Below are 144,179 nucleotides of genomic sequence, written 5' to 3'. Positions count from 1 at the left end.
AATGCCTAGTAAGCAATAAGAGCACAAACTTATGAATTTAAGAAGCAAATGCTTATTGATGTGACGACCGGTTTTATTTGAGCTTGGGATACGGTTTTGAGGTGTAAAACAATACCTGAAGCATTAGTTGTATTCCTGCTTGAGTGGAGCTTCATGCTTTCGTCAACGAGCAGTTAACTTGAAATCCTCAATATAGGTGGGACTACGGAGGTCATTGCTATTATACATATTTATGCTGTGTCGACGTATAGGAAACTGAGCCGCTACTCTTGCTTTTTTGCTTTCAATGATATATAAAAAACACATATATAGAAATTTGCCGTTAATTGTTTCAATAGGCTGACTCACAGCTTATAGGGTAATTGTGATTTTGAAATTCTAAACATTAATATATCTGTTATAAATGACCAGCCACCAATGTCTAAGAGCAACCAGACATGTGTCTGTAATGGCTAAAAGTCAATTATTGTAATTTAGTTGAATACCTGCCTAGTTACAATCCATGTTTCCTGCTGTAAATTTCACTTATTTAAATCTAAAATCATATATAGAAATTGTAGATGTTCAAATATGCTTGAACCAAATTTCAGGGCCATTGCCTATTGGCCGCAGCAGCAGTTACTGATGCCGTTTCTGAAATTATTTTCACTTCGGCTAAACTTTTTGTCGCCTTTCTTTTGTTAAGTGCGTAAATATACCTCAACAACGTATTGTCCCTCCCAAAGGTAAATTGTTATATGTGACACACTACCTTAATGACAAATAGGAAACGAATATGCTCGTAAATGCACTAAGCAGTGCTCTATTGTGTACCCACTGAAAATATTTAAAATAGTTTGCATCCCTCTCTGAAACTAACTGTCGTAGTGCGAAGATATTTGTGACTATCAATTGGTGACGTTAGTAAGTGACATATCTAATTTTACCAGGAAATGATTGACAATGCATTTTGTTTATATTTGACACACAAAAAAGCAATGCATGTCCTACTGCCCTTCAGTGGTTGGGGTCCTTTGTTCACAAATCGCACGGGTATTTCGCCTCTCTGCTCTGTCTCTTCTTCAGGGGAGTCAAATATATATTTGGTAGATCGTATTTCTATATTGAGGGATATGGAGCGTTCGCATTTACTTTTGGTCAAAACTTCATGTTTCTCACGTTTTCGACTTTACATAAAAATTTAATTCGGGGTTGCCATCATCGGTTCCATGCGGAGTCATTTAAACGTATAATTGCATGATGAGACAGAATAGTTTTATAGCAGTTCGTGTGCTGAACAGCGGCAAAACCCCGCGCAGAAACTGGACGTAAGCGCTCACCACGAACTTAAATATACATTTTTCTATCGCGCATCTTCAATCGCGAATCTTGAGCACATGTGACAGGATCAGAGAAAGATCTACGTAGCCGTGCTGACATGGCCTTTTGAATAATCTGCACGCGAAATGCAGTCATCGAGTCGGCATCATTTTGGGATGCGGAATATTCCATTAATGCGACTCTTGCTGTCTCTACCACCTCTGTAAATAAAATATATTCGCATGCGCAGTGTATACCGCACTCCGTACACAGCGGTCATTTCTTACTAACAGTTCAAAATGTGTACAGGTGCATTCGGCAAATTGAGCAAAATGTCAGTAATATTAGCGCTGGTAGGTTAAGCACTGTAGCCATACATAGTTTTGCACAGAATGTGGCATTCCTGGTCATGTTAGCTAGGAGAATGTTGATGTAGATAACCTTGAAAGAATTGTGATAATTACTCTAGAATGGTTGCAGACATCTTTTATACTTGCGAGGCAACATATAGGCATACCTATTCTTTCTGGGGGAGGGGGGAGGGGCTGCTTTTGAAGGACAGAAACTTTCTGAGAAAGTGATCGCTTTGGATGTATTAGATGTAGTCATTAGGCCCTTACGCGTTCAATGAAATACACTTAATTTAAGGGTTTTACTCTACCAGGTAAAACTCCAGTTTTAACGTCGTTTGCTTAGCGGCCTTCTCTTTAAATCTGTTTGACAGCACACATGCATTAGACCGTGTAATGGCGAAGGCCGGGCATGAAAAGTGAGCTGTTAATAGGATATTAAACTGCCTTAAACCGATTTATCATATGAGAAATCAGCTTCTTCGACAGCTTCAGGACTTTACACCCACTAAACACGCTGCAACCAGGGCTGGATCTGAGCTTCTTGGTTCATATTAATTGTGTAACTACAGCCTAACAGAAAAACACGCACAAGGAAGACAACACCGACACAAGGCTAAGAACTGATCTTTAATCAAGAGCGCAGAAGAATATAAGGGCGAAAGGGAGAGGCTATGAGGGGCGTTAAAACGATGTGACGGATGTGCCCCACAGCTTAACGAGTCGTCCTTCTTGGCCAGAAAGACGGGGCTCCGGTTCCGCTCTGAGAACCGAGGCCACATCGCTAGCGCTGACCACACCCGTGGCCGTGAAGAACGTCACACCGAGACAAACATAACCAGCGGGCCAATGTTTATTGGGAGTGCCCAACATTCATCCTCAGTGCCGTAGCAGCATCCGCGTGCTCCGGCGACGCGGCGTCGTCTCTCTCGATGCTGTCCGCCGAGATGAAAGGGAAGAGGGAAGGATGGCGGGTCTCTCACCCCACCCTCTCCGCCACAGCGCCGGAGGGGAAAGAAGCCAGGAGGGTAAGATGAGGGTTCCCAGAGAGAGAGAGAGAGAAAGGATGTTCGCCGCGCCGTGCGGGCGAGGGAAATGTTGAATTCTCACAAGTTATAGCGGGAAGTGCTGGAAGCGGTGGGAATTACTGCGGGGAGTTCTACATAAGCACCGCTTCTGTGGTGCTGACTGAAAAGAAGTTCTTCGGACAATTTTACAAGTTTTTACCACCGTAATTTAATTTTTGTCTAAATTGGTTCTTGTTTGCGCCTCGAGATATTCCTACAAACCTCTTCTCCCTTGTTTGTTTTGTTCTCATCGCGTCGCCGATGTTTCAGCAATGTTTCATCATGACTGAGCGTGATTCGTTTTAGCGTCCCTCACTCCCTCTCCCTTTCGCCTTTATATTCTTCGGCGCTCTTGATTAAACATCAGTTGCTAGTCTCGTGTCTTGTTGTCATTCTTGTGCGTGTTTTTCTTTTAGGCTGTAGTTCCACCTTTGCAATAAACACGTACGTAACTGCGATATACCTCTTAACAGCTATTTAGCTGCATTTTTTTTACTAGGATTTTATTCCTCATCACTTTGATTTTGTTTTCATACAAATCACTCTCGTATTGTATATGCTATTTCAGTTGCGCGGTTTTGTAACAAGATGCTATAGCGCCTGCCAACGCTATAAAGCGGAGGCGCTGTGATCAGGGTTACCAGCCGTGTTAGAGGAAAATAAAGATGTACAGGCTGTTCAGAATGAGAAGCCTGCCACGCTGGTCATCTTGCTCTGGTGATCCGCTGCGACCCTGCAAATTTGCAACAGTGATCCTACGACCGTCCGTCCTACGACAGGACAGACCCCAGCAACCTACCGCCCTCACGCGACCTTCCGCCTGACGCTATCTTGCGCCAACGGGACGTCGCAGCTCTCCAGCTCCGCCTACCAATATTCTGGCCCAAGTGTCCACAGATATGGTTCGCCCAAGTCGAAGCCATCTTCCATCTACACCACATCACCTCGGATGCATCTCGGTTTCGGCATTTACTTTCCAACCTGCCTCCTGAAGTGGCTCAAGAGGTGGCGGACATTATTCGTGGACCCTTGGGCGATGCCCCGTAGCAGCGACTAAAGCAGGGCCTTTTGGACCGCACGACGGCGTCCGAGAGTGCGCGCCTCCAGCAGCTGCTCACCTACGAAGAGCTTGGAGACCGTCGCCCCTCCCAGCTACTCACTAGCATGCGGCAGATCCTGGGCGAAAGCAACGCCGACTCGAATGGCGCACTGTTGAGGTAGCTCTTTCTTCAATGATTGCCGCAGTCCACCCGCCTAATCTTGGCTGCTGCGGGGAATTTGACCCTTGACCGCCTCGCCCAGCTCGCTGATCGAGTACACGACGCGACTTCTCCTTCCGTCGCTGCCCTCTCTTCTCCACCGGAGACCTCCGTCATTTCATGGTTAGAGGCCCGGATCGATCAGCTGGCCGCTTCTATCGATGCCCTTCGGAGGTCCTCTCATGCCCAGCACGGTTTCTCCTCAAAACTTCGCCGCTGTTCGTCTTCGCCGAGCGGTCCGCACTTGTCGAGTCCTCGCAGTCCGCGTCTCTGCTGGTATCACCGAACTTTCCAGCACCGCGCCTGTCAGTGTACTCCACCATGCATCTGGTCGGGAAACGCGGAGCGAGATCACTGACGGCGGCGTGTGACCTCGCTCTTCAACCTGGCCGCCGTTTCGTCGTCATGGACCGTAATTCTGGCCTGCGCTTCCTCGTCGACACTGGTGCCGAAGACAGCGTACTGCCGTCCTCCAAGACCGACCGTGCTTCCAAGTCACATGGACCTATTCTTCGTGCGGTCAACTCAACCTCCATCGTAAAGTATGGTCTGCGATCACTCACTCTGGACATTGGCCTGCAGCGCACCTTTCGATGGGTCTTCATCGTCGCTGATGTAGATCAACCCATCCTCGGATCCGAATTCCTGACGCATTTTGATCTGGACGTCAGCATGCGTCGCCATCGTCTCATCGACAACAAGACGCGCCTTTCCGTCACTGGCGTTATATCGGTTATCGCGTCCACTGGTATCCGAACTCTGATTCCGTCATGCCCGAACGCCCAAGTCCTCGCAGACATTCCCGAGGTCACGAGACCTTGTAATCTCCATAAGCCACCCGAGCACGATATAACCCACCACATTGTCACGCGTGGTCCACCGGCCGCAGCTCGTCCGCGCCGTCTCTTCGGCGAGCGTCTGGCTATTGCAAAACGGGAATTCGACCACATGCTCCAGCTGGGTAATATTCGCCCTTCATCCAGCGCTTGGGCCTCACCATTCCACCTGGTGGCCAAGAAAGAACCGTGTGACTGGCTTCATGCGGCGACTACCGGGCTCTCAACGCTCACACAGTCCACGACAGTTATCCCCTTCCACACATCCAAGACTTCATTGGACATCTTGAAAGCTGAAAGATCTTTACTAAAGTGGACCTTGTCAAGGCGTACCACCAAATCCCTGTTGAGCCGGCCGATTATCAGAAGACGGCCATCACTACACCATTCGGAATGTTTGAGTACGTGCGCATGCCATTTGGGCTACGCAACGCAGCTCTTCAGTACATCCCTGCGGCTTCCCGCAGACTTGTTCGTACCTTCGGCTCCCTCGTCTCAGCCCCTACAATACCTTCATCGCCTACAAGAATGTCTTCAGCATCTGCGCCCAGTGCCGCCTCGCTCATCTGCCCATCAAGTCTTCGTGCACCCAGACCTTGCTTCCTCGACGCATGTGTTTCTTAGGCGAGACGCTGTAAAGGCGCCTCTTACCCCCTTATACGACGGCCCGTACCACGTCCTCAACAGGACGACAAAGTCAGCGATAACCCTGCTGGATGGTCATGAAGAGGTCGTCTCTCTAGATCGCCTCAAACCCGCGTACTTCGAGACACCTCCCCAGGAGCTCCCCTCAGATGTTTCTGGCTTATCTGCAGACCTGCTTGCCGCCGAGGCACCCCCATCTCTGCCCCGTCGGCCGGCGCGTACATTTCGCCGTTCCGTCTAGGCGGGGGGCCCTATAGCGCCCACCTCAGCGGAGGCGCTGAGATCAGCGTTACCAGCCGTGTTAGAGGAAAATAAATATGTACAGCGCGTGCTCGGAGCGCAAGCTCGGCACGGGCTGTTCAAAATGAGAAGCCTGCCACGCTGGTCATCTTGCTCTGGTGCTCCGCTGCGACCCTGCAAATTTGCAACAATGCTCTAAAAACATACGCGCGTACCTGTGTCGTTGCCCTTTTTCTTCTTTTTGTGGGTGTTCACGTGGCGTCGTGTTTTAAAATCTGTGTGCGGAAGTAAACAGCTCAGGTGCTTGTGTTATTCAGGCTCTATATGTAAATTATAAGGGGAGGTACATTCCGTTCTAGTGACCGTGAATTCCAACCCTATCTTTCTGTGATTACCATTATTCTTTTGAAATTAGAAGCTTAAGGCATCGTATAACATTCGCCATAAAATTACTTGCTTGCATCAAAACGTGATCTAATTAGTCACACTAACACAACATAGGTAAGCCGTGACGGCCATCTACTCAGAGAAAGTAGTGTGTTCTGGGTGCTTAGCGCAGACGCTCGGTATAAGCTTGGAGAGTAGTTAGGCGACTCTTGCCACATGATCCGACTTTGTACCAGATAAAACTGCCTAGTTCTCCACCCGCCTGAGCAGAACGCGTAGGAAAACTGTGCGAGTTTTCTGTAGCTAAAGCTGCAAGTACAGTACGGCCTACTCTTAAAACGAATATGAGATCGTGTGAACTCCGGCTTTTACAAAGTACTCCAAAGAGAGTGGGTGACAAAGGATCGCACAGGATGGACGCGCAATAAGCACAGTTGGCTGCTCTTCCCGAGCATGCAGCTGGCGCTGCCCATTCTCGGTAGTTATCGGCGGCAGCGCTTTGCGAAGTGTATAGGCCACGCCATCCCACGTTCCCTTTAACAGTGGACGGTACTCTACATCTCTCATTACAAAGCAACTAGCGATTTGCGACAAAACTTTCGGACGTCCCATGTTGGCTCTTGTCTCCACAGCTGACGTCCTAGAAGCAAAAGGAAGCTTCTTAGTTGCCAGAATAGCTGATTTACCTGTATTCAGTCCATTGGGAGCTTCCCTAGCATCGACCTCATTAGTAATTCGAGTGGCTCTAACACGAATCCCGTCCACCGCCAAATTGACGATGGGTCTGAGGCCACGGCCATTTAGCAATTTCTCGTGAGCCACGGGGTCGGTCGTGTGGATCAATTTGGAAAAGGCTTCTGAGCAGGAGGGAACATGCAATCCGGTGCTTGCGACAAAACTCGCCAGTGACAAAAAACAAAAGATTATTTTACGCTTACTGCACATATCTTAGGTGCCTCGCCATAAAACGCTGCCTTAACTTGCAAATTAAATAAAAACAAGGTTTCAAGCCAAGTGCAATAGCCATGGCCATACGTTGGGCAAAAAAATGACAAAGCTTTTATTTTTATGTTTCTCTCCAGCCTTGCGTGCGCACTCATTAGAACGAGGAATCTGGCTTATAGTGTAAAAAAAAGGAGGCATTTCTTGTTTTTGAAACAAGCCCTTTATTTAAAGGCCTCCTGGCTGAAATCGCCGTGGGAATCCAGTTTCTGAAAGTAGACAACAGGTGTGAGAAATATAGGTAGAATATAAAAATAAAAACGTGAAATCACCTGGTCTCCATAGTGCGACACCAGCTACGTAATCAGCTTCCTTAGAACACTTCCGAATAAAGCATACACATTCGCTGTGCTCTTACTGATATAAAAATCTGATGCACCGACGAGCAAATGTTCAGGCACTGGCTAGAACACCAAATTTTTGTTATTTTAAGAACTTTGTGCTGTTCACAGAGAAATCGGACCTCTGGGATTTCGATACAATTTTTTGTGGAGCAACAACGTGTTTTTTGTTCCTGTTGAAATGAGCAAGTATTCACGTGAAATTAGATTGAACATGACGGTAGATTAGTTGTTCACGTATTGGTTTTGAACATAACAAAAGCACGTTGAAACTGAACGACCTTTTAGGGCTCCGCTGTTGCAAATTCTCATCGCGTGTAATGAGCTGTGGCATGAAAGTAGCGTTACGCTCCCTTACTGGCATTTGTTTCGAATTAATTGTAGGCTTCACAATGACTTGGAAAATGTACATAAAGCACGCTTGGGATGGCAAATGTCATGCTTTAGAATGTAAGATGTGCAGCTTGGCACTTAATGCGATACCGCCCTACACTCCATGTCCAGAAAATCCGGCGTTGCCAATATTCACAAACAACATCACAATCACGCCTCTGGCAGGCGAAAGTTTAGTGATAAAATGGCTTGGCGCTGACTAGTTCACGTGTTGTATTGACATCACGAGACTACATGTGCACCTGGTTTTGCCTAGTGTTAAGGTGCTGCTGATTCAGGTAGCTGCTTTGTGATGGGAAGTGGGACGGGAATTGAAGTCTCCGGGACCCTTGCAGCTTGAGTAGTACACGCCTCTTTTAGGCTGAATAGGCACGTTCGGCGTGCCTATATATATAAACATCAAATTAAAGGGGAATGAGGGGCTCAAGTTGATTTTAAGCGTAGAACAACGGGACACAAGGAACAGAGTAGAGAGGACAATGCGCTACTAACAACTCATGTTTTTATCGATAGACATTAGCTTAAATACAACAGTTGCTCTTATCAACAAAGTTAAAGAAAGCACACACGAACATATCAATGCAGCATGTATCCCATCATCCCACGAGGAGGCCTGTAGCAATCACGACATATTGTTGTGCAAGAAATTTGAATTCCGTTTTGAGAGGGAAATCCCAAAATGGCTGAAACACGCATTACCAGATTTTTCAATACCATCAGCTTCTGTTATTTTCCGGCGTAGTTGTGTCCTGCACCTGCACAATACTGCAATGTTTCTCAGCATGGTCGTGCAGTTTCGACCTTTAAGTATATGTTCAATCATTTTGCCGCCTGATTTGTCTCTAACATCTTTAGCATGCTCCCTGAGCCTCTCATTAGGCACCGCCCGGTTTGGCCAATATATCGTTTACCACAAGTGAGTGGTATGGAATACACGATGCCCTTAAAACACGTCACGAAGAGCTGGTGGGGATGCTTTTTACAAGCAACGGTTTTGTCATATGCGTCCACATTCTGCATATTCTGGAGAGTTTTTTGGTGCAGTAAAAATTACTTTTACGCCAGTCTACGCACCGATATCTTCTTTGGTTGTGCGAGAGCTCGGGAAGATACGGGATAACCGCAACTTTATTTCAATCCACTTGATCGGGATCTCTACGGGTTCTAGCACAACTTCAAGAAGATCGGTGCGAAGGCTGGCGTAAAAGTGATTTTTACAGCACAAGAAAACCTCTCCAGTATATGCGGGAGAGTGAAGGAGAAGGGCAAAACTTGCTTGTAGAAAGCATTACCACCAGCGCTTCGTGACGTTTTCTAAGAGTGTCGTATTCCTTACCGTGTATTAATGAAAGGCTGAGGGACCATGCCAAAGACGTTAGAGACAGATCAGGCAGCAAAATGATTGAACATATTCTGAAATGCCGCAAATGCACGCGCGTGCGGCGAAACACTGCAGTGCTGCGCAGAACACAACTAGGCCGGGAGATAATAGAAGCTGATGAGATTGAAAAATTCAGTAGGGCGTTTGTCCACATTCCTTCGATTTTGCTCTAAAAAAAGGAATTCAAATTTCTTGACAAGCAATAGGTCTCTGTTGATACAGGTCTCCTAGTGAAATCATGGGATACATACTGAATTGTTACATTCGTGTGTGCTTTCTTTCATTTTGTTTATAATAACAACTGCTGTATTTAAGCAAGTGATCTATCAATAAAAACCTGAGTTAGCAGCGCGTGGTTCTGTCTACTCGGTTCCTTGTGTCCCGTTGCTCCACGGCTAAACCTGCAATAAATCCTTGAAAATTAGGGGCTCATTAAGATACGCGAAAGAAACCACCAGTCGGCGAGGCCAAGGAAAGCGTAGGGGATTTTTTTAGTTATTGATCGTGATTATTATTGTGACAAAATAGTGTGAAAAATAATTGAATACAAAATAGATAGGAAACAACGCACTTATGGTGGGAACCAAATCCACAACCTTCCAATATCGCTTCCGGTGGTCTCATGAACTGACGTACGCCGACGGCTGTCCAACATTCTATATGTTGGATATTGATGTTGTCGGTGACCGCCCTCTGACAGCGTTCACAAGTGCCACCCCCATTCATAGCGACAGGACTTGGAACGCGTTTAGACGTTTCGCTTCAGTCGCTGGAGCCATATGTATATATATATATATATATATATATATATATATATATATATATATATATATATATATATATATATATATATATATATATATATATATATATATAGGTGCGAATTACACGACTCTTGAGGGCTATTCGTTACAGGAGTAGCAAGTGGCACACTCGTGAACGGGGACCCGCAAGAGGAGCCACTCCATTTTTTTTCACTGCATGTATCTATCTTGAACACTCACATTTCTTCAGGAGGAAGGTTGACTGGCCCAGGCCATCAAATCCGTATCCGTATCCAAGGCCGTAGCTGCCGATGCCGTACCCCAAGTCTGCATATCCGTAGCCGTAGCCAAGAGCAGGCGCGGCGGCCACAGTGGCCACCGCAGGCGCATTGAGGATGGTGGAGACAGCAGCCACGGGAGCGGGATAGGCAGCAAAGGCTGGGGCAGCGTAGCTATAAGCAGCCGGATAGCCGATGTAGCCTGCGGAGGCACTGGCGGCCAAGGCAAGGACAAGGCAGGCGCGGATCTGCCAGGTGTGGTCGTTAATAAATGAACAGTAATGAGGACCACACATTTTGTGCTTCCTGTGTCCATCTGCCCACTGCCAGTGTTGTGCTCGCAGTGACAACAAAGCTCATAGATAGCACTTATATCTCTTGGTAGCCTGATAATTCGGGCCTAAATAAACAATGTATCAAATGACGTAACTCACTTTATATATATGCGGGATGTCCTTCTGTGTTCAGCAGTATTGTTCTTTTATTAAATTGTGAGAAAATTGTTAACCATAATAATCTTACCTCTACCGTTTTCATTCGTGTATACATTGTGATTTGTGTTCTTTTTAGTTTATCGAATGACCCTCTCATTTTGAGAAAGTGCTACGTACGTTGAGGGTAAAGGGAAAACACTAAACGAACTCTTGACTTAGTTATGCTGTGAACATGCTGTATCTACCAAAGAAAGCTTGGAATAGGTGGCTGTGCACTGAAGAACAAAATATGATACTTGTTGTAAAAAGGAATTGCTTACATTGAAACACCTGAATATTAATAATTTTGCAATAAATAACTGACCTATGGCGAGCACTGTGGTAGTATAGTGGCATACTAAATAAATGCCTCTTTGCTGTGCCTGCGGTTGGTTTATATGTCAGCTTAATTATACCAATAAACTTAACTGCACTTTGTAACGTGAAGGTCATCATACTAGGGCTTCCTAATTTACTTTGTAGGTTCAATACCATGACCTAAGCGATGGCAGATGTACAGCTGCAGTAGGTACTGTTCACTTGCCGTGACTAGTATATGACTCCCAGTAAGACGGCAATCGACAATTCTGTCGTATATGTTTTATAAGCTCTCTATGGGAGAGATACTTGTGCATAGTATATTGAGCTCTTCAGGTTAAGCATGGGGCTTCTAATTCAATATACGATAGCTTAGGGTGCTAATGCACGCCTCGTGATGTGAGTATTCTACTAGAATATACAGGTATTCGACTAACAAGCAAATAGAAAAAGAAAAAAAATGTTCGAAATAATTTAATGATCACTTGAAGAACTGCATGAAGCGCAGTATTTCAGATAAATAGAAGAAAGCGCGCTTTTGTTTTTCGCATGAAATTCTCTGCTGAAAAAGTTCCGTTAAATTAAATCATTTTGGTAACTGTGGTTTTGGCTAAAAGGATTCCTTCTTACGGAAAGCAAATCAAGAACTGGAGTCCATTGTAGAATGAGACGCTGACTCTATTTCATGAAGATATAATACACTGACGAAATGAAGGATTTCAAAGGAATTTTATAACATGGATCCCGATGAATGAAAATGTGTTAAAGTACAAATTGTAAACAACTAAGCAGAACTTCAGGTGCTACGCATGCAAAGAAACCATGAAAAGATGTGCTGCTATATGTAAACAGCCAAATGTGCAGCAGTTCGCAGCGCACGTATTCGATTTGCACCGACCACTCCCATCTAACCTGGCACCAATGGCTGCGCGTTTACTTTGACGCGGAATGCATAGACAAGCCACAATTTTGAGCCGTATTATTCTAAACTGCAGATACAAAAGAATTTGTTTCGTCTTTGTAGCCGTTCATTCAACTCTACAACGTACGCAACTGGCTGGTTTCATTTCAGCCCGTTCGTTTCCGGCGCGGACATAATTTAGCTCAAGAAATCCGGACAGGGTATAGACTTTACATTATGGACTTACCATGTTTAAAACTTCAGTCGACTGAGGAACCGGCACTAGTGAATGGGTATTGAGCCCGCCTCTGCCTTTTATACCATATGTGAGCCCTTGGACGTTGTTCTTTTCTGTGCGCATAAGGTGTGCAACAGTCTTAGCACGTGGTGCGAAAACTCAATTGGAGCTTTTGAAGGAGATATAAGTAACTCTGCGTGGTCGTTTGACAACAATAGGCTTCTGGTAGAGGTTAGGGCGGCGGATCGGCCTTCATGAATGGAAATTTGTTGGTGGGAATTGTAAGTTACAAATCTCGGCACCATTCATGGGATCTTTTGGCGCCGAGGCTCCTCTCCTGAGATGCTTGTCTTTCTTCGCAGCTTTCAAAAACAACCCAGTCCAGCCGAGGGTACTGCAGGCTCTTCCTCGTACGAGCTAACCTATTCCATTTATATTCTCCGCTTGCTGTGGTAATCTTTATTAAGGCCCAGTAGTTTCTGCAAATGTTCATTCGTGTCACGTTTACTAAGCTCACGGACGTGATGCTTCTCTAAGTAGTAATAATAATATCTTCAGGCCTTTTCATGGCACCATATATATCATGAATGAGTTTCAGCTGAAGAGTAAATGTTTACTGAATCATATCTCGATAATATCTGTAGCAACAGCAATTTATTCACCAGAGTCAATATTCATCGTCATTGCGGTTGCAAAAATGCATCCTGTGCTCTGCTTATGCAGATTTTCCAATTTGTCACTCAATAAACTGGATATTTACTTTGTTCTTTGGTAAGCATCTTATGCAATACAGGGTGGCATGCAGGGATATTTTAAATTATTCTCAGGACCACTCAGTGCGCTAAAAAAGGAAAACCAATAAGGTGACATTAAAACTGAGCAAGCCAGCAGCTTACTCTAGAGAATACAATAGTATTAGCGGAGCTGCGAAAGAGCAAATGTGTACTAAAAGGCTATATATGCGCACAAGAGGTCATCAGGCACTCTTTAGAGCGGCAGAGAGGATTCCAAGTTAAACAAGCGAAACAGCTGTGACAGAGAGCAGAAGGGCTGTAGACTAGCAAAACTGCATTGTGTTCTCACGATTAAAAGCAGAAAACGAATCGTCGGAAGCGTACCGGTAAACCAAATAGGACTGATGAAGAGGATGACTGCAGCGCTTGCGTGAAAAGTTTTGACCTCCGCCCTCTGAGTTCACTTGTTTGGAGGAATACGCATTAATAGAAAGGGCGACGGCGTTCTTCTTTAGGCTCGCGAGATGGTCATAGATATACAATGGATGGCTAGATACAAGGCTTACGTCATCAAGCGGTTTAATGACGAAAACAGCAAGCCAAGCATTCATGGTGCACCACTACATTCATCCACATCCATCCGTGACCGAGGCCACTTCCACTTCGAATAATCCTATCTGCAATTCGTTGATATATATTCTCCGCTGGCAAGGCTCCATGGGGCGCAAGTTTTTCTAATCAGTGTCAAACTTCCGGTGGCGCAACGGTTTTTTGCACAGGGTTCTGGTTGGTAGCCAATAATTTTTGATTGCATATAGCATGCATGTGCTACTTGCGTTTAAGCTAGCATGGGAGAAAGATCCGAACGTGGCACCTAATAAGAACCAATCGCATGCTTTAAAACTGAGCTTCCGGCACGTACGGCTTCCAGATGCCGCGTTGCACGCGACAGTTTATTTGAATTACGCAAACACACACATCAAATAGAATACAATTAGAAAAAAACATAAAAGCTTCACTCGAACATCACTAGAAACGTTTCACCCATGTGGCTGTAATTCTTTGTCATTCATACACGTAAGCAGCCTTAAGTGTATTTGCAGCATTTTTTGTTACTGGTCGGCTTCTATAATTTCACGCTAATGTGTTTTATTACAGGAAAAATTTGCGCTAAAAGACGTACTCAAAAGGAGAAGGAGTGCACAAGATGAAGCTAGAAACAGAACTGAATTTTACTCGGTGAATTGCCGCACTTACTCCTTTCCACATTTGCCACACTTCTCCCTCAGAACCCGTCTTTTTCCGACGGTTGTCCACCTAACCATTCACCAACTCGCCTAACAAGGTATACTTCTTCAATACTAATTTAATTTCGTTCAGATTTTTTCTTTTCTGTATTGTTTGAAACTGAATTTTTGACAACGTTTAATAGTCGTGACTATCATTGTCCAAAGCGCAACGCCTCTGCCAAAGCTTGACCTTAGCAGTGCTAAATGTTTTTAGTGGGCTGCATTCAATCCATTAAAATCTGCCTCACGATGCACAAGAAGGCTCTTCAAAAAGCTGTCTTGCCACTGTCTAAGTTACTTTTCATAGGACGGAGAACAGCAGCGCCCTCAACTGCAGTCTTAGTGGAAATTGCAGAATGCTTCATTTAAACATCTCCTTAAAGCGGTGGAGCGAAACGAGAAATAAGTATTTGTTTCTTCATATACCGCGTGGAAAAAAATCGTAGAACGAATTTTTTGTGGACCCTTGATTTAATGAATGCCGGATGGGCAGGTGTCATTGTCTGTGAGTTTTTTGTAGGCTTTTATCAATCTATATTGTGGTGCATTAAATGATGCTGAACCTTCGTGAAGATGTAGGAACATAGCTACTTATTATGGAAGGAGGTTCGTGTACACTGTGTATTCCCAGGAGCACATAAGGTTTGTGGAAAGAAAGGTAGCTGACATATGCCCTATATCTGGTGAGAAATCATCCAAGGACTTTAAGGATTTCTTTGTTTTACGCCAGACTAGCATAGACACAGTGTATATCTGCGTTGAAGGAGCTGCGCCTGTAGACTATTAAACGATCTCTCTTTGAATTTTAGTTCTGCATACATTAGAAAAGTGGCCTTCAATGTGTTTATAAAAACACTGCCAAGTTTGCAGGAAAATGCAGACGTGAGACGATAAGAGAGGCATTGTTTTAGCTGCAGGTCGCAAAAATAATTCAGTGCAAAGTCCCGAGGCTGAATTCTAGATGTATACGCATGAAGATGAGTTCAAGAAATCAATGTAATGTCTACGTGTACCCTTTCATGACACTCTCACGAGAGAGTGTTTACCTTGTATATTCATATTTCGGAATCCCGTGATATATCTATCAAGTTTAGTTTTCTTTATGAATGGAAAGTCTAGCCTTTTCTGCTCTGTGGTCATCTCGCTCTAACTTGGAAGAGAACATAAAATGTAAAGCGACCTTTTACCGAAACTTTTGTGTGAATCGCACGGACGCACTCGTTTGAAAAGAGACAGTGTCGCCATCTGTACTCCTCGCAGCGAAGAAAGCTGCAATGCATATGTTAATTTACGGCGCGCTGTGCATGATAAAATGTGTAGCTTGAATTTCAATTTCATTCCTTCTCAACAGCTGGCAGCACTGATGCCTTGGAGGCGAGTGACTTTAACCAGAACTTGTATGTGAGCCTGGAAAGAAGGAAATGACAGGAAAAACGTTCTTTACATTAAAAAAAGAAAGGCAGGGCTGTGGGGCCAAATGCAGCGATATTCGCAATCTGCTTCTATTATTTCTCAAAAGCATATAAACTGTTTTCAAGGTATATCGTACGAGGATTTGGCTTTCAATCATTCTTGGACGATCTGCACTCACAGAAGGAGGAAGAATAGATAAACCACAACTGTGAGGACCAGTCAGCGTTGTTTTGTCATTTAATTATTCGTCCTTCATGCTACTCGGCCTACTTGTGACCTAGCCTTTAAAAGGGTCAGCAATGCAGGCCCGCCTCATTATAACAACTCCGCACTTTTTGATATTGCAATTAATCGAGACAAAACATCTACACATATCGAATTCAGAATTCAGTAAAGGTACGATGCTAAAACTATAGAAGAATTTACGAACTATGCTTTCCTCAGTAGTATTGAAATTAAAAATTGTTCCCAGTACTTAACTAGAGCGCTTGAATTAATTTTCTAAGTTTATGGATCGGGAAGATTCCACAATAATTGCAATTGGAATTTTATTTTTTTCCGGTTATGAAAAACCGTGGCGCCGGAGCTAAAGGCATGTAAAAACGAAATTACAGATATACGTTTGCAGCAGGTGTTTCTTCAGCGCTATAAAATTCAAGATCATGTACCAACTAACCCGTCAAAAAGTCTTGCTACAACAAATTACCCTTGCCGAAACGTTGACTCGCCTTGCAAACGGCGGCTACCCCTCAACCATTGTTCAGTACTCTTTCATACTGTTTAGCCACCTTTTTTCTCTTGTTCTGCCGTGCTTCATAGTTATTTACACAAAGGCCTCGGAGTGTATGAAGTATGTATTAGGCACATTTACAAAGTTCTAAAGAAAAGAATATTAAGTAAGTCACATACGTTTCTACTATATTGACTAGTAAAAAAAAAGGTCGGCATTTAAATCTCCCCTGGAGACACAACTGATACTCTGTAATATATGCGAAGTCGAATAAACCATTCAGAAAATGCTAAAACTCTGAAATAGCAGGAGATAGACGATGGCACAAAACTGCGAAAAGCGCTTTCATTGCTTTCGCTGTTAAACACTGAACATGAATCAAACTAACAGTGCATTTATCAAGTTCTAAAGATCATATGATTGCCACTCTACCACCCCGTCCCTTCTCACAATGCAAGGAGACACACTAATAATTAGACATACATTCATGTCACTATTAGCACTGAACCACGTTTCCGAAAGGGGAATGACGTCTAAACTGAAGTTCAAGGTGTTAAATACTCCGCCACGGCACCGTATTTGTATCTCAAACTTCTGGCTTCCAGAGGAAAAAAACAGGTTACGAAAAGTCAAAATATTTTTTTAGGAGCAAGCGCAAAGAGTAAGAACTGTAGTATTGTGCAGCAAGCAGAGCTGGCATGTTTGTTAAAATTTATTTATGCAGGTGTCAGAAAATTTGCGCTAGGTCATCCACCCCAAGTTATCATGGTTATTGAGGAACCAGGCGCTTTTCCTACTGTAATTTTTAGTTTCTGAACCACGTGAACCGACAGTCCTGCTCCTTAGCTGCACACTTCGCATGCCAAAGAGGAAGAATAAAGAAAGAGAAATGAACCCCACATTAGGTACTCCGGAAGGATACTTGCATTACGCTATAGGAAAAAATTGGAAGTGGTTTGAGCAGGACTAAGACCTGCAGAAACACACGCAAGGTATATTTATTCTGTCAGGCGTGCCTCCATGGCTTAAAAAAACAATGATCGTGTATTTATATTCACACCAATATGGTACCATGTTTCTTGGTTACCTTAGTCTGTATTCAGCCATCTTTCTGCATCGCGTTTCCTAACGGAGGGGCTCAAAATAACAATATTTGAGTAAAGAAGCTAATTCTTCATCGGTTGAAACTACTAGTTATCTTATATAACAAGTGTTTCAGGGAAGGTTATCAGTAATTGTTACAAATAGGGTTTTTGAAGTGAAGATAAGCTTCTTGAGGCATAGTAATATCAGTGTTGGCGGACGTCAAAAATCAGGCGAATCATCTTAACTAGTAAACTTTCTAATTAAATTCCTATAGTTAACTTTTTCAATATTGCCAATGGCACCCGCTTGTAATTAGTGATTTGTAGCCGGCCGTTTGTAAAACCAAATGAGCATTAGAATTTGAAAGCGCGATTACCCTCGCCACTGTTGCTCAACTTTTTTTGCCATTTCTGGCACCATTTGAAGACCACGTGCGGCGAAAAGCGACGTCAATCAATTCGCGTCAAACCAGAAGCTTGGGTACGTTGGTAATTCATTGTATAGAACAGCGCGAAAAACGACAGGGACGAAGGAAGATATTTGTTATTGTTTCTTGTCCTTGTTTCTTTCATTGTGTGAAAGTGTTCTTATATATGGATGCAGGCATGCAGTAAACTTATCAGTTGAAAGTCAGTGCTCGTCTTGTCTTCTTTCGTCCCTGTCGTTTTTCGCGCTGTTCTACACAATTCGCGTCACTTTGTCACGTGGTCTTCACTGTCCCGCCCAGGCTGGAACATTGTGACAATACGGGCGTCAGCTCGTGCTGCACCGATGGAAAGCGATAAGGTGCTCCAACGGCACCCGCTGTGAGCCTATGCTTTGCTGATGCATGGAGAGGAGGAGGAGGAAGATGAGGAGTAAAGGCAGGGAGGTTAACCCATAAAAGACGCCGGTTTGCTATCTTGCACTGGGGGAAGGGATGAGTGAATATAAAAATTGTGAGAGAGGGATGGGTGAAGTTAGTACAGTCACATCACAGACATGCCACATCACATCACGTCACAGCCATATCACTTAACATAACTGCAAACTCATAGTCTTTTTGACAGCCTAGAAACGCCGACAACACATGCAATTCAGCATAAAGCGTGCAAAGTATTCAGATATAAAACAAGAATGAAAGCAGTGGAGACAGCTTAGGAAATGTCTTGGAGTGGTCACCTTCTAAGCAGACTCTCTTCACGTCAGTAGAGCGCGGACATGGTCGCATTGTTTGAGGCCATTCTTCGACCACTTAAATGATTGACATTGTTACCGCGTACGTGCGCGCAAAGAATAATCTTTTTAAAGCCCTCCCATTGGAGTGCGACTGCAAAACGACGCGCGGAAACCATCCACTTTAGCGGCACGTTTGTACGAAGATGCGCCTTATAGTAGCCGTGTGCCCTCTTGCTGCACTTTCATAAGAGTCTTCAGTCATTTTCCGAGAACAGGCTCGGTGCACCATCATAGTCAGAGACGTGGCTCAGTGTTGAACAAAGGGTTAAAAATGCCATTTTGGCATATGTGAACTTGAAACCACAGGCCATGGTAAGAGAAATCGTCGATGCTTTGAGATGCAGTTTCTCTTCCGTTTGGTGAGTTTTAAAAGCACAACATGTTTTTGTACAACGTATGACTGCACAAAGCAGTGGGAGTGATTTTCAGCGCCGGCTAGATTTTATTACCTGGTACCTAATAAAATGCGAGGAGAACCTTGAGTTTTTGGACAACGTGATTTTGACCAATGAAGCGCACTTCTTCACAGGTTCCACAGTAAATCTGCACAACGTCCATTAGACAAAGACATAGAGCCGGCTTGCACGATAAAGTCAGAGCTAAGTCCAGATTTAAACGGTGTCTTTAGTAAGACCATACTTCTTTGAGACTGTTCGGGTTCACCAGAAAGGGCTTCCCTGACAGCCTTCAGCTACCACTTGGGGCATTTTAACTCGAAACACAACCGCAAGCCGCAAATGCAATGGCACGGGTTTTACACAGCACAAGGCTAACAGAATGTTTACATCATACAGCGGGAACAGAGACAGCGCATCCCTGTATTTCTCTTATTTCACTACGTAGGTAGTGCCTTAACTAAGACCGCACTAGAGTCGTAATCCTGGAAGAGACTTATTCAAGTCAGGACTGAAGCCCAGTCTTGAGTGCCGTCTTAAGCGGCCATGCTAGCAGCCCATCCTTTAGACTCAATCAAGTCTGGGCTTAGCGAAGACAGTCTTAAGATCGTTTCGTGCAAGCGAGTCCAGGGGGTCCGCAAATGTATGATGCGGGATATTTGAAGGACGCATTGTAGGCCCCTACTTTATTGACGGGAAACTCACCGGCAGGAACTATACTGAGCGCATCCTTAATGGTGTGTTCAAGAACATCGCCTCAGAACTTCCGTTTAACGTGCTGTAGGTATGCATTATCGCTGCATACGACGAGGACGAGTCTGTGCCTCCTCTCGTCCTTGTCGTATGCGCTGCACAAATAATGTCTAACCAACATGCCCAAATCTCTCCTGCTCACATGCCCTCCTGCTCAAGGTGATGTGGTTCCAGCATGAGGGGCTCCACCACGCTCATTCTCTCATGCTGTGGTTGTTTTGGACACGAACTTTCCCAGGCAGTGGATTGAGTGTGGTGGACCGACTTGTTGGCCTCCGAGATCATTAGAGTTATCTCCCCTGGAGTTTGGTCTCTGGATATATGTGACGAATAAGGTTTATACGACGCAGCTGTCCAGTCTTGATGACCTGAAGCATAGAATTACTGTGGTGTTGACAATCATTTGCAGGACATGATTGAGCACTCTGTCCGCGCGATGAATGGTCGTTTTTTTGTGTGCATTGCTAAGGAAGCACAGCTTTTTGAGAACGTGATGTAATGCTCTTGTATTTACCAGGAGCGATGTCAAAGAAGAGCCTAAGCAGTTCGTTATTGTAGCGAAGGCTACATTGGCCACGAACAAGGAATTTCGCGTGACGGAAGGCACAGAGCTTTTGCCTAGCAACAACCGCAGCTTGTGGGCGCCGCACGCTCATCGCGCCATCTGGCAATCAAGAAGCAACCAGAAGACTATGTCTCGTTTTTAATGCCACAACATAGCCAAGCATAGTGAGTAACGCATCTTAATTCTCCTCTAGCGTGAGGATGATAGTAATGATAATAATAAGCTAGTCAGCGGCGAATTTAGCCCGAGCGTGTACTCAGCATTGGACAACATTAAATTGGACTACACTTCTGATGCGCGTACAAGAAGAGAGTGAGAAGTTTGGGCTTAAACTGAACATTAAAAAGACGAAGATCATGGCGTCTTGCCCTATCAAGTCCTGGAGCATCAATGGACAAGAAGTGGAAGCTGTGACAGATTTTCTGTTCTTGGGCGCCAAGATTACCTCGGAAGGAGACTGCAGCCATGAAATTAGGAGACGCCTGCTTCTGGGAAAGAGAGCAATGGTTAGCCTTGACCGCCTAGTAAAGAGCAGAGACATTAGTCTGCCAACCAAGATCCGTATAACTCGTGCTATGGTCTTTCCAGTTGTGATGTATGGATGCGAGAGTTGGACTGTGAAAAAGGCTGACCGCCGAAGAATTGACGCGTTTGAATTGTGGTGCTGGCGAAGACTCTTGAGAGTTCCTTGGACTGCCAGAAGATCAAATCAGTCGATATTGTCGACCATAAACCCTGACTGCTCATTGGAGGGTCAAATTCTAAAGTTAAAGCTCAGCTACTTTGGTCATCTGATGAGAAGAGAGGAGTCGCTGGAGAAAGATTTGATGTTGGGAAAGGTTGAGGGTCGCCGGAGAAGGGGTAGGCAGCGAACGCGGTGGTTAGATGGCATCCTCGAGGCATTGCGGATGAAGCTATGTGATGTTAAGAAGATAGTGAGAGACCGGAAAGCGTGGCGTGACATGGTCCATAGGGTCACGAAGAGTCGGACACGACTGAACGCCTGAACTGAACTGAGATGGCTCAGGATTGCATTGGACTCGATTGGACTGGTTTGTATTGGACAGGTTTGGTTTGAATAGGGCAGGGTTGGTTCCATTGTATTTCACAGAAAGGAACTGTACTTGATTGGACTGGATTTGATTACACTAGACTGGTTTGAATTGGATTAGATTAGACAGGATTCGATTGGATTACTCTGGATTGGATGGGATTAGATTGGACTGGAGAGGAATAGGCAGACCAGAGTCAGGTGCACATGCTTTCGCTACGTATATCCTCACCTAGCTGAGCTAAGCCACGGTAATTTTTTTCGCATATCTTTTCATAGCGTTATTACTTTGATGGTCAGAGAAATAAGCTAGATTCTTCCGCGATGCATTCTAGGGTGCCTCTAACGTATTTTTCTAACCACACAGGTAAAAGCGCGATGAAAAGAAATTCAAGCCGCGGAGAGCATAGACGTCGCATTTTGCGCGTTTCGTTCCTTCGCGGTAGTGCACGCACCATAATTGCTGCGGAGACACACAATTTTTTCTTCCACGTGTTCTAATTTTCGGCCGTCTAATAATTAGACTTTTATAGATTAATTTCTATTCCTCATGGCTGCACTGTAGAATATGTCGGAAACCGTTTTTAAAGGCTCAAGATTAATTTTGTCCACTTGAGCGTCATTATCGTCTACCTAAATGTCACTAACATATGTTATTCTACTTCAGCCCTGTAAAGGTGACCAGCTTCAAAAGCAATCCACAACCTCAAGTTGGCATACTATTACGTCGTGTTTTCTTTTCTTTTTATTTTACAAACGATGGCTTGGAAAAAGGCATCAGCACAGAAGACTTCATGCGTGTCATTTGCTGACTCTCTTTTTGTTGAATACGAACGAATCACTGCATTGTTAATTATAATGTGAAACCAAGTAACCCTGTATATGTCCTTACGTACTCATGCTAGTGTTGTGAACGCCGTAGTTGCTGAGCAAACGGGGCGGAGGCTTAAACAAATTTCAAAGCCTGGGAAGACATATAAAAAAAGACAAAGAATAACTAGGATAGAAGAGTGAGGGCAACAAAGGGCAGGTGGCACAAGAAACCTTCCGAGCAAAAGGTATCATCAAATCATCAATTTTCGACCCTAAAAAAAAGGGACGTCGCGTGAAAAAAAAAATGCAGATAATTTACTGCATTTAAAGTGAGAGCGCATGAAAAACAACCGTTGACCTCGCATTTCTTACCTTCAAATTTACCTGCACGGCAAAAATGTTGGTGTTGGTGTTAGCTGCACATTGATAAATGTTTAAGTACCACGAAATATAAAGGCATGTAATGAGAGGTCACAGTTTTCATCTTTGCTGCCAACAGGAAGCCCGCATTTCTTCTCATTTTAGAAACTGTACAGCAAGTCACAAGCTTTGAAACTCTGGCTAAGGAGGCATCCACACCCTCTTATATATTGTTTGATTTGGAACGTTAATAAGAGAGCTTATAAGCAAGAAGTTGCGCTTAAGTTATTTTTAACCAAACAACTTGTATAGCGGGTGTTCACTTACCGGGGAATGTTTCAAACGGTCATGTTTTCCCCATAATTCCCCTAAGACAACTTACCACACCTTCAGCGTAATGTTAAAGCTTCTGGGTTGATATGAGATGCTCAAGATGTGAGAATTATTTTTTGCTCAATAACACATAAATTTGCTGGTGTACATTATCGCGCACAATATACGCAAGAAGTTGCACTTTCCTGAACGCCGGTCACGGAAAGCTGTTTATTGGATAGTGTTAGGCCAGCTTTATTATTCTAGCTGCAAGTAACAATGACAAGCTTCAGCGTCAGAGGCTTACGCCCATGTTTCAACTGGAAGAAAATGTTTTTCTAATTTTTACATGCCTGAAAGAAAATGTGAGAAGTCTGCCTTATGCCAGTTTGTTTTCGTCTCGGAAAAAATATTCCACACACATTAACCGAAGTCTGGAACGTTTGTTGCCATGGTTCTGAGAAGAAAAATATTTTTCTTTCGTGCTGCCGTGAACCTTGACAAATAAATAGGATGCGCAAAAGGGACGATCACTTTAGAGGAGAACACAGGACAGGCGCAGACTTTAACAAAATTTTATTGAAACCACTCGCATCTTTATATACATCGTCCTGGCACAGGCGCAATAATGGATCAGAAGCAGTGACAAAGGCAACAGATAAACTAGGTAGATATACTGGAGATTTTTAAACAGCGGCGTCAAGAAAACACATTTTCCTTCAATACAGTTTGATAGAAGTATCACTAATGCAATCAGCCCCGTTTTCCTGATATGGTAAGCCTCCAGGAGTTCCCTTGCCCTCACATCTTTACACAAGTTGATATTTTGAACTTTACTAAGTAAGGGCCGGCAAGAATGGCTTGAACAGTGCTTAGGTAGATTAGCACCCCCGTTATTAGCAACTGATTTTTTGTGCTCGTCAAGCCGCACATTAATACAGCGGCCAGCTTGCCCTATGTAGACTTCGCCACAAGACAAGGGGATTCTGTAAACACAGCCAACTCGGCAGTCAACATAGGGCTTGATGTGATTCACTCCCAGCTGCTTCTTGTCCTGTTGGCACTCTGAAATTTTCGCACATAGGCTCTTCAGTTTTCGGGGTGTCTGTGTTTGTCTGTGTTTGCCACCTTCTTCAAATTGTGCGAGGTTTTGTGAACATACGAAAAAACGGCAGGCCGCACTATTCGATCAGGTTCTGTGGAAAGGTTCTCCGATGCTTTCGAATGTTTCAAAGTACCCTCTGCGACCGACATTATCATCGTATCAGGAAAACGGGCAGCTTTCAGCCTGCTCACCTGCTTTTCAAAGGAAGCCTGTATGACATGAGGGCATGATTTGTTCAGTGCACTGACAAGCGACTGCTTCTACGCTAAACGATCTTCTGAGCAATAAAGGACTTTATTTCCTCTGATCAGATTATTGTTTTAGCAGGTCACGTTTAACCAGCGTGCATACGTGCGCCTTTCTTGGAACTAAGTGCATAGTAGGGTTGAAGTTCTGGCTATGGCTGGCTTTGACAGACCAGCCAATTAAGCGCGCAGAGTAGCTATGGAGTCTGCGTGATGCACGTTGGATTAGATAGCCCTTTAAGTTTAAATCTAAATGGCGGCCCCTTTTCGGCACGCGGTAAGGAGACGTGGCTTTCAACATACAAATAATTAACAAACAGTGCGGGCGGTGCTTGTTGAAATGCACAGCTTGACATGGGAGACACAGGACGACGCAGCGAAGAAGGTTCGTACAACTGAAATGAGCAATAACCGAATTTCGTTAAAATCAAGAGAGTTTGCGCAGAGTTCAATGAAGCTTCTGAGGGGGAACTTAAGTTCGTAAGCTGAATACTTCGTTTAAGCGACGTTCGTTTCAGTGGTATTCTACTGCAGCGTAGGCTGCCCACCCCGATAAAGCCCCGCTTAATCAAGCCGTGTCAACGTGCCTGCGTGACCTTTGGGGTAACGTCTCTGACTATGAATGCAAGGGTGGTGGTAGGCTGATTATGATATCTACCTTCCATGTGGAAGTAGAGGCCCGAGGTCGCAGCTCCTGCTAAACATAACGTTAGGCAACCCAACTTTCAACCAATGCGTGGCCATGTCAATTGCTTGCTATCACCTGGCAGCGCCATGTGAGTGATTTTCCGCTCACAACGCCAACGCCGCCAACGCCGATAACGCCGCCAGTCGACGCCGAAGCCGGGTATTCCGGTGAACGGCGCCTTTCACGCTATTTGGCTTTAAACGTTATCGCATTAAAAGACAATGCTCTATCTTTGTTTAACACTATTGCATCAAAACAAAGGTGGAGTATTAGTTGGATCTAGTGTACATGGCGTGACAAGAGCATGTTAGAAAGCTTTCCTAGAAACCAGGAGCGACAGAACTCCGCGCCGCAGTGACGGGCGCTTTCAACAGCAGAATAGGCCTGTCGAAAGCATTAGAGCTCAACACGGGAGCACAGAGCCCTGTCCTGAAGAGAGCGTGTTAGGGGGTCGGCAGGAAGCTCAGAAGAGACCCTCGCCCAACAACGCAATAAGCTACAATCAATAAATCGCAGCATTTACACCACAGAACAGCCACGAAGAGTATAGTGCTTCAAAAAACGTTCACACCCACATCTATTAAATAATGTTAGTACTGAGCTTATTACTGCGCTCTTGAAGCTCAAATCACTTTATGAGAACACATCCATGCTTCAAAGCCGTAATTTAGGCGTGCATTATGAAATTTGATTTCGTGTGTTTTTCTGTTCTAATCATGGTATCAGGCTCTTCAGTAAAGAGCTACACAGGGTCCAGAAAACGTCTTCGCTGCGCAATCTCTGCGCTATCGCGTTCTGTTCCTGTTGATACTTGTGTACGCAATATATTCCAGCGGAATTTAAAGATATTTATTGAAAGCGACAGCAGCACTCATGAAAACATGAGATAGAAGTTTATTGCCTCCAACTGTGCTGGTTGCGTGACACGCATGGCAATCTTGCGTGAACAACTGTACGTTATCAAGCTATTGCACAGTTTGAAAACACAGGCGCACAAAAGAATACCGATTTTCCACGCCATGTGTCAATACTAAATACATGCTTTTAGTCCGTAGGTGGCGTCCTGTGCAACTTGGTTGCGGTTTTTCGAGGGCCTGAAAGGGGTTAGGGGTGACCTTGAATTCGCAAAGAATGCAACTCTTTCCAGCCCGTTCTGAGAAAACAATCAACGTAGTTGTCTAGATGATCATAAACTAATAAAGCCCTACTCTCGGTCAATTTCGTTTATGCCTATATATTTCGATACGACGCATCCACAGTTTTTTAAAGAATATCGTCTCATGCCAAGATACGGGCTCCAGTTCTTTCGAACCTTGCCTGCCGACGCTATAGTCATCCTACCGGTAAGAAATTCGGGCAACATCCCAAAACTTCCTGTTACGGAGCCAGCATGCCTGCGTTTACGGCTTTGAAGGAGGTGATCAAAACAAACTTCTGAAATGTCGGCATATTAGAGATTAAAGCGCCTTGACAAAGTTTGCTGAAAATTTTGTCCTACGTTTCATTGCAGGCTGAAGTGAGATTCTTGAGACTGACACCAACAACGTGACAGGCTCTAAATAAGAGCTTATATATATTTATTTGGTTACTGATGAATATTGAGGTTACTAGGCCCTTATGGTTTGCACGTATAGAGTAATTTAATAATATTGCGCTTAAACTATAGGTGCCATATCATGGGTTAACATATAGTTTACCTCTAAGTATAGTGACCCACTCTCGTTTTAATATCTTTCTGGAAAAAAGAGAAAAACATGTCACTAGAATGTGAATCATGACTCCCTGCGCAAATGTAGTAGGCAATGTTTGCGGATTTCAAGCACAATACAAAGCTTCAATCGCCGTACCGCCGTACCTCAAGACATAAGGTAAGATGGAGTCCTAAGTCAGACTCCGCCCGCACCACTAAAGACAGAAGCATGGCGCACAACGGAGACAGTGGTCAATGGAGAATGACAGGATGCATATGCTGGCGCCGCTAGTAAGTACCGTAAGGGTCGCCGACGCGGTCAGCGAAGGCTCAGGTGGCCAGAAGCAGAGCATATAGGCAACGGGCGGTAGTGTGTTAAAGACCGATAAAAAAAAATTCATCCGACAAACAAAAATGACGCGAAAAGTAGGGACCGGTAATATCGACACCACACGTGACCATGAAGCTCGATAAGTAGAATGCATCACTGATGCGAAGGGGAGATTTATATTAATCAATACCAGACACAAATCGAAGTTCCTTACCATTATACACAGTGTGCAGGAGCTCAGGCGACGACAGGAAGCACAATTATTTGAAGACGAATGTTGGCACGAAAACGTTTTACTCTTAAGGGCAGGTGTGCTTTATGTCTAATTAGGTATGCACAGTAGAAGCTTGGTTTTATTTGTGGAATATTTGAGGCCAAAATGAATGCGCCTTTGCGGTATCTTTTATTTTTCTATTAGCGACTCGCTGTTCCTTCGCTAGAGATATATGATGGCCTCGCAGTAAGGGTGCGTAGAGTTTCCTGCTTCTCCGGGGACTGTGAGTATTCTGTGCGCGTTCATGTGTAACTGTTTCAGAGTGCGCGATAGCTCTCATCACCCTAGTCAGATATTTTGTACCTCTAATGTGTGTTGACATAGGTGGAAAAGATGCGTGTATATTTAGACTCTAAGTGCTTCTAAGAGTCCATTGCTTCATATACTACTTTGTAGAATGCAACGCACGTATATTGCGTCACGCTTTGCACCAGGCGAATACTGATACATAGATTATATAGAATTTTTCTTTTACTGACATTGGTAGACACCATTTCTGTTGCCTTTAATCGTGCTTTATTTACGCTGGAAAATAACTTAGCCATACTAATGCTAAACAAGTCGTTTGAGTCCATAGATCGCACCGCTCCTTAGCTTTAATGCAAACATTTAGGCTCCGATATTTTTATTCCACTGAATATTGACTCCCTCTGGATCGTCACAGTCTATTTCATGAAGTCCATTTGAAAGAGATGCTGGTAAAGGCGCACTCAGCAGAACTCTGACATTTGTCCATGGTAAACATTTTAGCGAGAAAACGCTATTTCATAGATTCAGAGACTACAAAAATTGGCTAAAACTTGTATAGAAGGTTGTACGGCTCTCAGATTAAAGAACAAACCATCAGAGCTTGTTTTGCACTAGGTATGTTCTCGTAGAAACCGAGTACCGAACGTCGTAGTGTATTGCCGCAGCTGTTCGACCACGTCCGGATTGCAACCCACTCTCGCCGTGGCCATTGCACGCCGGCGTCTATATCAACTTTCCCATGCCGGCTAAAGCTCCGTTTAAATGAGCTATAATTCTACCATTTTTTGTCCGTAATTAGCAGTCCCATTTCTTTCTAACGAAAATGAATTCACAAGGTTTCCTTCTGATCGACTGAACCTCGTGGCGGCTTCACTGAAAAGAAGCTAATAAATATAAAGGTCACTGCCATTTAAAAAAGAATGAAGCTGTAGTGTACCCTTGGAATCTGCGCATGGGAAGCTGTGGCGATGCACATGAGTTGACTCGTGAACCCCGCAAGATAGCACGACACCTGTATCTTAAAAGTCGTAATTTGTACGTAATAAAACTTGGCTTTTGAGATATAGTTGGGCTTCATTATTTCGAATGCCACAATTTGTCGTCAATAGCCAACTTTATATTTCTCCTGTGTTTCCAGGTGTGTGTCTTTCTGTTATTGCATATAAGTGTTCAAAGATCGGAATATTATTTTAAATCTTTCTTGATAATATTCTCATATAGGTGGAAATTGAAAATTTTCTTGCGCCGCCTTGCGATTGGGCTCGCTTCACGGGCAGCACCTTGTCTTTACTTCTTCTTGTTTTCCCGTGTCCGCTGTGTTAGTGTTTTTGTACCTATTAAAGCTATTTCGCTCAATGACATCCGCTTTCGACGATATTAAGTGGAGTTGCCGGGTATTATTACAAGTACGACGAGCTCCCAAGAAACTCCAACGCTCAGCTATAGCCACTCTGTGGACACTACAACCTATCACAAGGCAAGTCCCTGCTTGACAGTCCATTTATCTGTGGTGAACTTGTCACACAACCTCAAACCATAGCGTTCTCGCTTTCTAGTGAGGCGGTCCACAGTTACCGCTTCTCCTAAATGGGCCCCGTACACTAGCATTGTTTCATGGCGATAAGTTTCAAGGCATTGAGAACTAGCTAGACAGCTACAACTGGACGTTCCGCACAATATATGGGATGAAGACCTGCAAGCTGCGATTGTCTATCATGCCATTGCAGTCGCCGCCAAGACGTGCTTCAAAACCACAAGTATGCAATCACCACCTAGTATCTCGAAAGCTTGGTCCGCAACGAACCTAATAAGAGGTCATTTTTGGCAAAGCAAAAAAAAAAAATTATAGACAGGGACATGCGCATCAGGCTTCGCCTAAAATGACCAAAATCTACCGACTAGCTCAAGAAACAGTATTACAGATATGAGGGCTAAACTTGTTCTGTTCTAATAATTATGGTATGTTCTTGCAAGACGTACCTCGGACCATAGCCGTACCAAGCGTTTTATGTTGGAGCGAAGAATGCACGTTATCCAAAGCGATGAAATAAAATAGCAACGCTTCGTCGGCTTTGCACGGGGCCCTCGAAAACAAGTGGCTGATGTTTCTCAGCACGGGACCCGCATAGAGCACCCAGTAGGACAGCCATTCACGCGTCTCGGCCGTCCTGCGAACGTCCCTGCTGTGAATTTCCACATGCAGACTCCCCGAAAAAAAGAAGTAAGACTCTTTAGGAACTTCGTCGAAGCACTGACTGAAAAGCGCGTCAGAAGCATCACTCGGTCGAGCAACACACGTGGGTTTGAATGATCTTGAATGTCGCTAGTGAAGGACTATGCATAGTACGGCAGCCACTAACATCTTACCAGCCTTCTGCACCGTATGACATTACCTCAATCACTCGCGAAGCGTACCTGGGCCAGTACCTACACCCATACATCAAATTTTGACTTCAATGCTGTGCTTGAGCATCAGCACAAGTTAAGAAATCGCCCCTGTGGCGCACATCGAACCGCCTCTATCTGTGCTTTCATCGCTGCTGTACCGGTCACGTACTGTGACACCACCCGTAAGATTCTATGTGCGAGCGAACTTTTGACTTCTCGGATCTAGCTTTGACTAATATTAATGCCCTAAGAACTCTAACCTCCACCTCACAGCCAAAGTGCCACCTGCGTCATCGCTACGCTAGTCCATATAACCGTCACCTAGATGGATTCCTTCCCAAAATCTCAATTTCTCTTGAGGCAGTTCTCTTGTTCGCGCCAAGAAAGCTGGGGACGACGACGACCTTGGGGGTATAGCCCTCCGTCACCCAGCATTTCCAGTAACTCGGCTCGCAGAATTGTTCAAAGGACCTGACCTGCAATCCCCTGCTTCACCCTTCTGCCGAAGTGCGCACTAACTTTCCCGCAAAACCACCATTCAACGAACCAAAGTACCCCCTCTCTCTCCCCCTTGTCCACTGTCTTATACAACCCGCATTCCTAACTGGTGGTGGGGGTCTACTACGATGCGCTTTGCAAGCGCTCAGCTACTTTCCGCTGACCTCCCGGTTGTTGCTGGCAAACGCCACACGACTGCTCTCGTAACAACCGGCTCCGGTTTCGCTTTGAAGATTTGTGGCCCTGCTACTGCCCTACTCAAAATTCTCACATCTGGATATGGAACGTAAATATGAACAACTCACAAGAAAAAGTCGAGCACTTTAAACACTGCAGCACCAAGGCGGTGATCTATATATCAATTAGGTAGAAAACCATATCAACTGCTTTTGCTGCGATATATAGGTATAATGTAGCTTCCGTCGGACAACTTTCTCGGCTGATGGTAACATACATAAAAGGTGAAACCACTTAAAAAATATCGGCTTAGCAAAGCTAAGCATGGTTATACAATTGAAAGCTTTGTTATGATTGGCTATTCTGTGTTACTCAGTCAGGTTAAACTCCTATTGACTCTATGGCGGTTTGCGAACGTCAACAGAAAATAGCTGAAACACTGGTTCCAGCGCGCGTCTCCATCGCGCGTACCTGTGAACTGCAAGGATTCCACAACCGTGTCTGTAAAATACTAAGGTGTCGAGAGCATTTTGAACGGGAAGCATTCCAGAAAGCGAGCCAGATGGGCATTGGTGGCGGGGGAGGGAAGCGATAGGCAGGGGACTGCAAGGCTGTGTGATATGTCAGGCATTGTTGTATATTGGTAGATATGCATCGGTAAGATACGTTTGCCAAGTGCGTGAAGAAGTAGAAGAAGCAGTTCTGTGAAGAAGAAAAGCAAAGCACCAACCGTCAACAAGAAGACGACCACAAAAGGGTGGACTCTCGGGCTACAAGAGAGGAAGACCTGCACTTGTGGCTAATGGACAACATTAAAAGCCGGAGCTTGCTTCAGTTTCTTGAAGACAATATACTAGGACAGCCTCATTCTATTCCACATGACAAGTCTTTGAACAAAAAAAGAAAAAAAAGAAGCTTCATTAGCAGAAGAAGCGAGTGCCCCCTGCCCCTCCCGCTCCGTGTGCCATTCCTGCGAAAAAGCCCGGCTCCGGCTCCGCGCACCACAGCTAAGGTCAAAAACATTCTGCGCGCACACAAAACGAACTCGCTAGGCAAGGCCACTGAAGCTTTTGCTTCAGTAAAATTTACCTACACGATAAAGTTTGACCAGAAGCTGGTCTTTAACAGGACTGAAAACACATAAAGAATCGCTCACTTAGTCACGTTTCTACCAAAAGTTCGCCTTCAAGCTAGCTACCGATAGGCTTCTGTGGGCTGCCGGCAGATCTTCCTAGTGTTAACGGGAACAGCGGCTCTTTGCAGGCTCGGCTGGAGAGGATATTGACCAGACCTCAAACAGTACAAATGGATGAGCGAATTTAAATAATCGGACTTTGGGAGTGAGCTCGCTGACGCCGTTTTCATCTTCTGCGACACCGTCCTGTCTTAGTCCCTAGACCATCCACGTACGCTGAGGATGTGGAAGTGATTTGCAGCAGAACTCAGTGCATTGGCGACTGGCTGGCGTGAAAGGAACGAGCTTGACTCTTTTAGAGAAGGTTTACTCACCGGCACCGGCTACCGGGCAATACTCGCACCATCTACACAGCGGAGGCCCACAGATTGTGGTCGACGGAATCCACCTGCATCACACCATCTCCCAAATTTACAGTTAAATACTTTCATCAACGGTCGTACATTGGATGAAGGTGAAGTTCGACCCCTATTTAATTTTGCTGTGGATGATATCTACAACTTCCTCCTCGCTAACGACGATCGGTAGACCGTATTTCACACCAACCGTCACATCCGTATGCCTAAAAGTCTGCCAAGAGGCCCCATTATGCAAAAGTGTAGCCACTGGTAAATTTTACGACCATGTGTATACCAGCGTGAGTGAGTGACCATGCATGGACGTTCAGAATCTCTGCACATCGTACGTGCTGAGCTTCTCCGGATATTATATGCACCTAAGTTATCCGATCGCTGCTACCCGTGCGTTGTTACCTCTACGCTGTCTGTACGTTTCTTTGTCTACACCGCACATGTCGCAGCGCACGTTCAGAGCATAAAACCCCACTTCGTTCATGCTTCATGATGAGCACAACAACCTCATCTACGAGCTTTCCACTGGTCTCCGTGACCTCAAAGGCTTGCTGACCAGCACAGTGAAGCCTCCGATTGTTTTGAGCATCGAGATATCTCAGAACCATTTCATAACCAGCTCTCGCCCTGCTCCCGTTCTCTATGTGTCGGGCCCAAAGTTATATTGTAAGTTATGTAGGCAGCCAAATTCGTCTTATGACCGACAAACAGAACCGGCCAAGTGCAGTGCTTTCTATCTGAAGCCCTCTTGTCACTCATTTTTCATTGCGACTGTTTTCAGACTTGCTGCACAAACAACCACTCCCCAGTCTGCAATATTCGTTTCTAACCAGCGCATATGTGTTGTCTGTTTATGGATTTATGAACTTGATTAGGGACGCCCTTAAAACATAGGGAAGCTTTAGTGGAGTTCAGAATGAGAACCATGTGGGCCGCAGTTCAATCATCAGCAATGCTTTTGTAAGTCTACTTTATTGGTTTATAAATTCCGGCTGGTGGTGTGCCTGATTCTCAGCCACTATATGTACAGAATATGCCATTTCTGATGCAAGAACATTTATTAAAGCTACTTTTACCAAGCACACGCTTCTGATGACTATTTTTCTCTTCACCACGCGCTTACAAGTTCATGACGCACATACTTTAATATAAACTGTCCATTAGATCCGTAATTATATCTTCCCGGCGCTGGTAATTACAGTAGTAGATCACCTAGCGTGCTTCGCGGCTGCGTTCGACGTCGATTGTTTGATTCCTGGACACGACTGCCAATTTTAGTGGAACCGATCTGCCAGATGGCTTGGCACAGTAAGCGCGTTCATTCGCGGTTAAGAAATTGTTGGTAATAAGTCGTTATTAAGGAAAAAGCTTTTAATGGCTCATACTGTCGTGGACAGAATGCGTCCCGCTTCTAGGGCGAAAGCCTTCAATGGCTCAGGCTGTCGTGAACAAAATGTGTCTCACTTTTGCGGTGGCTCTGATTGGCCGAGGCGGGATGATGTCATGAGGTCTCGACCAATCACATAGCACCACTACAGTATGCGCGAATGCGTGCTTTATATGTCCGTATGTCAATGAATAATCAAATCTAGTTATATAATAATTGATGAAATATTTATTTATTATTTATTTAATAATTGATGTATAATTAGGTAATACCATGAGCAACTAATCAATGCCTAATTGATAAATAAATAACTAATGACTAATTACTAATTAGTGCCAGTTGCGTAGCAGAATGCGGCACTCGAGCTTTAGCCTTTCACTACTTTTGTCAGTAAAGTCAGTCATAATTTTTTTTTGCGGCGGCTGTCGCGGGGCGTTCCATGGTACGCGTTCAAGTGTGGGATTGCAAATGGCAGGAATGCTAGACAAGAGGAGACTTCTCAGGTTTTCACCTGTCACTACTTTAGTCGCTAAAGTTCCTCGTAACTTTTTTTCTGCTGTCGCCAGTCACGTCAACAGTTTTTCAGCATGCAATATTTTGCTGCTTGGAGAATTGACGCAGGAGGACCTTAAAGATAGTTTAGAAAGATGAGGTTCACTAGAAACTCTGCGGTGGCCATTTCAACAAATTGTGCCATAGTCCTGAAGTAGCACTTAAAACGATTCTTGATAGCTTCAATGGTAGGGCAAATAGAGATGCCATTTCGAACACAATTAATTTTTGTTTCTGGTTTAGTTTTCATATCACTTTTTTGTATTAGCATACACGATGGCAGGCATTGCTATCACTAAGATTCCTGCTTAGGACCTGAGCGCTTCGGGCCTTCTTTTCATGTGCTATAGCAAGTGCTTTTGCTGGCGCGCGGCGAGATATAGACCATCTATGCTGAGTCATCTAGTGGAATAGCACAACTTTGGGACTGCCCACTTTAACCGAACTCAAGCTGGACAGTTATGCACAGTTTTTAAATATCAACACAAGCTGGCGTAAGCAAAGCACTATGCTATCGCCAAGAAACCTGCAGCAAACTTTATGCTTTTTTAGATATTTTATTTCATGGTAAAACTCTTTTCTTCATTTCCACCCTCTGAAAAAAAAAGGAAAAGCGAAATATTATATAGAAATAATAAAGTTGACAACTGCAAATAGGTTTCATTGAATTTCTTTTCTGTAGAAACAAAGACAATACGAAGATAATTTGCCTTTTCTCCAAGCTTGCGCCAAATTATCAACTGTTGCTTGCAGTAAAAATGCTATTGCAACCGCTTTCGAACGTTAATGGCGCCCGAAAAGAGGACGCTAATAGTAACCTAACAACGTTTTTTTCGCCTTGCTTATCCCTGCACAGTTATGAACTGTTATCTTAAGATGTTGTCTCCCCCTTGCCTATCTCTGCACAGCTTATAAATTAAACCTACGAATTAAGACTTCTGTGCTAAATTAGTGCTAGTATATTGGAAATTGACATAGATAGCGAAGAAAATTTTATAATTTGATGGAATAGTTGAGATGACATCGCATTCCATCTTGCATGTCCTGTCTAATTCCCTTTCATATCCTGTGCTTGATTGGTCAGCTATGTTGTGGTAGAATCTACATAGTAATTACAAACCAAACAAAATAAACCTAAGACGCTCACATTTCTTGCGGAGGAACGTGCTGTATCCGAGACCGCCAAGTCCATATCCGTAGCTTAGACCGTAGCTTCCAAGGCCAAAACCATAACTAGGATATCCAAAACCGTAGCCAAAGGCAGGAGCGTGATGTACAGTGGACACAGAAGCTAGTGGAGCATGGTAGGCAGCATACGCCGGGGCAGCTAGACCGTAGCTATATGGGTAGCCGACGTAGCCAGCAAAGGCACAGGTGGCCAGAGCTAGGACAAGGATGGTGCGAATCTGTGGAAAGCCAAAACATATGTGGTACGTTGGTAGATGCGCCAGCTTCTTTTACTTCAGCATTTGCATCAAATACAGCATGCATAGGCAACATCTATAGTTAGAAGCTCCAAACAAAATCAGTTTTGAGGGCTTCTATGGTAATAAAGAGGATAAAGTGCGCCCTGTTTTTTGTTTCCTTCCTTGGTTGATATCAGGTAACCAGCGTGAAGAGCTTCGTCAGTTTTGAAGCTAATGTAAATGTAATAAAAGTATTTCTAAAACGTTCCTCAGCTGTATTTAATGGCCAAAGGGGTTTTAAAACATTATAATTATCGAAGGCCACGAGCAACACACTTTCTCGGGTAACGCGTCCGACAAAAGGAGCCACCAAAATTTTTTAGTGAGCCTTGGCACAGAAATCACGAAGCAATAGCACAGACCGTCGCTGAAAACAATATGAGAACAGAGAGTTCAAAGAAAAATTTCTATACATAAGAAAATTTGGGACCTTCGTAAGTCAAACTCTGAAAGGTTCTGTACCAGGGAAACGATTGTTTTAAAAAGATTGAAATTCTGCGTATTGCAAAACGAGAAAAATCGGTCACCATTGTTCTTTCTGGAGCAGGTCTCGAAGACAAGTAGGAAGATGTTTTCTGTGAGGCCCAGACACCTTTATATAGCAGTAAGAACGCCTGGGTTTTTCTGGATATTCCCTCACGCTGTGCGCAAAGCCGCGGTGTTTTAGCATTGCAAATGACCTCACGACTGTTTTTGTACGTGATGTTCATTTATTGCGACGTAAGCCACCTTAAGACGGCCTTGGCCACGACGCTGCAGGGTAATAACCGCAGCTGCATCTTCTTCATAATTTTGTACCTCCCGAAGCATTATAAATATGTTGTGCCCTGAAACAAAAAGAAGAGACCACGTGCATGTGTTTGACAGACTGCGAGCAATAACTTACAAATCCTTCTTTTTGCTTCAATCCACCACTTCTTCATGTGGGCCACGTTTTCTGCACTCTCCCCTATGTCAATTTTGACTGCCTGTACGGCCTGCGCAGTAGCGGCCAAAGTGCCGTCGATGTTTTCTTAGGTTTGTGGGAGGGTATACAACAAAAAGCGTTGATAAGCAGGTTGCTGTCGCACAAGTTGCGCCATGGTGCACAATTCGTTAGCACCACTGTGTGGAGTCACATGTTTGATGATAAAGATCACAATTAGACAGCTAAGCTTTCGCACAAGGGCGCATTAAACCGCGAAGCCATAAAAAAAAATTCATAAACAGAATTCTTCAGGAAATATAGAACTTCCAAATACCGTTTAGCTTTTAGGAAATTACTGCTGTTATGTGCACCGGTTAACTTAGTACCTAGAAAAGTTAACAGCATATTTTTCACGTACAGAAGTTGAAAACTGTTTATTAAATGTTAAATAATCCAACACCATAACGGTGTCATAGCCTCATAAGACGTCCACGAAAATATGAGCCCAGCTTGTTTCCGGAGTTTTACTTTTCTTTCTCTGCAGTCAAATTGACAAAAATGCGGCGACAACCTCTGCTCATTTTATGCATGAATAATTGCGTTCAGAGTATTTCGTACCAACGGCATTCTCTACAATTCCAGAAACGAAACTTCACTCAATAATTGCTGCTTATAATTATAGTTATAATATAGTTTTGCTGCTTATAATTATTAACTGGAATTTATGATTTCAGAGCCATTCCCAAAATTAAGGATTTCAGGAGAGCTACTCGCCCATGACAGGAGCGCCATAAACATTTTTTTCAACGAATCGGCTGTACTTTTTGGAGGAACGTATTCTACTTTAAAGCAATATTGGTCTAAAATAGGATACATGTCAACGGGTGGAAAAAATGCATAATGCGGAGCCATGCTTACAAAAATATTTAAAATTTTACCTACGTACGAGGGCATTTCCCCTGTTGGGTTATGCTTCATTAGTGTTTATTCGCCGTCTGACGTAGTCGGTCCGTGTATCTTACTATGGGCCTCAGTTAAGGACATCGTGGGAAACACATCGTTTCAAAGATTGTTCAGGGATTTTTAAATTTAATCGTGCCGATAAATGTATGTAAATGCATTGTAATAGTGCCGCAATTCATTCAAAACTGTAATAATTCTTTTTTCGACAGCCGCCAGCATGCAGCTTTATCACTCTGATTCTGGCACGCGTATCAATTGTGTTTCTTTGTTCGATCGTGCTCGTTGTCGCGAGATGAAGCTTTATCAATATCTTTGTCGCGCAAGATGCTACGATATGTTTCTCGAAGATTCCAGCCACTCTCGTATATTTTTGCAATGCACTAAGCTGTGCTAGTCACCGTTTGCGATTTTACCTCGATCTTTCTTTGCAGCCTTTAAATAGAGCGCTGACGCGTCAAACCAGCATTCGCAGATCGACGACCACTGAGCACGTTTGTTGCTATCCCCGCCTACGATTGCTTACCTCTTTTGCGGGCGCAAGCCAGCCCAATAAAGAGTTGATTCCTGCGTAGGTCGTCTCTTCATTTGTCACCACTACGTGACAATAGCTCATTGCATGAAGCCGCCTCTACCGTACTTTTTTCTCAAACGCGAAGGTACCGAATAAAGCTGTTTTAGTCGAACCAAATCTACAAGTTATGACTACTTTGGGAACGTGCGGAATATACGCGGTTCTAGTCCATTCCTATCTTCTCAACCTTTCAACATTTATTTGTAAAAGTTGGGTCGCCATTAACAGCAGCAATCTTTTTTTGCCAGTATCCTAGAGCACAATATCTTAAAAAGATTGTCCGAGACAAAGTACTCTTGATAGTGCGAACGCGATGGCAAGCTGAATACGTTTTCAGCGCACTGGCGCAAGAATTAGTATTATTCTTTTGTTTTTGTTTTTATTTTGCAGTTGTTATTTGTATTTTAATTTTTCAACTAATACCGCCTAAAGAATAATAATGTTGCCCAAATGACCGGACTAGGGAGATTGCTTGAGTTCATGTAACCCTCTACAGAACGCATTTCGCCCTTTCGCGTGGATTCCTCTCCCCTGGTCTAAGAGTGTTTCTCTCCCTTTCATTCTGATAGTGTCAAGTGTTGCAGCTGAGGCCGATGAGGTGGATACAAGGAGAGAGTGCTGAAAATTAAAAAAAAAACGGCATAGCAATGAAAGGTGCTGTCTATTAAAAAGAAAAAAAAGCAAATATTTTTAAACACACATTGATAAATCCACTACGCCTCTCTTCTTTGCCAGTGACTTTAAAAGGAGTTCCAAGGTCACGTTCCTCACGGTGCGGCTCCGTCCAGGCGGGGGCTACCGTAGACCTCCAGAGTGTAGAGATGGGTTGGAGCTACAAGCATCGATGCTCTAGATGCTTTGGGCCAGGAATACTAAACACGTGGCCCATCCGCCAACCACATGCTGCTCTCGCAGCTGTATGAGATGGCCCCCCGACTTCAAAAATTTCAGATTTTACCCCGGGAGAACATGACAATTTCACGAGTCAGTTTTACCGCCAGACTCATTTTCAAACTTAAGTAAAGAAACCTTGTCACCAGAGGGCATCCGTTCTCTTGGGAATGAAAAGAGTCACTGACCAATTATTTCCGAGAATTTCAAACAGACAATTGCTGCTTAATTCACAAATACAGAAAAAGGTGCCTGTCTGCCACGGTCTGGCAACACTTCTTAAAAAGATAAACAAATGGCCGTCGGATCTGGTTACAAGGCACCACTTTTAGGCTGCGCGTCCAGTTCTAGATTGTGGTGTCGAATTCCGTGAGGTTTATCGAAAGCGAGGGGATTACAGCGGCCAGCCACGTCTGCCTGATCGGGCAGGATAACCGCGATTCTAAATCTCCGCTCTGCAGCTCTGTGCATACAGACGTCCTGATCGTAATGTCAACTGCCTCACATTGCTTTCAAAATAAATTTCGTTTTGGACAGGCCGAAGTTTTGGAGGCGAGCAATTTTATGTAGCCTACGTGCTTTTCTGAAAGGTGCGAACCCTTTTGAGCGGCATTTATTCAGCGATGCAGGCAAGTCGCTTCAATGTCTTCACCGAACCGACTCTGCAAGTTCACAGTCACCTCTCTTTGTCGATTGAGCGGGTAAACGCTACATTTTGCTACGGCTGGCTATAGTTGTTTCTTCTGAGCGCAGCACAATGATATTTTCAGAAACAACAAATTGGCTGCTATAAGTATGTTTGTTCTAAATATGTTTTGACATGTAGAATTTTGAAAACACTTTGAGAGTCGAGTTACGTCTTCAGTGAACCTCATAGCATTCTGTTCAGTAAGCAGCCCTAATAAAGAGTTTAATTTTCCTCAAGCCTAATAAGATTTCTTTTATTAAAATTTAAAAAAAAGAAACCATTAATAGAGGGGAACTTGGACAAAGGTCGTTTAGTCCTCATACTTTACAAGTCTGCCATCCTAAATTTAGTCGCTCTCCGTGCTCAGTCATTTTAAACTAGCCAAAATGTACAAATGACTCAGAGAATAGAAGCAACAAGACGAGGCTGGTTCCGTGCTCGGTGCCTGCCAGTCGCATACAGCATATAAACATGCAGCGGGTACTTTCAGAGCTTCTTTCATCCGGTTCTAGGCAAGCGACAATATAAACAGAGGAGAGCAGCGGAACAGAAATTTTGGAAAGGAGGTTAGGAAAGGAAGGTTATAGATATATTCTTGAAAGATGACCTAGTGATGTGCTTCACAGCTATTTATATGCGTCTTTCATTTTAGCAAACTCGTGAGTTACTTTTTTTTTTTGTGTCTGTCAAAGTCCCAGTCTCTCTGGGGCGTTAAACCGCATGAAACCAAACTAACTTGGACTTTTTTTATGTTGGCTTTAACATGAATGTCTACTGCAAGCAAGGGACACAGACGGATCAAACATTCGTTTTCACATAACACAAAATTTTCTTCAGTTTAGCTGGTTTCTCAAACAGGTTCAGCCATTCGAGCAAAACTGGTTGAGCTCTGAAAACATCCCACACATATGTGACACTGTCAGTGAACTGTTCACAGTAGAACGAACCTTTTTGTCGGCGTGTCAGCGAGCGTGGAACGCAAAACGGAAAGCAGGAGCACTCATTCCACCTTGTCTATTTTTTGTTGCAATCTACACGATGGAATAAAGCAGGAGCACTCATTCCACCTTGTCTATTTTTTGTTGCAATCTACACTATGGAATAAAGCAGGAGCACTCATTCCACCTTGTCTATTTTTTTTTCTTGCAATCTACACGATTGGATTACTTTCAGAAGAGATCAGAGATGCCGTTTTACAGTGAGCGAGTGACAAAAGTCTAGATCGCTTTACTAGGCAGAACGTGAATCGACAATTTGTCTAGCACGCTGCTAGATGGCGAATTATTATTTAAAATGACGAAGGGCCTGAAAACCATCCTCTCTCTACGTATATTGCACCATAAATTTAGACGAAAACAACAACAACAACGTATTTCATCTCCAAGTGCACGTTTTTGTTTCTTTTGAGAATAAGTGACTACTGTGTTAACCATTGCAGCCATTCAGGAGCTCTTTCCTAGCCATCCTGAAGTGGCCACTGGCCGAATTCTACAGAGCGTTCAAGCTCAATCTCTGCGAACCTGCCTGGGATTGCCAAAGTGTGCCTCCACGGCTGCTACCATTTCGATTGCTTAGGAGCATCCCATATCTACTTGCCTAACAGTTGACGCCCTGAGGGCACATTTCCGGCACATCACCCGGGTTCCCTGTCATCATTTGGCTAGTCTTCCTATTACCAGGCCGCGTACATCGTTTACAGAGACCGTTTATGCGCATCGCGCTATTCTGCCGTCCCAGTTTACACCCGCATCAAGACCGTCCTCTCCACTATGGAGCCTGCATCAACCACACGTGCTTCTTTCAATACCCGGCACCAGGAAGAAGGTCGAGCTATCGCCAACAGAACTAAAACAAATCACTCTTGAATACTTCCATGAGTCCATGCTAATCGTATGCACGTCTACACCGACGGTTCAGTGAATGCCGTGAGTTCTTCAGGCTCCATGGTCATACCCGCAATTACTACAGAAATAAAAGTTAGCACAATTCACCGTACTTCTTCAACAACAGCAGAACTAACCGCTCTACGTGTCGCTATTAGGCATATTAGTCAGCAAAGCCCTCAACGATGGTATATTTTCACAGATTCAACAGCAGCTCTGCAAGCCTTAAAAGAGGCTCTTCGCCGTGGAGCCCCATGAGCAACTCGCCGCGGAAATACGACAACTTCATCACTATGCCATAAATGGAGGACATGACATCATCTACCAATGGCTTCCAGGACACAGCGGCATAGCGGGCAATCTCCGGGCGGAAAGGTCGCACGAACAGCTCACCAGGACAGCGATTGTGTGTTGATTCCATTTTCCAGGGCAGACGCAGCGGGCAGGCTTCGCGCACTTGCGCGGGAACACACGCTCGCCTTGTGGAATTCTGACCAGTTTGCGAACTGCCGCCTAAAATCCCTGGACCCTGACCTAAAGCTCCGGCTTTCACCTGGCCTACCCCGATGTGAAGAAACTTTGCTGTGCCGCCTGTGGATTGGTGTAGCATTTACAAACTCTTATTATTTTGTGATAGGTATGGCAAATAGCCCTGTATGTACAAACTGCGGGAGCAACGAGACTATAGGCCACATTATTTGTGAGTGCCCCATATAAAGCGAGGAAAGACTGTCTATGCCGTGCGCTGGAGCGTCTAGATGGACGCCCACTGACTGAAATTAAGATCCTAGGTCCCTGGCCACGGCGATCGTCTACGGTGAAGGCCTCTCAGGCACTGCTCCGTTTTATGAAAAGCACAGGACTGATCGAAAGGCTGTTTTTTTATGTTACGTGATATGACTGTGACGTGATGTCATGTGACATGTCTGTAACGTGACTGTACTGTCTTCACCCATCCCTCTCTCACCCACAACTTTTATACCCACCTACCCCTCTCCCCCAGTGCAGGGTAGCAAACCGGTTCCTTTACCGGTTAACCTCCCTGCCTTTCCTCCTCATCTTCCTCCTCCCCACTGGCCGAAGTTTAGAAAGAAGGTAGCCTCGCTATTTGTTTTTATTTTTGTTCTTGTATATATCTATTCGTTCTTTGTATCGTTATTTTCCAGCTGGATAGTGGGAGAAGAAATTTTCCAACCAATATCAATGTCAGTTCGAGTCTTTGCTTTAAGCAAAATACCTGCTCAAATCGCGGTCATTTGCATTTCTGGTGCATTTTTCTGTAACCATGAGCTTCGCCTTTAGCGTACTGCACCGAGGGTTTATGCCTCGTGTCTGTGCCTACGCTTGCGGAGCTTCGATCATATACTTGAAGCTTTCCTAATTGCATAATCACTGTCAGCTAATAATGGGGTGTAATCGCCACCCGCCGTGGTGGTGCAGGGCGTAGGGCAATCAACAACTGTGCCAATGTAGCCCGATCGAACCCGACAGCTGGCGGCTGCGTTTATATACAGGCGAAACGGAGAGGCATGTGTGTGCAGTGCCGAATCAGTGCTCGTGAAAGAACCCCAGATAATAGAAATTTACGGAGCCCTCCACTAGGGCAACTCTCCTGACTCACTTTGGGACCATTAAAAGACAAACCAAATCAAACGAAACCTAAATATGTGCGTCTGCTATCTCACTCATAATTATTGGCTTACGCTCGTTAAGTACTACATTATGTGGAAGACCACCTGACACGGGTATTGGTAAGAGCCCACATTAAGAAAGCCTTTCGAACGTGTCTGCGTGGAACATGGGTTTTTATCCATATCCAAGGGCCGGAGGTTCGATTCCCATCTCAATTCCTCCCATCCAAAAGGTTTGGTTTGGTTTTTGGGGTTTAACGTCGCAAACCGACATAGGTTATGGGAGACACCGTAGTGGAGAACCCCCGAAAATTCGACCACCTGGGGTTCTCTAACGTGCCCTGATATCGCACAGCACACGGGCGCCTTGTATTTTACTTCCAACGAAAAGCGGCCGCTGAGGCCGGGATTCGATCCCACATTTTTGGGAACAGTAGTCGAGCGCCGTAACCACTGCGCCACCCTGGCGGGGCCCATTTTAAAGGACCTATCCGAGATATAAACTACTTCCATGTCATGGGGTTTTGTGATGGCGTAGTACCCCGTTGTTTCATCCCCTAAAATTCCACCTGCCAAATTTATGCGTGTGATTTCTTGCGTATATATATATATATATATATATATATATATATATATATATATATATATATATATATATATATATATATATATATATATATATATATATATATATATATATTTTGCGAAACGCAGCCTTTAAAGCTCATTTGTTCAAACAGACATAGCTAGTTTCTTGCCCATGGAATTTCCCCTAACCCGAGTCCCAATACCCTCTAGAGCATGGGCACGATCCATGTCGCTGTGGTGCCGCTCAATCTCGTCCAGCTTCCGTCACGCGATCACTTAAGCTCTTATGCTCGACGCTTTGGGTTGATCCCCACGCTTCGGGAGTAATATTTATTTTTAATATCTTTTAACCCTTATTTGCTTTCGACATCTTGCTGTCTTTTCTAATTATGACAAGTGGCCATCTGAAGATCTTCGTGTTATCAGTGACTTAAGTAACACTCGTAGAAAAAGAGCGATTTGGACAAGTTGTTATCGATCCATCGTATCAAGCAGCGCGAAAAAAGACAGGGACTAAGAAAGGACGACACAGTACGTTCAGGCCAATGTACATAGTGCCGTACTTTCTCAGTCCCCGTCTTTTCTTGCAGTGTTCGACACGATGGACTAAGTAACACTGTATCTGGAAATGCCATCTTGGAACTTGAGGTGGGGCTTTGAGGGTATAGCCTGGTGGATAAATTTGTCAGCTGATAATCCAAGAGGCGCCATTTTATGCCCGGATAAACGTGTTTTTGCGTGTTTTTATTTCATTTCATTTCATTTATTGAAGCCTTAAAGGCCCGAGGGCATTACATAAGGCGGGGGCGACAACATTGTACAACAGCATACCAACACCATTTCAAGAAACAAAACAAAGAAAGAAAACGAAACAAACAAACAGTAACAAAATATAAAAGAGCAGACTAGTGTGCATTGTCAGATAGAACACTGAAGGTGACTCGTTAATTTTGCTCGGAAAATTTCACCATCTTTGCATGAAGCAATAGCGTCCGGTAAAGCGTTCCATTGGGCTGTTGCATCTGGAAAAAAAGAGTTATTCATTGCTGCAGTGCGGCCAAAAATCAGATTTATCGGGTGACTGATTAAGTCTGCGCGACATTCTTGAGGGAGGTTGCAGGAGAGGGTGCCGGTTGTGAGGATGGTAAAAAAAAAGAATGAAGGAGGCAGAGACGCGATATTATGCGGCGTGATTGAAGGCTTGGGAGGGGAACAAAACTTTGTTTACCAACAGGGTGATAATCTAACTGTTCAACGCAAATAGCAAACAAAAGCCCTAGGCACTCGAACACGCTCAATAGAGCGGCGTACCGAGGACATTCTCTCAGGTGCTGGAGAATAAAATCATGCACAAAAAGGCGATTTTAGGAATGTGAACTGCGGAAATGAGATTTCTTTGAACTATCAAGTGCGCATCTCACGCGTTAGGTATTTCACACTGCAACTCTGTTTCAGAAATTATATCAAGTGCCGTAATCTCCGACGCTGAAGGCTTTCAATTCAGCGTCTCAGAGCCATGCCCTGACACCAAAATTATACAAGTTGAAATAATTATTCTGTAATTATAAGCTCTGTTATAGCACTTTTTCGCAAACTTTATCTCCGCTGCACAGTTTGCAGAGATAGAGCATTCATAACATTTCAAACAAAAATGTCTATTGAATAATATAAACACCCATGAAACTTTTCTGATACAGAAAGTGGCAGTATAATTCGGAATGTCTCAACCTAACATTTTTCTACCAAATTTTCTTTGTCCGTTAGCTATGCCAGGAGCAGCCACCGTAGATTCGTAGCCACCTTGCGTCCACGGGACAATTGTGGCGAAAATAGTAGATATAAGAAACTTGTGGTACATACGTCGCCGCCAAATACACGCCTTGCAGGCAGAAAGTTTTATAGAACTCATAATGAATCGGGCGCCACAAATACAAAACAGACACACTGAAGAGTGCTATATCAAAAATTTTTCCCAGCAAATATGGTCTGAATCTCGCAAGCAGATCTCCAGCACTACACAATTTAGCAGTCGAGATCATTTCGATGGTACTCTTCGTTATACTAGAACCCTTAATATTTAAGCAAGTGCGTTAACCGAGACCCCCCCCCCACCCCCCTCCTACGAAAACAAATCAGAAAAGAAAATGTATGTTTCGAAAAACCGTCGAGATCACTACTTAAAAAAAACGTGAATAGGCTTTCTCCAGGAGAGCGCGATGTGCGATCCCCTCGAGAACGGCTCTAGACTGACAAGCGAGAAAAAGTAAACTATCTGCTCATTGAAAGGCTCAGCTTTGTTGGATTTATTTGTTATTCAGTTTAAGGCTCCTTCGCTATTCGTATAAAGAATCATCTTTTCTTCGTTTCCTTTCAGCAGCCCATTTTGTGTGCACAGCTGGCGGGATTTCGATGAAGCATTGTTGAATTCTTGCCCTTGGACTTGTATGGCAGTTGTATGGCAGTTGTATGGCACGATCATTCCCAGAGAATGATTTTTTTGTTGCTATTTTAATGTATTTTCGGCACCAAAGAAGGCACGCATCGCTGAGAAAATTAGCCTTACGCAATTAATTTTTACTGCCTAATGAATGAGACCTGTAACCAAATGACCAGAAACGGCTACCTATTAGTAGTCGCAAATTAATGACTTACTACTGTGGTGTTGGCGAACTGCGAGAAAAACAATGGCTGAGTACAGTGCGCTTTTGAAAACGCCTGCTCGTGGCAGATTCTGCTTCGATATTTACTTTATGTAGCTTAGCGTCTGTTGGAATACGTTTTTAAAGATGCAGCACTACTACCCACATTCTCTGAACCAGATTTGACATGCGACCTCAATTGCTACTTCCACGTATGAGAAGAGGAAGAACACACATATCCTCCATAGAGAGCCTGCACGTGTTTGCAGTCTGGTGAGCAAGACATATTGCATGGTGCAGGGAGGAGAGGAAAAGCTGTTTCACGTACTAAGGGAGAAGATATGCGGTGAGGGAATGCTCGACATGTACGAAGCCGATTGAGAAGCGAAGCGAAAGGGCCGGTGCCCTAAAGGTTCGGCGCTGGGGGCAGAGTTGAGCTCTCCCAGCTTTGCACTCACTGAGAATCACACTTGAATACTTCCTGTCGTGACTCTGCATCTTGGGTTAGTATGGAGGGTAGTCCTGGGCCATCCATGGTTGTCTGGCGAGGATTATCTTCACGTGCGACGGCGGTAACAACAGGGAGCAAGGCGATAGCGGCAGTAACGATCAGTTGAGGTAGATGTTATTGTTAAGAAACACAAACATGCGGACGCGCAGACGCAATATGTACAGAAAAAAAGTTAGCAAGAAACCGATAAGAGGGGCAATAAAATAATTGTAGAGATCTTGTATATGAAAATGATGTTCTTGTGGAAGATGTTAAGACCGTGTAAAACTGCTTCACTGACCGCGAAATTGTTATTGCTAAACTATGTAACAAAGTGGGATTCGTATCCAACGCCATCGCCAATACAAGCATAACTTCAAGGAGGTATTCTCTGTGCAGCGCATGAAATGTGGGGTCCGAAGCATGGCCACGTGATTAAAACAGCAAAATAACAATTATATTTGGGACACAACAAACACAATCCTTTAAAAACTTCCTGCTGCTGCACTCTATTCCATGCTTAACTGAGTTAAACTATCTGTATTTTTTCTCGTTATAACATAATATTTTCAATTCATTGCATTGTAAAAAGCACCAACACCGTTATGCACCCAAAGGAGCACTAACGAAACTAGTCACATTTTTAATCGGCATTTAACATGTATAATGGCAACGTTTAGCGCGGTCGTTTATGAATACCCCCTAATCAGCTTATCCTCGAAGTGCGTTTAGCGCAGCATTTTCTCTAATAGCAGGGACTACGTAGTACGTAAAAGACAGAAAGGCAACTGCAGCTTATGTATCTGGCTGGAGTACGCTTAAATTATTTCGTTAAAAGGAGGACAGTTATGTATTGGAACGCCGATTCGTGAAAAATAAATATGAAGTGGCACACCTTCTTTGCGTTTAAAAAAAACCGGCTGTGTGTTTACTTGTTAAGAAAGTGCTCTTAATTACCGCTGAGAACGGGCATCACATCACTCAGTTTAGGAACTGAGATCCGGGGTGTAATATAGAAATCAAGAATCACTGAAATTTTTGCCTTACCTATTTACTCTAATGCTTTGATTAGGATTGCAAGTCTCGTACCGGCGGGAACATATCAGCTTTCTCGCCTTAAATCTATTTATTGCGTTGCGATCTAATGATGAGTCCGGCATGATATCTGTACTGATCATCGGCAGATGGGTCACACCAGGTCGCATCGGATTTGTTGGGACATTCATTTACAACAATGCAGTCGGCATTTAAAAATACTTTTGGGAAATTGCTCCAAGAATAATCGTAACGAACGAATTACATAATTTACGTACTTCTTATGATGCTGAAATGTCAAGTTACAGATACGAATCGTAATCAAGTCACACGGCTCTCAGCTGCGGCCTTTTCATTTCGTTCTAAAACCTGCGATAAAATTTTGTGTCTAGGAAAGTAACAGCGCTAAACCATCAAAACACAATACTACAAAAGAACACGATGTAACTCCAGCACTGTGTCACGCCGAGTTTTTTTGTTTGCTTGTGGTTGCAGGCTTTTGCTCCGTTACGTTTTCTCAGTTCATAATCCACCAACTCGCCCAAAGAGTCGTTTTAAGTGGTTTTAACGAATATTATATGTGCAGCCTTTACGCCACAGTATTTTCCTAGTGTAAATATTTAGCCCTTTCTTGAGTAGTTATGCTAGAGTACACCATCAAACATCTGGCCCGTACCCGAATCTCGAGACTTTTTATTCTTGTCCCAGTCTGTGGTGTAGTTGTCCAAAAGAGAGTACAAGCAACAGCATTGATATTGGCGTTTTTTTTTTTTTTTTTGGTGGTTTGCGATTACGGTTTAGTTTTGCCGAGAAGTAATTACTTTGCTTTGTTGTTTCAAATGGTTTAGCAGAATATTTCATAGTACATCATTTTATTACCACAAACTTGAACATTACATAAGTTCTGGGTGCATGTATAAACAATCGGGCGTGGAGAGATATTATGAGTTAAATGCAAACGTCATACAATCAGAAAATGTAGATGGCACTTAACTCCTCAGGCGTCATGTTTTTTCGCTTCACATTGCATCATAGAGCTCCCAGATTTTGCGGGTCTCGTTCTCATCGATCGAAACACGGTAAATCAATCATGGCTTTCTGTGTCCCGCAAGAAAGATTACTCGTAATTTACCCCGGCTTATAAAGATGCTCGATGCAAATATACAAAACGTCGTTTACTAGTGCTTCACCACTGTTTACGTGAATAGAAGAAAACCGCACAAGTTACTTTGATGCAGAAAACAATTTGAAGCTGGCTGTATACGGGAGTTTCACTACAGACCACGAATAATGTTTAAGGATAAGCATCGAAATTAGAAAAATTGCTTTTGGCGAACAGTTGTGAGAACGATACTTGAGATACGTTTTATAAGTATCTTTAAATAGTTATAGTCTCCAATTATTGCAGACTCGTCATTGAAAATAATTATTTTTAGCGTATGGACTTATGAATGTAATTAAAGCACCAACGCGTGTTACTGCCACGTCTTCATCACTCATAGATCTGTTTATTACCAATTATGATCCTAGTATGATCAGTTCTGGAGTAATTATCTCTGACATCAGCGATCACTTGCCGATATTTATATGCATTAAAAATATTTATAAAAAAGAACGCAGTCCTGCATGCTCCTTTCAACTTGTCTCTGAAAAAACTCTGTCCACATTTAGAACTGCGATCGAAAGATGCAACTGGATGACTGTCCTCTTAGAAAATGATGCCAATAATGCGTATGAGGCATTCTTAAACATCCTAAAGCCAATTTACAAGTCCTGCTTTCCGATAGTAACTAGAAAACAAAGACGTCACAGTCGCAAGCCATGGATCACACAAGAATTAAGGGCAAAGATAAATGCAAAGAACAGACTATACCACAAGTTTATTAAAACCAAAGCTGAATGCGATTTAGCAGCATTTAAAAAATATTGCAATCGTTTGAATGCCGAACTTAAAAAAGCCAGAAACACCTATTGCAAAAATCAATTTACGTCTACTCGAGGTCGTGCCGACATAACGTGGAAGCGACTAAACGCTATATTAGGGCGAAGTAGTGAAGGTGGTGATTTAAATACGCTAAATGTTAACGGCGTGAACATATCCGGAAAAGAACTTGCAGACACGTTTAACGCACACTTTGTTAAGGTATCCAGAAATATGGCTCCGCAACCCGATACCAGTGAAGTTGTCCACATTCGTGACACTATATTTCTCGAACCGGTTGATGAAGAAGATATAACGTCAGCTTTCCAAAAACTGAACAGTAGCACATCAACTGATATTGATGGCATCCAGATAAAGCCTATTGGGTATGTTTTTGATCTAATTTTAACATATGTTACGTACATCCTAAACCTTTGTGTGATCACTGCTGTATTTCCTCGTAAAATGCAAATCGCGCGTGTAAGTGTTATCTTTAAAAAAGGTGATAAAAATGAACTTGGGAATTATAGGCCAATATCTATCTTACCCGTATTCTCTAAACTACTTGAAAAAGTAATACTCAGGAATTTTTTACGCTTTGAAGAAAAGCACCAAATCATAACAGCAGCTCCGTATGGCTTCCGTAGGCACCGATCTACTGAACTTGCATTATTAGAGCAAAAGGAATATATATTGAACGAACTTGAAAAGAATAGGATAGTTATTGGCATATTTCTTGACTTTTCTAAGGCGTTCGACCTACTTAACCACGAAATACTTCTTTGTAAGCTTCAGCGCTAGGGTTTCCGCGGACATGCACTATCGCTTGTGCAGTCCTATCTCATGCATCGAAAACAGGCAGTAACAATAAATGTTTTTTTTTTTTTATCAGATATGCATTCTGTAGGCTGTGGCGTTCCACAGGGAAGTATTTTAGGTCCCTTTCTCTTTAATATATATATAAACGATATCGTCCACACAGCTCCACTCGTGAAACTTATTATCTATGCTGATGACACCAGCATTTTTCTTTCCGGAGATAGCATATCAGAACTGACAGATACTGCAAACAATACGCTTAAGCAAATAGCACACTGGAGTAACAAGAACTCGTTACGAATTAACGCAACTAAGACAAACGCCGTTGTTTTCAGAGGAAAAAACAAGCCAGTTTTTATTACCAACAATATATACCCACAGTCTGCGCCCGTAGAAATCGTGGCTTCATTTAAAACATTAGGCGTAATATTTAATGAAAAAATGTCATGGGATGAATATGTTACTTTCCTTGTAAATAAATGCTCAAATATATTGGCCTTATATACAGGAACCGTGAGGTATTACCACGGAACGTAATGTTGATGGTATAACATTCATTGTTCAGTTCTCGTCTGAACTATTGTCATTTAACATGGGGTACAACAACAGCAGGAAATCTTCAGATGCTGCAAGTGTTACAGAAAAGATTCCTAAGAATTCTTGAAAACGTTCCGCCAACTTACCACACGACACCTCTTTTCTTAAGGTATACTTCCAATAACCAAGCTTTATGACTACTGCTTAAGCAAGGCTATAAAAAACGAGGTCTCAAACAACACTTATTTCCTTTGCAAATTAGCTGGGCTAGAAAAACGAGAGTCATCATACAATATAAGAAATGCTGAGCAGTGGAGTGTAAAAACTTACAGAACTTCGTTTGGTGAACAAACATTAGCTAATAGACTACCCCGACTGCTTAACAACTTAGCACAAAGCAATATCTTTCTTCCAAGGGCTGCACGTCGGAATTTGTTTCAGTACTTTTTGCATTCAATAGAACGGTTTTGTTCATGACTGATTTAACCTGTTTTTTTTTGTTTTTTTTTTGTTTTTATTCGCCGTAAGTGCGGGCTTCTATCTGCTTGTTTTCATTGTGTACCTTGCGTTGATAACTGTAAACTGACACGAGCTGTATTTATTATCTCAATGTTTCCTCATCTTTTTTTTTTTTCTTCTCGCCATAAGTCTGGGCTTCTATCTGCTTGTTTTCATTGTATACTTTGCGTTCATAACTACACACTGACAAGAGCTGTATTTATTATTTCAATGTTTTCCTTACCTTGTGTTTAAATTCACATGACATGTGATTTTTATATATGCCTGACTACTGTCGTGCTGCCAAAGTGGGGGCCCGTGGCTCTGTCAAGCTGTCAAACGGCAGCTTTTACCCCGGGCTCCCGCCATCATTTGTACCAGGATGGCAAATAAATTGATTTGAATTTGAATTTGAATAATTATCAGCAGCCACATCGGTGTCTAGAATTTTGAAAAGCAATTATGGTCGGGGTTGTGTAGCAATTTTTGCCATTTTTATGCGCAGTTATAAAATTACATCCTCGCTATACAAGTAACCCAAGGCCCAGATTTACACAGCACAGCCCATCACGACAGCACAATGCAGTTCCCGCTTCCGCGCGCTGATCGAGCAATTGCAAGGCAGGGAAGGCCTCGTGATATGTTCGCCAGGTAGTGTGGTGCAGAATATTGGCGCCGCCTTTTGCATGCCGCCATCTGGCGTCTTTAGAATTTCCCGTGAAGGTGCTTAACTTTTTCAGCCACAGCACGAAGAAAAACCACAACGTTAACACAAAAATAGATAAAGCTATTGCTGATGGCCAGCTACAAGCACTAAAGTGAAAACCAGAGTTGATATATAAAGTGTATGGTTAACCATCATGCATTAGGCAACTAGGTAACGTAATTCATTTCTCTGCTATCCGCTGAAGTTAGTACATCAAATTTAAAACAACAGCAGTTTACTGAGAAAAACGTATGACTAGCAGGCTTGATAACTATTGTCGAATAGTTAGCTCTATGTTGGTCACATTTGCTCATCATTCCATGATATATTAGCAGCCCGTAATAAAGTAAATCCATAACATGTTTTACAGTTTGGGAGTGCCCTTCTGAACATTGCCGCAGTGGAAAAAAGAAACCGAAACATAGCGCATGCAGAGAGCGCTAGCTGCTCTTAAGAGTGCCAATATGCTGTATCGCCTGCGTGGCCCAATGCCGTCTGGCGCTGCAGAGAACCAATTATAGGATCTCCGTCAATCTGAAAACTGAAGTAAATAATATTCACCATGAGCTACAGCACGATCAAAATGGTGATTACACTTTAAGGAGGTGACTATTTTATGTTAGTTACCAGCCTGCTAGTTAGGACTCCCAAGCTGTGTCGTGATTGTCTAGAATTCCAAGAATGCTTATGCCAAGCAAAGTACAATTATAAATCAAAAAGTATATTTTATAATTGGGTAACCACTTTAAGAGCAACACTTGGCACGTGCATTTGTTTGAATAAATGTAAATAATGCTACCATCGGAAATAGCTATGCTGGGCATAACCTTAGGTCTCGGAGCCACTACCAAGTCAAACGTTAGCCCGATATAGCAGTAATTAATGTCTTGAACAAGATCTTTGGCGGAAGTTTGTCTGGTTGGGAATTGAAAGAAAGGTATGAGAAATACAAAATTAAATAAAGTTTAGTTAACCCTATGAAGCGATATAGTTGGTCTCAAAACGTTCGGTTAAAATAATTTGTTGATGGTGTTAGCATATATAAAATATGTGTTTAGTGATTTTTGCCAAACCTAGGATTCGCACAAGAAAATCGGGTCGAAATAAAGTCTACTATTTTGTTATTTGGTAACACTCTGAGGAGCTCAGTGCGAACTTTACAAAATTATTTGTTGAATATTTCTTCACAGCCACATATAGCGAGACATTCAAAATAGAGGAAGGTACTCCTATATACAAGTCTGGTTGCAGCGACAACAATCAAAGCTACCAGCCGCTATATATATTTGGCTACATTAATAAAATTTTAAAGAAATTGTTGCTTAAGCGTATCACTTGCTTTCCAGATAAATATATCGTCATTACAAATAACCAACATGGGTTCCGTAAACGCACCATGAATTCGACAGCTGCATGAGTTTTTACGAAATTCACAAGTTGACAAAGCTCTAAATAACAGAGTGCGCAGCTGTCACTCTTTACACACATTAAAAAGAAGCTTTTTCACGATGAACTCTTCTTCATCCAGCGTCCATTATATCCTGGGTGGTGCGTCTCAAGGTTCAGGATCAGAGCTTTGTCTGATTGTAAGTCACGCTAATAGAGATCTAATTGCTATGACAAATCAACGGTTCTTTTGGAACGAATTAAAAATAAATATTCGAAAAAATGAGGAGACAAAGCACTCTGGAATTTATAAAATTTAAATGCTTTTTATGCTTGAGGAATTCGTTGAACGTAATAAACTAGTCATATAATAGGTACTTCTCGGTGTAAATGTGCAATGCACTATCAATTTTGTTATTAATACAACTCGATTAAACAGAGAATAAAGAGGCTCTCACTTCGTAGAAAAAAACAATACTTGCATTATTGGCTTTCTCACGGAGGTAATATTTATTATGTTGAATGTTGAGTACTAAAATATATTGAGTATCTAAATAAAATATTCTCATTAAAAAAAGTATTTCCTTGAATCACAAGGTAAACTCACATATGTATCCGCTTCAATCTTTCGTGACCTATATATATTACAGCATTATTTACTGTGACTGATGCAAATTTGATATGTGCTATTATATAAATATTTTGTTATTATATCCAACTATAATCATCTCTTTTTGTCTAAACACGACATCCAAAAAGGAACTTTTACTATTACTGCCAATTTATACGGTAAAGAACTAATTTGCATGCTGTTGCACTAAGTTTGAACAAAGTATCTGCGGAATTAAAGATGGGTCATCTGAATAGCAAACACAATGAAATGGTTGGTTTTGTGGTGGGGTTCAACGTCCCAAAGCGAGTCAGGCTATGAGAGACGCTGTAGTGAAAGACTTCCGAAATTTCCATCACCTGGGGTCCTTTAAGGTGCACTGACATTCCACAACACACGAGCACCTTGCTCTTTGCCTCTGCCGCGGTCGCGATTCGAACCCGCATCTTTGGACTCAGTTGTCGAGCACCGTAACCACTGCGCCACCTTGGTGAGCTAAATACAATAAAGTGTTTCAGAATTAATCATCACGGAATTCATTTTAAACCATTTTTTATTTCTTGTAGGTATACCACGTTTTGCTATCCTTACAACTATTGTATTATTTCTTGTAGGTTTTACTTTTCATTTACGCATGTTGCTATTGTAAAAATCTATAGTACTTGAAGCACTTGATATTCGTATACAATGTCTAGTTGTCCTGGAAATGTTTCTTTCACTTCCTGGATGGGTCCATATCGAGCACACAAGGCTGAGGTTCCTGATGATTCACCTGCACTATTTTGCTATTGGCGCGAATAATTTGATTTAAGAAATGAAATGTTACAGGATTTAGACTAGTATAGATTTAAAAATACTGCATTGGTGTATAGATGGGAAGAACGATCAAAGGAGTACCTGCAGTAAAGGTAATGCCAGAATTATAATATCCTCCTCAAGAATAATGATTTCAGTGCGCGATCATTAACCGATTTACCTGGCACCGCAGCTTGCAAAATACTCATTTCTTTCATTGAAGCACATGAATATATTCTCACAACTTTGCATAACCTAACAACAAACCAAGTGTTTTCTTTTAACCATACCTCGATCGAATCGAGCGCTTCTGCTAAATTTGTAATTGATAGTAACACTAACATGACATGCAGTGGGAGCTTTGTGGAAAAGCTGGAGACTGCGGCGTCATTTGTGAAAAATTGTCTTTGTTGCCTTCCATGTTTTATTAGTAGACAAGATATGAGGAGCTTTCTGCTCGTAGATTGCAGGAAACGTTTGCAGCCAATAGCACAAGTAGTTTCGATCGCTCCCTCCATTCAGTGTTGCTGCGTGATCGGAATTAATCTACTCTAGGCATGGCCGCACGTTTTTATAGCGATGCATAGAGCAGAGTTTTGCGTCTCCAGGAGTAACGGGATACATGCCAGCAATATACGAGATCTTGCATAATCTATTTTGGTCTTTCCTTTTCTGAAGCGGGGGTGTTTACACCCAGGTGACTAAGCTTCAAGGTCTTAACCAACGACTGTTCCACGTGTTTTCCCCCTTTGAAGAAACTACAAGCGACAATCTGTCCAGAAATTCCAGTAACACTCTTTCCTTAGTCGACTATAAAAACGGTAAAGTTTCATTGGCGCACATATCAGTTGCTCCTCCGACAGCCGCTTATTCCTTCCACAATGGTAAGGAGTCCCTTACATTGGTGCTTATGAGTTCAATTTATTGACAGAAATTGCTTATATTTGGCTAAAATTTAGTTTTACTCTTCCAACCAGTTGTTAACGCATAGTTTCATTGATAGGTAACTGGTAGAAAGAATACCTAGACGAGGGCAGATGTAAAATGATCAGTGCACGTTAAAGAACCCCAGGTGGTCGAAATTTCCGGAGTCCTCCACTACGGCGTCTCTCATAGCCTGAGTCGCTTTGGGACGTTAAACCCCACAAAACCAAACCAAACCAGATGTAAAATGAATTAACTTTTGAGCAGATTAGCTTATTAAGTGCCCCCCTTAGAGCACCAGCTGCTTCCTAACAGCTGCCCAAATTGAAATCAATAAATGGTATTTTCAATTAACAATTATAAACGTACCTGAAATGAATTCGCTTCTTTGCTGTTTCATCTTTAGATTCATCTTTAGATCTTTAGATTAGATAATATTTGTATTAAGTTGAGAGCCCAGGGTGTTTGCGTCTGGTTAGCATTGCGTGACTCGTAATGCGTTCTCAGTGTTCCAAACCTTGAGAAGGTGAAGGCCCGCCGCAGTTGTGCAATGGCTAACGCGTTCGTCTGCTGTGACCAAGGTTGTTGGACCGAATCCTGGCAGTGGCAGTTCGTTTTCTATGGTAAAAACAAGGCAATGGTGCGAGAGCAAAGAACACCAGGTAGTCTAAATTTCCAGAACACTCAACTACTGCGTCTCTCATCTCCTGAGTCGGTTTGAATCGTTAAACGCCTTGAACGAAATCAACGCAAACAAAACCAGAACAACCTAGCCTTATTTTTTTGTCCTAGCCTTTCCAGTAGGAAGAACCTCTGTGAATATTAAAGCCATGCCGCTACATGACTTAGAAGCGGACTCCCTGGTCTTTAAACGTTTCGCAATAGGTGTACATTACAAGCTCAGAACAAATTCTAAAGACGATTACGATACTCCCTAATGTGAAATGTGGGTCCCGTTACTTAAGCGTCTTTACAATATACTAGGGACAAGAATTTCAGAGATGCTTATATTTATGTATTTGCAGTTATAAAGCACATTTTTCTCATCAGTCAAATAGTATTCCTCAGGACAGGTGAAAATAGAGCCACGAATGAGCTCTGCAAAGAGCTTGTAGCCCTTCAATCTCTGCTTTTGATAAATTTTCTTTTTCTCGAGGATCGGGACTGTCTCTCACTTGATTACGCCGGCGACACGTCACAACCGCGGAACGGGCGCCTAAGCGCTGTGCTCTAAAACACTAGGATAAATTTCTACCGATTCGTGCCTGCGTACTCCTGGCCCTGGTCGCCTGCTCATTTGCCGGCTACGTCGGATACCCTCATGGCTACTCCCTTGCTGCTCCAGTCTACGCATCATACCACGCACCTCTTGCTTCCGTGTCTACGGTGCATCACGCACCGGCATTTGGTTATGGACTCGGCTATGGACTTGGATACGGAGTGCCAGGGTACGGCTTTGGTCTAGGAAGTTACGGCCTGAGCTACGGATACGGCCTCGGTGGTCTAGGCTATGCTGGCCTGCTCCGCAAGAAGTGTATGTATGGTTTTATTTCAACCTACTTGAACGCCCCAAAGTGTTCCAGCTCATTGTTTTTACGTATGATGGAACTAAACATTAAGCCATACTTTTACTCTTTTACGAGTGCGCCGATAACATCAGTAGTGTCCCCGCATTAAATCTTGGTTATGGGGTTGTAGCATTCGGTAATATTTGCAACAAAACCAGCCCCGCTCCTATATTTGTGCGTTATTTACGACTGCTTTGAACTTGTACTTTTGTGGCCTTGCTTTCAAATGTGTTTCTCGTGGGATGTAAATATAAAGAGCTTTTAATAATCGAATTAACGCTAATGTTCTTATTGCATGAAGTTCATATTTCAAGCATTGTAACAAAAATTTCTTGTCATCATTTTATTTTCGATGCAAATACCTACATTCCATTTGTTTCTTCCGTTCCAGGAGGTCAAGGTGGAAGAACCAACAACTCCACAAATCACTCAATAAAACGCTATTTTAGCAGTGAAGCCACAATAACTTTTCCGTAAATATTACAAGCTCGAGTCATTTGAACTGAACTGCACTAAAGCAAAATTGTTGTTGTTCACAGATGGTAAGCACTGAAATGCGGATTGTGTAGTGCACACTGTATTTACTGCAAAAAAAGCCGGTTGATCTCAACTGAAGTTGTATTTAAGTAGAATTGGGGAAAGCGCGAAGTGAAAGAAAACATATATACTGAGCAATTTTCACGAATGAGGACAAATGAGCAACATACGTATAATTTCCGATATGAAACAACATTGCAGAGTCGGCTGTACGAAATAGGGATTTATGATAAGAAGAAATTAAGGTGTTTTATCTGCAAAAAAAAAACAAACAAAAAAAGCATGGTTATCGCGCTTAAATGAGTTTGAAGCACGTAAAAGAATATTTTTTTTACGTTCCTAATACAAGGCGCTAAATCGGCCATTTTAGCTCGGCAGAATTTAGGTAGCCGGTAGACGTTATCTTCCCCGAATATTTAAAACGATGCCGAAGACAAGTGCTGTTGTGGAAATTTCAAGTACCAGACTAAGGCTTGCCGGACACGCCTGCATCACGTTTTGTATTTCACACATAATCAAGTTTTTTTCATAATACGAGAATCTCCCATAGGCGGAGAATGCTGCATTACCAGAGAAAGATCATTTCTGAATCTTTTCATTCGCTGACTAGCACAACAAATGAACAAAGAAAAGAGAATAGTCGATGAAAACTATAAACACAAATGTGTTTACCGACATAATGTTCGCTTCAAACTTCGGTATATTAAAGTAATTACTGTTACTGAACAGTGGTCATAGAGACAACGAGGAGACTAAATGAGACAGAAATCTTGTCTCTGGTGGTCTTCTCAGTTCAATCCTCTAGCTCCTGGTGCGGTGTCCTCCGCCCCATACTGACCAGCAAAAAGTTATGACCGGGCAAGAGCGCCCACCCAGGCCGCACAAATGATCAGTTCAGTATTGGAGTGTCTCGCCAATAGATTGGCCCAGCGTTAGGGTGGTAATTGATAACGAAATGCCAATATTGGGCCATAGTTCGTGCTGCCTGGGCATTATTGTGCTATTGTGCACTGATATAGGACGCTATTGTGCACTGATGGTCGGTTAACTGCTCTAACATCCCCATTACCATGGGGCGCAAACGAAGCCATACAGCGCCAACAGAAACGAAGTTTTACCAAAAAAAAGGAATCATCGCTCATACCATCGCAGGCAGCGCGACTACACCTAACCCAGGCAAAACTAAAATGGCTCCATCGTCCCCTAGTCTCCGACTATAAGGTTCTAGCTGCAGAGTTCTCTGCCCATAGCTGTAGTGGCGATATATTTTCATATACCAGAAAAGCTTTTATTCGAGTGTTACTGTCATGAAGTTGAAAATGTACTTGATGGTATAATTGACTATCAGGAGGTGACCCCATGCTGTTACAACGTATTTGTTAAAGCAATAAAAAGACAAGGCTGGTTTTTGCTGAGGCACGAGTTTATTCCACGACAAAAAGCACAAAAGGTATTAAAGAAGATCAAATTACGGGTAGTAATTAGGACATTTTAAAGACATTTTGAATGGGGCGTAATCTGGTAAAGCCGTGGAAACGAGGATACAATAACAAAGCCGCCTGGACGCGGCTCTAGAGTTCAGTATGGAAGAAAACTCGGAAGCAACTCGGGGGATGAACTGCAAATGATGATTTATGACCTAGACAGGAAAAGTAGAAAGGTAGGCTTGAAAAGCAATATGCAGAAAACTAAGGTAATGTTCAACAGCCTCGGGAAGGAACAGCAGTTTACATTAGGTAGCGAAGTACTGGAAGTAGTAGGCGAATATGTCTACTTAGGACAGGTAGTAACCGCAGATCCGGATCATGAAAAGGCAGTAACAAGAAGAATAAGATTGGGATAGAGCGCATTTGGCAAGCACTCGCAGATTATGACTAGCAGCTTACCGGTATCGCTCAAGAGGAAAGTATACAACAGTTGCATCTTACCTGTACTCACCTATGGGGCTGAAACATGGAGGCTCACCAAGAGAGTTCTACTTAATTTGAGGACAACCCAGAGGGCTATGGAGCGAAAAATGGTAGGGGTAACATTAAGAAATAGGAAGCGTGCAGAGTGGGTCAGAGAAATAACTCAAGTTACCGACATTTTAGTAGAAACTAAGAAGAAGAAATGGGCATGGGCAGGACATGTAGTGCGAAGAGAGGATAACCGATGGTCACTTAGGGTAACAAACGTGATTCCAAGAGAAGGAAAGCGTAGCAGGGGGTGGCAGAAAGTTAGGTGGGCGGATGAGATTAAGAAGTTCGCAGGGGTCAAGTGGATGCAGCTAGCACAGAACCGGGTTAAGTGGAGAAATATGGGAGAGGCCTTCGACCTGCAGTGGATAGAGTCAAGCTGATGATGATGATGAAAAAAAAAAGATCAAACTACCACCAGATTGCAAAAGCAAATATTTGAAAATTAAGTACCAACCAACTTACGCCCAAAAACTTCGGAGGAGGTTCACCTCGCACAAAAGGCGCTGTATGATTGCTTTGCGGCCATGAGCTATTATCAGATAAGGATGAACCAAGTCTTATAGGTCGCCACATTTTTTTCAAGCAGTCATGAAGGCGTCGTATATATACTGATCTTGATTCAGTGTTGTATTCAAAGAAATAGGTAAGAAAATTATTTTATAATTTTACTCCCTATAAAGCTGTGAATTATCTATGAAGCTTCAGAAATTTTCTGGGTTATCAACCCGCCACCCCTTCCCTCCCCTCCAAAAACATTTATCGTTGGGGTTGCCCTGTGGACGTCGCCGGAGTTAAAGATCGCACGAGATAACCAAGGCATAATTTGTCATTACCTAAGGAGTGGGGCTCAATATTAACCAAGTTGCGTGCGATCCCAAACGGAGAGGAAGGAAATGCGGACCTGATACCTCTATTCTTTTCAGAGTTAATTATCAAGAGTGTACAATACTCAAGGGTTCCAAACTAAGGACATGCCACTGCAAGGTGTCAGAATTTAGAATAAATATTAAACTCAGATTTCTGCGAGAGAACAACGCGGTAGGCGTCTCATTGCCGTCAACACAACCGGGCTATGAGGGAGGGAATGAAGGGAATGAAAGAAGAAGGAAGGCGCGTTAGTACTGGCCTCTTGAATAATTTCTACCAAATGGGAAATTTTAACGGCCACTGGTAACGAAGGAGCTCAAAGGCGCTTTTTGTGTTGCGTCCGCGTCGAAATGCGGCCTCTACGGTAAGGATTTAACTCAATTTCTGCGGATCAGTAGCCAAGTGCCGTAACTACTGATGTACCGCAACGCGCGTAGGGTCTTACCACAGACACACGCATACACGCACGCGCTCACACACACACACACACACACACACACACACACACACACACACACACACACACACACACACACACACACACACACACACACACACACACACACACACACACACACACACACACACACACACACACACACACACACACACACACACACACACACACACACACACACACACACACACACACACACACACACACACACACACACACACACACACACACACACACACACACACACACACACACACACACACCGTGTGTTAGCGACCTAATAGGAGCCGTTATCATCGTCCTTCTGATGGTTTTACGCTTAAAAATGTTTCCGCTGTAATAGTGTTTCACGCATTCATGTGCGAGAGATTCGGATATGTCAAGAATTAGGAAGGCGGCTTACATCGCCTGTACCAATTGTACCTATGTGTGAAGGCAGCGAAGGCGAGTATCTATGGCTGAAGAACAGCAGCCAAGCCGGAAAGTATGTCAAGAATAAAAAGGCAAAGATATAGACGATGAGTTCACAGGTTGACAGGAACATGTGAAGCTTATATAGGTGGTGGCACAAAAGACCAAATTTGGCTAGGCACGTAGGGGACACTGTCGAACTTGAAGAATAGAGAAAACCATGTGTATTTGGAGCAACGGCAAATACTATATGCGCGTTTCCCAGTCGGAAGCACACAAGCGGATGCACGCAGCGGCACGTTTGGAAGCCTAGAAAACTTGTGCCTGGAGGAGGATGCGGCCCTCCATTTACTACTGACAATGACCATATATTCATTTATCATATGCAGCTCGTAGTGAATATACTAGAAACTTTTATTATATGGGAATTGTAAACATTTTTTCTGCAAGTGCATCAATGATGTACTTGAAAAAACATTTTCAAGAAGCGGGGTATAGACGTCAAACCTGTAAGTTTTTTTTATTTGTACTGAATTACATTACACGGGTAATCCCAAAGAACATAACATCTCAGTGTGACACGTCTTTTATTGACTGTTTCTATTTTAGCATACTCAAATCAGGAATTTAGTTTTGCCAGATGTCTGAAAACCCTTCCGATTCCCGAATAGAGCAGTGATGTTTTGCGCAATAAATAAAGAAAACCATTCTGTCTTGTAAACGACCTCTTCAGTGCATAAAATAGGCTTAATATTCGAAGCCACATTCGCGCCTGCAAGCAATACTCACGCCCGCTGTGAAGTAAGAAGATTCTTCTTGTCGATTTGAATAGCAGCCGACAAGAAACGTGCGTTTCATTTTTTCCGTATACTGGATTGAGAGAAGAGAGAGAGACTGTTTAATGAAAAACAGCAATTTTAGCCGCGCTTAAATTTCGCTGACATGCTACTCTGTGTAGGAAGGGGAATTGGTGAGGAAACGGTTGAAAAATAATCGTGAGAAAATTAAAAGAAATGAAGGGAGAGATAAAATTCGGCCATGAGTTGTAAGGTGCATCGTGGAGTAATGGCATAAAATAAAATGATGAAATGCATAGTGCGATAAATTTGCTTATAGAGTTCGCAGCGTGATAAATCCTGAGGGTAACATTCAAGGTGAACTTAGAGTTTTTCTAAAAGTCCAATTCCTTTTTAATACTTAAATAAAAGGTTCATTCCGTGTCTCTGTTATCTGAGGCAGACTAAGAGACCTAAAACGATGTTCATTGTTAAAAGCACTGGGGAGTGCTTTTCCATGCTATGTTCGTAGTACGCCCGCTCGTCAGCGTACGCAAGACACTCAAGCACGATATGCTGCGCAGTTTCAACTGAACCACAGTTGTCACAAAGCGGACTGTTCATTTCACCAAAACGGTATCGCAAGCTATTTGTATATGCACAGCTCAGGAGAAAGACTTTCTAGTCTGCGAAGAAATTTCGGAGGGAGTCTTGATCTTAGATGTGGGTCAGTTGAGTAAAGAATTGCATATTCCTCAATTCCGCACAAGCCGTTCTTGCAATGCACTCACTGTCATGGTCGCTGTTACCGTAACTGACAGAATATTTATCTAAAGAATCTGAAGTTGTACGTAATTGACTACTTGTGATTACTTACATTACGAGTAATTTGTGTAAAACAATTAATTACTTTTTAAAATGTAATGCTTCGTGTAAACCAGTTGTGTTGAGGCAATGAATTACTATTTCTGTGATAGTTTACTGTGATACATGTATTGTCGTTTTCCTAAATATTGTGTACTACTTTTGCTGCGAAAGTAAACGGCTGGGTGCCTCTGGCCTTGTCAAGCTGCCCAAGAGGCAGCTTTTACTGTAGGCATCCTGTCACCATGTACTTTGTGGTGGTGAAATAAAGTTATTATTATTATTATTACTATTTTGCAATTATTCCTATGCGGAAAAAGGTACAGGGCGATGCGTCTACGAGTGTGTGATGGCGTCCAATTTTTTAGTCGCACGACAGCGCGCATGGGTGCTTACCATGCTGCGCTCTCCAAGATCTTCATTCTTGGTGTATCTTCTGCTGACATCAGTTGTAATTCCTCGATTTAGGTCCAAATTGGTGGCTAGTGAAAGACGACTTGCGGAGTTCTAACAGCATTGTGCCCGAGTATTCAACCAGCCTTCCCATGGTTTCACTCGAGAAGCCACCTCTGAGGTTCGAAACAAAGTCGCAACGAATTTTTTTCGGGTTTTGTAGCGAACCTACCGGTGGTATGTTCTCGCTTCGCCTACAAATTAGCGTGGCGCTTCATGGAGGATGTTTGGTTTGGTTTTTAGGGCTTAAAGTCCCTAACCAACTTAGGATACAAGATGTGAAACAGAACTGAAAGACGGTTGCAGGGGAGCCGTTTGCAAGCTGAGCAAGCGCCTGGATAAAGAACCTTGTCTTTGTCTGGCCCGGGAAAAGTCAAATTGGAGGTCTTCGAAAATTTCGACCCCTTTGGTTTCTTTAATGTACCCTGATATCACCAAGCACACATTAACCTTGCTTTCCGCCTTCATCCAAAACCGGCCGCCGTGGCCGAGATTCGATCCCGCATCCTAGGTTTGAGTAGTCGACGGCCTTCAATATTGAGCTTTGGCCGATCATAGATACTGTATGAACTGCCATAAAAACACTGCGTAGCTACGAGAGATTGTGCAAGGTGCTCCTACGTTAGAGCCCCACCTAACCCGTTAAGGTTTATTTGTGGAGGAGTGTACAGCGCAGCGGATGACATTTTCAAAAACAAACGTTGCAACGTCAGTCACAACTTTGAAAAACAACTTCTGCTGAAAGTTAATGGCGTGTGGAAAAAGTTCCAGAAAACTGCACTAGTTAATTGCAGTTCGAGCGAGTTTCTGTTGTTACAATTAATGAAGTTGGATGACCAGAAAAAAAATTTGTAATCGATTACTGTTCGGTAATATTAGTTTTCATTTTTGGTGCTCTAATTGACCACTGTAGTAAGTTACATTTCAGACGAAATAATCATGATTGTTATTGGTTAGTTCTTTTCTCTAGCATTTAAAATATGAAAGCAAAAATCATCTTCCTTAAATCGTCTTACGTTTTTCTCGTTATCCGGCAATCTGCTTATGATATTGGCCCCAAAGTTATTAACCAGATGCTTCTTTTCGACCAGCTGTAAGCAATAGAAATATATATGCGTTAACTCTGGCCAGCCTATTTTCATCCTCCGCTGCAGGATAAAACCGTCGCATAATGAACCGTCGAAGTAGAAATATCCGCTCGATATTTAGCGTCTTCAGAATGACCGAAGATGTCTTTGTTGTTGGTTTCACCAAGGAAGTTTAAGCCAGTTTGGCTAATACGCCGGCGTATTGGTAATGGTCGGCAGTATCTGCTTGGCTTCAGCATAGTAGGATAACTAGGGTATGTGTCGGGTCGCGAATGAAAGCCCTTGAAACAATAACGATTGTCTAGCAATACATTCATTGTAAATTGAAGGTTTCTGCTTCGAATTAACATGCAAAATAATCCATTTCTGGCAAAAATGTCAAAAATGCTGAGGCAATATTTTTTACATCAACATAGTTATTACGAAAACGAGCAGGTGTTGGCTGTTCAGCATGCGAACAAGTTAAAATGGAAACCAATAACATAAATTCGTCCACACCCGAAAGACACTGTATACCTATGGAATATAAGTTAGCACGGGGTGTCGCCTAAATAGGTTTTTCCTAAGAAATGCCTCCTGTGCTGTGCGCAACCGCTCATTAATGGTAGACACCTATAAGAAGCGGACAAAAACGCGTGCTTAGAAAAGTTCGCATCCAATTTCGCAAGAAAAACTCGACCACTCTTTTGGAATAAATATTGGATGATTTCACTGTTTTTCCCCTTCTTGTAGCATTTCACGAATATGCAAAGTTATTTGTAAACACTACGAAAATGCTCAGATTTCTGTTTAATACTTTCCTATTTCATTTTTATTGATTTTTCATCGAAACCGTTGAAGTAGAGGGCGACAATATCTCTCTTTCAAAAAAAAGAAAAACGAAATACTGCTTGACCCTTTCTAAGTAGTATATGGTTTCTATTGATAGTAACAACAGCGATTCCTCGCTTTACGTTTTATATAAGAAGAGTAACCATCTGTCGTGTAATGCTCTCTTCACGGCAGTGCACATAAAACGCTAATATTAAAGACACTGGGCTCAAGGCACACAGCTGCCTGCCTGTACGTGACATGCATGCGAAAAGGAGAATGTCCGGTCTCTAAAAAGTCGTTGTTAGTTTGCTGGAGACGCCTGAAACCTTCCCAAGCTGTGAGCCTGTTTTAATCTCAGATCAGAGGGCACAGAACGTTCACTCCTCTAGCGACACGTGGTGGCCAGGCGGTCATTCAACACTGTCCGGGCCCCGCGATAAGGCAACGTGTAGTTTACCCAAGCAACGCAAAAATAGTACACATAACAAAAACAAGAACGAGCTCCACCCGTCCGAATTCCCATTCCAGCGAAACTGCCCTCTCAGTCGGCATTGCATGCAGCTTCAGGTAAAATAAGGTGGGTGAGAGGAGCACATCGTGAGTATATAAAGCGAGCTCATCCTCTGGTAGCTACATCTTGACGTGCTTCAAGAGCTGCCCCAAACTCCAATCATGGTGAGGAAGAAACGCTTTAACATTTTGTAGAGTCTGTTTCTTCCCAGACAATGATATAATGTAAAATATTGCATGACAGCGTTTTTAGGATAAGAGAATGTTAGGATAAAAGGCGGGTTTAGGATGAAAAGCACACAAAATTTTTATTCCGCAAAATTAAATGATCAGTCGCTTTTGTTAAATTGCAGCATAACTCCAGTCTCAGATTTCGAAAATAAAAATCTAGCTCTCTATTAGTGACCTATATCTTTTTTAACATTTCTTTGATACCTAGGAAACGAGTGCAACCGAGAGTTGCAGCGTTCTATTTCTAGCAATTAGATTCATGACATTCGTATTGTGGTACGAAAATGCTGATAGAAAATACAGGGTACTCTGTACGTTAAAGCAGAGATTAAAAAAAAATGACTCGCGATAAGTTTTTGATCTCGCTAGCAACCGCAAAAATTTACTCGATTTTGGCGTTGTGTGTATGGTTTTGTTCTGTTTGTAGGATTTAACGTCATAGAGCTTCTTAGGATATGATAGACGCCTTAGTTGAGAGCTCCAGAAACTACGACAACCAGGGGTTCTTTAACGTATACTCATCGCGCAGCTCACGGCCACCTAGCTTTTTTCCTCCATCGGAAGCGGCCGCTGCTACCGGGATTCAATCCCGCATTCTTGGGCACAGTAGTCGAACGCCCTAAGCATTGCACCACCACGGCGGGGCATTTTTTGTACGTCCAGAATAATGTTCAAATATTGGTCCTTGCGGCAACGGTTATAGCCATCTGTAGTCATGTAAATGCACGGTGTAGAAAAAGCTGGCAAGGGCCAAGCTAAATTAGGCATTCTAGCATTCTAGCACGAACAACAGAGTTTACATGCGTACAAGTTAGACTACTTAAGATTCTCCGTTGTATTCGGCGCTATTCAACACAAACCTTATGAAATACCGCAGTGCCCAAGCCTATGCGTCTTTCATCTCGAACGATGCTTTGCGCAGCTTCGTCTCTGTCTTCTCCTTGCCCTGGCCACCTGCGCCTTCTCCGGCTACGTCGGATACCCATACACCTACGGTGTGGGTGTTCCAACCTACGGTGTGGGTGTTCCAACCTACGGCGCATACCGCGCCCCTCTTGCCGCCTCTGTCTCCACTGTTCACCACGTCCCTGGCTACAGCTATGGCTACGGAGTTCCTGGCTATACCTACGGACTCGGCACCTATGGCCTGAGTTACGGCTACGGACTCGGCGGACTCGGCTACACGACCCTGCTGAAGAAATGTGAGTTTCCCGTCGGAATATATGAGCGCCACGAGCTGTCAGCTTGTGCAGAACTGGCACCTTCATCTAATACGAGATAAGCACTGATCTGATGTAAGCGAGAGCTATATGTGAAATAGCATTGCGAAGTTGCACGATGAATGATTTCCCCACGTTCAGGCCAAAGCACACTTTTGCCTTGTGAAAAAGAAAACGAAAAATTCACTTGAACTTTGTGGGCGAATTGAGTAATGCTACCATTTTTGTACGGGTGAAAACCGGCAATCGACATCCCGCACAGGTTATTTTGGAAGAAGCTCCAATAATGCCATTTTGGTAATATTCATACCATTCCAGCTTCGAGTTATAGATCAATTCGCTTTCGCCCTAACATCTGTTGTGCCAGCCGTCCTGGTTAGCTCAGTCGGTAGAGCGACTACACCGGAAAGGCGGTCGTGCCGGGTTCGATCCCCGGATGTGGACGAAGTTTTCTTTAACTGCGAAGTTTCTGAGAAAGCTGTATAGCTTTCCTTTGTAGCCGTATGGCTGCGTTTGGGTGGACGTCACTGAGTAAATACTCCCTTATTGGAATGCCATTTTAGTCTTGTTTCCATAATTGATGAAACCAAAATTTAAGAGCGTGAAATTAAGGTCTGCCTGACTCTTCCTTTTCAACAACCAACCCCTTGTTTAGTGAGGAGAGAGTAAAATTTTTTTAAATAATCTTGCCCAAGTTTTGGGCTCACTGAAAGATTAGGGAATACAAAAAATAATTAAAATTTCCCAGCAGACCTATTAGAAACAAAAAATAAATTTCTCACAAGACACTTTCTCGACGGTTTTTGACCGTGTACATGTTGTTACGACTGAAACTTCTATAGTAACATCAGATTTCAATGTAGATACTAAAGCGGAGTATACAGGAATAATGATTAGTAAAATTTCTGTAGAAAATCTTAAGCAACTACCATAAGTTAGTACAAAAGTAAAGAAAGTTTCGACGTTACGGAATAATTACAGAATATATGGTCGTAGTTTTGACGCGACCCGATATTTTTGTTCGACTCGGATCAAACCAATAACTTCAGTAGACCACGTTTGTAGAAAACTTGACCTTTATTAGCTGCCGAACAAAACTGCAGTGTAATAATAACATCCAAACTGTTCTTTCTCCCTCCCCTCTTTTATCTTGCAGAGGTGGCAAACCAACGTGGGATGCATCAAAATGGAATAAAATCATTTCATCGGCATTAAAAATGGCTTCGCTCTCTTTTTACTGCTAGGAAATCCTCATCCTGCTCAATATGGGTCATACACGGGGCACAAAGTAACAACAACTTCATGATTTTAACATAGTTAAGAGTAATGCTACCATTCTCTGGCAGTAATGCAAGCACGCAGTAATGAAAGGATAGGATAGTCATTTCATTAATATTATTTTTACCATTATCATTCAAACATAGTCTTGTAGATTGTGCAGGAAACATGCAATCGTGGCCCAGTCAGAGATCAGGATATCAATTCAACTGCCCATTAAAACAGCTCTTCTGTTTCAACGGATTGCCAAGTGGAATTTGCCGTTACAGTGGAAGGCAGCATGGTCCCTTGGATACTAGTAACCAATTCGTGTTTTTTTGGCTTATTTTACTAGTCAGTATATTAATATGATAAGAATTTAGCCGGCCCCTAACGAGACTACTGGTTGAGAAAGCGATAGCCAGCGTAACGTCTCAAGTCCTCGAGGACTGGTTCTGCTCCTCCATCACTTCTACTCGAGCAGACCCTGAACCTCTCTAGCAACCAAATCTCCATTTTCAACGACATGCTTCGCTGGTCGGCCTCTTCACTTGCGGAAGATTTCTTACGCGGGAAACACACGCAGCATTGATTCTGGCTTCGTTGCAACTTTATTAACGCTGCGATCAAGGCGCTTACGCACAGAGCAAATCTCAGTTTTCAACTGAAGCCGTTCTGTCACCACTCTCAGACAATTAACGTAACCAGCGTACCTGCAACCTCACCTGCAACCTCAGCGCGAAGTCGACCAACTGGTGGAATCATTTATATTGACGGGGCTGTCCATTTCATTTCCCGCGAAAATTTTTGTTCGAGCAAGAGGCGTTCAGTGGACTTGAATAGTCGGATAGATGCATGTATGCCGATATTGTCTATTTGACACCAGGTGGTGGCAAATACGACCAAGATCAGAACCCTAATGCGATTAGCGACAAAGACCTGAGAGTCCGTCGTATAGACTTTGTCAGCTTTAAGAGCAAACAATCAAGAGCATGCTTCGAGCAACTAGTCCTCGGTAAGGGCATTGACAGATTAGCGGGTCGTGTGAGACCACGAGATCACATGACACGTTCAAGTTGGCAGGATCTCCATACTTGTGATTCCGCCCGCTCATGTAGCTCCCTTGAGGTAGGATATTTAAATATAACCCTCAAGAATGCTTGGTGTCCAAGTAAGCTGAGCTAATCTTAGGCCATAGAGACACGTTTGTGCGGCTTGGCTTGAGTGGAGCTTCATGTTTCTTTCTGGTGGTTTTTCTTATTGCCACAATCCTAATATTCCTTGTGGCACCGTCACGCGGCGGAACTGCACGGCTTGAAATTCAGCCTCGCCTTGTTTATGCTCGTCGCCAGTGGCTATTCGGCTTCTCTAGAGCTCGCTGCTGCCTTGCACGCTTCTCGGGACGTCTGAGGAAACGTATCTTTGCTGCTTCCACTGCTTCACAGTGACAATATATTGCAGTAACTTACGAATGTATGCGTAGGTAGGCGAGGGAGTATGTGCGAACTAAAACAACGCACGATTTAAGGGATAAGCAAATACACGGGCAGTAATAGGAACTGCTGGGATGGGAACTCCTGAAAAGGAAGCTGAATTGTAATGTATTTATCCTTAAGGATTGATTAAGTGCACTGAAAAGTTTATTCAATGTACAGTTTTACAATTTCAGTGTTTCAAAGCCAACTCTCCTGATGCGCTCAACCCTAGTCCATATGTGTACAGGTTGATTTGTTTGTTTCTTGTCCTAAACATTAAGCTCTATTGTTTTATTGTAAACAATTTTTTTCTGTCAATTGAAGCAAGAACAGGGCATCTTGTAGCAAAAAATGGCGCTAGCAAAATTTGTGAAACTAAAATACTTTACGCATGAAGTTGCAACATTCACTGACAGTGAACATCATTGTACCGTTCGCAACAAGTAATTTGAAATCAATTTGCCTTATTTTTTCAAGCACAAACAAAAAGAAAACAAGTGTGACATCTTTTTTTTTAATCTTTATGTTATAGCGGTAGTAATCTCACCCATTGTTTCAATTTGTTTGTGAGCAATGAAAAATATAGAGTGAAGCAATTCAGAGATCAAGAAAGTAAGTCTACACCGAAAACAACTGTTGAAAAATGCTTTTCTTTTCTAGTGAAAAGTAAAAATAGTACGTTAAACAGCATCGCCCATTGGCAAATATTTTGGAACTTTACCTGGAGCACGCTCTATCTTAGGCAAGAAAATAGTTACGAAAATGCAGCACTCACGCCCTACTGCTATGGACTATCCTGCTGTGTAGAAGACTGCACATTTGAGCTGATTGAAATATAGACATGATCCCGGGCGCTCGATGGAAGCGCACTGGGCTGACAGTAACCGGATCGTGGCGAGTGAATGAACTATTGACGGGAGAATCTCTAATTTTGTGGCCTCTCTTTGAAGTTGGGGGAAAAAAAAGATACACGTAAGATTTGCTATAGCGCTATCAACGTTTTGAAAGCGTCCTCGGAATTTGCCAATTCAGTTTATTGTCTGAGATCAGTATTTTGTTACTTGCGTTATTAACCGCATTCTTTATTTGTAAAGCAAAATATGGTTGGGCGCTAGCAATATGTCAGTATTTCCCTGGCCTGCATCTCATATAATAGTTAAGGCCTTTGGCTCAAGTTAGCTGCGGCAGCTAGTATATGCGTACGTTTGTATTTGTATCGAGGCAGTTCGCATAACAGTAACAAATTGTCTATGGAAAACAACACACCCTCTTAACGAAGATTAAGTCTTATATCATGGGGACGTTTTTAAAGAAAAAAGCTTCGTTATTTCCGCAGTGTGCCATCACAACAAAATCTGGAAACCCTTTTTCGACCTCCAATTTTTCACAGATTGTTTTCTGACAAAGTTCTAATCTGGTGTAGCACACCTGCTAGAAATTGGGTTTCTTAATTATATTGCATCTATTCATATGTTTGCTTTAGGGCTAAATTACAAAGCGTTACCAGGCTTGAGGTCTTTCCTTACCTTCCACAAGGACCCGCAAGGAACGAAGATTTTAAGGCATATGTCTAATTTCCAACCATAGTTAGCCGCACCTTGGATAAAGAGGCATTCAGAGGAACGAGGAGCTGCTTTTACGCATATCGTGGCGATTTTTTGTGTTTGATATTTGAAATATATTGCTTCGAATTACGCAAAGAATAAGTACACATTTCCAACTTTGTGTTTCTTTGAGGTACGTTTCTCATCTGACACGTTTTGTTTAAAATCTTCATTTGGCATGACAAGAAAATATCGTCAGTCTAGCAGAGTGCAACTGTTTACAGTGGAAAGGCTATGTGAGGGCAAAACTCAATATCTGCTTTGGGTGCTCTGCCACTGCGAGAGGGCCTCGCCCGAGTCACCAAAGGCGCCATACTGCGCAAGCACAAAGCGAGCTGTGGTGCAGGGAAGCATGCGTTCCAGGCAAGGACCGATGAAAGAAAACATAAGGTAGCGCTGTGCCTACATAGGCGAGATAACATTCCATGGGAGACCTCACTAAGAGCTCCGCAATAAGGCGTGTTTAAAAATTTTACGAATGAAGACGAACCTCACGTAAGGCATTCTCATTCAGTTAAGGCGCGTGTCGAAATTCGGCCCAAGCCCTTTTAATCCTCTCCTTATACGCATCTATAGGTTTTCTCATTTTTGTATTTATTGTTCGACTTAGAAATCAGTAAAATATCACAAGAACCTCAACGACAAAGTGGTCACGATGAGGTCAGAGTGGAATGATGAGCTGCTGCAGAAAGGGTCTCATCGATGCTCTCTCGAGAAAAGTAAAAGAACTGAAAAGAATCGGTGCCACTGTATAACCTGGGAGTGTCTATAACCACGCGTTGTAGCGATGCATTCGTATATTAAACCGAGCATGATAGTACTTCCGGGTACCTACTTTATTCCAGCATGTAAAAATGTCAACATACAATTCAACCCCATTTTAAACGCAGGAAACGGGCACGCTTACGGTGTTCACCTGAGCGGCCTTCGCGCAGATGAGTGCGCTGAACAATAATAAGTACTAGTATCCTATGCTAATGCTACTTCACTCATGTCCCTCCCTTCTTTTTTTTAACTCCATGACAGTGCAAGAAAGCTCCCTCGATCTGTACTGACGGTTAGTGGCCTATACGACTGCTTATCCCTTACTACAACGCGTGCTTTTCAAATCTTGGCAGATTGTAGTGGCGCGTTTTGAAGAAAACGCTGACAGCGGCGCCGGTCCATCACTTCGAGAGAGAGAGCGCGAGCGCTTTGTAAATTATTATTGTGTTTTTAAGTGCAACTTTATTGTTGCACTACTGCATCGCGGAAGGGCGCAAATACTCAGGTTTTCTTTTTCATATTTCCCTCGCTTTATTTAACTTCTGGAATAGAAGAACCACATAGGAGATTGGTTGACAAAAAAAATCTGGATTAGCTGTTCTTAAATCCAGCTATGAGCTAGCGGAACACACTTGACCTCGAATAAAATAACAAACATTTCATTAATGAGCATTATACAATATTCAAGTGGACACATTAAAAATATAGCTTGAGAATCGCGACACCGCCGGGAACAATGTATGACAGCTGCGTCGCACGGATTTGAATCCTTGTGTCAAGAGACGTCACACACCGTATGTTAACATCTTTTATCCAGATATATATGTTAGCAAGGTGGCGCTTTGCACTCATAAAACACGATAGTTAGTTTTCAGGCTAACTGAAATTTTCACATTAGACCGCTGCTATGTTTTGAAATAAATATATACCAGGATTTTTGCCTCAAATGTTGTTTATTCAAAATACCGTCTTGACGAGTGTTGGTATTTTGAGAGCAGCCTGTTCTTGCGGTAGTATTTCCGTTTCTGCAAAAAGAAAGGTAGGAGAATAATTGAAAATATTCGTATTTTGGAGTAATTTATTCAAGAATAATGCTATATCAATTATATGCTGAGCTTTAGCGATCCAAGTTTGGTACAGATCATGATAGTGTCATGCCAAGCGATTTCATGATTTTCAATTATAATGAAAGAGGGGGGAGGTATAGGTGCTCACTCTGTATTCCTGGCATAGGCCCTGATCATATGGCAAAAATTATTTCACCCATGGTGCACAGAAGTGTCGATGAATTTTTCTTGCACTTTCCTGCGTTCTCTTGCCACCAGCGTTCTTGTATTCATAATGCCTCCCGACCGTGTTGAAGTATTACAAGCTCCTATAAGCAATACAAGCTCTTCAGTATTCTAGCCTTGAATGTACCGCTCCCTGTAGGGCAGTTTTCTTTTCCACTAATCAGTGTTGGGTCGAGAGCTGCCGTTGCTGCTGCCTGAAAACATCTACGCACACAGTTCACTGGTCAAGGCGACATATTTAGCGCCTTTTAGAGAATTTCAAACAGGCTGAAACAATAATCATGGCTTTTCAACGCAACCCTCAGCAATATTTCCACACGGCAAGTGAGGGAGAAAAAAAAAACAAGCGTTTTGGTTACTTACATTTCTTCTTACGGAGGAAGAGGTTGGTGTAGTGGAAGGGAGTTCCAAGGCCATAGCCGTAGTTAAGGCCGTAAGCACCAAGGCCAAAGCCGTAGCCAAAGTGGCCCAAGCCGTAGCCAAGGGTATCAACGCCGTAACCGTAAACTGGAGCTCCCAGGACGGGAGCAGCGTGGTACGCAGGGACAGCTGGAACAGCATGGGCCACTGTCTCCACCTTGGCCACAGCCGGAGCAGCCGCCAGGACAGGAGCAGCGGCGACAGTGGCAACGGCAGAGGCAGCGTGGTAGGTGTCGACTCGGGTAACGGCAGGGGCCGCCTGAACGGTGGTCACCTTTGCAACGGCTGGAGCTGCAGCGACCGTGGCAACAGCCGGAGCAGATTGAACAGTGGTCACCTTGCTCACGGCTGGCGCTACGTGGTAAGTATCGACCTTGGTGACTGTAGCTGGAGCGGCAGCGGCTGCAACAGGAGCGGCGTGAACCGCAGCCACAGCTGGAGAAGCATGGTATGTGTCGACGCGCGTCACAGCGGGAGCAACAGCAGCAACGGCTGGAGCAGAGTGGTATGTCACGGCTGCTGAGGCGGGAACAGCGGCCAGGGCTGGAGCACCGATGTAAGCTCCTAGAGGAACACCGGGGATCACACCAAGGCCTGTGGTGACGACTGGGTGGCTCAGAGCGCCAGCCATGAAGGCGAGAATGATGCTTGCACAGAACTGGAAGGAAAAGAGGCTAAGGAGATGAGGCGTTTTATTGCCGCTAAATCAAGCATACTCATATGCGTGCCTATTTCTGTAGGGCCTTCCGAGTTTAATTGGAGGAAATAAAGGTGTTAGACGGAATAACAACTTATAGAACAGTGGAAGTGTTTCATATTTTTTATTGTCCTATAACAATAAATGCTCAACACTCGGCGCTCTGATATCGTCTCAGAAGTTTTTAACATAATGTACGTTTCTGTTAGTTGTACTTCCCATCGATTGATGAATAAACTGAATCTTTTAATACCATGCGACTTTGTTTATGAAATAACAGCAGCGGGATGGGAAGGCTGAATCATACATTGTTTCTAGCCGTAAAGAGCCTATACATTCTTCTCTGGTAGCTATTAAATGGATACCAAATTTTTCTTCCCCTGTTACCTAAAACGTATTTGACGCAATTATAACCTCAAGAAATATTTTGAAAGCAACTGTCTTGTTAGGGTATCTTTCTTACATTGCTTCACGGTTGATTCAACATGCATAGGCGCTGTACCATAGTACGCATATATGCGATGCGTTTAAAATTGTCCTCCGCACAATAAATTATTCGATAGCTATCAAAATGGCAAAATTGTCTCAATCTTTAGAAGCTGGTGGTGTGAATTCTTTGCACTTAAGGCAATCATAGTTGTTGCTTGCTCCAACCCTTGGAAGGTAACTCGGTACTGTTGAAGTTCACAGTGATCGGGAGCCTTTTTATACAACACTGGGCGCATAACGGCAAAACAGGAGAAAAAATATCCGAAAAAAAAAAGAGCTCGCATGAAGGCTTGACCGCAGTTGTTTATCCACCCTTTGTGGAGATAAATATGCGCCGCTCTGCATGTGGAATGCTTCCTAAGTAATGTTTTCTGTGAAGAAAAATAAATCAGCTATTGGACTTGTCTGCATATAAGTACCACCAAGTTTCCTTCAAAAACGTGCTCCTAATGTTGAAGAAATTTGGAAAACCCGCTTTAACTTTGTAGATGACCACATGGTTTAATACTTGCGAAAGCTAGAGGCCGCCAGTTTATCGCCATATCCTAACCTCCGCAATCGCAGCTCGTCCTTAAGATGCTTACCATCTCAGCCTGTTTTCAGCCCCTTTCCTTTCTGTATTATATTGCAGTAGCACCAACGGTATATCAGGTACAGGTTCAGTAAAACCACTATGGTACTTGCTTAATCACTTTGGCACGTTAGAGAGTGCACCTTTACGGCTCTTTTTCTTTTCTTCCTTCTCGGCAGTTCTAATTACAAATAGTTTGGCATCCTTGAGCATGTATGTGTTAGCCAGCCAAGCGAACGATGGAAAGAGCCTTCGTTGCCTGCGGCAAGTAAAAAGCTAAAGATGAGAAGGATAATATTCTACGTCCCTCGCACACTTTCTAATTGGCTCTCCTCCGCCAGCACAATTTATTCTGCGTTATTGAAAAAAAAAAAAAAAAAGATGTGCTATTCACAAGTATTGGACAAAATTTCGAAAACGATGCTTGAAAATGATTTGTTCACGCATTGCAAAAAATACCCGCAGCGTATCACAGGTATCGACCGCGCAAAAGACGAAACTACGGCACTTACTTAGAACATAATTTTTTTGATGGTTCCGAATGCTTAGATTCCGTGGTAAATAGCCTCAAATGTAAACAAACACTTAAACGATGGCATGAATGGCAGTACAAGAACCTCTAGGCGAGAAAAAGTTATATATCAACAGGTATACTGATTTACCCATCCATTTGCAAGTAAGCATTATTTTTTTTTTCATGGCTGAACAGTTATACAGTGCGTAAGCATTGTTTTCGGTGTCGGTGAATTTCTAGAAATTCATTAAGCGCTCACATGATTTTTGGGGGGCTGTGTGTCAAAACTTCACAATGGATGAACATGCGGTAATCTGGTTCTTACTTTCCCATGCTTTCCTCTTTCCGTGCAGTATCGGCAGTGAATGCCAAAATGACCAGCCACAGCGTCACTTGTGTTGTTATTGTGTTTCCCTTGTTGGTCTTAGAGACATCTACCTGTTTTCTCCGCATAGTGCTCGCTACATGTCAGCTAAATACTATTAACTACTTTGCTGGCGCCCTGTACAAATAATTTTTGGTGCTTCTTAGCATAGCCCGCCTTGCTTTTGATGCAATGATTTAGCGTTTATGGGGTACAGAAAAAACAACATCCACATCGACCCGTGAACCCACTTCTTTTAGGCTGTGCAAAATTTTATCAAGTTTGGATAATCGTCCACCTGCTTCTTTCTTCTCTTCACCCTTCAATGCTCCGTTGTGGCCAGAACTCTAATTTATCCTTTCAACAAGTTCTCTGGGATAGATAATAAGATATAGCTTGCTCATGCTGCAGTCTCTAGCTGTTTCACTTTACTAAGGAAGCTATCTTAGAGCTCAGGCCTTATCGACTTCTCCGGGTTGTTTCGAAAACATAATTTTTCTCTGGCACGCTTGACAAGTTTAGAATGAACAAGCCAGAATGGCATGAGACTCTTGGCTCTTTGGCAGCTATTGCTAGCATACGTGGTAGTCACAGGAGCGCCTGGAAAGCTGTAAGAAACTTAGAGTCTTCTCTGGGGCCAATTCAGGGATTTAACCAAGGCGGTTTAGTCCTTCAAAAAATGTATTTTTTTTTACCAGGCGCAAAATGGAGAATTAAATTTAAAGCGAGAAGCTCAAAGTCGTTGCCATTAGTGATGACTGCAGCATTATGGAATGCTACCACACTATTACAGTCAATATGTTCTTCCGCTCAAGACAGTAATTTGTTTTGGGAAAGGAAATAGCACATGTTTAGTTTCACGGGGATTAACGTCCCAAATCGTCTCAAGCTACAAGAGGCGCCGTAGTGGAGGGCTTAGGAAATTTCGACCGCCTGAGGTTCTTTAATGTGCACCGACATCGCATAACATATGGCCGCCTTCCATCCTCGGGAAATGTATTGGATGGATGGATGGATGGATGGATGGATGGATGGATGGATGGATGGATGGATGGATGGATGGATGGATGGATGGATGGATGGATGGATGGATGGATGGATGGATGGATGGATGGATGGATGGATGGACGGACGGATGGATGGATGGATGGATGGATGGATGGATGGATGGATGGATGGATGGATGGATGGATGGATGGATGGATGGACGGACGGACGGACGGACGGACGAACGGACGGATGGATGGATGGATGGATGGATGGATGGATGGATGGATGGATGGATGGATGGATGGATGGATGGATGGATGGATGGATGGACGGACGGACGGACGGACGGACGGACGGACGGATGGATGGATGGATGGATGGATGGATGGATGGATGGATGGATGGATGGATGGATGGATGGATGGATGGATGGATGGATGGATGGATGGATGGATGGATGGATGGATGGATGGATGGATGGATGGAATATAGGAGCGTCCCCTTTGAAACGGGGTGGTAGCAGTAGCTATCATGCTCATTTTTCTCCCTATATCTTAATTATTGATTTAGAATCATTAACTAAACCATTATTCTATTTATTAAATTTTGTTCTTACATTACTAACATTATGTCACTTCTCTGCTTTTAAGCCACCAATCTCCCAGTCGTGTTTTGCTAGTTTCCACTGCCGGTTTATTCACCCGGCCACTGTTATCTCTAAACCCCAGAGCTTCAGGAACAGTGATTGCGCCTGCACGAACTTCCGGATGGATACCATTACATTCAAGTATAATATGGTCAATTGTTTCACTGGAGTTTCCACGTACAGCACATGCGTCATCTCCAATGTTAAATTTCTTTTTGTGGCTGCGTGTTCTAAGACACCCTGATCTAGCTTCAAAAAGTAGTGCACTGCCTCTTTAGTTATCAAAGAAATCTTCCTTCCTGATCTGCATTTTCCACTTTCGGTATAATTCCACATTATGTTTCTTTTCCATCGATTTATCCAATTTTTACCTTCTGTGTTTTTCACCTGTTGCTTAATGCTTTTTATTTCTCCGTCCTTGTTACTAGCATACTTACTTGTTAGTTTCCTAGTTCTTTTAATCCATTGTGAGTCAACGCTTTTTAGGTACAGGTATTTAAATACTTTAGCTGCTTATCTGTTCCTGTCCAATTTCCTTAGGCGTTCCTCATATAATATTTTACTCTGAGCTTCCCGTACTTCGAAAGATGCCCAGCCAATATCTCCCTATACCGCCTCATTTATAGTTTTGCCGTGGGCACCTAGTGCTAATCGTCCAACGGATCTCTGATTTGTTTCTAATGTCGACTGTACCTCTGATTTTAGGCCCAAAACCGCATTTCCGAAAGTAAGTCCGGGAACCATAATTCCTTTCCAAATACCCCTCAAAACCTCATACCTATTCTATCCCCACAATGCCTTATGCTTCATTATCCCGGCATTCCTTCGCCCTTTGGCCTTAAGTGATTGCTCATGCTTTCCAATGTATGCCAATCCTTCGTTTACCCATACCCCCAGATATTTATATTCTGCTACTCTAGGTATTTCAAGGCCTTGTATTTTAAGACCCTGATCAGTTGAGCCGTTGAAAATCATCAGAACCGACGTAACTGCGCTAAAACTGAAGCCTAGAGCGTCCCCTTCGTCTCCGCAATACTTAACTAGAGTTTGCAATTCTATTGAGCGGCCTAAACACTGCGCCACAGCGGCGGGGTGAAAGTAGTACAGATATAAATGTCGACGTCGCAGGCTTAGATGGCTTGTAGAGCTTCTTAGAAAAGTTGATAACCTGTTTAAATTGATAGATTTTAAACTTACATATACAGGGTTATCAGAAGCGAATGCAACCGCTAAAGTGATTCAGTGATGGATACGCTAGGCTACTGAACCGGAGAGCCAGGGTGTGTAAAACACAGCGATAATAGTCCTTAGATTTCGCGTTTTTCTGCTGTTTGGTTTATTTCAATATTCTTTTTTAGTTTACACATTTATTCCATTATAAAATGTCCAGAAACTAGGGGCACATGTTGTTCGTTTGGAAAATATTTAAAAATAAATCTGCGTAATTCGTGGCTTTCGAGCTTCTTTATATTGTTGGTGACGTCTCAAAAGGAGACCAATTAAAATACAATGTTTGGAACCTGGGTATAAATTTATTATACCTGGTGTTAACATCTAAAATGTGATTGATATCAGCTCAATCAGTTGGCCAATTCATGTTTAGAAAGCTTCTAGTGTTTCAGGAGATATAAATGGATGTAGTTTTGTTTGTTAGGCTGAGAGGTCTTCAATTCAATTCGTTTATTTCCTTTGAAGAGGAGAAAACTGGATTAAAAGCCGTGAGAACGGCTTGACGTGAATCCAGGCTTATTACAATCTGGCATTCTGATACGTACGACTATCGTATCTTCGTTTGAAAGATTAAAAAAGCACAAGTATAATAAATACATGTGAAACCATCGAATCCACAGAACTTATAGAAATTGACAAGTTACACAGTAAAATACAAGAAAAAAAAGAAACACATCAATGAGAGCAAACAAAACATGAATATTAAAGCGTATTACGCACACCACGTACGCAAATGGGACAAAAAAAATAATTTCAGCATTGGATTTAAGGAGCATTAAACTTACGGAGTGGGAAAAAAATATGGAGAGGTGATCACTTTCTTCAAAATTCGATGTCCCGGATCGCTAGTTTTCATTTGCTGCATTAGATTTGAATAAATAAAGTAATACTGACGATGATGGAATCATGGGTGTTGTTTCGGAAATGTCATTGCAAAAACCACTTTAATCATGTAATGACTAGAAGTCTGTTCCTTGGGAGGACGTTTTCTTTAGATCTGCATTAAAAACGTCATCATTAGTTGTTATTTATTGGAAATACTGCATCTAGGAGGAAATGGTCATAGATTTAAAAATATAAGGAATTTAATTTCTAGGACGGTAAAATAGGGCGGACAGATTGCCTCCATTTTTACCGCAAAGTGTTTCGTAGTCTGATCAGAAGGCTGCGATGATTTAAATGTTAACATAGTTGTAACAGGGCTTGTAGGGACCTGCCTCCTCCTGTTTTCTTTTTTTTTTTGTACAATTTAAACTCATGTTGTCAACATCTCGATGAGCAAAAAGCTACTGCCTCTCCCGTGAACAAGAGTGGACGCAAGACTGCAATAGTTACAGATATGGGACCGTGGCGCCATCATTGGGGAGGGCGCGCAAGTCTTTGAAACGAGCAGCGCCTCTCATCTGCTCACCATGTTTAAACATTCTAAGGCTGAACAGCCCCAATACCGACGCCAAACGCGAGCTTAGTGCCCTGCTAGACTTCATGGCACCCTCAGCCTCACCTAACCCACCCCCTTCCCCTTTAGGATTCAGGTCATCCTTTGAATTAAGAATTATGAATGAATGTATATGCTCCTCATCCTGGAGCTCCGCTATTACCCTGCAGCGGCCCTGTCTCGAAAGCCATTGACGGCTAACGGATGACAACGAAACATAGGTGCCATGTACCTGCTTTTTGAACTGCGGCATTATGAATGACAGAAGTAAAATTAATCTTATTTGAAATGATGACCAGCTTGAGTGCTACCTAAATGACCTCTGAGAGAAAATTGACAATGACGTCTGTAGCTCGTTTCGAAACGTATGCACGCGGTTCCTATACGAGGGAGGAAAATTCGTCACATGAACACTCAAATTCATCGCCTTGAATTTCATTCGCAGTCCGGATGTTCGCCTTTGGGTGTCCGGATGGCGGCTCACTGTAACGGCTCGACATTGCACCATGCTCACCGACTACTGAGCAAGAAGTATTTCATGCAGTTATCTGAATTTTTATTGTTACCGGTCTTAGTAAAAAATTACACTAAAAGGGGTGTTGAAAGTCTTTTGTAAAATTGATGCATAATATGTGTTCGACTCAATTGATCTAGGATTTAAAAGCAACAGCTTTAAACATAAATTATTTCGTCCAATATATTTGCCAATTTTTGGGGCAAGAATGAAATTGTTGGCCATGGCTGATTTGATAGGTGACAATCATTAGTGAAAACATGCTAGCTGGAACCGTTGCTATTTATCTTCTGTAGATTTTCGGGTGATCGTAGTACAATGATATGATTCATTGCAACTCCAGAAGCTAACGCCATTTTTTTTTTTCCAAACGCACTTGCAATTACAAACGCATTTGCAGACAATGAAAGTACTAAAAACTTTTAATGATAGGGGCATATGCCCTTTATGTAGACACCCGCCGGTGTGAACAGATCTGGGTAGTATCTGTAAGTGGCAGTATTTTTCCTGAAATTCGAGAGCGATGCTGTGTTTCTTGCGGGGCCGCAACTGTAGGATTACTTTTTCATTGCTTTCGTCTTTTGTGGCTCCTCTGTGACACAAGTCGATGTCAATTCGTGTTATGGATTCTCCATTAGCTTCACTGATCTCTTGAGGCATCTGCTCAGGATTTTCATGTACCTGCTCCTCAACTGCTTTCTTTTATGCTTTGATTGTGTACGAATATTGCTCGGCATAGCATAAATCGGGTTTTTGGTCAGGTCTTTCTCAAGCCTAATCGTCCACGCTGAAGCTTTCATTTCGGCTTTTGAACCAATTGTCCTCGCACATAAGGACTTATATTTTTATCATGCGAGTTGCTCATGAAAGGCGTGCTTTCTTTTATCTCATTCATCTTCGTGATAAGCTTCCCTGCTGAGATTGAAGAGTGCGCTCAAGGCAATCTTTTTAGTTCTGATTGTTTCTTCATTTATGTTTACAAATCTTACAAACAAATGTCAGCTTTAATAGTCGTGTTAATGCGCACACAATGCTTTTATAAGGAACGTGAATGGGCAACAACTTCAGCTTGGTCAGCTTTAATAGTCGTGTTAATGCGCACACAATGCGGATATAAGGAACGTGAATGGGCAACAACTTCAGCTTGTTCTGCAGGAATAAAGCGAAAGAATATTCGCATGTACCGTTTTCTGGGGAGGTTTTTAGGTTCCGCCCACTGTTTTTCTCAACACACTGTGCCATAGTTTGAAGGTTCATTTATTTACAGTGTTCCGCGCTCGTGTTTTTCCCTTACCCAGAACATCATTTCGCTTTTAGGACCTTATCGAATTTTCCACTTTCGATATGTATAGCCTTTATGTTAATATATATATATATATATATATATATATATATATATATATATATATATATATATATATATATATATATATATATATATATATATATATATATATATATATATATATTATTGCGCTCACTAGCCTGTCATTGTTTTACCTTCCCATATGGCGCGGGTAAACGTTGCCGTATGGCATCGGCAGGCTGTAAATAAGACCTTCTCTGCAGTCGCCAAATGTTTTCCTGTGCTTCAGGGACTGATTTGCTTTTTTACTTTGAAAGGTGCTTTCATACTGAAAATTTTGCGACGTTATCAGCGACTGAAACATATAATGTGAACACCAGCTCACTGGCCTATATTTTTGTCTTCACGTTTTGTGAACTCATGTGCACATACGAATCCACTGATATTTCTTAACAGTCGTCAGGCACGTTTCTTACCAGTCATCATTGCAGCTACCGATACCAAGGTAGGTTAGTATAAGCACCTAATTTCGCTGTTTTATTTTTGCTACAACTACCTTGCATCTTGTGTGCACATGACTTCTCAACCGCCTTCTTAAAACGTATGGTTACAATGGCTATATTTATATTAACGTTGAGTGTGCCGAATGACATGCCAAGCAGCAATTTATATTTAGGGGGACGTACTCGTAGCTCCAGCATGTGTGGTCTTTTCGCACTCTAGCGTTACGCCCAGGAGACGGATTTTCTTCTTTTCTGGAAATTAACAGATCATCTGAACTGCCTGAAGTACCTTACAAAACACCGTTACTAAACTGGACAATACTTTTGTAGCGAACGCTATGCTAGGCTAGTCGGCGGCACATTTCGGGTTCTCCTCGGCGCAGGAGCCTCGGGCTATAAAGCAACACAAGTAGTTTTCTGGGCACCGGCGCACACCAACATAGAGGGCAACATGAGGGCAGACAGCCTGGTTCGCGAAATCACGCACCGAGCCTTGCTGACAGAAGACCTCGTGGACCCCGTGATGGTGGACCCGACGTACGCAGATATTTTTTGAATCACTACAGAGGCAGCAGGTTAAAATACCCTCCGCCCCACAAGCGACTCACACAAGAAGAAGCGACCAGCTGGAGAAGACTGCAGACTGGCACCTTCCACAACTTATACATTCTAAACAAAATGTTTCCCACACAGTATAGAGATAGCTGCCCCTGGTGCGGAGACAGTCCGACCCTATACCACGTCACATGGGAATGTAAACACAACTACACTTTCCACAAACAAACTAACCCGAGTGCGGAGCAATGGGAGGGCCTGCTAACCAGCTGCGAGCTCACCGCCCAAAGGGCATTGGTGCAGCACGCATGCGACGTAGCCAGGACCAGTGGAGCCCTGGAATGAGGGAACCACCCGTGCTAAGGAGTCTCCAACGGTGGCGAAGAAGCGGCTGCAGGAAGACTCTCCGAGACTAACCAAAAGACCTCAATAAAGTTTTTTCACTCACTCGGGTGCGCGTCGCTAGTCACACCTGCGCATGTGCCGTAACCATGATAACTAGTTGCTCCAAGCACAGAAGAAGTAGAGAGAAGAGAAAGAAGAAGAAGAAGCCGGTCAGGTGGAGCAAGGTGATTCAGAAGACGCCATGAAGAATAAGACGTCAGAAGAAAGAGTGAAGTAGACGACAAAAGAGAGAAGAGGGAGAACAAAAAGAAGCCGATCAAATGTAGCAGAATGATTCGATAGATGCCAAGGAGACGTAGCGAATTGCCCATCACACCATCGGTTTGCAGCGAGGGCATTGGCGACGAGAACGTTCGAGTTAGACTTTGCTAACGATCCGTTTGGCAGCTTTCGCTACGCATATCCAGTATTATTCGAATTGAGCCACCATCAGTTTTTACAGGTCTTAAAAGTTGAATTAAACAACTTTAGGAAAGTCATTCAAATACCTGAAATATATGTTACTCAACACTGGTGCAAGGGAAACGCCGACGGAAAACCACACTTTCATTAGATAGAAATTCCCTTGCCGGCTGATAAAACAGGGCATGAAGAAGAAGGATATACATAAATATATTTTGTACGAGATATCTGTGGCCGTTTCGTAATCCAGTACTCCTATAGATCATCAATGCTCTTTGACGCACTTAAGCACATCTGAGTAGAGTAGTAAATGGTAGATTTCTTTAGTATCGATCACGTAGGTGCAGAGAGAGAGAGAGAGAGAAAACTTTTAATGAGCATAATATTCAGTAAAAATTCGCAGGAGCTGGGTGGTCGGTGCTGGCAGCAGCTGACTTGCGGACTAGCTGGATAATCCAGGCTTGCTGGTCCAGGTTGTCGCTGGTCAGGGCCGCCTCCCACTGCTCGTGTGTCGGGCAAGGCACTATTAACGTTGGGTCAGGTTTGTCCTGGCATTCCCAAGAGATGTGATAGAGTGTGGGGCTTGCACCGCACCAAGGACAGTAACTCGTGTATTTTGTTGGGCTTATCTTATTTAAAATTTGAAGATTAGGGAATGTGTTTGTTTGTATTTTTCTCCAGTCTATAGCGTCCGAGGAAGGAAGGTGTTTGTGTGGTGGTGAGAAAATTCTTCTTTCTAACCGTAGGTGTTCCAGCCTGTCGCCGTAGGGTCCTAGGAGAGGGGTGAGGTAGGGATGGGGATCCGCCCGGTTTGTGAGAGCTCGGGCTAGATCATTCGCTAACAAACACACACAAGCTAACAAAATACACAAAATACACAAGCTAACAAAGCCTTTTATAATTACGCTAGATGAGGTAGCGAATGAGATAACGTAGGTATAAAAGGCTTTGTTAGCTTGTGTATTTAGAAAGGCCCCTACTTCCAAGTTTTTATAATACTAATATTTGAATGTTTGTAGGTTTATAAAATGATTTTTTTAACTAGACACCCTGTGCGTTCGTTTTCATACTGAAAAAACTACGAGCTCATTTTGGTCCCTATTTTCTATAGCTATGTCACAACTAGATTTATGTTCTTACTCTTTTGCTCGTGTTTTAAGGAATGGCTAGTTAGATAATTTTGAAACGTGGAAATAATTTTATTTGTTTCGGCATTAAATATGGACTTTGAAAGCACCGCAAAGTCACCGTTCTTGTCTGCTGGCAGAGGACAAGAGGAATGTTTTATTAAGTAACTGAGAATTTTTATCACAGAAATCTTCAATGGGCCTGCATACATCGATACAGGATGTCAAAACCATCAGCGGTGCACCGATCTGCGTTGTCATCGACAGCCAGTCGGGACATACTTGACATACGAAGGGCACCAACTCCTGAGACGGTTGTTAAGAACCTGCCTAGTTCATTGCGTAAATTACGGCATGCACTTACCATGTGTCGGCAGAATGTGAAGTTGCGCATGCAACACAATGCTGACAAGCGGCGTCGCGCGCTCATTTTGAGACAAAGAGCGCATGCACTTCTTCGAAAATGGGCGAAGCAGTGACAATTATTTATTCTTTTTTCATAAATTCTTCCGATTTCCCTCCCGCAGTCCATGCAGAAGTGGACAGAATTGAAAAAGAATACAAAGCAGTGGAAATAAAGTAAAAGAAATTCTAGTGCTTCTTGCAGTGTTTAAAGAAGGGTGCCACTACGTAACTTTTTTCCATTCTTCCGTCGATTTCTTTGCCTCTTAGAATAAAAGCACACATATAAGAGATACACTGGTAATAAAGAATTTGGATCTGTCGTTGCACTTGACCGCGAAGAAAGTAACAAGATTTTCCTTGAATATTCTTCTATAAAAAACGATCTAGGCTGAATTTAAAACGTAAGTTCAGGATTGCTGCACGGCTGGAAACGACTTGTGTGTAGTTTAAACCAGCTAGTTTGCACCGCAAATGTGTCCATTTTTTTACCTAGATCGCCCGCCGAGTATATGAGATAGCTTTCGGACAGATTACTGTGTTAAGTAATATGATGCCAATTGCACTCGTCACACAAGGCAGTGAGCATTGCGACTAACTCGAGTATCTACTCGGGAATGCTGCTGTCGCGTGAAATAAAACCGTCAGGACTTTTATCTCAAATGTCGTTTATTCGAAATACCGTCTTGAGGAGTGCTGGTATCTCCAGAGCAGCCTGTTTCTCTCGGTAGTATTTCTGTTTCTGCAAAAAAAGGAAACAGGAAGTTCAGCATTATTTTTAAACATGGGCAGTTGATATTAATATTTCCCAAGAAAAATACTACATATTTCCTGAGCTTTAGCATTTTGATATTAGCACCGCGCACTATAACATCCTGTCAGACAAATTCATGATTTTCAGTTTTAATGGAAGAGATAGGCCTGCTTATTGTAAATTGTTCACATAGTCTCTGAACATAGTATGAAATTGTTTTACCCGTGGTGTGCAGGCGTGTCCCAGAGCTAGTGCTACTTCGTGATGTCCTATCAAGATCTGCGTTTTGCATCCATGACGGCTTGCGAGCATATTAAGCATAGTAGTTGTTCAGCTAGGCACAATAGGTTCATCATTATTCGATGTTCCCGTGCACCGCTTCCTTGAACAAAAGCGTTAATTTGAATACCCGTTTTAGAGCTGCAATCATTGTGTTTCTAAAATATCGGCGCTGTTTTCAGAGCCCGCGGAGAGGCATTTGCGTGTCTGCTGTACTTTCGTACACTAAAACAACACTTCTGGCTTTTGAACGCTTAGCAACTATTCCCCACGACAAGAGAAATACAGAAGAGTTTTGGCTACTTACATTTCTTCTTACGGAGGAGGAGGTTGGTGTAGTGGAAGGGAGTTCCAAGGCCGTAGCCGTAGTTGAGGCCGTAGGCGCCAAGGCCATAACCATAGCCAAAGTGGCCTAAACCATAGCCAAGGGTTCCAACGCCGTAGCTGTAAACTGGAGCGGCCAGGACGGGAGCAGCGTGGTAGACAGTGACAGCAGGAACAGCATGAGCTACGGTCGCAACCTTTGTCACAGCCGGAGCATCCGCCACAACTGGAGCAGCGGCTACACTGGCAACGGCAGGGGCAGCGTGGTAGGTGTCGACTCGGGTAACGGTGGGGGCTGCCTGAACAGTGGCGACCTTTGCAACAGCCGGGGCCGCAGCGACCGTGGCAACAGCCGGTGAGTTTTGAACAGTGGTCACCTTGCTCACAGCTGGAGCTGCGTGATAAGTATCGACCTTGGTGACAGTGGCTGGAGCAGCAGCGGTTACAACTGGAGCGGCGTGAACGGTCGTCAAAGCTGGAGCAGCATGGTATGTGTCGACGCGAGTCACGGCTGGAGCAACAGCAGCAACCGCTGGAGCAGTATGGTATGTCACAGCTGCTGACGCGGGAACAGCGGCCAGGGCTGGAGCACCGAAGTAAGCCCGTAGAGGAACACCCGGAATCACACCAACGCCTGTAGTGACGACTGGGTGGCTCAGAGTGCCAGCCACGAAGGCGAAAACGATGCTTGCACGGAACTGGAAGGAAAAGAGGATAAGAAGACCACGCCCTTTATTCCATAAAAAATCGACAAATGGACCTAGGAATGAGGCCGGCGTTCGTTTCTTTCAGGGGGGAAGGCGGGGGGCGGGGCGGGGAGTCTCTGGAGAAGAAATTTGTTGGAGGGTGTCGTAAACAGTACAAGAGTAGTCAGTAACGATCTTTTAAACTTTCATAAATTTCATTATCCTTGAGCCACTCTTGCTTAACTTGCCTCACGCTAACATCATCGAAAAGTTCTCGGAAGCTCTGTACATATATAACTGTTCTTCAAACTGAGGGGATGCGGTTTATCTGGTGGCTTCCCATTGAATGACATCGGATTATAGTGCGAGGCTTCGCTTGTGAAATAACAGCACCTGTACAAGAGCAGCAAATGAGGCATAGATTCTTGCCTCAGAGACTCGGTAAAGCTAACTTGGCTCTGATGAACAAGCAGAGAAATCGTAATTTTTTTTTTTTGTCGCTGCGTGCCTGAAAACCACTTCAAACAAATATATCCCTGGCAATTGTTGAGTAATAAACTGTCTTGCTTTGGTAATCTTGTCTTACTTCAGGTATTAAAGTAGTCAGGGCTATAATATGATAGATATATTTTCTTCTCTCATTGCAATCACATAGTAGGCACTCCAGCACAGTGCTACTTACAATAGATAAGCTGCTAACCATCAAACGGAAAACATTGCCTTCGTCATCAGAAAGGCTAGCTGCGAAGTCCCAGTACTTACGGCAAACATAGCTGTTGCTAGCTCCAGCCCTGGAGGGTAACGCGGTACTGCTGAAGTGCACAGCGATCCGAGGCCTTTTTATACTACTTTGAGCCAGTAATGAAAAACATACTAATAAGTGACGAGAAAAAAAAAATACCTGACGCGATATCTCGACACCGCTTGTTTATTCACCCTTAGAGGTGGTATATACACGCGCTTTGAATGCTAAATGCTTCTTTAGGAATCTCTGTAGCGAAGAAAAAATAAACCGTTAGAGGATCATGCGTATATACATACATACATACATACATACATATATATATATATATATATATATATATATATATATATATATATATATATCATCAGTTTGATGGAGAGGGCTGGAAAAATTCCGTTATCCCTGCATTTGACCGGCCAGTTAATTACGGGTGAAGGCTAGTACCCGCCAGTTTATTCATACAACGCTATTGCCCTAAGCTCGTGCTAAAGATATTTGCTCTCTAAGTCTGTTTGCCGCTCAGTTCTTCTCCAGCTTGTAGCGTAGTAGCACTAGCGGCATATTAAATGGGTGTAAAGTAAAGCGACTTTGAACCCTGTTGCAACATTCGGGCTGCAGAAAGCGAACTTGATTCCTTTTTTTTCCCTCCGTCTCGGCATTCCAGAGTCTGTAATTTCTTGCATCCTATACTCTGGAAGCCATGAGCAATGTCTTCACCGGTTGAATTGTTGAAGACAGCCTCTTCACATGATGGAAACGGAAAACTAAAGGGCAAAAAAAAAAAAACATGGTATTATTCTACTCTCCCCCTTCGCTTATTGTTAATTATCTATGCCTAAATTATGTTCACAAGGTTGAGAACAGTAAATATACGTATTTGATAGACATTGGCCTGTTTTCACCAATATTATAATCTGCTATACGGGAAAAAAAGAAATGGACACATAGGAATTTTGACTCTTTTAGAAAGATTGTGTGTAATTTGTTTTTCACGTTTTATGATGGCCTTATCTGTAGAATATAAAAGAAAATGAGGAGACAAGAACACGGAGATGCCTCTGCTTACAGTATATGTTTCGTTCAATTCATCTTCGAAGGCCACTTGGCTGCAGTATATATGAGCCTTTTTAAGGCCACTCAATTGACTGATATCTAATTTTTATTGATGGATTGCCTCTGCTGTAATAATGTTTCCCTCTGAAATGAAGACACACACAACAAAGCCGACAGTAACTCAGTACCAAGAGCTACACACTTGGCAACAGTGGCATATGCGATGATCTGCGCATGTCCTAATCTTTTTATAAAAAGGCTCAATTTGTTTTCTGACAGAGCTATTCATGAAGTGTATACGCATTGCTATTGGACTCTATGAAACTCTTAGGTTTTCAAAACGTCGCTTTCGCAGGTAATGGGATAGAGTGGGTATTTTTCCCCTGTTTTTTTTTTTTTTTTTTCGTCCGTGAAGTCTCAGGGACGAATGCTGAGAAGATTGGCACAGTGTTGGTCGCATTGTTGAGGCTGCACACGCCTGCCTGGCGTGTGCAGAGCTCGTCAACTGAGAGCGGAATTCGTTGTACAGCATTTTTAATGCGCTGTGAAACGCTTATATATACATGTGGGCGTGTAGGAGAGGGGCAATCAAGGTCCCATGCCCATTTTTTTGTTTGAGATGAACTTGTTATTTGAATGGGCGCAATGTATTGAAAAGGAGGAATGAACCTTAGTTTTGAAAGTTATCGTAGTTTTCTCGGAAAAAATCGCAAACCACAAGAGGTAGACAACGGCGTTTTTGCTTTAAAAAAAATATTCAAATTTGGAGCCCCGCTCTTTCCAGGCTGAAATTGTGTAGCGTATTATGTTTTACTCACTAAATCCACAAAACTTTTTCTTCTGGACAGGTTATAAAAGACGAGTTTCCTTGCAAATATGTTGTAGGAAGAAACCGCTAACTTCGTTCCTGGATAGATGTGCTGCAATAAAGTCAGAATTCTGTTCTACATTGATTTACAATAGTATAAAATGCTGTCACAAATGTTTTTCTGCACTATGTTGCTAATGCTGCTTGCTTAAATTTGTACCCCATGACATGCAGGTTTCTTCGCCACATCGCTTCAAAATCATCAAAAATATTAAAATATATATTTACTACCAATATAAAAAACGACAACAGGTTACCTTTTTAATACCATCTCTGTCATCAACCTTGGACATGTCATAATTATTAGACGATTAAAAAAGGCGCGCATTGTATAGTTTAAATTATAAAAATAAGCATAATACTAAACGCATCTTCTCAGAAAAGTAAAATTTCAGCCCTACATTCTCAGACGAAGTAATAAGATTTCGCAACTAGCACCTTGTCTCTGTGTTATGCGCGTCTTGTTCCTTATTTCAGGCATACTTTGTTGCTCTACATTATTAAGCTCTTTCTCCATGTCTTTTCAAAATCGGCATAAATTCAAGAACAACATAAATTAAACAAATTTCATTAGAATTAAAAAAAAATTACAAGGGTTCAACGCTGCTGAACACAATATTGAGCGAAAGCATTACCTGCGGGTGACCGAGCGTTCTTCTACTTCTCTTTTTCTTCTTCCTCAGCCCACATATAAAGCCCCGCTTTAACCAAGCCGTATGAACTATATGAACTATCTGCCGTATGAATTTACTTCAACGATATTCGTTAACCTCCAAATTTCTGTTTCATATGTGAATAGTGGTAAGATAGATCAGTTTTAACCTTTCCTCATTCAAAGATGCTGGTATCCAGCAGTTTATGATCTGATAGCTGAGAGCACTTGTTGAATGCGCTATAGCTAATCTGTTTCTTCTAGTTATTTCTAGTTCGTGATGTGAATCTGCGGCCACTGCGTGTCCTAAGAAGATAAGCGTATTCCCTGAATGACTTATAGCCCCTCACCACCTATACTGCAAACTACTCTTCGTTTCCTTGGCTGCTGAGCATTAATTTTCCGCATATTGATTTTAGGCCTGCTCCTCTAGCTTGCCTGTCCATATCAATAATCATCATTTGCAGTTTTTCACCTGAGCTACTCAGTGAGACAATGTCATCGGCGAATTTAACGTTATTGAGGCATTCTCCATTAACCCTTATTTCAAACTGTTCGCAATACAGGTCTCTGAATACTTCCTCTATGCAAGCGGTGGACAGTCCTGGAGATATTGTATCTTTTCCTAACACCCTTTCTTATTGCTCTCTTAATAGAGGACTGTGGTTGCTTTGCAGCCACTTTAGATATAATCCATGATTTTTTATCTGGCTTGCCTACATTCTGATTTCGCTATGCTTGCGTGACCGCTGTGGTTTCTTTTGAGCCAATTGCTTCCTCGGAGTCAATGAAGGCTATGCCTATTGACTGCTTTTATTCTTAGCATTTCTCTATCAGCAGGTTGATAGTATGAATATGATAGATGGTTCAGTGCCCTTTCCGAAAACCTGCTTATTCTTCAGTTGACTGAAGTGTAAGGCTTCCCTGATCCCATAAGCGTTTAGCTTAGCAAATATCTTGTGCGTGACATAGGGCAAGCTAATCATGCTTGTTATTTTCAAGTCTATAACGCCCCGTTTCTTATTTACTTACGGATTAAGGTTATTTTAGCGTTGTTCCAAGATTCTGGTAGAGTGAATGTCATGCGACATTGCGTATACAGCGTGGCCAGTCTTGATAGCCAGGTAATATTTCTGCCGTCCTTCAACTAACCTGCGGTTACCTGAACTTCTCCACGTGCTTGTCTCCTTTTCTTAGCCTCCAAAACCTTGTTTACCTCGTTCCTCTTTACGGTACATTGTTTGCTTGCGCTTCACTACTGCCAGTCTTATTACAGTCCTGATTACATCAGGCACTGTACATTGTCAGTGCAGGTTTTCTCACCAACTTTGATTATATTATCCATATTATTAATGACCTTGCCCATTCAAAATTTAGCGCGTGCATTGGATATTTACATATGCCTATTTTCCTCTTCACCGCCAATTTGGTGCAGCGCTCTTAGAAATTTTTTTATTCTCTCGATATTGTACTTCATTATATCAGACACTTTCCGCTTCTTGATTTGCTCGGACAGGTCTGCCAGTTCTATCCTGTCTCCTGGACTTTAATGCTTTGCTGTTTTTCAACTATTTCCTTTGTCTGCCTAGATAGTTTACCGCTAACATTTGTAAGTATTCTGCGCCTACCTCTATACTGCACACTCAGTAATGATGTCAAAAAATATACCTGCGTAAATCATTTATCTACGGAAACATTACAGCGATTTTTGGAACAATCTACGACATTAGCATTGTCATTTGCTGCTGAGGCCCACAAGCAATAAGCTATCTAATTAGACATTGGCAATTATTCGTCTTTTGTTATCGAAAAATACTGCCGTCAAGGAAAGCGACTCTGTACATCTCTCAGTTGGTTTCACTGGCCTAGCTAGAATAAAAGACGTGTTTTTGATGTTTGGAGAAATTTATGTGTGCTGTGCCGCCCCGTATCTAGAAGCTTCAAGAACATCTGCTGATTAGGTTTGTTGCTGGAACCGATGACATATTTTACAACCTTGTACCAAATTACCTCCGGAATGTGCAAGCCTGTGTCCCCAAATATTGACTCGGCTTTAACTCATTACAATCTCGTGTATACAAGAGAAATGTTCAACGAATGAGGAAGAAAACGTGTTCTCAAATGTGAAAATTTTGCGCTGAAATAACCCCAATCAGACAAGCTAAATTTATGCGGAGTCCATGTCTTTAACTGATAAATCCATTTTGTATGATAGATACGGCATGGCTGTTGCATGTGACAATTTTCGTTCTATCTCTTGTGCCCTCATAAAATATTTTTCTTCTTATTTATTGTCTCCAAACCGTTTTTTCTTGTAGAAAAGAGTACGTTAGCACATTCCCGGTTATAAAAGTATGAGTGTGAATTTCTAGGAAGATACCAGTTAGCGCCTTATTGCATACGTCGTGTTATTCGCTCAGTACCAGGGAACATAGCAGTGGCAAGACATTATCCGTAATCTGTCTGCCACCATAATCCCTCATTGCTATTTGTTGCGGATTCCTGAAACAAAATGTAATAAGGGAGTAATTACCCATTGACATCTACTCAAGCACAGACATGCGGCTACAAAGGTAAGCTACAAAGCCTTCTCAGAAACTTCGCAGTCAAAGAAAAAATTGCACTGGTGTGGGGTTGAACCGGCAGCACCTCTTTTCCGATGCAGTCGCGCTACCTACTGAGCTGACCAGGAGCGTGAGCGGATCAAATGGTAGGGCAAGAGCAAATTGATCAATAACTTGAAGTGAGAAAGGTGTTGTTGAGTATTTAGAGGAAATGCCCAAATCAGAGTAGATTTGTAATAAGCAAGTAACTACTCATCAACATCGACCACAGCGCAGCCATAAGGTTACGAAGGTAAGCTATAAAGGTTTCTCAGAAACTTAATTGCTAAAAAAAAATTCGCTAATTCCTGGCGATTGAAATTTGCACCACGAATTTTTATGGCAGATCAACTGAGCTAATCAAGACGATCAGCAGATCAGATGGTATAGGGCGAGAGCAAATTGGACAATAAGTGGAAGTGGGAATGGTCTTCGGCGTCCTGGATAGCCCACAAGGTAGAGGGGCTGCTCCGAAAAGGCTGTGAGGCCGGGTTGGACTTCCGGACCAGAGTGAATTTTTCGTCAAGCAAGAAGTTTTCGTGAATGCTGTATATATTTTCTTACCTGTATGACGGCGCTTGGCACTCCATCTTGGATGCTTCCTCTGAATATTCTACCAACGGAGACAATTTCTGCACTAGCCGCTGTACTGTACTACCTACACAAATGACGAACAGTCACTGCGTTTTTGTTCGAACATCAGGCCGAGAAACAATGTCAGGGACATTTATTGAATCATGAACAACATTCGTTGGGGCAAAGGTATGTGTGTTCTTGCGCGCTCATTTAACCAGGAAATGCTTCTAGAAAAAGAAGCTCCTCTTTGGTTGGTCATAAACAACACAGACCACTACAGTATGCCATCCCGTCTTCTGAGCTTCATGTTGTTATTTACACTAATATCCGCTGCACCCAAAAAATACTCGATGAGTGCTCTATAATTTCTATTAAACGGCACAATATTACTCTCCAGAGTTTTATTAAGTAGCCACGATTCATTCAACAAAATTACATAAAGGTTATGATCGAAGCGCAAACACACAGTGTTGGTGGCTCTGCCTAGAGTGGCGCATACAACGACACCAAATGCATAGACATGATTTTCCTTGGCTTTCACTCTGATGTCACAGGCTGTATGTTTTGATTGTATAACTTTTTTTTTCTTTTTTGGTAGTTGTGTTAGGATGCCGCGTCGCGAACTTGCAACTTGGTCCTCAAGGCTGGTCAATTCTCAACGCTTCCTCCTTTCTTCATCACACATGTGAACGTTGTCGTCAAAAGCGAGAATATCCTGTTAGAAGTAGCCGTTTTGAGAAGTTATATTTGTGCGAATCACTCATTTAGCCTTCCTACAGCAAGCATGAGAAGTGTCCTCAACGATGTTGTGACTCGGCCGTGCTGCCGTGTAGCAATCATGTTTTCCTGGTCTGCGCGACAGGCCTCAGAGGTTCTAGGAGTTCCCGAGAATTCCTCGTGGTGAACTAACACAGAATATCGTAGCTATCGCCGCAGTCGATTAGACCGCGCGTTAAGCAGCAACATACTTTGTTATACTACAAAGCATTGCACATCAATGTCGCCGTCATATCCATCATTACTGAAAAGATTTTACATCTAAAATTTTTACTATGCTAAAGTCCTACTGGCATTTTTTTACCTTCTTTGGTTTTCTTTTGTTGTTGTGCTCAGTTAATAGCTTAAATACAGAATGTTTTCTGCTTGAAGCCACACTTTCATTTTTGTGATTAGAAAAATACCAAGTGGTCATCAAAGGACTGAAATAGCCTACATATCTTAATAAGAAAACTGACACCAAAATTTGCTTTATATACTACAATAAGCCTAGAGCTGTGGCCAACGGTAATAAAACAGAAGGTGAGAGCATGATGAAATATTATTCAAGGGAGTGAGTCCCAACAAGCACAGAGGGGGTGGGGGACACTATAGGATATTTCCAAAGCACAAACCGTGGACACGTGTTCGTCGCTGCCGGCGGGTGGCCAGAGCTGTCCTCAATATGATTATATAGAGGCAACTAATGGACGTATGCAAAAAAAAAAAATAAAATTCAGACGGCATACAAAGGCGCACTCGTCTAGCTGATTAAACGAAGTTTGAACCTTGGATCAGTTGATACCTGAAACAAAGAAGAACCTAAGTTCAGATACACCGAGGGGAACACAGAACGTCGCTGCTAAGTGTTGTCCTGTCTTCATTTGCAGTGTCTGCTTCCTTTCCGCTGCCTTCATTTTTTGCGCGTGGCTGATATCCAGGGTTGATCATCGGCCGCACATCTTCAGAAGGGGCTCACATCGAGCGCTGAAGTGGCTGAGGTTATTGCTTGGTGTTCCGTAATCAGGACGTCAAGCCCATTTGCTCCATAATGCACCAAAACTTTTCTTTCTGTGGCGGATGCGGAATGTGAATCACAGCCAATCATGTTTCGTGAGACAGCCGATCAAAACTCTCGTGATCTGGGGTATTCATAATATATCTAACGTAGTAGCCTCGCGGATGTCAACCTTATTTCTCTTAGTGCACTGTAAATCATCAAAACAAACATACATTAAATGAAGCGTGCAGATTGGAGGACTTCATTGTTGATCGACCAACAACTAACAACGTACAGGTGTGCGGGAGAGGAGAAAGAAGAGAGAAGGAACACCAGAGAAGGAAGAAAAGAGAACAGACAAAAACCGGAGTAGCTAAACGCCCATCCCTTATAATTGACTAATTCCCCTAAGAGCGGCCGAGAGCCTTCCCTTCAGGTTAAACAAAAACTTTATTCATGCAATGATTATTGTGCAATGATTTGTCAGGACTGGAAATATGAGGTCATGTTAGACTGCTCTACATGCCATACGTCTGAGCACAATTGTTCTTTTCTGCAGTTTTGTGCCTAACCATTAGCAGCCTCAAATATTTGCAAATTAAGGCGCTGCAGGCTCGAGGGGTATGGCAAACAACAGAAATAGCCGAGCCACTGATGACTTTATCGGTGGCTCCGCTATTTCTCTTTTGCGCGCCTAGGAGAGCGCGAGTGCGCTGCCTGACTCGCACAAACGCCGCAGCAGAGTTTCAGTTTCGCGTTTTTGGATGACGCGGGGGAGATCCACAAACTGTTTTTGACCGCACCCAGACTTTACAGTGCCGGTCAAATTTAAAGTTAAAGCTCAGCTACGTTGGTCATCTGATGAGAAGAGAGGAGTTGCTGGAGAAAGATTTGATGTTGGGAAAGGCTGAAGGTCACCGGAGAAGGTGTAGGCAGCGAACGCAATGGTTAGATGCCATCCTCGAGGCACTGCAGATAAAGTTGTGTGATGTTAGGAAGATAGTGAGAGACCGGAAAGCGTGGCGTGACATGGTCCATATGGTCACGAAGAGTCGGACACGACTGAACGACTGAACTGAAATATACAAATGAAATTGCAGATCAAGGAAGAAGAAAACATCTCTTGAATGCCTTCCGATTCTGATGCATATTGGACAGAGTACAAGAATTTCAGACAATGACTATTTCCAACGATGGCTTTACCTTGTCACTTCCCACATTTCATCTCCAAATCAACTCTATCTTTCTTTCTTTATATAACTCAATTTACCTTTATTATAAGCCGCCATAGCAAAACCGGTATCGTCTGCTTAGCCTCAACGCCATTCACATTCTCCTCTTCTCTTTTCTCTCTCTTAATGCTTAGGTGACATGTTTAATTACGTTAGTGCCCATGCATCTTCCTAGCTTTTTCTTCATTTTTCTTTCCTGACTTTTGTTCACGAGAAAAGCATTTCTACGAAGCACTCCCTCGAGCGCTACATCCATTTGTAAGCATCCGGCATCGCCCCCCAACTTATCCTTCTCTCAGCTTCATCTGGATTAGCGTAAAAGGTTGAATTATAGTTTCATTTCTCATTATATTCTCTCTCCTCCTTTAATACTAGTATAGCGCCCGCCGACGCTATAAAACGGAGGCGCTGAGATCAGCGTTACCAACCGTGTTAGAGGAAAATAAAGATGTACAGCGCGTGCCCGGAGCGCAAGCTCGGCACGGGCTGTTCGGAATGAGAAGCCTGCCACGCTGGTCATCTTGCTCTGGTGATTGATTGATTGATTGATTAATTGATTGATTGATTGATTGATTGATTGATTGATTGATTGATTGATTGATTGATTGATTGATTGAGAAACTGTGACTGTGCTCCTCGCCGCCTTACCTTTCCTATCATTCTCTTCTATCTTTCTCCTTTAAACTCCTCATTCCCCTTCCCCAGTGCAGGGTAGCAAACCGGAAGCTGTCCAGGTTAACCTCTCTGCCTTCGCTCTCTCTCTCTCTCTCTTTTGCTCTGGTGATCCGCGGCAACCCTGCAAATGCGCAACAGGGGTGACCCGGACGTTATCCTGTGGAGAACGACTCGCGACGAGGATGTCGTCGATGTAGGCAAATACCGCCGGAACTCCACGCGTCACTTCACCACAAGGTAATGCGCACCAAAAATCTTCACGGAGGGAGTGTTACGCACTGCACAGATCGTTTTCGAGGTCTTGTTCGAAGGCGACAATTGATTCCATACGCCTTAAAACATCTGCCTCATTGGAGTATTTGTTTTGACCAAGAATATTAGTTGAATATATGTTACACGAATGTGAGGAAAGTATTGTCGAGAATGCTGTCCCCCATACAGACACTTTCACCATGTAGAAAATATATTTCCTCTCTTTCTTACGTCACTAGCCAAACCCTTCGAGACATCAAAATTCGGGCGAGAAATGTTTAGAGAAAGTAGCCAACGGACTGCCACGCAGGCGATAAACTAGGCATCCGCGGACCTGTCAGAAAATTTTCTTTATACGCACGGTTTAGCGGATGGTGGTAATAGCGCGTTTGGATGCATACCGCGGCAGAAGCCTAGGTAACTCTTCAGTTACAATCGACAGTCTTCTGGTTCCTACCGGCAACATACTGCCACCTAGCGTTGCCAGGTGGCGCATGACTGAGGTGTGAAAGGAGGACGAAGTTGAAGAGGACGACAAAGTGTCGCTTGCACGTTGGCGTCTGTGCTGCTGTGTTGTTGTGTCTGGGCTACCCCCTGCTATTATTGGTATCCTTAGTCACCTTGTACGTGACATTCTGGTGGAGGTGCTGGGTAATGTCACGTACACGGTGACTAAGAATACCAATAATAGCAGGGGGTAGCCCAGACACAACAACACAGCAGCACAGACGCCAACGTGCAAGCGACACTTTGTCGTCCTCTTCAACTTCGTCCTCCTTTCACACCTCAGTCATGCGCCACCTGGCAACGCTAGATGGCAATACAAAGTAGTTGCTTCACTCCTTCCAACGTCTTCTGGTTCAGGCAGAATATCATGATGAAGAAAATGCTTATTAAAATAAAGCGAGCTGCATATAACCCTCTCTCGTCTAATCTCGCGTCAAGCTCCACGGATAGCCCTGCCCGAAGAAAGTCGAAGCCACGATCAAGAGTTTGTTCAGATGTCGACCACGTACCTCACTCGGAAGCTTTACTTGTTGGAGGTCCTAGCTACGAAGCATTCTCCTGTCGACGATTACATTGTTGATGTTTTCTAGATACCTGGCCGTGTATCGCCATGTATCGTCCTCCATCTTTGTTGAATAGAGCAAGAACCCCTTCGCTATCAGCGATCGAGGGATGATTCTGACTCTATGGTAGTGAGATGCACCGCATACCGACAATCGCCGTTTTTCCCTCGTAGGCCCTGTTGAAGAGACAAGATCACATGCTGAGATATCATGAGAAAATCAGCTTTCCCGAAATTAAGCCACGCGGGCTTTTTCCTTATAGTCTCGTCGAAATGAAGGCATCCAGCCATGAGAGGGAACACTGAATGTGTGCATAACCGCTTTAATGTATTCAATCATATGTAGCACACTCCATCAGCCCAGTTCGGAGTTTGTTCGCAACGCACGTAGGGCCGGGTATTGCTAACAGAGCACCAATAATGGGCCGGTGATTTGTGCTGCTTGGGATAGTAGGCAACTTTTGCGCCCATTGTAAACTATACAGATAAATGAGAAACTGCAGTTAGAATTTGCGAAGCAACTGTTTAGTGTCGACAATTTGTATTTTGGTGTAGTGTTTACTTGTCTTGGGTGTCATATAAAACGGGTTAATTTGGTTAATGTCATCCAGGCAGCCATGCCATCGAAGGTTAACAAAACGAATAGTCCATAGAATTTCTCAAAATAAAGGGCTCGTACGTTAATTTACACAGGTTTTAAAACTACTATAGGATAAATTTGTTTGGCCGATCAGGTGACTTTAGCACTCGTGGTGCATGCTAAAAATATTCGCGGCAAAGTGTGATTTGTTCCGGTAACCAGTGTTCAAACTTTAAAGAAACAGGTCTTGAATTTTGCCTCAAATGTTTATTCAAAATACCTTGTTGAGGAGTGTTGGTATCTCTTCAGCAGCCATCTTTCTTCCAATGGTACTTCCGTTTCTGTAAACAAAGAAGACAGGACTACTTTTGAAACCGGCACATTTGAGAGTCATTTTTGCCAGGCGTATTGCCAGCAGCTTCATAGCTTTACTCAGTCAATATCAGTGTACGTGATGATGACATCACATCAAGCAACTGAGACCCGGATCCCTTGTTCCAGAAAAAATATTTACTCGTCATCGTGAACAATTCTAGCATTAATCCGTTGTGTACACTTCTCTTTTTGCCACTCTCATTGATCGCGGGCACAAAACATTTTAAGGAAAGGGAGAAGCAGGGTAAACGTTTTATTATACGCTCTCTGAAAGTAATTCCTCCCAGAAGGCGATATTTTCACTGCTTTTCCCACTGCTCTAAGCCGGGGTAACATATGAGGGCAGTTCTGCTCTGAAACCAATGCACATTGTTCACCACTCTCATACGATGACAGTATATCGAACTTTCATAATGTTTAAGACGAACCAACATAATTGATAAAAGCTCCTGCGACAAGATCATTACAGGCGCTGGATCACGAAAGCGAGTGAGAAATGATATAGTAGTTTTGGATACTTACACTTCTTCTTGCGAAGGAGGAGGTTCGTATAGTGGAAGGGACTACCGAGGCCGTAGCCGTAGTTCAAGCCATAGGCTCCAAGACCATATCCATAGCCATAGTGGCCCAAGCCGTAGCCAAGGGTTCCAACGCCGTAGCCGTAAACTGGAGCAGCCAGGATGGGAGCAGCGTGGTAGGCAGCGACGGCGGGTAGCGCGTGGGTAATGGTTGCAACCTTGGTTACAGTCGGTGCAGCCGCTACGACAGGGGCAGCAGCGACAGTGGCAACAGCAGGTGCAGCGTGATAGGTGTCGACACGAGTAACAGCTGGAGTGGTCTGGACTGTGGCCACTTTCGCGACGGCTGGAGTAGCGGCCACGGTTGCCAAGGCAGGAGCAGCGTGGTAGGTGTCAACCCGTGTAACAGCAGGCGTTGCCTGAACGGTGGCTACCTTTGCGACGGCTGGCGCAGCGGCAACAGTGGCGATAGCCGGAGAGGCCTGAACAGTGGTCACCTTAGTAACGGCAGGAGCAGCGTGGTAAGTGTCGATCTTGGTGACGGCGGCTGGCGTGGCAGCGGCTACAACAGGAGCGGCGTGAACAGCAGCGACAGCAGGCGCAGCATGGTAAGTGTCGACACGGGTGACAGCCGGAGCGACAGCAGTGAAGGCTGGGGCAGCGTGATAAGCAACGGCTGCCGGCGCTGGCACGGCGGCCAGGGCTGGAGCTCCGAAGTAAGCCCCTAGAGGTACACCGGGGTACACGCCAACCCCCGTGGTGACAACTGGGTGGCTCAGAGCGCTGGCCATAAGGCCGAGAAAAAGGCTTGCGCGAACCTGCAAGGGGGGGAGGGGGGGATGAGATCAGAGATTTAAAGAAATTATCTGATGCCTTACAATACCAGCGAAATTAATTAAGGTCTCTGTAAATTTACGGAGAAGAATTTTCTTGTGGCATCTAGCCTCTTTACATGGGCAAGAATTGTCATGTTTCTTCCTTTCTTTTTATTTATTCGAATTGCAAAACTATCCTATATTACGCATTATACTATGCTGGGCGGGGAGAACCACTCCGATTGATTAAATTCCTAACAACGCCTGTTTTTCTGCTCTAAGAGTAGTGCGGAATACGTGCACTTACGGCGAACATAGTTGTTGCTTGCTCCAGCCCCGTGATGGTAACACAGTACTGCTGAAATGCTAGGTGATTGACTGCCTTTTTATACAGCGGCGGAGCCTTATAGTTAGGCAAGCAGTACAATGAAAATAAAACAAGAGTGGACGCTAAGATTTCGCGGTTGTCTATCCACCTATTTATGTGAAAAATATGCGCGATCTGTATGCCAAATGAATCCTGAATCGAGAATTCAGCGAGAAAAGGCACCTCATCGACAAGGTGTGCACAATCAATGTCAATACCACCAGATTCATGTGTGTAATGAACGTGCCTTAAATATTCAAGGAGCTTGTGATAGGACTTTTATCCTTGTTGTTGACTGTGCGCCTTGTATAAGCAAAAAGGCTTTCGTCAGCTTATCTCTAAAATATCAAAACAGCTGCAGCATCTTGCTCTTAAATTCCTTACCACCTGGGCCTATTTCGAGCTGCTATTTTCTTGCTCGGTGCTCAAGGCCACTGAAGGCATCTCCTAACTTGCTTTTGTAAAATTATTTAGCAATATGCATGACGTGTCCCGACGGCCAAGCTATTTTGGAGTATTTTTTTTTTCTGACGACGAGGTTTGAGAAATTTTCACTGTATAGATTCAATAAAGCAGATAATTGGGCTTGTTGATATGCCATGATTATGAGGCAGCGCACTATGAAACATGCTGGTGCGCTTTTCCCTCTTCCTCTCTATGTGTTTCATGGTGCGCTGCGGGGTGGTGTAGTGGTAAGACGCCCGACTACTGTGCCGGAGCTCCCGGGTTCGAACCCGACCACGGCGGCTGCGTTTCGATGGAGGCGAAACGAAGAGCGTCCGTGTGCTGTGCCATTTCAGCGCAAGTTCCTCAGGTGGTTGAAAATACTCCAGAGCCCTCCACTACGGCTCCCCTTTCTCTCTTTCCACTTTAACTCCCATCTTCTTGCCTGCCCTTACGGCGCCATTGAGGCGTCCACAGAGTATGACAGTACTGCGCCTTTCCCTTCCTGTGAACCATTAATAATAATAATCGCTATGACCCCCCAGGAAACGGAGATTAAAAGAAGTCTATCTCCGCAGTAAACACGGCTATATTAATACCATTATTGTCTTTCTTGTCCATCAGACGAGGAATTCGTAAACAAGGTGACCTCCGGCTGTATGCAGTAAATGCAGTAATGTGTTTATTGGAGCTCAATTTGCTTCATATGTAAGTTCAAATAGTGCATATTAATGCGCTCGCTGAATATAATGTATTTAGGTTTAATTATTTATTTCACTGAAACAGTCGTGTGGGATAATGATATTTGTGGCCTTGCCGTAAAACCTTCAAACTATGTGCAGGTTATATTTCGTAAGCTGTTAATACAATGAAGCCGTGACAGCACCAATGCGTAAAACATTGTTATGTTGTTAACCACGCTCAACACATACACTTTCTTTACCGAAGCAAGGGTGCTGGTTGGTTTTGGTCCGTGGCAACAATGTTTCGATGGAAACAAAACGCAAGATGCCCGCTTAGGCTTCAAACCCGTACTTCTGACTAGCTCGGAGTCCACCTTCATAGGCTGGAAGAACAAGCTGGTCGAGTGTTGCACCGGTCTTGAGTGACATCTTCTTAATGTACGTGGACAGACACCTGAAGGATAACTTGGAGGGCTTGCATTATTCCACCTTCAGGTATGTGGACGACTTTTTAGTATTCACAGACCGTGAAGGATTCAATCAGCGAATGAAGTACATTATGGATGTTTTTACTGAGTGTGGATCCGGGCTGGAATTTACTGTTGAAGAACCAGTGGACGATCGGTTACAGTATTTAGATCTATTGATTGAATTCTGTGATGATCATGTTTGTTGGGAATACAACCCGAGATCGATGAAGCCGTTGCTGAGCTCCAATTCGGGACATTCCAAATTAGTGAAGAATGGGATGATCAACACATGCTTATTAAATGCGTTGAAGAAATCTTGTTACCACGGCATGGGCAAGAGTTTTGAAAGACAAGTGACAAGAATTGAAAAAGGCCGGTTCAGTTCAGTTCAGTCGTTGAGTCGTGTCCGACTCTTCGTGACCCTATGGACCATGTCACGCCACCCTTTCCGGTCTCTCACTATCTTCCTAACATCACATAACTTCATCTGCAGTGCCTCGAGGATGCCATCTAACCATCGCGTTCGCTGCCTACCCCTTCTCCGGCGACCCTCAACCTTTCCCAACATCAAATCTTTCTCCAGCGACTCCCCTCTTCTCATCAGATGACCAAAGTAGCTGAGCTTTAACTTTAGAATTTGACCCTCCAATGAGCAGTCAGGGTTTATGGTCGATAATATCGACTGATTTGATCTTCTGGCAGTCCAAGGAACTCTCAAGAGTCTTCGCCAACACCACAATTCAAACGCGTCAATTCTTCGGCGGTCAGCCTTTTTCACAGTCCAACTCTCGCATCCATACATCACAACTGGAAAGACCATAGCACGAGTTATACGCATCTTGGTTGGCAGACTAATGTCTCTGCTCTTTACTAGGCGGTCAAGGCTAACCATTGCTCTCTTTACCAGAACCAGGCGTCTCCTAATTTAATGGCTGCAGTCTCCTTCCGAGGTAATCTTGGAGCCCAAGAAGATAAAATCTGTCACAGCCTCCACTTCTTGTCGATTGATGCTCCAGAACTTGATAGGGCAAGACGCCATGATCTTTGTCTTTTTAATGTTCAGTTTAAGCCCAAACATCTCACTCTCTTCTTGTACGCGCATCAGAAGTCTCTTGAGTCCCACTTCACTTTCTGCCATTAAAGTGGTATTATCCGCATATCTAAGGTTGTTGATACGTTTTCCAGCAATCTTCACTCCAGCTGAAGACTCGTCCAGACCGGTCTTCCTTTGTCCTTTGTCTTCGTGTTCGCGCTCTTTGTATTAATAATGAATAAGTACCAACTCGCCCAACAAAGTATCTTGTTTTTTTTTACACTGTATATTTATAACCGAATGTTTTTTTCAAAAATTGATAACCTGCCGAAACATTTGATAGTGCTGGTTTGGAATTTCGCGCCATATCCTTGCACACTTCAACGAAAAAAAAAAGCAACTGATCTTTTAAAACTTGTTGACTTGTCATTCAAAGTATCTCTCTCGTGCACTTGATTTACCTCTTGCTGAGTATTCCAAATAGAGACGTGTCACCGACAAATTTCTTTAGTGTTTCATTATCAATATTTAAAGAATAAGCGAACTTTTAGTATAAAACCACTTGAGGTACTAAACAAAACTATTTAAAAAAAAGGTCTCGAAAATCAATATGATAGGTGATTAAGCGTAATATTGTTCTATCCCGTATTATTTTATATTCACTTCGCAATATAATTTGTCCGATCATCTGCAATAAAGCAATGGACAACGCTCACAAATGCACCAACAAAAAAGTGTGCGCGCGGGCATGCTTGCGTCTTTGTGTGTGTGTGTGTGGGGGGGGGGGGGGGGGGGGGGGTAATAAAATCGAAGGTCATTAATGTATTATCCATCAATAAATTTTCTTTCTTCCTCGAAAAGTCACGGTTCGCCAAAGTGAAGAAGAATGCACACGATGTTGGATTGTCGTTTTTCTTGTTGTAGAACGCAAGCAGTTCTGCACTCTTTAAGGTCTGTACACCATACTGAGCGACGGATCGTTTCTTGAGCACGCCTGCCTTGACAGCATTAAGGATCCCCAATATTAAGCTCGAAGGGCAGTCTTTGTTTCCTTGAAGCAGCTGGACCTTATTACTGTATTGCAATATGTTTAGTGTTGGTTCTTGTAGGCGTGCGTAGTATACTCAAAATATCTTTTGATCTTCGTGTGCAGTGGCGCGTGCGCAAATTGCGAAACACGAAATGTGTTGCTCGTAACTTTAATCATTCTTTACTTTCTATATTTCAATATTTCTAACACATTGCAATTATACTAGAACTACCTTTATGTGTGGATTTTAATTTTTAATTTTACATGCATAATTTGTCGCATCCATTTCATGTTAAATTATGAGTCAATAGCAAAAAAAAATTGTTTGCTCGTTACCCATTTGCTGTATGCGTCACTCGCCTTACCGACTGCGTCAATAATGCATCTGCTGCAATTCTCATAATTTCCCCACATTGCGCGCATCGAAATCCGGCGGTTGAGGTTAGAGTTGTGGCAAATGCTACGCGGCTTTGACTCGTCCAGCTCATTTACGACTGCCTCGTTACCAATCCTTGAAAACGCAAGCGCCGTCGTAAACACAGGCTGTTTTGGGTTCGCACATCTCTTTAAAGCACTTCGGTTCTCTTAAAGCACAGTTTTGCAAGTACCATTAGGTAGATGAGGTAAGATATAGGTTTAGTTTTCGCAGAGCCTTAATCTGCATTTGGTAACACTCGACAGTCATTTTACTAGTTCGTCTGCCGAAGATTCCTTTTTTATTTTCTAATCAAAACGCTAAATTGCTCTCAGCGCTTTCATAAACATACGCCTGACTAATCCTCGACTTGCGATGCTATTACTTTTGACTGGAAGCGTTCAATGAATGGGTGTTAATTTAGGAACCGGGGCATCTTGTATAGCGAAAGAAGCGCCTTTATTGGCATGACGGGACAGAAGAGTAGCTGTCAGCTATTTGCTTACTGAAGCGCGAGGAAAGGGGGGGCGGAAGGGAATTGATTGACTGGTTTATCAAATTTTTTAATAATTACCTAATTAATAATTTATTATATTGTCTGTCGTATCCAAAGACGTCTATGGTCAGTTTCCACCCCGCGTGCTGATTTTATATGTCCAACGAAACAGTAAAGTACATTTGGTTTCGCATTTTGTTTTCTTGTCCATATCTATTTGTTTCACCCTGTCCTGATTGAACATATTTGCAGCGAGTAGACGAGTGGCGCATCTACAGAGAAATCACGGCAACTTTCATTCCTCAATTGTCGGGCCCAACAACAACCCGCAGATGAGAGGCATTATTACCGATGCGAATAAATGTGCAGCTTTATTAGCTGGTTACCCGAGATGATTACCTAAAACCATTTGTGACACCATAGTTCTTACCTGCAAAATCAGACCAGCCCACGCAACGACACCCACGTGCTTATGTCTGCCGGCGCCGTTAGTGTTGTGTGCGCTTGTGTGTAGGATTGTGAGCATTGTGCAGCGCATGCATGCTTTGTACTCGCAGCTGCCAGAGTTTCTTGTTCTGAAAATCCAGACAGATTTGCACTGCTGAAATATGAAGGCTGATTGAATTATTAAAAACAGCAAGTAGTCAATCTTGAACTAAATCAGTCGCACTTAGTGGAGCAACAAACTGTTAAAGCATAAACTTTAGTTCACACATTGCTATTTGAGACATCTTGGCATCACGCTGATACGCGACACGTCGGCACTTATATGTCGGATAAAACGCCAAATAAAAGGGGCCTATTTTGAAACAACACTTACAGTTCTTCGCGGAAGAGCTGTCCTAGCCGTGAAAGAGAAGCAGTAAAAAAAAAAGCATCCGTAACGGTCTCAAACCGGTTCTACTTAAGATCTAGATAGAAAAGAAGCCCAGAATGCATTTGCGCACTTTACATGTATTTTCTTTCGCAACCAAGGCATAGTCCAAAAAAGGGCTCAAATTGTGCCCAAAGAATAAAAATGTAATTCAGAAGCGTGGATTCTTGGGCTTGTTGGTACATGATTGAAGGGAACAAAATGTAGCGCACGAAGACAAGGACGACGGAGAAAAAAGACACCGTGACGTTAGCACCGCGTAGTTGCCTCGACGGAAAATGTCTTTCTGCGCGTCGAGGAGCATCAAATGCATCCTCTTTGCTGAGGCGTAATTCACAGCAGTGTAAAGCTGTGCATAATCGTGTCAATTTTTTTGAAATTTGAAAACAAAATTATCCTCGGTTCTTTATTTCAAATTATGTCGGCAATCCAACGCCAAAAGACGGGCGCTTTTGAAAAACCTATGTCCTGCGCACGTTGCCCAGCGCCAATAATCGGCGCTGGAAGTGACACATACTGATGTACGTCACCTTCTACTTGTCCCAGCATTGCCCAAGTAGTATGGGCTGGAGCAGCAAGCAGTGTCGAGCACCGCAGCGCAGGAAGGACAAAGAAAGTGATAGGCCATTTGCGCTATATATTGACTTAGACGGATTGAGGGCTAGAATAAAGTGCGGATTTGAATGCAAAAGCAGGTTTGTTTGGCACGAGAACGACAAAATTTGACGAGTTACAGCACCGACAGTAATCCCCGTTTGGAAATTGGGAATCCAGTATAAATTCAGTAATGACGAGCTAGAAATCACCTATTGCAGCTAAACACCCAACCGTAGTAGATAAAAAATCGTTTTTATTAAAAAGTTAACCACCTTACAAGCTAGCATGGTGTTCGCCAACACCATGCTAGCTAGGTGTTCCGCTTGCCGTTTCCAGGTCAGAATGGCAGAAGTGCCAGCACAAAACACCAAGAGTTTTCAAATTTATACGCTATTTCCTTTCAGGGAGCTTGCGGAGAATGAGAGGAAAGGAGAAAATACCTCTTTTGTAAAAACGAAAAGAGGTCAAAGTCACTGGCAACATGAGAATTTGGCGCACAGCAGGGTGACAGACAAAAACTCGGCTGCGCATTGATGCACTAGGTGTATAAATTATTATTTTTATGTTGTCCCGTTTTTCGCCGCTTTATTCTCCTCTCATGGGTTACTGTTGCCGACAACGTTACTGACCACCCTTGCAAATCAAGGTCATGTCATCCACAATACCATGAAGCTGAGTCCTCGGAACTAGCTATGAACAATTACGGATATAAAAGAATGTATTATGTACCCCTTTGAAAATAATTTCAAAGTTCGCTTGCCCCCCCCCCCCCCCCCGCCAAAAAAAATGCCTAATTTTCAACAATAACTAATGTACAGATTTTGTTGCCTTTATCGACGGCCAATTTAATTACAGAAGAGGGCGGAGAACTGTAGTGGCGGTCCTACCACTGAATCCAAGCACACTGTTAACTGAAGCCTGTTGAATGTTCCCAGATCACAGCTTGTGTTTTCTAGCTGCTGCAGAATGGGGACTCAATGCTCTGAAAGAAAGTGTGCTGCTCAAAAAGGTAATATAAGGTATGCAAAACTAAATTTCATGTTTTCATTTTATAAACAAATCATAAGGAGTACGCGATACCTTTTCCCACGTGTACATTATGCGCCAAATTCAAAAAGTTGTAGCCCTATTAACCATTAACGTCATAAGTAGCATACCACGAAACTTTTTCACAATTTTCATTCACTGCAATTAACGTGAGTATTTGCACAAGAATATTGGACTTGTTCATATTTTTCGGTGGCGGCCATATATAAAATTGTTGCCGAATACTTAGATTTGAGGTTGTGCGTTTAGAAATTGTCGATTTTCGCTAATACTTATCATAACCACGAATCTTTACCACAATATGGGAAAATTATTAACACACATTTTTCACATATTGTATGGCTGTAGCATAGCAATCAATATAACCTCAGATACCCTATCTCAGGGCTTGTGGCTTTTTGCTATTTGAAAAAAAGACTGCATTGTTCAGGCTGCCTAATTACTCATTGTGAAGAAGGACAACCTTCAGATGCAGTTTTGCAATTAGACGCAAACTTTAAAAATATATGATCATAAATATGTGTTAGACTGATCCACCCTTACTTCGTACTATTCAATAACTCATATGCCAGTTGTTTTCTATAGCAATCTTAATTATTCGTTGTGAGCGCAGGCGAAATTTGAAAAGGAAAACGCCACTGCGGGTGGGAAGCTTAGAACAGCGTCATCGACATGTGAATAAGAGCTTCTGGAAATCTCCCGCGATTTCCTCAACATCAAAAGTGTCTCAGAAGGCTGGATTGACATGCACCGCGGCAGTATTTGGCGCCAAATTCCTCTTGTTACACTGCAGCATACCTGTGCTTCGATTTCGCTTGTCGAGAAAAAGAAAGACATATTCTGATACATATGTTGTTGTTACGTTGCTGTCTGCAGAAGTACTACCTGCGTGTGGTTTGTCAGGCTAGGTAAACTTTCGCAATGATTACAGTTGTCTTGCACAGTTACAACTCGGAACTTCTCGGAACGAGGGTGGGTTAGCAGGATTGTATTGCATTGCGCAATTAGGACTACGAGTACTTCAGCCATTCTACTGTAAAACTACACGCAAACTGCTCTTTCATTGAAATTAAGATCTGATTTATCAAAACATTCAAGCGCTGTGAGACGGCAGTCAGCGCCTTACTTTGCGTCAACGTGGCAATAAAACTTTCTTTAAAAACCGTTCTTGTCCGCTGCGGTTTGTCTATTAAGAAATATATTGGCAGCCTGATTATTACAAGCACTTCAGTATTATTGAATAAAATCAATAGAATATTGGAAATTTCAGACTCTAAATTTAGCCAGAACACATTTAACGTTTCAATTTCAGTTTTAAATTTCAATTTATTCAACACCATGAAGATGTTGGATGCGCCAACCAAAAGCCAGAAAAAATGCTTTACAGAGGTTAACGCACCCTACAAAGAGTTGGAAGCTATATGCAAAAACAATTCATCATAATTTTAGTCACACATGCAGTAACAGTCTATGCATCCCAATAATAGCATATACATATGTGAATACGGCATAAAAGAGCACGTGAAACACTAAATGTATCAATAACAAAAAGGCAAGTACAAAATCACAGTGACTAAACATTCTTGGTAGTGCTTTGGTATACATCGATTCGGTACATTATTTAATACATAAGGAAGAGTACGGCGCAACATTTGGCGACCATAATTGGTTCTAGCTTTAGGCATAGTCCATATAAAATGAGTGCCAGTAGTATACTTCAGGTCTTTTTCTTTTAAATGGAGACAGCTGCGTCATGAATAAAAATTTGTTTTAAAATACTACTTTTCTAGCTTCTAAAAAGGTATGTGTTACAAAGCCAGGGAATGGGGGTAATGAACAGTGCCCCAAAGATCGATTTAATGGGTTCAAATCGCGAGTTAGTAACACTACGAACAATTCTCATCTGATGTAGAAAGAGGCATTTATTGATGGTAAATTACGTGGTAACCCACACCAAAACATATTTTAGGAACGAAAAAAATAGTGCATTGTATAACATCTGCTCAAAACGCGGCGGCAATAAATGTCGCAGTGGCTTTACATTTTTCTGCTTACATCTCCAACGTCATTCGGTGTAAAGCGAACGTCGTTAAGGTCACAGGCCGAAAAGAAAAAATCACGAAGTGGCAAGAGCCATTGGTGCCACAGCATGAAAAATACTCTAGCTATGGAGGCCAGAACCTGCAAATGAAGGTTGTCTTGGAGTGCCTCAGTATTAAATGAAAAGAGACACGCTCGTGTCATAGAGGACGCCCGTGAAGGACAGCAGGTCGCTTCGTTTCTGCGCTTGTAAAGATATGCTTGCTTCTCTCTGTCAACGTGATCTGACTGAGAACCAAAAAATACAGTTCACTTGACAGGAATACTTTGATATTTGTCTTTCAACAACGTGGATGGAAATATCGCATTCCACGCGGGCGATCGTTCCCTCGGTGACCCTGAAGAGCTGGTTCAATTTAAGCGTATGAGAAAAATTGTCACACTGTCGGCGCGTTACTCTAAATCCAAGGTTGAAAAAAAAAAAAGATTACTTTGTTAGGACAACGTCTTGGTGAACGCTAGGAGTAAGACTTGAATTTCAAAATTCTACTCAGCTGTACAGCCTGGCTTCTCCGATTTCTGCGTGTCTAGATTCGTCCATGATTATGAGATCAATTTTGCATTCTGTTTTTCCTTCCACGTGTCGATAACATACCCAACACTGACTTGAGTATAAAAGTATTCCTGCCGCCGTTAATCCTTCGCTGTTCAATCTCGCACAGCTGGTACCAACTTTCAACATGGTGAGCATTCTTTCTCAGATTTCAAGACTGCTCGCCTTCAGTTAGAAAAGCTCATCCCTCGAGAGCAGAACAGAATGATGGCAAATGACGCAGGATTATACAGAATGTTTCTGGTCGAGGATAAGCTCAGTAGTACTTGCGAGCGGGCTGGATGGCTATACGACTCCGACGGCCTCCGGCGCTGCATGCTTATACACAAAAACAATACACACACAAGAATGCCATTGACATGCCTCATCTCCCCCCGAGAGTACGCACTTTTGTCGCATCATTTTTGGACGGAAGAAAATTTGCAATACGCCTCAGCGGTGATACTGTTGGTTCATTCGTTTCACTACGTGGCGTGCCACAGGGATCAGTATTGTCTCCAACGTTGTTCAATATTACTTTCATCCCATTGGCGTGGCGCTTACATGATATCCCTGAAATCAAGTTTTTGCAGTAAGCAGATGATATCACGGTATGGAGCACTCACCATGATCTTCTCACTCAAGAGGCCGCCCTTCAGTCAGCATTAGACGTAACCTCTGATTACGCATCCTCCATTGGCCTTCAACTTTGTGTGTGTAAAACTTCATACACGTCAGTCGCCAACCGCTGGGGACGCCGTAAACTTGCCTCAAATCCAATTCGTCTCTCTCTATCAGGCACCCTAATACAAGAAAGTTCGAGCCTGAAAATTCTGGGCTTAACAATTCACCAATCAGGATCAGCGACTGCTTGGCTCTCTCAGGCAAAAAAGCAAGCACTTCAAACTATAAGTTTAATAAGAAGAATTGCACCTAAAACGGGTGGCGCTGGCTCGTCTGTTGCACGCCAGTTAGTGAGGGCGGTTCTGCAGCCCCGCATTGTTTATCAGGCCCAGTTCCAGCATCTTACAAGGGCACAATGGGATCGCCTTGAAGCCGTAAATCGAGAAGCTATGAGGGCCATAACATGCCTTCCACGAATCACACCGGTCGTAGCGTTACAGGATAATGCGCAGCTCAACACCATCGATGAACTGGTGCAGCAGCGCCGTGATGCTCGCAGACTCAAGGCCACTTTGTCACATTCCACGCAAGCACTGAAGGCGTATGCAACGTCACACATTATTCTTCAGCCACCTGCGCCAGTTCTCCCTCCTTGGAAATTTATACAGTTAGGAAACAACAAGCCAACTGACATCCGCAGACCGACGTCTGCCAACTCGGCATCGTTGCTACGCCAGAGATTTGAAGAGAAAGATACTAACCTGCCTCAAGATTCCATAGTGGTGTACGTAGATGGAAGCCTGCAAGGCTGTGAAGCCAAAACGGCAATCTACTGTCCACGGAGAACTAGCCTGAATCAGACAACTACGTTTCAGCTTTCGGAACCACTTGCATCTTTCTGCGCTGGGCTTGTGGCAGTTCAGGAGGCACTCTGCTCCGTGGCTTCCATGACCATGCTCCCTACAGCCCACGTTGTCATCCGCACTGACGCACCTCAAGCAGTACGTCTGCTCCGACGTGTCAGCCGCTGCCCTAAAATTTGCCAGGTCATCCACCAGCTTGCGGCGCGCATCCCACAATCAATACGCATTGAGTGGGTCCCACGGGATCTGCTGCCTTCTCAAAGTCAAACAGATTTTGCAACCCGCCTCGTGAACCAAGACGCATCAATCCCACGGCTTCTCGAAGTCGACTACGCTACCCTCCTTTTGTCAAGAAAGGAGCACCTTCGGCGCCGCACACGTGCACTTATCCCTCCGTGTGCGATATCCCTTCCCCGCGGTCTCACCCGTGCAGAGGAGGTTGCGCTTAGGAGGACCCGGGTCGGTGTTGCCCTTACACCAGCTGTAACTAGGACGTGGTCATACTTCCAACACTTATATCCTCGCCCAGGATGCTCGATTTGTAACAACGAAGATGTCGAGGCCGACATCCACCACTTGCTGTGGGACTGCCCAGCACTCAAGCCAACACGAATCCGGCACCTGAGCATAGCTGGCCTTTCAGCAACCAATCCTGCCTCATACGTCACTTGGACGCAGGGACCTCATCATCGCTCACTTCTGGACTTCATAAAATCAGCCAACCTTTTTCCATTCATTTAATCATTTATTCATCCTTCATCTCATAACCTACTGATGCCCTGAGGCAATAAATATCGACTAAAAAAATTAAACCAAGACGTTAACACAGATGATGCACTCGCTACCAACTGCCTGTTTTTGTGGTATGAAGAAAAAGAAAGCTTCACAAAAAACGTGACGTTACAATAGAAAGAAGAAGTAAACAAAAGATTCAGAAAAAGTGCGAAGACATTCAGAATGAACAAAATGAAATGAAAATAAAACGAAAATAATGACAAACTAGGTCTAACCTTTTGTCACATTGTCCAAACGTCTTGTCACATTGTCCAAACGGAGAAGTTTTATCTCCTTGCTGTTGAGCGCCACCGACGGAACACTCACGTATTCTCCTCCTTCCCCCGAAATCATCTTGAATACTTCAATAATCTCTCTTTCAAAACTGTCTTTTGCGCCTGCCAGCACCTTGGTTTCGGTGAACCTTGGTACACAATGGGTGCCCCTCAAGTCCTGTTGATTGTTATCCGTTTTACAACGGGAGCAATGGGTCGCCAGGTTTCCTGGAGCAGACAATGCGGTACACGAATTTCTGTGTTCCCTTAGCCTTTCATTGATGCATCGGCCTATTTGCCCCACATAGGCCTTCCCGTGCACATGTCAGGGGGATCTTGTACACGACAGCCATACGGCATTTGACAAAGCGCTCTTTGTGCAGTACTCCGCATCCTTCCTTAGTCTCTCTCGTTTAATTCACCTTCTTGCACATACTTTTTAACTTGTTTGGTGCGGACAGCACGACTCTAAGTTCGAATAGGCTGGCTATCTTCTTAAGACTGTGTGATATGCCATGTACGTAGGGCAGGACAACAACCTGTCTTCTCTTTTCAGTCTCTTTACGTTCTCTTGTTCGGGGCCGCATATTCTTCAAACAGATTTCAGCCGCAGATATCAGCATGCTCCTCGGATATCCGCTTCGTTTCAACCTCTCAATGTGTATGTTGACACCGTCGCCCATCAAGTGCGAGCAGGATTTGATCAGCCCCTGCCGTAAACACGAAACAGCCAGCCCCCGCTTAGTCAACTTCGTATGACCGGAGTCGTATGGAAGAAGGCCTTTTTCCCCTTGTGTACTACAAACACCAACATGTGTGGTCTTCGTGAAGCACACGTCTGATATCCAAGTACTGGATCTGTGCATTTTCTGGTTGTACAAAGGTGAACTCAAGCCCCGGATGTGGATTAGGGAATAGTGCCACAATGCTCTCAACCTTGCTGTCTGTGTAATCTTCATGCGGCCGGCAAACCAAAAAATCATAGACATATCGAAATGCCTTAGCAACTCAAGCTTCATTCATATGATTAAAAAGTGTCCTATATCACCCTTAGCAAGGAATAGGTCACTCAATATAGGAGCAATTGAAGAACCTATGCAAATTCCATCTTTTTGCTCCAAAACACTTCCCTCAAAATCAACATACAAGGATCGGAGGTTAAGCTTCAACAGACTTTCTTCGTACCACAAAACAGGCAGTTGGTAGCGAGCGCATCATATGTGTTAACGTCTTGGTTCATTTCTCTTGTGTGTGTGTATTGTTTTTGTGTATAACCATGCAGCGCCGGAGGTCGTCAGAGAGGATAAGCTAAAACTAAACCATTTTGGAGATAAATTAAGACATTATTGATTGCACAGACAGCAATATACAGGACAGCTGGCAGAAAAACCTAAGGAAAAATTCAACTTTTCTTAACTCTATGACGAAGACAGACGAAACGTTGGTACGTGTGTTTGAGCGTGTCATCAGTTGTTCAATATTGCAATCATGTTTTGTATTAAGTCTTATAGTGAAGTCAGCGGCGAAAGACAATTTAATACACGTGTGTTTAAAAGAAAAGCTTCGTCTTTCTATATATAATGTTCGTATATTGCAGAAAAAGCGTAACATATTTTGTCCTAATTGCAATAAGCATACTTCTTGGGCGAACAGCATGCTCTTAGTATTCGTCAACGATAATACAGTTTTTTAAGAATTCCTTAAATCTTGCATCACATTCGTCCCCGTTTATGCTAAGTAGCATCAGGAATCAGTCGTTTTATTCTCAGGGCAGATAGCTGTGATGATTATGTCTATCCATTTTCACCGCTCGCGAGGAAGCAAACGTGGCTAATCCGCACTAAAACCTCGAAATCCTCCTACCGGCGTTAGAGTTACACGGAGGTATTCCGGCATTTGAAAGCTGTAGTGCCACATCATTTGTTGCGTGTCAATTACTATTTTATTAGCACCCCAGAAGGTGCCAGACACCTGTTAAGCATAGGAATGTGCACACGTTTGCTAAATATCCTGCGATTCAAACATTTATCAATAATAAAAAGCGGGTGCGAAGGCTTTCTTACAAGACTTTTTAGCCTGGTTTCGCCACGCATATTGAAAAACAGATCGCCTTTATGGAGAATAAACTATGCGCTAGAAATTCGCACCCTAAGTATGCAGTAGCTTAAAAGCTTACGTGTGTAGTAATTCGTGATCGCTTTGTATCTTGACACAGAATCTAAAATACAGGCACAATATATGAAAAATGCCAGAATCGGTTTGCCTGGCGCCTTTAAGTACCTTCGTGGTAGCATCAAAAGAGCAGTAGCTCGAACAATCGATTTAAGTGATAACAGAGTACCGTAACAAGGTGGCGTTCAAAGAAGTTAAGATGATTCTACTACTCTACGTACTACATTTCTTAGATATTTTCCTGATACCTGCATATTAGTACACGAGACTTTCTAAACATTTTTTGTACTTTTCCCCAGTTCCGTGCCTGCCTTGTCTCTGACTTGGCCCCTTGCGCCTTCGCCGGCTATATCGGTTACCCGGCCGCTTATACCTACGCGGTCCCGGCCCTGGCCACCTACCACCATCCAGTGGCTGCGTCTCTACCGTCTTCACTGTTCACTATGTCCCAGCTGTTGCTACCGTAGCTCGTACTCCAGCTTTCACCCATGGTTACGGGTACCCCGCTTACGCGTTCGGCATTGGGACATATGGCCTCAGCTATGGATACGGACTCGGTGGTCCCTGATACACCACCCTTCTGCGCAAGAAATGTGAGTAACCTGCAGATATTTCCACTGTTGATTGAGCGTTTGCGCCTAAAATCTAATGCACTATGTACAGTTGATAGAGACAAAAACTATAAGTTGCCGCTGAGCATTTTTTTTTTCTGGTTTCGCTGTATATAGTTTAACAAAAAATGTATTCCCACAATAACTGCATCAATGGTATCATTCCTCTCCATCATATATTATGAAGCAAACAGATCTGATCATGCCTCTACTATAATCGGCGTCGTTGCTTGTGTCCCAAAACACAAACTGTGTAGAAGTGTGTAAGGGCGAAATGAGTGTATCGAGGTGACATCAGTTAAGAACGCTTACCTATAGACGCGATGGCACGTAGAAGTGTTTTTTTTTTTTGTAATATTTTGTTCGAACATTTTCATAAATTTTTGCAAATTTTCAAATCTCTGTTTTGTATATTGCCTTGTTCGAATATTTTGATGAATTTTAGCAACTGCTCAAATTTATGGAGGCTCCACTTCAATTATTGTGAGTAGCAATAAAAGAACATATTACAATTGGGACAAAATTTGGGACTCTGTAGGAAGAAATAGTTAATTATCCGCACCAAACCCTTTATTTATTTAATAATTATTTGTTGACGGGAAGGATTTATTACTCCTTAACTGAACCTCCTGCTTTCACAGTTTATGAGTATTCAAAGAAGTATGAATAAAATATATGATGATATTCATGTATATATATTTTCTTTTCAGAACTGGAATCCTTCAAGACTTCCAATGATATACAAACAGGATAAATGACTGGTGGTCTTTCTGTCCACTGCTGGCTTATATTATTACTAAACTCGCTTAACATTTCAAACATTTGCTAAAGAGTCACCTTCGTGAAGATCTTTTATGGGTGTACATGTACGGTGTCGAGATACCAAAATATATAAAAAAAAAACGTTTGGGTTGGATGCACGCGTATTTCCCTCAGACACTTCAATGTCAAAAATCCAACATGCATCAGCTTTACTCATAAAAGGATACCGAACCAATACACTTATACTACAGGAGGCACAGCTATAACAAGGTCAGACACAGTGAATTATTTAGGTATGACGTTTTCAAGCAAACTCAGCTGGGATACTCACATTGACAACACATGCACAAAGGCATTCAGGCAGCTCAATTTCTTGCGTCGGAAAATCGCTACAGCGCCACCTCGTGTCAAACTAACTGCTTTTGGAACCGTCGTTCAGCCGATATTTAAGTATGCCGGTATCGTATGGTACCCACATCAATTCTATCTCGTTGATAAACTAGAGAGAATGTAGAGCATGGCACTCCGTTCCATTTACTCCAGATACTCGCCGTATGACAGCTTCACTGCACTACGTAATCAAGCAAACGTTCCGACTTTAATATCAGCACGACGTGTCTCTGCCATGAAGTTCCTTTTTCTTCTTTATCACGGGCGTGTAAACACAGATAAAACGAAGTACATTCATGCCACCCTTTATGTCTTCACACAGAATTAATCATCACAGATGCATCAGATCCTTTCCGTCGTGTTCTGACACATTTAAATACTCATTCTTTCCCTGTGCTATTGACGCAGGGAACCGCCTCACAGAAGAAACGGTGAATGTCGATTCTGTTGATTTATTTGAAGCTAAAATCAGGGCACTTCTGTGGGAATAGGACTGACTGAATATGCTGCTGTTCATTACGACTGTGGGTTTCGTGTTGCGCTTCTTTATATATATATTAGTATAGAGCGAAGTGTACGCTTCATTTAAAGAAACATTTTATTGGACTCGACGTTTAATTCGACCAGAAGCTGGCATTCATCAGGAGTGCGAATGCAAGCGATGGGGGTAGGTTCTATCAGTTACCCCGTAAATTCCTTCCTCAAACACACCCAAAACGGCCAAGTCAAGCTTACTGCAGGTGACCCAAAGGAATGTCAGCCTCCCCCACCATACACACAATGAAGGTCACACAATTCCTGCTTTTGTCACCTGTGGTCATGCCTATTACTGGGCTCCCTTCCATGTGCTGTCTTTTTTTTTTTTCGCACTCCCCACCTGCACTTTCTTTCACTCACCGCCTGCACCTGCTTTTAACCCCACCCACCACTACAATGACAATGTACTCCTCTGCGCCACCTGTTTCTTTTTCCACTGTTTGCATATAGAACCTACTCCCATCGCTTGCATTCGCACTACTGATGAAGGCCAACTTCTAGTTGAAACGTGGAGTCCAATAAAATGTTTCTTTAAATGAAGCGTACACTTCGCTCTCTCTCTCTCTCTCTCTCTCTCTATATATATATATATATATATATATATATATATATATATATATATTCAATTGAACTGTGGATTCCTTCCTGAGCTGCTGTTCCACTTCCATTTTGTTCTTAGCTCTGCAATTTTGCTTTTCTTTCATTCTGGATTGTTTGCCTTGTGACCCACTCCTGTATGAGCCCGTAAAGGCTTACCAGTATATATAAATAAAAAAAAAATTGAATATCCTGATATAGGAAATTATCTCGAAGACCGTATGCGCTTGTGGGGAATCGATATTTAGAGTGCGTCAAGAAAACAAAGAATGCAGTTTTGTCCACAACTTACAGCCTCGTGGATTTTTAATAATATTATTATTAACAAGCGATCGTCGATTTGCGAACGCACCAGGGCCAACCCGAAGCAGTACAGAAATTGGGAGACTGAACAAGAATGTGCATCGGTCATGCTTATGGGAAGAGATCTAAAACTTGGCTGCTCTTTTGAAAAAAACTTTGCGTGCAATAATCAAAGATTATGGCTAAATTTTGACGCTGTTCCTTTGTGTTACATCTGTTGCGCGTTTATCGCTCTTGATCGGTCCAAGTGTACAATGTTGCGAGCACAACAATAGTTTCTGGTTGCGTTTTCGGGTTGCCTTTAAGGAAAGCATGTTTTTAATTATGTTAATAACTAGCTTACTCGTATAATAAACTCCGTTTCGGTGAATTATCCAAAACATTCCAACCTCCCCATTCCCACTAGTAGTTCCTTGTTCATTCTCTCATACCATCAGATCTGGTATAGCCTCCCTGGTTAGCACTATTGGTAGAGCGACAGCTCGAAATAAGGGGTGGTCTTGGTTTCAGCCCTACATTAGGCAAACATTTCGTGTGCAAGATTTATGCAAACGTCAGAGCCCGAGGAATGTCCTTGTGAGTGCTTGACTCCAGATTTGATCACCAGACCATTCCCTGGCGCGGGTAATTGAAACCGTGCTTTCACATGGTATTATCGGTCTAACAAGGTTACACTCTGAATAATAGCACGAAAATAGTAACTCACATGATCGAACACAAAAAAAATGTTGCCAAGCGGCAACATTTTTTTTTGTGTTCGATCATGTGAGTTCATGTGTGTTCGATCATGTGAGTTTTGTGTTCGATCATGACATATGTCGAGCTCTCACGAAAATAAAAAAAAAAAAACGTTGGAGTTGAGAATATTAATGCCCAGGACTTTCTATTGAGAAGCGAGCACCGAATGCTTTTTTTTTATTTACAGCCGCTTTAACATAAATTCAGCGCAACTAGCAAAGAACACAGTGGAATGCCAACATCTGTTCTAACATAACACTCATTTCATCATTATCAGCCGGACTATACGCACTGCAGGACGAAGAACTTTCTGATATTCCACCAATTAACCCGATCTTGGATTAGCTGCATCCACTTGACCCCTGCGAACTTCTTAACCACATCCTCCCACATGCATTTAACCACATCTTCCCACTGAATCTACCCTTATCCCTAACTGCTTCCATTCCAACTCTCTGAATATTTCCTCTAAGCAAGCTGCGAATACTACGGGTGAGGTCGTGTCTCTTTGCCTAACACCTTCCTTGATGACTATTTTATTATTTTCTTTATGCAGAACTATGCAGTGCAGCCAGTATATACACCTTCCAGTGCTTTCCCATGCGGCTCATCTATAGCCTAAATTAGCGATGTCTGCAAGACTGCTGAGGTTTTTTCTGAATAAAATGTTTTTTTTTTTTTCGCAATCAACGAATAACACTATGCACTAAAGGTCTTTAATTTAGCGCGGAATGTCGTAGTTATTACTGCAGCCAATCGGCCCGTGTGCTCACTGCAACACTCTTCGCGTCCTGTTCATTGCACGTCGCCATTTTCATCAAATTCGACCTTTGTGTAGATATCTTTCGCGCGTCCTACTTGGTTAAACTATGTTGAAACATTGCCATTTTTTATTTGCCAAGATTCAGTACAATCATAAACGTTTCTTTCTAGACTTATATATACATTTCGTTGAACCGTAACACGTACTTGGCACTAAACACGTATTTTTCGATATTAGACACTCTGATTGGTGAATTCAACCTCAGTCAACTATGGCACAAACTCGAAAGAATGCTGCTGCAACTTAAATGATTTCGTGCCGGGTCGTGCATTATCGTCAAAGCGCATGCGCGATAAGTCGTGGTTCACTGCCCAGCTGCGATCCCTGGTCCGCCAGCAACATCCCCTGTACCGGAAGATAAAAACTAACAACTCACCAAATCAGCGGCACACTGTGCTCGGCTAAAAATTTGAAGAGAGATTTTAAGTTTCAGGCTGACATGGCCAAAAAGCAACGCCTCAATTAACAAGCTTGATTCACAATCAAAAAGTTTACAAATATGTTCGTCGTAACGCTAAAGAAAACCACAGTATTTACATAGCATATGAAGATCATCAAAAAGTAAATTTATTTGGCCGCTATTATTTTTCAGGTTCACTGCATCCAATTCTTGTTGCTTTGTTGATCCTCAAGGCGAAGTTGATGACATGCCTCCAGTTATATTTAGCATAGCTGGTACACAGATATTCTTACTAACGTTGCTGTATCTAATGCCTCTGGGCCAGGTTATATTCCTGCTACAAGAAAAACATTGCTCAGGCACTCTGGTACTGTGTTTCTACTGCTGTTTCAAAAATCAGTGAATGAGACAACGCTCCCGGAAGAATCGGCCCGTGTCGTGCCGGTTCACAAACGTTTTGCGAAAAATTGTGTTGGTAACTGTTATCCCGTTTCACTAAGCCGCATGACGCGTAACTTTATGCGGCACATTATTTACAGTTGCATAATAATGCATTTAAAAAGCACAGCCTTTTTTACCCCTGTAAATATGGTTTCCTTAGCGGGGTTTCTTGTGCAAAGCAGCAGGTGGAGTTCGTCCATGATATTGCTTTGAAACCGATAAACAGATCATGATTGAATTTTTTGAATTTTAACAAGGCATTTGATATAGTTCATCACATGCTGCTATTTTTAAAAACTGCGTATATATAATCTGGATGAATTAATAATTAAATAGATAGGTGAATACTTTCAATTAGTGAGGCAATGTGGGGTGGTGAATGGTGTTTACTATGGGTATGCCCCAGTAACGTCTGGGGTACCACAAGGTTCACTGATGTGATCACATCTGTTTGCAATGATATCAAGTCAGGTATATTTTGATCATTTTGAATGCTTGCAGATTGTATTCAGTATAATGATATAACAAATGTTTAAGATCTTGATTCCATTCATAGTTACCTGGATAATATTTCCGTGAACTGTTTGTTCCTGTTGGACAGCCGGTGGCATGCGGCCTTATTATTGTTATTATGGCACGCTTATCAATTCTGTATCCAGTGTTTGTTCATGCTCGTTGTCACGATACGACACGTTATAATTTTCTTTGTCGCGAACCATGCGCCGAGATCTGTCTCGAAGATTTCGATCACGCGCGTATGTTTCTGCAATGTTCCAGGTTGTGCTACTAGCAGTTTGCGACGTTATCTAGATTATTCTTAGCAGCCTTTAAATTGAGCGTTGACGAGTGCGACGGGAATTCTTTGTTGGACGATCGACGAGCACGTTTTTTGCTATCGCCGCCGCCGAGTTGCTTAGTTCTTTTGTCGGCGCAAGTCAACCCAATAAAGAGTTTCTTCAGTGCAATCACCGACTCTTCATTTGTGTCATCGACCCTGGTCACCACCACGTGACAATACTGCAACATGATGTACAAAGTGAAATATGTCCCTCAAGGCAAAAACGTCAGTTCATGTCATGTTTATTAGGAAGCATAGCCATCTTTGAACTGAACGAGCTTCACTTAAACATCCACTCCTTTTTCCCTCTTTATTTTAATTTTGTTTTGTCTCTCTGTTAAGCTCAATAAGTTCTCCATATTTATTGGATGCTTTTGTACTGTCTCTGTATTGTTACAAAGCACTGCGTGCACTTTTTATTAAACAGTAACGTCGTCGGCCACATCCCTGCAATATGGTGATCAGGTACCTTTCATTCATTCAAAACGCGCTTGCCAGCATTGCAATATATTAGAATGTAAGTGTGCGCATTATAAGTCGTAATTTATTTATATTTCGCAGGTTTTGTTTAAATGCCGGAAAAACGGAATCCACAGAAGGTATACGCGTCTAAAATATTGCATCGAATGCTTCCCAAACCCCTCTGGCACCTAAAGAACCAAGGATTGCCTTGAGGTTGACAAAAGTTTTCCGTGTGGCATTTTAGCAACTTACCTAATTGCGCAGAATATAAAATATTTTCTCGATCGCCCCATGAAAATGCCAATCGTACCGTTTATTTCACAGAAACATCGCTTGCCACGTTTTGTACATACTTTGTTCAAGTTACGTCAGATACCTGTTATAATGTACCCTGCTTGCGTGGCCGCGAAGGTAGAGAGGAATCCAACCCACAATATGTGGTGCTGCTTGGAAGAGCAGAAAGGTGAAGGAAGTCAAAGGAGATGTAGAAGCAGTCACTGAATGCAGCAGGCACGATCTCGCTCTTACGATTTAAACTACTTTATACCTTCAGTATACGTCCTTCACTGTGTACAACGTTGATCCACGTGTTCGTTCTTCAGTAGGCATGGTATGATTAGTCTGTTTCATATCGTGCTCTCAAGAAATCCAAAAAGCAAATACATAGGATTTCAATATACCGTTGCATTCGTTTTTATCGCGAGCTCCAGGCATGCATTTTAATGGATTCTTCTCTGCCTGTTTGCGAACGTACCTTTCGGTCTACCTTCAATTCGAAGATATCTACTTTAGATATCCTTCCTCGAGCATCTGCTGTGAGTCAACGCAAAAGCCAGAGCTGTTCTTACGTGCTTTCCAGCTGTATTTATTTTACATTTCTAATGAGGTGCCAGGTCACGTACTTTCATACCACCCAGATTTTGGCAGGGGTATCCTGTACAGATATAAATGGTTCTCCCCGAGCCACTTCAGACCTTAGCGGTGTATACCTTATTTATTTTCTATTTTCTCACAAAACACCACGTTTCGCCAAACGTGGAACTAGCTGTGCTTTTATGCATGCTTCATTCCTGACGAAAGGTCGTATAAGGAAAGAGCGCGCTATGAGAAAATATCTTGTGTTACTTCATCGCGTTCGTAGAGACAAAAATATACATTTTTAATATAACTTTGTTGAAAATATCAGGAGATTAGACCGGAATTGCTAGAAAAGAAAGGCACGACGGGAGGCTTGCCGCTCGGGGAAGCTCAGCTCATAGTTTGATATGAGAACGAAAAAGCAGGACGCCCAAATCATAGGAATGGAAGATATTAGCATATACGCAAAAGTTCACACTAAACGTCACGCACATGAAATGAAAAAGCATTGAAAATGACGAAAGAAACGATATGCAAGACACACCTGGCACTTATAACTACGTAGTACAATAAAGCTAAATAATCGTTTAAATGAAGAGAACTAAAATGTGTTTGGACCACAACGCATAGTTCCTAACAGAGAGGCAGACGACACCAATGATGTATGAAAAAAACAACTTTAACCACTCGCTTGAACAATATAAAAAAGTGCATATCTTTCTTGGGCATGCTAGTAATGACGGCCTGTTGAGAAAAGAAATCTCTTCTGTTATCCAAATTATAGTGGCGAGAATGGCTGAATGAATGTAAGTGAAATGCGAAGAAATTCGAAAAGAATTATTGAGCATCTCTAGGGAGCCTCGGCTAACACCTCAAGAGGTGGGTTCTGCCCTTCGTGTTTAGTAAGACCTGAGTAAGACCCTTCGCAGTCATCTAGATTATAGACTGATGGTCGTATATCTTCGACGCATGAGGTAATCAAGGCCGTGGTGTGAAAACAAATAAAGCAAGCAGTGGCGATGAGCACGCCAGGCTACTCGGGAACGGGCCGAGCAATATTTCCTTAAACCTCGGTTAAGGAATAAAACCAATATCAATGTTGTGTTAGTGTCGCATGGTCGAAACGTTGACAATAATACGTTCGTCAGCTTGCTGCGCTTTCATTAGACGAAATCATACAACAGATTTGAAACACTGTTCCGGATAAATAACTGCGCAGCGGAAACAGAACGCCGATGCTCTAATAGAGCGTGTAGTATCGCTTGCGAATCAGCGCACCACGAAGGCTAGAAAAGAAAACGTTTCAAGGTAGAATTTTCGATGAGTCTTTCATCACATTAAAATTTTACAAAACTCTGCGGCTTAAATGCGCAGAAAATTACGCAATGCTCAAAACGACAAAGGCATTTTTCATGGGCAGGAAATACACCAGAGCTTGTCTGTTTCTTGCTGCACACAGATGGTTTTGTAACATAGTTAGCTGAATGTGCGAGAAAGCCAGCCTTCGACATAAAAGGACACTGAGCGTTTTAGGATTTGCTCTGTCAAGAGCTTGCCAGGAAAATAATAGGGCTATTGCCGCAGGTGGACGCAACCGCATGAGGTTTCCCACCATGACCACTCAGCACTCTTTCAGTAATTCGTAGATTGCGCCTGCTTGCTCAAACCAAACATGTGCATTCAATATTTCGTCAGATAACAAAACGCCGTTTCCATTCGGCGAAACAACGAATGAAGGTAGCGTTAACATAATAACTCCGTTCCAAGTGGTCTGCCAGGTCATGCAGAAGGCTGTCCGCGGAGGGAGATCGTGAACCACTACTGTATGAACCGCAGGTGCTTATACTTGCGAAAGCGCTGCCGACCACAGGATGTTTCCTTACTGTGAGCATGGCTTGGGCACTTGCGAGATATAGCGACTTGGCCTGAACATTCTGTTGCAAAATACCGAGGAGTGCGATTATTTTTTATTACTGCTCGGTAGCGATAATATTCGGGTCCACGTTCTTGCTTATCAATGCCAATAACATTAGATAGGCTATCAGGAGCTCTATCTATCTCTTTCAAGTAACATATTATGGCATTGATAAGAATATCGTACTGTAACAATGTCGTCTGTCTCAAATTTACTTGCTCTAAATTCACTCACCATTTAAAGTTTTGCACTTGAGAAATAAGCCTATGCATTTTTAAATAGAAACATCCACACTACATTCTTTCATCTGGCAGCTTTAACAATCACACTTCTCTGAAAGCAGAATTTATTTCTTCCAAATGAAGAAAACTTTGATATAGACGGTCGCACCTGAATGACAAACAGTGATAGCCTCATTAAGGAAGTCTGCAGTGAAGAGGTGACATGTGCACCGCATCATTCTTTCCACTTCTAACATTTACAGCCTCTTTTGTGTAGGCCAGCAGTCATTGGTATTAGACGGTTTGAAGGAATAGTTTGGACTGGCAACCAAAAAATGAATAATTATAGCCATTCCGAAATATTTTAAGTTTGCTCCCATCGTTCAGATCATCCAGTATCCAGGGTAACGCTCGCGTGGTCATGCGAATGAAGTGTCATAAACGTGCTGAAAAGAATGGAGCTGTACGGGTGCTATCATGTTTTTGTTCCTTCTGTGGTTTTATAACCGCAGTTAGATGGCGTCACAACATACATTTTTATCAATATTTTATTGTTCTACTGAAGGTAATCTTTATAGTTGTTTTTTAGCAGAAGAAGGTTCGTGCTTGGCCTACGTACTGTTACCGCAAAGTTGGTGCTTTATCGAGCTCAAGCGTGTGCAGGAAGAGAGGGTTCATGTGAGTGTTTAGCTTGCCATTCAATCTCAAAACGAGGGGAAACTTCAATGAAAATAAGTAACAGAGGAAACGCGCCCCAGTATTTCGTAAAGTAAATCGCATCAATGGGAGAAACATGTCGATTACGAGGATTATTTTGAAAGTTGATTCGACGCACTGAACTGGTGCGAAAATTAATTACTTAATATGTCCCTAAACATATGTTTAAAGCTGTCTTTAAATATATATATATATATAAAGAATGGTCAGCCGTCGAACTCCAAAGTCGTGCAAAAACTTTCCTTTAAAGCTGACCCTATTTGGGTAAGGATTGTGCTTGAGTAAATGAATGGAAGTCGTTTGCTTCATTAACCTGCATTGAAACTCCAAGCACGTAAGTTGGCTCATGTGTCTAACAACTAACTTGTGCATGCATGTCTCGCAAAGCTGTACTCGTAAAACGAAAGGTACAACTTGCTCTTTCCTCTTCCTCATTCTTAGAATCACATTCGTAATGTCATGCAAAGAAGGAATGTGGAAGTTACAGAAAGGAATGCGTGCCTGTGGTGCCCAATGATACCGTCTTTCTCTAGCTGTTGAGCAATTTCAATTGCTTTTGCATATATTGTATTTATTCACTTGAGCGTACGGTCGCCGTTTTTTGGTTTGTGACTTATGGAGAATTGAAAGCATGTATGATGAATGCAAAGAGGGAGAGAAAAAAAAAAACTCATGGTTGTGAATTTCTGAACTCAGGACAATCGTGGTCTCACTTTCAAAAAAAAAAATATCACCCTTCTTATTTTGCCTTCGAGCCTGGAAATATTTTACAAGACAATATTTTCTCCATCCCCTCTTCCACAACAAACTTCATTCATGCGCCAGGATGTCATCGCTTGATGATGTGCACATCTGCAAACAAGCGCCCGAGTTCAGAAAGCAGAGCCAGATTACATGAGTACTCTGGTCTGTGTGAACGTGCTTTGCTGTCCTCAGAAAAACAAAGGCGTACTTCACTTGATACACTAAACAGTTTTCACAACCATTCTAATCTATGGATTAACGTTTGTTCTTAGACGGCAAGGGGGGAAGAGGAGGGTTCAGACTTCAAAGAGTGACAGTCATGGCATACATGGGCCTCCGTCAGTGAGAGACGCAGCCAGAAAGGACTGGCTATTTTTTTAGGCTTATAGTTAGAGACCTGCAGAGAAGAAGCAGGACTACATTCTTACCAAGATACTTTGTTGGGCGAGTTGGTACAGCGCTTGTACTGTGGCTTTCTTGTATCTTGTCCCTTGTCTTCGTGTTCGCGCTATTTATATTAATAATGAATAACTACATTCTTAACTTCTTACCTAACTAACTTTGGGAATCACACTGTTGCTGCCATGGCGTGCAGCCAGATGTCCTGCTGTATGGCAAGCATCTCTAGGAAATGCGACTTTCTTGTGAATAAAGCTAACTTTGCGCCCTGCTCCACTACACTTGGGTATTGATCATGCGTTTTAGCGTTTGGCAATAACTTTAATACATCAAATTTTTATAGATTGGCAGGTGATTACTGAAATATTTTACTTTCTCCTATGACGGCAAGTCTGCGAAGAAATGGAATGCTTATATAAAGGAAAATAGATTTGCGGACCTGTGTATTTCTTGAGAGAGGGATTATGCGGCCCCTGCCTCCGCCCACCAGAGAAAGCAGCGCTTTGCGCCGATATTGTCATTCTGTCATATTCAGAGTTGAAAACACCTAGAGAGCGACACGGGTGCCACCAATGCCAAACCGGAAACAGGAAAAATTCCGCATGGAGAAACAAGTCTCTTCTGGGAGATCACTGTGAATGTATGGCTCCTCACAGGAAGACTCCGGCCAAGTCCCGAAGACGTGAAACTTCCTCTGCACTGTTAACAGTGCACAATATGGCTTCTGCACACAAATGCATTAGAATAGCCATCGATGCATATTCATACTTTTGCTCGGTTAGAAAAAACATTGTGCTGAACATTTCCAAACAGTATTCTGCCTTTTATGCTTGGACAATATATCCCCAAAAGTAGTTTGATAAGAAGCGATCCTGTTTCGCTGAATACGTGAAGCTACGTATCGGCTTATTATTCAATGCGTCGACGACAACCACGCCGGCAGTGTGATAAGGATATTATTTCTGCACGGTTGGTCCACCCAAGAGGAAATAATTGTCTTGCTCTTAAGAAAAGCAAAAAGAAAATAATTTCCAACTTTTGTTTTAAATTATGTTACCTACCATTAGACCATGCAGCCCTTTTCTTGTTTAAAAGAATTGCGGAGTTTTCTTTAATTTCACAAAATGGCATTTATTTCGCAACATCGCATGCCTACGACATATTATCATTAATAATTACTGCCACCAAACAAGCTTTAGGCACAAATATGCTCCCATTTTGTAATATTTTATTTAGCAGAAAGTACATAACAGCTGCAACATACCAGTGCTGCTTTATAGTATTGAAATGAGCAGTTCCTAAATGTGTTCAAAATGTGTTTAAGGTGTTTAAAACGCATCTAGGAAGATAAGAGCGTCTTCATTTGTCAGAAAAGAGCATTTGTGGACTGAATATGTCCAGCCTCAATTCTCTCGGTCGTAGCTTCTTCGCACTTTGAACACATTCTTTTCAAGTAATCAATTCCTTATATTTAGCCTTTATAAAAATAGAATGAGAGCTTAGCAGTCCCGCCAAGGAAGCGTATATAATTCTCCTTGTGAACCTTCCACGTGCAAGCAAATAAATAAGTGTGAAACTGGTGCTTGCATCAAACAATATCTGCATTTTCGACCAACCATTAACTCGACACAAATGAAGCTAATATTGCCCGAGATCCATGCTAATTGTAGAAAACGGTCGCAATACTGTACTTAACGTCAAAAGCCTGAGCTATCCCTCTTTGCTACACATTGAGGGCTCTCGGCTTCGCGTCGTCCTTTAACGCAAGACTTTCAAAGTGTTTGTGCCTCACGAATTGCTACAGTTTGTTTATTTCTGCATGGTTCTTTTATGGTGGATTCGGAGATTTATTCTTCCTACCACCTTTTACGGTGGGCAAACGTTGCTCCTAACTGAAGGCTACCATTGTTATTTTCGTATTTGCTCCCCTGCTAGTGCTACTGACACACCAATGAAAGCATGTACACTTAAAAAACTTTGAATTTTTTGAAGAAAACAAAACCTAAGGGCGTATCTCGGCTGCAGTTCACACGTTCTGAGGGTACAGATACTCAGCGTTGATTATTATCGCACCTGAGCAGCTGTGGCCAAATGATACGGCCAAATATTATTGCGATATTAAGAAGTCAATACCTCCAGCAGCCGACTGATTCGCTCCCTCATATCATTTTGCTATGTAAGCCGGAAATTTATTCAATAAATTTAAATTGACAGAACATTCAAGCATGGCGCACTTCAATAAACAAACTTTATTTATATCCGGATGTTTCTTCGCGGACGCCTGATAATACCAGGTGCAATTCGCTAAGCATTAAGCTCATATTCAAGTATATTTAGGCACAAAATATTTGCAGGTGTCTTACACATTTCAGGAATAAACACATCTAGCGGTGAAAGCAGGCATAAGAACTGTATCTCTCTGCTCTTCACTATAAATTAAGGCAAAAAGATTGGCTTCATTACATTTTACAGCAAACTGAATTTTTCAAGCTTTCAAAAACACCGTAAATTTTCAATGCATCCTTAGGATGCAGGCAAATACTCAATATAAACATTCAAAAGGAGAAGGAAACAAAGGCGGCAAATTGTATATGGCGATACATTCCTCCTCTACGGAAATGTAGATGTCTTCTAAAAATTTATTTTAGAGAATTATAGCCTAATAAAGACTATCCTCTCATTCGTAGTTTCAAAATTAGAACAGACGAAGCTCCTGTGTTACGCTGTAGGTGTTGACACTTTTTCTAAAGAAAAAGTACCATTTTCATGAACGCTGCTGGGATTTCCGGCTTCGTCCTGAAGAAACAACAACTGGCACGCAATATATTTTTGATTCAAATGTTACTTTATTATAAATACCGACTTGAGGATTATTGGTATATAAAGAGCAGCTTTTACGTTCTTCTTCATGTAGGTGAGTTTCTGAAAAATAAGCAAAAAAGAAGGAAAGAAGACGGTTAGTTATTTGGCTAGGTAGACGAATCATTTTCATGTATGTATTGAATCTACTGCAGTTCAAATAATAGTCCACTTACTGCAAGTAATGTATATTCTTCTTATTTTTTGAGAACATGCATAATTAAGAGTTTTCCAGGTAAAGAACCTTACACTGCGGGATAAAATTATTACCGAATGGTACGTGAATACCTGCCCTAATTGTGGCTGACTCATCGATAAATTTAGGTGTGCTTCCTCAAACGCGAGTTCATAATATTCATTTAAATAACTGCCATAAAGTCAATCACAACAATATAATGAACTATGCACCCTCTAGTACCAAATAGAGTTTTGAAATCCTTGAATAAATTTCAGTCGAGCACCCCGCGAATACTAAACTTACGCCACTAATACAGCAGTATCATTAGTCGCTGTTACTGGTCGAGACACTGTATTGTACTTACACTTCTTCTTGCGGAGGAGAAGGTTGGCGTAGTTGAAGGGGGTGCCAAGACCATAGCCATAGTTAAGGCCGTAGGAACCCAGACCGTAGCCATAACCGAAGTGGCCGGCGCCATAGCCGAGAGTACCGATGCCATAACCGTAAACTGGGCCAGCGGCCACGAGTGGAGCAGCAGCAACAGTGGCAACAGCTGGGGCAGCGTGGTAAGTGTCAACGCGGGTCACAGCTGGGGCAGCGTGAACAGTGGCGATGGCTGGAGCAGCGTGGACGGTAGCGACAGCTGGAGCGGCATGGTAAGTATCAACGCGAGTGATGGCTGGCGCAGCCTGAACGGTGGCAAACTTGGCGACAGCTGGAGCAGCGGCGACGACTGGGGCAGCCTGGTAAGTGGCGACGGCGGGAGCAGTATGGTAGGTGTCAACGCGAGTGATGGCTGGAGCAGCCTGCACGGTGGCAACCTTGGCGACAGTTGGAGCAGCGGCAACGACTGGGGCAGCCTGGTAAGTGGCAACCGCGGGGGCAGTATGGTAGGTGTCAACGCGGGTCACAGCAGGGGCGGCCTGGACAGTGGCAACCTTGGCAACTGCTGGAGCAGCCTGGACGGTGGCGACGGCTGGAGCAGTGTGGTAAGTGTCAACGCGGGTCACAGCTGGAGCAGCCTGGACGGTAGCGACGGCTGGGGCAGCCTGAACGGTGGCGACGGCTGGGGCAGTTTGGTAAGTGTCGACACGGGTGAGAGCTGGAGCAGCCTGGAAAGTAGCGACGGCTGGAGCAGCGTGATAGGTGTCAACGCGGGTCACAGCTGGAGCAGCCTGAACGGTGGCAACGGCAGGGGCAGCGTGGTAAGTGTCGACACGCGTCACGGCAGGAGCGGCCTGAACGGTGGCGACTGCTGGGGCAGCGTGGTAGGTGTCGACGCGGGTAACAGCTGGAGCGGCCTGGACGGCGGCAACCTTGGCAACAGCGGGAGCAGAAGCCACGACTGGGGCAGCAGCAACAGTGGCAACGGCAGGGGCGGCGTGGTAAGTGTCAACACGGGTCACAGCTGGAGCAGCAACGTAGGAAGCTCCCAGAGCGACACCCTGGCTCAGGCCGACACCGTTGGTGATGACAGGGTGGCTAAGAGCGCTAGCCACGAGGGCTAGGATAAGGCTTGCACGGAACTGAAGAGGAGACGCATGAAGATAAGTGACTTTAGTACCGCGGCTGTTTCGTACTAATTTGTTTTTTGTCGCCTTCGAATCCGTTCTCGTCGCAGCTCCTCTGGTTAAAAGTGCATAAAATGTCTGTGTCTGTTAAACCCATGGTGCCTCGTCTTTATAACGTAGTTACCAGCGTGAACATTGTTTTATGGGTTGGAATGAAATGCAGCTATACGAGATATTCCCTTTCTACACTGCACATAGGATTTCAATCCTTTATTTTACACGTTAACATGCAGAATTTATATTAATACCATAGCAATTTTGGGCGCTATCATTAAAATATGATTACATAAACATTTCGATAGTACGAGCCGGAGTTTCTTCCCATAGAAAATTTCTTTCAATTGCAAGGCTCGGTTTGACCGCACTAAAACCATCCTTATCACATCTTGTATTGTCCTGACGAACTTGCAGTTAGTTGATTATAACGTTTTTGAGATACTGGTGATCCAAAAGTGGTTTTCTGCTGAGGCCGCTATGTTGCATGACGTTCGCGTAATTACTTTGATTAGCGTCGTGGTAGGTAAGCCTTGAGCATTATTTTTTAGTGCTTTTAAATACAACTCTACTGTCTATGCTACGATTCCTAAACACTCTGTTCCTATTTCATTTAAACAGAAAGCGCTTCTGCTGAAGTGCCCGACAATAGAGCAAGAGTTTGAATAGTACGTCCAATGTAGCAAAGACCGGGAATACTCACAGCGACCATAGTTGCTGCTAGCTCAAGGCCTGCAGGGATGAAAATGTACTGCTGAATAGTGCCGGGAATGAGAACCCTTATATACTCCTCTAAATGCACCAATGAAGCAAGCAGGTGAATAGAAAATGAAAGTATCAAGAAGTGGACTCACAAGCCGGAGTCCGGCTATCTGGGGACTCGTTGAACGAGAGGAGAAAAAAAAAAAGTATGTACCCTGCATGCGAAATGTTCTCCCAAAGACCTCGTCTTAATAAGGAGAAAGAAAAAAAAAGTTTCAGGTGTGTGTACCGTTATGTAAAACCTCCCGCTGCGCATCGTGAACGTGTCTCCAATCCACAAGAAACTAGGGGCTGCCCCACTGTCCTTGTTCTTTCGCGGTTTTTTTCACTTTCCGGTGAATTTAAAGCGCTGTACCACTTTATTGGCGTAAATGTTGCGTCGCCATCCAGCCGCTCCTGCGCAATGCGCCAGGAGCCGCATTTAACTTTGGAAGAATTCCAATGTGCCAATGTTATCTCACGTGGTTTTAGAGAAAATATATTGTAGGCCTTAACTGCACTGGAAATTTTTAAACACAGCGGCAAGTGTTTTTGTATTCATTTTTATTATTTAATTGCTGCCTTTCTGTTACATCAGATCATTCGTTTATATCGTTTCTTTTTTTTTCTTTTTGCTAACACCTGCGCTTGGCGTGAATCGTGTTCAACCATATATAAACCAATCTCTCTTTTGTTTAAGACATGGCTGTAGAACCATGCAAGAGATAGCACTGGCACCGAAATTGTTAGAAGTAGAATGGCTTTGCAGCTTCAATGTCTATAACACCGTATTGTGGCATACACTCATTCCTTATTAGCCTTTATCTCCCACTGTTACTTCGCTGTGTAACTTGACTACCTAAGCCAAAGCATTTAGCGGGCGCCCTTTGTCTACCCTATTGCGACAGCCTATACGTGCTCAGCCTATGCAGCTCTTGTTCTCCCGCATTCGGCTCATCACTCAAACTGGCGGTGCCTTTCGCCGCCACTTTTTGTATTTATGAGTTTCAACTCTGCCGAGCCGCAAAGGTGCAGAGATGTAGAGCGGAACGTTAAGCGGATATCCGCTCCAATAAAATTCAAATCGCACCTGCATTCTCAGAACTGCCCTTGAAAGCCTGCAAGACTGGTCGGATGACGGCACTTGCTGCCGAGCGATTCTTTGTTCCTTTTTCTGTCAGCGTTTACCACTTCGTGTAATGCATTTTATTCTTGAATGTTATGAGGCCGGCCACGTAGTAATATGTGGCTGTCATGGTGCCATTGCGCCTGAATTCTTGCTTCTAAAGGAAGAAAACAAGGTCTGCAAAATAAAACTCATGTGTATAGAGTTTCTAGCGCTCCTTCTAGTAGGAAGCTTAATGAGAGAATCGAAATTATTGTTTCTGATAAACCGGCAGACACGTAAGGTGGTTTCCTGTCTTATTTGTTTTCCATCTTCTCCAGGCCCAGTTTTTGATGTGCTGACACCTAGGAAATGCGGATAGAGACCTATAAGGTGCTTTAACTCGCCAGGAATTGTCTTACTCGTCTGGACTTCGAACAGAAACGCAATGAATGCAGCCGAGATGGACTCGGGTTGCGGTGGCCGCATTTCGATGAAGTGGAAACGCCAGGCGCCCCTTCTTCACGCGATCTTAGTGCTCTCTAAAACAGCCCTGGGGGGACGCTGTATCTCTGAGCCCTGCAGCTAGGGCATCCGCGACAACCTCTGCCGCGTTCTGAGGTTAAAACTCCTAAGCAATAAACCCTTTCGAGTTTTCTCGTTGTGCGGTCACCGATACACGACTATAGGCGTTCAAACGCGAGTAAAACGAGATATTTGTTGTTCTGCTTTAGAGGTGCAAGAAGAAATGTTGCACAATATGTTAAATAGTTCATTCACCGCCGAGAACATTGAGCAAATGTCCATCATGTGAGAGTCGTAAGTTTTAAAAAACGAAAACTCCGATCACCTGTTTTACTTTCTTTTTGCTTGTATCGCGCGCATTCGGTTCTAAATGTTCAGACCCTTCGATCTAGAGACAATTGGTACATTGTGCTTAATACAGGCTGCCCATTTTCTTCACAGCTTAAGTTGACGAAAATTAAAGCGTCCACCAGAAAACTCTTCCCACCACTAAGTTCTCTTCAAAAATTAGCAACTTCATAGCTTTCAATATCAGTGTGGTCCCCGCAGGCATGATTTTAAAATATTGATTTCTGTTCTTATTATTGTTTCTTTTGAGACCTCCTGAATTGCTACGTCTGCAAAGTCATTACCTTGTTTCGTTTAACATGCAGATGTAGCTTTAATGCTAAATCAACCAATCAATGAATCTTATTTTCCCAGAAAACAATCTGGATGGTTTTATGGGCTAAAAGCTACTCAAGAAGTTTTACGAATGCCCAAGAGACCCCTACATGGCAGTAGCACACAAAAAGAAAGCACAGCAACAGTATATAACACCAACAATCAATATATAGTATGTTGATAAATAGTCGAAAACAAAATTTTCATTCGGCTTAAAAAATAAAGAAAAAATCAAACAATTTTGTAATTACATCCTAAAACAGTACACACAAAAAGTTCAAAACATGAAATTCACTTTTGGCGTGGCAAAAAAAATGTAATAAACAAATTCAGTAGCTTCGTAGTAAAAATAAGTTGTTCCATCCTAAAAAGCATCAAAGAGGAAACAGGAATTTTACTGCTCTAAAAACAAAGACCTGAGCTTTTTTCGATTGAGAACTGCTATGTGTATGAATTTGTTGAGTATTGCTCGAAAATTGTGAGCCAAAGATTGCAGCTTGTAAAATGTACGGAATTGTCGAATATCCCATACATCTAGATTTTTGGTGGGTGTATTAGTTTTTCGGCGCTGTAAACTTGCAGGTGAGGACATGTAGTTCATAATATTAGGACAAGAAAAATAGTATGTTTTTAGCAAGCGGAATCAATAAATACGTTCTACAGATACAATTTCACATAACAGAAAGGAATTTCTTGTACTGGCCATATATTCCATATTTTCAATGTGCTTAATTATTCGTTTTTAAATCATGAAAAGCCTGTTTAAATTACCTTTTCATTTTCATATCTCATAGTATATCAGCATGTTTTTATTAAACAACCGTCAGACATTCGCTTCCAACCTTAAATAAAAGCCCCACATGATGTCTTTATCCACTCATATTATTTTCCTTAGATATTTGCGTTTCACTGTGTCATTTATACACTGTTTTTGGGGTTAGTTTTTTTTTCACGAATATTAAAAAAAAAATTCATCTTGTGATTACCGAAAAGAGGGCTGGCGGCCTTATCTGTATCACAAATTGCAGGCTGCCATCAGGTCTATGCAAATTTCCATGTTTGCATTTCTTTCTTGTTGAGTTATGTTTTCTCCAGGTGAGCGGCTGATAAAGTGTCTTTATGGCAATTATCTCTTTTATTGCGTTCAGAACAGCATTTTCTGCATTTAGTTGTTTTATTGTGGTTAATAAAAATTAGTTACGGTTTTCTAAAGGTTCTAGTTCTATATTAATGGTTCGTATTTTCTGTGCTGAAGCCGATCTATAGAGTTCCTAGGGGGTGACACCTTCTTACATTAGCTTGCGAGTTGGACAGATTGTTCGCCGATACCAGTTCCTGACTTTATACATGGCTAAAATATCTGATTCTTTTTCTATTTTGAAATAGAAAAGAGCACTGTACAAGGGTTGAGGAGAGACTCAGTGCGCAGGCCGAGCCAACGTTTCGTTAAGGAAACTTGTGTTCGTCTGAGCGAACTGAGGCTCCCCTCTCTTTTAACCTCTCTCTTAACCTTAATACCTTGTCCAGGCCTCCTTCATACTGCGTAGCCATCTCATTCCTCTCGCTCTACCATGGATTCTATTGTGAAAATAATGTCATGAAGGGAGAAAGGAGCAGTGTGCAGCCTATCATGCCGTTCAAAACTCTTCCGTTTCCTTCATTAAAAATAATTCAGACTTTGGCACTTATTTAGCTCATTTGAAATCTAGATGAAATACTGATAGAATCAGCCTTTTTACCTCTTGGTGCTTTCTCCGCAATATGAATCTTAGGCCAGCAGCGTAACACTCCCTCGCCCCTTCCCCCCACCCTTTAGTTTATGTTGTTATCGCTGAAAGAGGTGTTGCTGGTAAAGCAGCCAGAGCGTCGAACCGGAATCGAAACTGACCCGAACCGAAGACCGTCACCCAACGCGAATATTCCCCCGAAGCCGGAACAGCACTGAACTGGAATTTTCCTGCAATCTTGAAAATGAACCCAAACCGGAACAAATCGGAAGAACCATTCCGAACCTGTTTGCAAATCGGTTCCGCCCCATTTTGTTGCAAGGTACCTTATTTTTTTTTTTATCGCTGCTTGTAAACCGCTCTTCTCGCTTATTTGCAAAGCGGCACTGCACACTGCAATCATCACACCCATATTGAAAACTCGACCCTTGCAAAACGACGACATGCACAAAAGAAAATATATTGCCACATGCATAACACCAACCTCTGGTGCCGGGTTATTGTTTCATCCCGAACACGGATGGCCGATGCACTGCACAATGGCGCCGCTCATAAAGAAAAACCCCATTCGAGAACCTTCCTAAACAGTGAAATATTAGCATAGTTTAGTTACATACTTACATAAATTAATATATCAACATGTACAACTAAAAACGAAATGACGAATGTGTTTAAAAAAATGTCACGGAAATCATTTTATTTTCCTATCGCTCGACGGCGTCGGATTATGTCACGCGGCACATGCATAGCAGCCGTATGCGATGCGACACCAGCATAAGCAATTTGGTTGACCGAGCCTTCAGATTCTGTACAACCAAGTGGAGCCCGTAAAGTCTGGCGAAATACACGGACTGCTATATTAACTTCTAGCTTTTACGATATACTGGAACAGGGCATAAAAATAAATATCAGAGTGGAGTAAAAATATACCCGAAGTTCTTTTTTTTTTTTTTCTGAGCCAGTTTGAACCCTTTCAGGCAGGGTCGAACCGGAACGGAATATATCTCTGGAGCCGAGAATGAACCTAAATCCGAGAGACGTGAACTGGAACCCGAGCCGCACCAAAAAAAAAAATTTTGTTTTGACACCCTGCACGCAACAAAAACAAACTGCACCTTAATTCTCCTCTCTCATATATCACGCTCGTAGATGTGGCTCACAAAAGAGTAAATGCTCATTTCGCAAGTGAGAATAGCTAGACAAGACCTGAATTTAGGAGTTGAATTGAATTTGTATGTAAAACAGCGAAATATCTCGAAGGATTCTAACAACCCTTTTAGGCAGCTCTTTATTTTTGTTCATATATTTAAACGAAAAACTTAATAATTGTGAAAATTCATGCTTTCAAAATTCATTGAATCCATTCCTCTACCTGACCTGTTAAACCCACCAACCTATTACCAGGGATATCTACTTTAAATGAAATTTCTCCTCTGACACTATGAATTCAGCCTGGAAAGGAGCATACAGGCCAGCTATATCTGTCCGTTTTCTTTTAATGGCGTAGAAATTCATGGATTGTTTTTTCTCACAAGCAACTCTGCAGAATCCACTCAGGCTACCTGCCTGCTTAAGAAGTGGTACATGTTTTCCATGGCTTGGCACTACACCTACCATGCTAATTAGGGTTCTGAAACTGCGTTAGTACCAAAATCGAAAACACTGGAATTGCATGAAAAACTTGGTCACTGCTAATCAGCGGACCTAAACCAGGACATCAAACTCGCTAAAATATGTTCTGGTGCCAGAGCTTCCCGATCAGTGCACTTGGTCGATGGTATCAATCGAACTATAAGAATACATGCTCTTATTTACCTCATTATATGAACGCAGTGATGCATGTTACCAGCGTTCTTATTATAAAGTTGTTTTTTTTTATTGCCAGAGCAATACTACGCCAGGTTTCGAGCCTTCAGCGTAGTTACGCTTTACACCACGTGACTACTGACATCATACCATCACGAGAGCTGGGCTACCAAGTCAGCTTTTCAGCGTAGCGTAGCTCGTAGCCACGCCGGGAGTTTCGCACTTCTCCCACTAGATGCGCTGTAGTCTAACAGGTGGTGTGACGTCATAAGCGAGGCGATGATGGACTACTGAGTCGGCTCTTCGCGTAGCGCGGCTCGTAGCCACGCCGGGAGTTTCGCGCTTCTCTCACTAGGTTCGCTGGGGTCTAACAAGTGGTAAAAAGAAAACTGATTGATTTATAGGAAGGGCAAGGCACGATAACTGTCTCACTTGTTTTCTGTGGACACCTCAACAGCGCCGTAGGGAAGGAGGAAGGTGGGAGTGAACGTGGAAAAAGAGAAAGAGGAGCCGTAGTGGAGGGCTATGGAGTAATCTTGACCACCTGGGGATTTTTAACGTGCGCTGACATTGCACAGCACTCTTCGTTTCGCCTCCATCGAAACGCAGCTGCCGAGGTCGGGTTCAAACCCGGGTACTCCGACACAGTAGTCGGGCGTCTTACCATTGCACCTCACCGGCGGGGAGCAAGTGGTGGGATGCCTTGATGCGCGCGCCCTCCCTCCGCGAGGGCGCTTGCATCGAGGCACCCTAAAAGGTGGTGTCGGCTTCCATTGGAGACACTTCGCCTCTCTTGCTTTCGCAATCTGCTAGGCTAAGACGCTGCGTTTCGATGGAGGCGAAACGATGTGGCCTCCGTGTGCTGTGCGATGTCAGCGCACGTTAATGATCCCCAGGTGGTCGAAATTGCTCCGTAGCCCTCCACTACGGCTCCTCTTCCTCTCTTTTTACTTTCACTCCGACCTTCCCTTCCCTTACGGTGCGGTTAAGGTGTCCACAGAAAATAAGTGAGACAGTTACCGCGCCTTTTTCTTCCTATAAATCAATCAAATCAATCACAGTAATTTTTTAAACTCTTTACAGATCGTTGTCTTAAACCTTGCGATAGATACCTTAGTGGGGTCTGTGCATGTAGATGTTATAATATTGATTGGCTCACAGGAGGGGAAAGGTGCATTATCTGTCACCCTTATCCTGTGGACACCTCATCCGCGTAAGGAAAAGAAGGAAGGTGGGAGTGAAAGTAAAAAGAGAGAAAGAGGAGTCGCTAATGAAGGGCTACGTAGTAATTTCGATCACCTGAGGATCTTTTAGTGCTGAGGTAAGTCGTGTTAATCCATTGCGCCAAAGCGCTCTGACATCAGGAGGAGGGGGTGAAGGGTGGCAGTTCCTGGCCCTACGGGGATGGGACGGTAGACCAACGTCGCTTGTGGCGTGGGCTAGCCAGTTACCGAATTTTATCTGTTGTGGACCATCATTGCACCCGCCACCGCTTCGAAGGTGGACGAGGGCTGTTGCGGCGCGCGTCTTTCTCTCCCTCTTCTTTTTATTTCTTCTGTATTTTCTCCTCTCTGCACGAGGCAGCGGAGGTGGCTCAGCTACAGATCCAGTAGCAGGCTCGTGCATTTTAACGCGGTAGCGTTAAGGAGCTCGCGTCGCAGAAAAGCCGGTGTCGTCGGCGCCGTTGGCCGTGAGCGATAAATCCCGGCATGCACTTCATAAATAAACATGCACTTCATAAATAAAAAGCAACTTCCAAGATGGGCTGGGTGAGAATCGAACCAGGGTCTCCGCAGTGTGAGACGGAGACGCAACCACTCAGCCACGAGGTCTTTTTCTTTTTCTGACATGGTATTTATTATACAAAAAGGGTTATGTACACAGACTATTTACAATTCATTCAGCCATTGCTGAGATGCACAACAGAAGACAACTTTTTAAAAGGCAGGCAAAAATAAGCATCGTGTCACCAGCGGAAACCACTCAGGTTGAAAGTCATTTTCATCATAAGTGTCCTTCAGTTGCAGCATCATTCTGCTAAAAGTGAGTCTAGGTGGAACAACAGGTTCAGAGTTGCGATCCGACATGCGTGTATTCCACAAGCTATGAAGTCCAATAAGGAAAAACATGTCATATTGTTCGTAATCAGATTGTGTAACAGCAAGATACCGCACACTGTACGAATTTAGAACAAAGTCTCTCTTTAGAGTTCTTTGCAGCACATCCCAAAAAAGAATTGCGTCTTTGCAATTAATGAAACAGTGCTCAATAGTTTCGGGCACATCACACAGACGGCAGTTTACAGAAGATACAAAAATATTTTTTCTATGGAGCCATGTGTTAACAGGTAGAGCTTCGGTGTGTAGTTTAAAGAAAAATGTTTTCGCGCAAGGAGAAATCTGCATTTTGCGCACCCTTTTTAACACATCATGACCCTTAAAGCCAAAGTATAAAGAACGATACAGTGGTGGCGGAAAAAGCATTGCTACCAAATCCTTGTATAGTATCTTGCGCGAAACAGAATATAAGTACTCATTCGAGAATCGTACTGCCAAAAAGCTCACCGAAGCATAAACTTCCTGCATAAATCCTAGTAATTGCGGGCGATCAGTAAAATCTGAAGAAACCACTAAGTCGGGAAGCAGATTCATGAAATTAACTTGTAGGAATTCTCTAATAATCGGATGTGAACAATCACGAAAAAAGAAGAAACGGGCAACTAACTGCCTTACATACAGATGCACTAAGCCGAGCCCCCCTGCACAAACAGGTCTGAATAGGTTATCACGCCGAATCGGTTCAAAATTGGATGACCAAATAAACGTCGCAAATATTCGGTGAAAGCGCTGGATGTAATGCCTAGCACAGTGGAGGACCTGAAGCACATAATAAAGTTTTGTCGCCAAAAACATGTTGCAGGCCTGAGCCCGACCGAATATTGAAAGCCGATAGGGGACAAATGTATTAGCATAACGCTGTACTACTGGAACGCGCTCTTTCCAGTAATTTGAACTTGACTTAAATGCATGCATTGGAACGCCTAGATATTTAGGTGGCACACATGACCATTCAATTCCTGCATATAGGGTTGGTGTTGAGCCCCACGAACCAAACCAAAGGCCGGAACTCTTGGAGTGATTTATCTGAGCACCAGAAACAACGCCAAATTCTTCTATGTTGGATATAACTTTTTCTATGCTTGGTTTGTCAGTGCAGAAAAACGCAAGATCATCCGCATATGCAAGCACTTTAACCTCATTTCCAAGGAGAGGGAAGCCATGCATACTACTGTTATGTAAAACACTCTGACAAAGTGGTTCCAAGTAAAGAGCAAAAAACAGTGGAGACATCGGACAGCCTTGCTTCACAGAAGAGTTGATTGGTATGGGGTTTGATAGGTGGCCATTTACAATTAGGCGAGTCGAACAATTTCTATAGCAAAGTTGCACCCCCTTCAGTACTACAGAACCAACGTTCGCTCGTTCCAGAAGAGAAAACAGGAAAGAATGAAGAAGTCGATCAAATGCTTTTGCGAGGTCGACCTAAAGTAAAGCAACCTGATCGTGAGAGCAGGAGCACGATTCGAGGACTGTGCGCGCAATATGTTGTGTAGAACAGCGCGAAAAAAACGACAGGGGCGAAGGAAGACGACAAGACGAGCGCTGTCTTGTCGTCTTCCTTCGTCCCTGTCGTTTCTTTCGCGCTGTTCTACACAATGGATTACCAACATGCCCAAGCTTCTGTTTTAACGTCGTTCATTTCTAGTACATCGGGCCCTTTTGACTGTATGAATGTTCATCCGTGCATCCTTGTCAAAAGACAGCGCTCGTCTTGTCGTCTTCCTTCGTCCCTGTCATTTTTTTCGCGCTGTTCTACACAATGGATTACCAACATGCCCAAGCTTCTGTTTTAACGTCGTTCATTTCTAGTACATCGGGCCCTTTTGACTGTATGAA

At 43.0% G+C, this 144,179-nt stretch overlaps 3 protein-coding genes across 3 annotated transcripts; 1 reads left to right on the top strand and 2 right to left on the bottom strand.

The window, feature by feature from the left end:
• Positions 1-57,362: 57,362 nt before the first annotated feature.
• On the top strand, positions 57,363-71,295 carry LOC146196350 (uncharacterized). Its single transcript, XM_084596969.1, has 4 exons — positions 57,363-57,502; positions 67,427-67,706; positions 69,868-69,996; positions 71,264-71,295. Exons 1-4 carry the CDS (start codon positions 57,479-57,481, stop codon positions 71,293-71,295), a joined length of 465 nt encoding a protein of 154 aa, XP_084453095.1. The 5' UTR covers positions 57,363-57,478.
• A 3,177-nt stretch (positions 71,296-74,472) lies between these two features.
• Positions 74,473-75,168, bottom strand: LOC146196349 (uncharacterized). Its single transcript, XM_084596968.1, has one exon. The coding sequence runs from the start codon at positions 75,166-75,168 to the stop codon at positions 74,473-74,475; it is 696 nt and encodes a 231-aa protein (XP_084453094.1).
• Positions 75,169-88,022: 12,854 nt separating this feature from the next.
• Positions 88,023-134,409, bottom strand: LOC146196348 (uncharacterized). The gene is made up of 8 exons (XM_084596967.1): positions 134,360-134,409; positions 132,456-133,617; positions 115,961-116,079; positions 101,688-102,505; positions 100,363-100,391; positions 89,496-89,524; positions 88,497-88,745; positions 88,023-88,460 (listed from the first exon to the last, which is right to left on the bottom strand). The coding sequence occupies exons 1-8, from the start codon at positions 134,366-134,368 to the stop codon at positions 88,023-88,025; spliced, it is 2,853 nt and encodes a 950-aa protein (XP_084453093.1). The 5' UTR covers positions 134,369-134,409.
• Positions 134,410-144,179: the final 9,770 nt, after the last annotated feature.

This window comes from Amblyomma maculatum, chromosome 3 (assembly GCF_055883805.1).
Source record: "Amblyomma maculatum isolate TAMU_Amacu chromosome 3, ASM5588380v1, whole genome shotgun sequence".
Lineage (NCBI taxonomy): Eukaryota > Metazoa > Arthropoda > Arachnida > Ixodida > Ixodidae > Amblyomma > Amblyomma maculatum.
Note: the sequence above shows the minus strand (reverse complement) of the source record. Positions and strands in the feature narration are given on the sequence as shown.

Bases quoted from the DNA above. Each gene is read 5' to 3' on its own strand.
- LOC146196350 (XM_084596969.1), top strand. From the start codon at position 57,479: ATGCTGGCCTGCTCCGCAAGAAGT. The intron at 57,503-67,426 runs GTATGTATGGTT...TGCTTTGCGCAG, and splicing joins TGGCCTGCTCCGCAAGAAGT to CTTCGTCTCTGTCTTCTCCT. The intron at 69,997-71,263 runs GTAAGGGCATTG...CCTGCTGTGTAG, and splicing joins CTTCGAGCAACTAGTCCTCG to AAGACTGCACATTTGAGCTG.
- LOC146196349 (XM_084596968.1), bottom strand. From the start codon at position 75,168: ATGGCTGGCGCTCTGAGCCACCCAGTCGTCACCACAGGCCTTGGTGTG.
- LOC146196348 (XM_084596967.1), bottom strand. The intron at 102,506-115,960 runs GTGCTTCACGAA...CCCCCCTTGCAG, and splicing joins AGTACTTGGATATCAGACGT to GTTCGCGCAAGCCTTTTTCT. The intron at 100,392-101,687 runs GTATCCAAAACT...TCTCTTCAACAG, and splicing joins CTTCGCAAGAAGAAGTGTAA to GGCCTACGAGGGAAAAACGG.